Source organism: Cupressus sempervirens, chromosome 4, assembly GCF_028749045.1.
Source record: "Cupressus sempervirens isolate cs-2001-9-10 chromosome 4, ASM2874904v1, whole genome shotgun sequence".
Lineage (NCBI taxonomy): Eukaryota > Viridiplantae > Streptophyta > Pinopsida > Cupressales > Cupressaceae > Cupressus > Cupressus sempervirens.
In genome coordinates, this window is record NC_143121.1 from 510,918,586 (window position 1) to 511,062,764 (window position 144,179).

A 144,179-nucleotide genomic window follows, 5' to 3' on the forward strand; every position below is an offset into this window, starting at 1 on the left:
TCTCTAGTAGTTCCCTCGATAAACTTAGAGCTTCAACTATTTTGGTGATATTTCCAATCTTGGTGGAGATTCTTTGTAGATTCTTGCTAATATTCTTACAGTCAATAGAATATTCTAGTGAGTTAGATCACATTCTAGTAGAAGATGAGATAAATCTATTAACATCCAACAAGAGACCACCAAGGATCTAAAGGACTGAAAGAAAACAAGGGCATCAACCAACAACATAAGAAACAACTAGTGTCCAAGAAGAAACAAAAAGGAAAAGAAAACAATTCAATCAAAAAGACAAAGGATCATTTTTTAGTGGGAAAGAGTCCAACACCGAAGGATAGGGTCCAAGGTTGGGAAGAACCCTAGAGAGCCTCATAGTACAACTGGAAGTGGAGTTTTGTTGTCAAAAATACCTATTACAAGAACTCACATGCCTGGAGTGACTAGAAGTAGGAGGTCAAGTCATCCCTTCAATCCCTGGGTAGGGGACATTAGTGAGAAAAAGGAAGGGATGAGTTCATTAGAAGCCTAGCTCAAAGGGAAAAGAGTTTGTAAGGTTTGATCATGGATTCGTGTGGCCTCCTAAACGTAAAGAGATACATTGTTGGTCAATGTAGCTAAAACACAAAAAGGACCTGCACTCTTTGAATAAGCAATGATATCTCTGATCTTGTGGTAGATGGGACACCAAAAGATAAAGTGAATCTCAGTCACAACCTTGGCCAAGGCACAAAGGCAATAGATCCTAGCAACTTTGGTTATCCAATGGTCAGTTTGGATGCAAAGTCAATGAGAGCCAACACATAAAGAACCCAATGAGATGTAAAGGGCATGCTTTCGATGCTGAGACAAATAATAGGGGTGCATAATGAAACCATCTTGCATGTCCAAAAAGTTCTCAGCATAAAAGGCCATCCTCATTCGAAGACCACCCATGGGACTACACTAGATCGTGTTAATGTATTGTCAATACATGTCAATTCGTACATGGTCATTCAGATCCTTCTGAGAGGGAAGAAGGTGGGCGAAGGCATCTAGAGAGTATTGGAAGGGAGGGAGGTGATCTATCTAAATCCCAATTGAGCCCAATAAGATAAAAGCATGTGTGTCGCATCAACGATCTTTGACATCGAAGTTGGATCTAACAATGGATGCAAACAAGCAATAAGCCAAGTAGGAGTATTTGTTACACCCATCAATAAAGTCTCAAAAGCCCCATAGATGATGAAGAAACCAAACTAGGTCAAAGATGGCTTTGATCCTAATGGGATGTGTTTTGAATTCAACCAAAAGTAATGTTATGAGGAGTGGATTGATGACATTTGATGGTGCATTGAAAGAGAAGGATTTGGGCCCTCTCAACTAAGGCCCAATCAAAGTCAAGGAGAGAGGGGCCCCACACAACATAACTATAGAGAACATTTGGTTTGACCAAGGAGTCTATGAGGGATAGCTTGGACATGGTGTCTTGAAAGTGATGTCTGAAGCAATGTCTCTCAAGCATACGTAGAGATATGAGCTCTTTGTTGACTCTAGGTTGCATGATAGGTCTCAAGTTGAAGTAGGGGCCAAAGAACTTAACCCCAAGATAAGTTTATTTTCTCGTGAAAATAATATTCTTATAATATTTTATGAGAGTTAGAGGGTCGTCAATATTTTTTTGCAAAAGGAGTTGACCACATTGACCCTCCAAGCCATAAAAAGCAGTTTTTTCCATCACAACTTAAGCATACAATATCAAAGTCACATCAACATATTGTTGCAAAGCCAATTATAATGTTGTTTTTCTCTAGTGCTTCATTTTTTTGGATTTGGTAACAATTTTCCATAGAAGAACTACAAAGTTAAGATTCTATTTTGCCTTTTTGAGGCCATAACTTGAGCAAATAGACTTCATTTTTCAACTTTTGCACATTGTTGAAAAGCTCTTAAGAGTCCTCTATGTAGATCTCAAGTCTTTTTAGTAGATTTTTCACCAAGTACAATTTGATCTCATTTTTTCATTTTGAGTTTTTTTCCTAATCAATTGCAGGAGGGTTTGTGTTTTCTTGTTGAGATGGATTATATTGTAGTTACTCAATATGTAGGAGTCAACTACTTCATTATAGACCATAAAAGGTCATGCTCTTTCTACATGGGCCTTGTCTTTCTTCTCCTTAGTGACACATAGTTTCAGTGGACTTATCATGTCTCTCCTTTGTTAGCATTATGGAGTGTTTTCTATTATTCAACTAATGCTTGCTTGGTTTGCATATTGATCAATTCTTTAGACAATAGACACCTTTATTATTGATGAGCAGTTTGTCCTTGCAGGATTGAGTAGTGTCGTTGGGGTCACTCATACAAATTCATGTGTCATTTGCATTTTCATTAACAAAAGTTTTATTTTTATTTGTAATATTTTCATTGTTCGACTAGTATCATTTGGAGGCACTCATGTAGGTTGATGCCTTTCATATCTTCAAATGACAAAGTTTTTGAATGTTTGTCATCTTCTCATTGTTTAAGTAGTGTTGTTAGGGACACTCATTTAGATTGATTTTGATCATCTTGGTTTCAAAGGAGGTCCATCATTTAGCACTATGGTAGGTATCATTTGATAATCATGCACACTTTTCTTGTGTCTGAGAAGATGATCGTACACAGTTCATGTAGTTGCAATTCTTTTTTGCAAGGGGATTTTTCCCACATGATTTATCTCATTTCCTTTGTGTTGAAAAGGCTTTCATTGTACGAGGATATCTAATTACACATTTTGTTATTAGGGCCCAATCATGCATTTCATGCTTTTTTGTCTTCCTAAGTTTAACTTAATAGGGGTGTTAGAGCATGTGTATTACTTGCATTAAGCATATTTTTCATATGCAATAATTAATTGAGCACATACTATAAAAAAATTGCATGCATATTATGATTCATGATTGAGCACATGTTTGCACATTCATGCTCTACCTTAAGTTTAGTTAGTTGAGCCTTAATTTAATTTAGTCTACGCTAGTTAGACTCAAGTTTGCACATTGTGAATATCCTATACTTCTAGTTTTCATATCTAGTTCTAGTGTACTATTTTTAGTTTCAGATATCTTTTGCATATTTTTAGGGTTATCACTTTCTACAAAAGCAATTAGTTTCTTCATTGTAATTCATCTTGCAATTTTGTAGTCTTCACTTCTTGAGAAATATAGCATTTATTGCGTTGTAACCCTTGGTTGTTTAAGGCCCAAAGAGGTAAGATCCTACACCCCCTCGACAAGTAATATTGCAAGGTGGCAAATGAACCCAAAAAAACATATTTTAGTTGGACTCCTAACCTTTTATTTCTTTTATTAGATAGACCAAAAGAGGTCTTTGCATCAAGATAAGTTAATCCATCCACCATTTAAGAGACCACCCGCTTGTGTAAGTTGTTTTCATTGGTTATTTGATCCTGAGCGCTTGTGTTGCAAACATCAACACAAAATACATCAAAGAGTACTAGTCAAAGCTTTATAAAAATCCATAATCTAGGGTTCAATTTCCATCCTTCGTCTATTGTAATTAAAAATGCCTAGGAACAACCTCCTAAATTCAATAAGGCTAAAAGTATTAAGGCATCAATGTTCCTCTTATTTGTTGGCCTTTTCACCCCACGTATGCAAAAGACATCTCCATGTTTGATAACACTAGCCACCTTGTTGATTACCTAATAAGAACCTTAGAGTTTAGGGTTAATTAAAAAATGAGACCAATAATACTCTTATATAATTAAGATTTTGTTTCTTAGACAAGGTTTGCATCAAAAGAGAGTGACTATCCATGCATTTCCTCCATATATATTTTGTTAGTAGTATGATTGCTCTTGTTTCATCTTATCAAAGGCTTCGCTCAACCTTAGTATTTCTCTAGCATAGTTTTTGAACTAATTTTTTTAAGTACATTTTAAGTCTAAATACCATCTATAACATAACCTATTAAAAGATAGTTCGATACTTCATGTTGGCAAACATTCTAACATACATGTGGATGTCTATGCCTATGGATAGAACTATATGAGGGTACAATAGTAAGGAATGTATAAATACAACTCGATTATTTCTACAATGCATCGGCCTCCAAACATAATTAAAAGTTACAAATCCTTGTGAAATTTTGGATTGAACAACATGGAGTCGTGAGTTAAGTAAAATTACGTATCTTTTTCATTATTTTCATAAAATAAGTACAAGTGTGACTCCATATTTCCAAGACTTTCTTGCAAAATCTTGGAATGTTGAAAAGTTGTTCCATAGGTTCCTTAAAATGATTATGTTTCTTTCTTGCAATAAAACTATATTTTTTTCATCAACAAGAAAATAGATTTTGAAGGGGCCTCAAAAGTTAAAACCCTTTACAACAAGAAACTATTTCAACAAAGGTGGGTGTTTGCAATTCATAGAAGCGTAAATTGTCAACATTTCATTTCACACATAAAGAACAATGTTGACAAATGAAAACAATACAAAAATAATTACTACTTAGTTTTTAACTAATTATATTGTTAGGAAAAACATGCAACATGAAACTATCTTTTCAAACAAAAATTTCACTTCATATCTTTATACACCATGCTTGTCAAAATTGTTTTCCTTAATAATATGGATATGGAAACTAGAAGTCATTAAATAGGTATAATCTTGCTTTTTAATTATTATAATAATTGAAAAAATATATAGATATCAATATTGCTAATCTAATATTTTTACTTGGGAGTGGAACAGTTGTCAATTGTTTGGCCAAATGGACTTCTAACCATGTTCAAGATTGGAATATTATGGATAGGGAGCAGCTACCCCTGAATCTATCTCATTATTTTGATGACCTTGTTGATCAGGATAGAGCTCCTTGTTGAACTCTTTTTTTTGTATCTCTTTTTGTCTTAATTGACTTTTACCCCTCTTTTAGTCCAAATATTGCTAATCTAAGATTTCTCATATTTCAAGATAATTTATTCATATGCTCAATATCTCACCAACCTAAAACTTAAAATTAAACATTTTGGTCCATAGAATTGGTTGTAAAGTATGTTCTTTTCCATAAATAGACAAAGATAAAAATTGGCCAAATCTTTTCCAACCTGTACAATAGGGGCATTTGGTAGAAACAACACTGACATCTTATATCCTTTAAAAAAATACTTTGCACTCATTGTTTTAGTTCTCTCGCAAAAAGAAATTAAGAATAAACTAGCAAACGCAAAATTTATAATTAATGTTGTATCTACAAAGGCATATATAAGACCCAAGGAGGTTAAGATCACCATCCTTGACTTCCTGTTTCCTACATTTGACAATCTGCAAAGCGGGAAATGTATAATCCATCTACAATTAACTTAGGAAATTGTTGATCTCTCCAATAATATTAACAGGCCTTCCATCAAACATTGTTGAAATATCTTTTTCACACAGCATTTTGAGCTCTTTAGTTTTTGAAATAACAGCCTCCTGCACATACAAGAAGCAAATTACTAAAAGTCATAACAAAGAAATTATCACATTTAAAAGACATAAATCGTGATCATTAGATCTTGCATAAAACGAAAATTGTCTTCGAAGACATCATCTAATCTATAAATAAAATAATCAAATCTTCATAAGAGCATAACAATTTTACAAAATATATTTATTGTAATTATATATACACAATCATCATAGGTACATAATGATAATTAGCAATTTTTTAAATCCTAATTTTAGATACACGTCTACAAAGAGTTGAACTCACAAAGAAGAAACAAAATCCACTAACAAAGGTTGTTACCTAAGGATGCATTCCCAAATTTAAAAAACCTTGTCCTTGTATTGAAAACATTTATAGGACTTAGGGTTAGCTAAAAGTTGTCCCCACCAGTCCATCCCCATTTTTTGAAAATTCATAGGCAACATTCCAATAACCAAGGGACGTTGTGAAAGTTTCTTGGAGATGATTATATGTCCTAGGGATAGTCAAGGACACCTTGGACATCCTTAGGATGGATGAACATCCTCAACAAGATAGACTAATCAACACTTCAAAAAACACATTTCTTTTATAAAACTTTCTTTTTAATATTAAACATTGCTTCTCCAAAATTTGCCCTAACATGCTTATTATTGTTTGGTAACATTAATATTATTAGATTTCCACAATCCATTTTCAATACAAATTTGTTCCAATTATGATTGTTAATTCGATGCTTAAAACATACGCAATTGAATCCATAAACAAATTTTTGTTACTATTTGGTAGTTAATTCCTTCTATTTGGGGTCATTTGATTAGTATTTGGCAACATTACATTAAGAGTCATGAAGTAGAAAATCTTGTTATAGTCACGCTACACGCTCGGAATCATATAGCAGACTCTTTACAAGCAGTTGGGAAAGTTTGACCAGTGCATTACAGACCTTGAACATGCATCTTTGTGTCAGTTTGTGACAATATATGAATGCTAAGTTTGTTTTGGGTTGATTTGGGTCCTTGTGGAAGATTTGGCAAATATTGGAGGTTACATCAAGGTGTCATTTTGTTGTAACAGACCTATATTATAATTTAAACTGTATATTAGACATGTTTGTATTAATATCAATCCACTTACAATGAGCTCAAGGTGTAGTTTTAGGGGTGTGACAGTGTAACCCCAATTTAGATCATTGGTAATGCGGTCTAGAGTTAGAGGAGCATTGGGAGAAATATACTTGATCCACTACTAGTAGCAGTCATTTCTAGTCTGTGTCAAACCTACAAGAGTCAACTTCCAACACAGTTTCCAAAGTTTTTTATGTTAGTATTTCATAGGAATGTTATTTAAAATTTTCAAATACTTACACTATTGTGCCAATGAGTATCTACCAAAGCAATTTCAATGCTATGCCTATAATGTGTACACTAGTAATCTATATCAAACTTTAATAATAGTAGTGTGTTTCAATATGGAAGGTGGGTCATTGTTCTTGTTTCTATTGACAATGAGTTCTGAATTATGTTCTTTGGGTGTATTTCAATTTTGTATTTTAGATTTTAATATTACATCCATATTGACAATGAATTTCAAATTATGACTACATATTGAGTATTGAGTTTGACAAATTGAAATGTTGTACACTAAGATTCTATGATTTTTAAATGACATGCCTTATCCATGTTTCATATGAATGTAATGTATATATGCAAATTTCCCTATATTTAGGTAGCTGTCCCCTTGCAGTTCCCAATCTTGCAAGAAGAATTCTGACCGGGAAACTCGTTCACCAATCCCCTGTCATCCCCATCCTGGAAACTACGGGCAGCTTTGATTAAATGCTTAAAATTGACTATAGACTTGTGCAAATAAATATCAACTAAAAAGATAATTACCCATAGCATTCTACCGATGTCAAAAACCCTTTGCATATAACTAAAATACAAAATATATAAGAAACATTTCCCAAATTACCAAACAGGTTCAAGTTGTAAGAATTATTTTGAAACTGTTGTTTTGTTTTTGTTTGCACTTGAAATGTACTAAACAAATTTATGTTTATTTAAAGAGTCAAACAACAAGAAGAAAGTTTTCTAGCAATTTGCAACCATCGTTGAACTGAAAAAAACACACATTCATAGGGGGCATTGAAGATGTATTTTCCATAGTGGAAAGACACCATTATTAGAGTTTTGTCACTTTTGATCATTATTGGCAAGGGTGCTGAGTTTGACAAGCCTCACACTTGAGGAGAGCTCAATTTATTAATGTATAAAAGAGATCACTATGCCTTCAATTAGTTCCCCTTTGCCTAAGTGTGTTAAGGACTATTTCTACAACACGTGGTTTTAGCTTTTGAGGTGAAAGGAAAGGTGAGGTTGGTTTATTTTATATACTTATCGGCTAAATCAAATTGAGAAACTCCATCCTAGCCAAAATTATTCTGAATCGAACTGTTGATGCAGGGAATAAAGGTCACAAGGTTATCTTATACATGCAATATCATCATGGTTGGGAGAATATATATCAAATAATGAAAACTCAATAATGTTATCGTGAACAAGGACTGACCTTAAAACAGTTGAAGATGCAATAATGACTAAAAGATGATGTTTTAATTGTTAGTTCTAAAAAGGAACTATTGCTATCTATAAGAACCCCTTGTTATGCATGCCATGAACAATGCATTCAAGATATTGCAAATTGAGTGATCATGAGATTGTGGTGGATGCAATAGAGGTGTCAGTGTTTTTTGCAGCCGCCGCACCTCATGTTATATATCAAATAATGAAAACTCATTAATGTTATCGTGAACAAGGACTGACCTTAAAACAGTTGAAGATGCAATAATGACTAAAAGATGATGTTTTAATTGTTAGTTCTAAAAAGGAACTATTGCTATCTATAAGAACCCCTTGTTATGCATGCCATGAACAATGCATTCAAGATATTGCAAATTGAGTGATCATGAGATTGTGGTGGATGCAATAGAGGTGTCAGTGTTTTTTGCAGCCGCCGCACCTCATGTTACACTATTCTGATCCTTCTCAAAAAGAATTCCTCAAACCAGTACAAACCACAGATGCATTCTATTTATTTTATTGAACAAGATGCCTGAGTTATAGGAGTCCTTGCAGCTATCAGTCACAACTCGGGAGTGGGCTAGGTGGAAGGGAGGTTGGAGAGAATAAAGTGGCAATTTCTGTTTCCTTTCAGTCAAATCTTATATAGTAAATTGTAAAAATACTACCAAGAAATTTCCTTACATACTTGCAATATCTTTTATTTTAACTTACTGACATTTAGTCACACTCTTTAGTACTTTACATATAATCTCATACCGGACAAGTGCAAACATTGAGGGTTGCTACTAGTAGATTTTTTAATCATAAATTTATCATAAAAATCATACTAATTTCATACGTGTCACATCATAAATAGATACGAATTTCCTTTACTGAATTACTGAGAAATAAATGTTCATCAGCTATTATAGACCAATGTGTAAATTACTGTTGCACTCTGATATGCTCAGAAATCAAATTCCTTCTAGTACTGATTAAACCACAAAAAGTATTTGAATATTAATACAATTTTTTTATTGATTCAAATAATGTGAGGGGACTGCACCCTTGTGTTGTTGGGAAACTTGGGTAGTTAGGCAGTTTGGCATAACCGAGGGAATTACACAGGTGTGACAGTTCACCTCGCACCCCTTCAGACACTATATTTATGAACCTTCTTCATAAGAAAAGGCATGTTGGGTATTGTGAATGTAACCTTGTGTTCGGTGATTAATAAATATATATATGAAGGACTCCGAAGTTTAATAACCTTGTATTTAAATCCAGAAAATATACACATTACAAAGTTTATTACCAGCAGTGTAGCCACCAACTGAAACTACCGAACACCGCCATAAGCAAAGCAGTATTCAGGAAAAACACACTAAAATTGAAACATATTAATTAAAGCCTGCTACCAACTCCATTATAGAAAAATTGAAGCACAACACTATACAACAGTATCAAAAGATTAAGCGCATTACACAAACAAAATCGGGCACTTGCTGCATTATACCTGTTCACAGAGAACCTTTTACCCTATCATGCACTCCCACTTGCCATGTTTTTTCTGTGATCCTCCTGGTCTTTCTCACTTTCTATGGAGGATCTGGTCCGCACGCCCTATGATCTGCTTCTCCTGATTCCTCATCCTCCTCTGGCTCCAACCCATCATCCTCCATCACCCAATCCATAACACTGCCAATACCTTCCAGATTCTCCTCTTTACTGTAGTCTTGCAGCCACACAGCCCATCTTCGACAAACAGATTTGGAATTCTCTTGAGGAAAAGGATGCTCTTCTCCTTTGCTGCTCGAATTTTTGGAGAGCAGCAGACTCCTCATGAAGATAAGGATTTTTTCTGGCTCCTGGCCACACTAGTGAATTATATAATAATCAATTGGAAATAGAATCCTCTTCCTCTCCTCCACATTACTCCAGACATCTTCCAGCTCCCCCGGGTACCTTTTCCATTATAATTTTCTACATAGAGCCTCCACCATTTTCTTCGTTTTCTTGGCGTTATGCAAAGAAGCCATAAACACAGCGGAAATATCAGAATTTGTTTTATACCTGTGATCTGCCATCAAGAAATCCTTGCCCAGCACCATTTTAACTGCATGGAGAATGAACTTATGGCTGGTTTTGAAGACACATCTCAACCTTTTCTCTTTCACCTCCCCTAAAATGGCGAACTGTCTCCCTTACCAAAAAACATTATTTGATAAATTTATCACTGACCTGTAAAGAGAACAATCAGCAGGCCTTTGATTATTTAAACTCATCTTGGCATCTGTACGACCGCTCCAGAAATGGTATGCCAGATTCCTAAGATGGTATGACACTACTCAAAGGATGTACAACAGCTTGGATAAGAGTAGCAACTACTTTTTTGACTAATGCAGTGACCCTAAGGGTCCCACCAAGGTTCTGTTAGGCCTCTAAAAGCTTTTAATCCTCCAAACAAATGCTTGGATCGCCCTTTGTAAGTTTCTAAGCTTGTACAGCCTCATTCTTAGCACCTCAAATGGTATGGCTGGATGCACTTTCAGCTCAGAATAAAATTTGATGTTTTAATTTGCATTTGTCATGGCACCCCCAAAAAACTGCAATCTCTGAAATATATGTTCCTTTGCACACAGTGCTTACAAATTTATTATTTGCTATCAACTTGCAAAAATTTGCACCTAAAATTTTAGAACTTGCAACTATCAACAGCTTCTCTGTTTCTCTATTTATTTGCAATGAATCCTGTGTGAACCCATGATTAATTTGACTAGGTAGAAATTTTCATCTTTAAAATTAAATACTTGTAGGGTTTTTCACCCTAGAGTTTAAGTTGAACACATAATCCAAACTTCACATTGAGGAAATATAAAATGACAAGGTGCGAATGAGCTCCTGAAAATCCTCTTTTTTTAACTTCTTTAGTCCCACATAAAATGACCTTATATTACGTTTACTTTTTGAACCTGACTTTAGTCAATTTATAAAAATTAATAAAACACAAGTTGCTTTCAACATTAATTTAAGAAAACTTAATTTTGTTAGTTAGATTATCATTATTCCTTTACAGGAATAAAACAGACTAATGAGACCTCCCCAAACACCTAGGTCCAAGAAGGGGACATTACATAAATCCATTGCATCTTATGTTTTGTTCCTTCATCGTTCACTCAATCACAATAAGCAACCATTGTGACAATAAGCATATAATAATGATATGCCACAACAAAATATGATGAACATGCTCTGATTGAAATTATCAATTGGTTTGCCTATCTACTAAGGTGATGCATCTAATTTGGTGAAGTCCTCATCAAGCTCACTATGTGTTGTACCACTAAGGCCTCTAAGAAAAAGCAAGAAAATCTTGTGAAGATGAAGTCGTAGGAAATGAACTCTATATGGGCTATATCCAACCAAAATGGAGACATCTTCAATTCTGCCTTGCTAACATACAATAGGAGACCAACCACCCAAAAGTAAATGCATCAGAACACCCCATGAACTAAAATTCGTGTCTATCAATGGTGACACAACACCAGCTCTTGCCTTGACCTCCTTGGATTTATGACCAAATCACAATATCTACTATGTAGCATGTAAAACAAGATAAACAAGTTTGTACAAGCATTTGTACATGCCACTTTGCCAAGGGCCTTCAGCAATTACTTTATCCTAGTTTACAACACAAACAAGGCAGTCTTTACCAAGAAATGAAATTGGAATGTTAAGATTTTCTACAGTTTAGCAAAAAGAGAGTAAATTTTGTGAAGACTTGAACTTGCCCAATATTCTCTATTCTCTTCTAAACATTTCATGTCATCAATAAGTGCAATTTCAACATCACCTAAGCCTTCAATTGTATGTAACTGGCCATCTCCAAGTGAAATAAAATCCCTCTGACTAGCATAAGCAATAAGCCTGACATACTAGTCCTCATAACACATATCCTTGTGAGATTGATCATATCGCATTTTCTAATAATCATTTTTCACATGCCCAAATTTCTTGCAATAGCAGTGTATATGAGAAATATGTTAGCAAGAAATACTAATCTATTAAGAGAACAAAGCATTAACTAGCATAAAAATCATAACATATATGAGAGACAAAGTGAAACCCACAAATGAGAATATGAGCCATAGAATGGCTCTCCCAATGAGGATGGTCACTTGATTTAGGGATGAGTCTATTTGCTTAGATTTGGTATGTATGCTCAAGGTTCTCAAAACTAGCTTCAATGGAGATGGATGGGTAATGACAAATTGGTAGCCTTGTGAGCTCTCAATTTGGCATTATAAGGGTATGGTTTAAAAGCTTTGTTTCTCAAACTAGCATTATAACTTTGGCTTAAAGGTTGTGATGAAATGGCTTGGGAGGGGATTCAATTTATAGGCTAAGGGCTTGAGGAATGGAGGGTTAAGATGCAAGGAGAGATAAAAGATTAAGGAGGGCTAGGATGCACTCAAAGGGGAGCACATGGATTGTGTTTGTTTAGCACCAACCAAGGAGTGACACATGTCACAGGGTGAGTGGATGGAGGCAAGGGGATGGATGAGTCAACAAAGGAGGCTCAAGAGATAATATCTTCATAAAGACCCTTCATAAATAGCTTGTAAGAGCAATGAATGGGCTTGTAAGAGTCTTTATGGCCTTTGTAAGAGCATTCAAAGCTTAGTGGTTGGGATATTTTGGAGGGAGTTGAGATTGTTGACTTTGTTTGGCTTAGGAAAGTCTTAAGCTTACTTAGGGAATGTGACAAGGTTGGGGGGATATTAGAGGTGATTTAGGATTAGATTAGGCTTGTTAGAGATTTGCAAGTGGATGGCATTCAATGAGGGTGGGTGATAGTGTGGGTAGATGGGGTGGATTAGGCTAAAAAGGGGGTTTAGGATAGTTTAGAGGTTATTTGAGGGCTTTATTTATCAAATAGATTTATTTAATAAATGAGGATTTTGGAATTAGATAGAAAAATAGGATTAGTTGATAAATAATAGGTTATTTGATTTATCAATTAGGACTATAGATGATTAATTAAATTAATCAGCTAGGGGATGGCAAAGGATTAATTAAATAAGAATTTAATTAATGATGCCTTTAGAGATAACTAAATAGGATTACCAAAGCGGTGTAATCAAATTTAGGTGTCTACAAGCAGCACTATATCTATAGCTGTGGTTATGAATTTTTCTGAAGTCAAAACTGATGATCCCTAAAACCATGCAGCAAGTATGGTATTTGAACTCCAAGAAGAAATTTCACTTGTCAACTCTCCTCAATATTCCTTGTCCGGAAATTACAAAGTACAAACTCACCTTGTCAAAGTTTGAAGTGGGTTTTACCCAACAAGTTTAGAGACTCCACAAAAATCTCAAAGTGGGGTGGCAGATTGTTAATGTTAACAGCAACCGTATTGATTTATTGCACTTTTATTTCGGTGATCTGTGAAGTTTCATAATTGGGAATTTGTTGGTGATAAAACTTTTTTTTTTCCTTTATCCTTCTTGGATTCAAACATGTCTGTTGTAGTTTCTATGGGGTGTTGCTAAGTTTTTGAAGGTTTCAGATTTTGATATGATAGTGTTATATCTCTATAGTTAAACATTCTTTTGATATTAATAAATATTTTAGAATGCAGAGATGTTAGTTGCATTTTACCATCCACTCACATCATACAAGATTAGAGGTTTACTCACAGACAATCTATATCCAAAAACAATAAGCACTAAATCATGGATTACAAAAATTGAAAAATCTGATATGATTAAAATCTTTTATTGTAAACTTGCTATGAGAACTCATCAAAGAGTCATTCACTCGAAAGCTTACATGATATACTGCATTCTGCTATTTCACACAAACTTTTCATTTGGACAATTCATGGGCTAAACTCTATTTTATTTTTTCTATACCTTTATACTATAGAAATGCCTTTAAATTTCAAACACATGTAGTTTTTGACTCTTTTCTGCATTATCATACCCTTTTTAAATCCATTATTTTTTCATTTAAGTCCCAGTTTTCCAAAAGATCTTTAACATATAGTTTGTCGATCTATTCCAGAAAATATTTTTTTCTGCTGAGAAGCATGCACACTTTATTATAGAATTAAACTAATATTCTAATAATAATATCTGTTAGTGATGATTTGATGTAAGGCCTCGCTTTCTCTAGTCCATAGATCATAACTAGTAATTAATGAAATTTCTTGCTAGGTCTTTCTACCTCTAAAATTTAGACCAAACATAAACTTGGGATTTTTTTGAAATTGTTTTATTTTAGGCTTGTTTTGAATGTTTAAACTTCTCAATTATGTTCATTTGCATTCAATATATCTTGCTATACTTTACTTCCTAGTTAATACAGTTCCATATTTTCTTACTATATAACTATTGTACTGGTATATAACTATTATCAATACACAATTTTTCAAGGCTTTTCTGATTTAAGCCTCCAAGTGATTCAATTGTATGTTTAATCGCATTTTGAGCCTGACTTAGTTATGTAATTTGTCAAAAAAATATCAGAAAATGCCATGGCAAAAGGTGAAAAAGATGCATTTGATTTGTGACACATCATGCTTTGTATTGAAAACATTTTTGCATTCTTTCTTGTCTCAAAAGTTAGCCATAAAGAATTGTGACTCTTAACATTCCAAAAAGACAAGAATATACCCAGCTCTATATCAACAAGAGCGCAAGAGGTGGACGCAGAATAATCACCTGCTTGGACCATGATGAAGATAATTGATCCCGCAGTTCCATTCGTCTCTTTGATAACTCCTTCATACTTTCTAACAATTTCACTTCATATTGCTTCTTTTGTACAAGAGAAGATTCCAATCGATCCAGAAACCTGTAACATACAAGAGTTGTTACTTTATAGAAAGGCATCAAATCAATCTCTGCAAATAAACAAACCACCTTAATAGGACTCAATAGAACAGAAACTAAAAATAGCAAATAGAACGTAAAAGAAAGTGCACCAACCAACAAAAAATGAACTATAAAATATACACAAGAATAATTATAGTACATTCCAATCACTGGTCCATGACAAGCAATATACCTAAATCAATGTATTTAAAAAATCCACTTTGTTCAAAGTGTGTATGTCAAGAACATACAATTAAATTATCAAGAATGTACAAGTATTGGACAGCTTAGCAAACAAGGCATTCTACAACTGGCCGTAGCATTGTTAACTGTAAGAAACAAGGAACATGCTCCCATTCAAATACTGTAGTCTCATTATGATTTTTGAGGAAGAAAATTCGCAATCTATAGAAAAGAGGAATAAATTTTTTTAAAAATAAAATCCTAAATTGGCTAAATTGAGGGATTATCAGCCCCATTGCCTATGGAACACGAATGAGAACCCAGTCTCTCAGTAGGCATCACATGAACTTTCTTGAGCAAACATCCACAAACATACTTCTCAATGCATTAACACTACAAAGAAAGCACAAAGGTTCGAAGGGAATTAAACCTGTGTAAAGATCACGTAACAACCTGAACATCTATGTAAACTTCAGTTGTAACAAATGCATTGTTTCTAATGTGAAAGTGAACTGAGAGGTTACCTTTGGTATTGAGTAAACAAGTCTATATAAACTTGTTGACTCTATGATGGAGAGACTAGATACTCTTAAAATGGAAGATAGCACTAGAGCTCTTTGGCACAAAACATATTGCCATTTGGACTTTCAATGTCTTTCTACACCTAGTAAAACTGATATGGTTTAGAAGATGACTTTTATTCAAGGAAAGAGATATATATGCAAGGAGTTCATCCAGTGCACCCATTTTTTTCAAAAAAGCACACCCAAAGAAAGAGAGTTTCTGAATTTCATTCATGCTGATTTCTGTGAGGCACTGAAAATATCAGCAACAACATCATTGGCAAGATAGTTTCTTCTCATTGATGATCATTCCCAAAAAAAAATGTTGGTTTATTTCCCTGAGTTGTTTAAGTTTTAATGGTTTAGAATTTAGTAACCCTATTCAGTTCAAATATCTGGTAGAAAACCGTAACAGGCACACTACATCTCTAAAGTGAAATAAAGGATGAGAGTTTACTTCCGTACAACTAAGAATACTATAACGAGGGGTGCGGAGAGAATTCTCACCTCTTTGAGCCCGCAAGAAAAATGGGTTGTTCAAAGGAAGAATCACATAACTATGCAGATGGCATATTGCATGATATAGAAAAACGCCCTTTAGATAGTGAGATAAGGTAGTTCATATGGCAGTATATGTACTAAACAAAGCTTAAGCAAAGCCTTGTAGAAAATGAATCCTAAGGAAGCATGGTTTAATAAAAGCCATAGGTATAACATCTCCACATGTATGGTTCTACAGCCAATGCTATGGTTCTAGATTATTAAATAAGCATGTTGGATGCTAAAACTAGAAAACCAGTTAAAAATTCAGAGTAGGAAATACTGCTAGCAGGTCATAGTCTATGAGGTTTGTGCAGAGGATCAGTGGATGACGCTATTTTCCAAGTCATTGAAGGACAATGCGAGACACACATATGAATCATTACCCACACAATGTATCTCATCCTGGAAACAATTTGAACAATGGTTCTTATATGAATTTCATGATGCAAGCAAGGCAGATGAGATGTGTTATGAACAATATGAAGATCAGAATTGCAGCATGGAAGATCTCAGCATATCTCCACTTGATGCCTTTTTCAATTTGGAAAGATATGAAGGCCAGACTTCAGTGCATTTGTTTTTGAGGATGATAAACACTTATCATGAGATTACATCAAACCTCAAGCCTCCTTACAAGAAATTTCTAAACAAAATTCTCAAGTTGACAGTTTCACCAAAGGACCCTGATGTAAAGCTTCTTCAAATATTGGAAGAAGCTATTAAAGATGAAGAAAAAGATACAGAAGTAATTTAAGAACATAATGGTGTTTCAGATTCGAATGAAGAAGAAATCTTTGGACAGTCTGAGTAACAACCCATCAATGATAAAAATTACATGAAAGTATCTAATACCAATGATTATAGGGAAGATGATCTTCTTAGTATAGAAGAGATCTCTGATTTACTTGAAGTAGAATATCAAAAGTATATTGAGAAACATGTTCAAAAAAAATTATGTTCCATCAAAGTAAACAAACTAATGACTTGGTTTTTGATGAAGCTCCAGATCAACCTCAAACCAATTCATTGTACAGACAAGTTCATGAAGTCTCCTCCATCATGCTATCTAGACGAAACAGATGGTGAGTATCAGAAGGATCAGGACATACTATTTACTAATATTATATGTAATGGAGCATCTGTGGAACTGGATGAAGATTCTCCTAGAATTATGCCTGAGTTCTCTATGTTCTTGAAGCTCTTTTTCGAAGAGGATCATCTATGCAATCAAGTCCACCAGCACATGAAGATAGCAGGCCTGATGACAGTTTTGCAGTGGATAAAACTCACAATGTGCAACTAGAAGATGAAATATGTATTAGTTCATCGTATGATCAGCAAGTACAATTAAATGAGAGTGATTCTGAAAATTCTCCGTCATATCCGATCAGATTTTTGATAAAAGAGAAGTAATAGTTCCTGAATATAAGCAATATTCAAAGTCTTCTTATGATGGTTTTTTATAAACAATATGGCAGTGTTGGGACAGATCTTATATTGGGAGTGATGAAACTGGAGTAGATTTGCGTCAAGTAATACTATCTCTCAAGTGTCAATTGAAAATTGTGTATACAACTATGAAAATGCAAGAACATATATTGATATAAACTTCTATGTTAGTATATTGATATATACTAATGGAAACATCTAGGCAGTAACGAATATTCAATGTTTCTTCCGTATATGGGCTTGTTGAGATGATGCCATGTCCAGTGTTACAAGAACAAACTTCTGATATGGATAAAGTTACGATCAAGAAGATTATCGAAAGTGGTATGCAGTATGCAGAGGAGAATACATCATCACGCGGTTTGGTGGAAGCCACGAGGCCAAGTGCCATTGCAGATGAGGTTGTTTCTATCTAGAACGCAACGTAAGAAGAGTTGAGTACATTCCGCAAATGATATCGAAGGCAGCCAATGTCAATAGAAGATCACAAACGGCAGATGTCTGATCAATACACCCAGACAAAAGTTTGTATTGCTTGGTGAAGACATTGGAACCAAATGTAATATGTATCTTCTTGATGTCTATGTGTGTTGGAGACAAAAGAAGACAAGCATGATGCAAAGTCTAAAGATGCCATCGGGACATTAAGTATTTATGGGAACTGCTCATGCTTGAGGTCTTCAAAGTTCAAGAATCCAACTTGCTAGGTTATTGAAGTATTCAGGTGAATATAATATTGAAGGCCCAATGAAGAGCAAATATCGCATACCACAACTGGACTTGGTGTCTGCACATTCAAAGGATGAAAAAAGGAGCGTGATTCCCTGCAATACACCCAAGCGCAGCAACATAAAGATCCAACTGGATGTTAATATCGAATTTCTGAATTTGGCATGAAGAAAACGAATTCAGAGTATTGTCTAGAGGCAGCAGTTTTGGAACAGTTTCGGTCACCCAATATACTCAACTGGCTCCTTGCGTAATCCCGCAGAGTTAATATTTTAAAACAATTACAAAATTTAAATAACTTGTGCGGTTATAGTTATTAAATTGGGATTAGGTATATAGAAGACGTGCGATGGTTGAGGACATACCTCTCTATCTTCTATAAATATGAGATGTAAAAAACAAAAATATACAATTTCACACAATATATACACTTCTAGAAATTTCTCTGCATACAAAAACTATGCATGCACATTTGATATATTATGTGCTTCTATTGGCAAAAATTGAATGATTGAACAAAGCTCGTGGATTTGGATTACAGGATAAAGTTTTATGCGATTCTGGGATAAATTTGTTATAGATGGATCATCCATAAGGAGTGTCTTTATTGCAAATTTATTTCCGGCATAATCAGCAAGCATAATTATTTATTTTAATTTTTAGAGTTGAAATATTATTATGTTGTGTCCTTTATAATTATTTTTAAATTCTATAAATAATTTATATGACAGATAAGTGGATAGGGTCAATTATAGCATTTTAAACTTGATTATCGCAAATATTGTGAAATATTTAATTGTTTTTAAATCTGTGTCTGGTTTGTCTCCTAACCATACGAGTTAAAGCGGATTCTAGACTAGTTTAAAATTGCATCTATATATTTGATCAGTCATGTCTTGATTACTAAATTGTTTATGGTTAAAGTGCATAGAACTTTATAATGTTGTACATAATAACTTATAATATTGACTCTGTTTGCCCTTTAAATTCTGCCACTGGTCTTTATATTATTCATGATTCATAATCCATATGCTAGCAATTATTTCACATCTTTTCTTTGAAGAATTAGTATATTCATTTGTTGCAATAATCCATAATTATTCTTATTTTTCATATAATCATTTACTATTCTTAATTCATTATTTGCAAGTTTGAAAGTTTTCTATAATCCTTGCCATTTGGGAAACTTTCATTGTATTCATATTCAAATTGCTCTGGTATAATTATCTTGAACTTAAGTGATTTGTTCAGGATTAGGTATACCCGCCTTGGCTTTGTAGAGAAAGAAGTGCAGCAGACTTGAATTGAATTGATCGGTCTTGTCAAGTTGGCCATAACCAGTTGGATTCCCAACATCGAGTTGGCAAGACTCGTAGGATTACAATCTACAGCCTTGCAAACCAACAAGTTGTTCTAAGTGTTTGTCTCTATCTCTAGGGAAGAGCTACTCCATTATCCAACATTAGGTTGGATGTTTTGTGATGATTGTTTTGTTGCTTTTGGGAGGGTTAGTGGTAGAGTTGGTGGTAAATTTGTCTTTTTTTTGCAAATCTTTTTGAAGAAGCGGGCACCCTTCTCTATTCTTTTCTGAATGGATTTTGGCTTCTTGCTCAGTAAGATTTTGCAGATCTGAGAGGATCTTAGCAGAAGCATAATGTTTTCAAGAATTTCTAACCAAAAGATCATACTTAGACAATGACCATTGAGGAAGGGTATTAGAATATTACATAGTTACCCTAATTCATTGTTTTGCCCTCCTGACCAAGCCAAAGTTCAAACTAGTACCTAGTTTGGGTATAGTTCGAACTCTAGTTTGAACAAAATTTGCTTTTTCCCCTACAAGTTCGAATTGGTCCCATCAGCAATCAAATTTGGGCAAATTGGGGTGAAATAAATCAAACCACCTGGGAATTGTGTCAAACTGGGTCCTTTGGACAGCGAAAAAGTATAACTTTATGACAAATTTTATAATTTTTTGAGTTCCTTGACCCTAAAAAGTGAATGTGAAAGGCTTATGTTGGCTTCTAACACTCATTTGTAGTGTGCAAATAGGTTATTTTTTCTTGAGAAAGAACAACTAGATGGTTAAGCAAGAGTTTGTCTGTGCAAGGAGGAGTTGGAAGATTGGTTTGTGAGCTGTCTTGAAGAGCTTGTGCCTCATTCCTACACCTTTGCAAGCTTACAATGGCATCACAAAGTAAGCCCTTGTTCCATTTTCTTTTTGTTTTGTTTACGCTTTATTTTTTCATTTAGCTTTCATTACCAATAAGATCTAGTAATTGTTTTCTCTAAAATTTCATTCTCAATATGTAAACAATATCTTGCCATAGGAAAAGGAACATCAATGGGATCTACCTCTTTCTTAGTAGGCAATGCTAATACCCAACAAAGAATAGAACCCCATTTTGATTCTCCTTTGTGAAAGTATGTTGATATTATACGTCCTCTTCTAAGAGGTGGTGTTTTCCATTGGAAATATTGAGGTTGTGATGTAGAAAGGAATAGTTAATTTTACTATGTGGTGGGCCATTCGTGTGGATAACCTGGAAGAAAAGTCAAGCGATATCCTCGATAAAGAAATGCACCTATGCCAAATTCATTAGTATCAAAATATATTCAAGAGCATATAGAAGTAGAAGAGAGAGAAGAACGCAAGCAAAATACTACTGATGGCAGTAGCAATAAAACTAAAAAGAGAGAAATGGGAATGAAATCCATCATAGATGTTGTGATAGAAGATCCCCACTTCTATACTACCTTAGTTGCCTCTAATTCTCAAAAAGAAGCACTCCTTACACACACAAGAAAGGGACAACTAGAAACCGCATTTCAAAATCAAAGTAGGGAAATTGCTGATATTGGTGCGGCAAGATGCTTGTATGCAAATGGGTTGTCCTATAATCTTGTTTGCTCTCCATATTTCAAGAGGATGTTAAAAAGTGCTAATGAAGATCCTACAGGGTATTCAAGTCCCGGTTGTAAGAGAGTACAAACCACCTTGTTGGATCAAGACGTCAAGTTGATTAATGAGCAATTGAAGCCCATAAAGGATTCATGGATTGAGAAAAGGGTAAAAATTGTTTCATCCGAGTGGAAAGATGCTAGAAATCATCCATTGATCAATGTTTTGTGGGTGTCCCCTAAAGGGGCCATGTTTTTGAAATTAGTGGATTGTGAGAGGCAAGTAAAAGATGGGAAATTTATTGTTAATATTCTCATCTCTACCATTGAAGAAGTGGGTGCTAGAAATGTTGTCCAAGTTGTAATGGACAACGCAAAGAATTGTAGAGGTGTTGGTGTGTTGGTTGAAGAGAGGTACCATCATATTTTTTGGACACCTTGTGTGGTTCATTCACTCAATCTTATGCTGCAAAAGAATGGGAAGAGTATTGAGTGGATCAAGGAGGTGTACGTAGAAGCTGAGGACATCCAGATGTGCATCACAAACCGCCACATGACTCGAGGAATATTCAAAATATCTCACATTTGGAGTAGTTGAAGGTACGTGAATTGAACTCAAGTTAGTAATTTTATTGTATTTTAAATAGTATCTTACAATGTCTAATGTTTTGATTGTGTAATGTATATTCTTTTTTGAAGTATGTATCTAAAAGTTGTATTTTTTTGCTCTATTTTATGATATAGGTTGCTGAGACACGTTTTGCATCAAATGTAATCATCTCAAGACAACTTGTGGACGTGAAAGAGGCACTTTCCAATATGGTAATCAACAACAATTGGACTATATGGAGGTGAAGCAACAGTGAGAGAGCATCCAAAATAAAGCTGACTTATGGTGGGAACATGTGGAATATCTCATTAAGCTCACCAAGCCCATTATGATCATGCTTAGGTACGCTGACATGGATAGGCCTTGCCTTGGAGAGCTCTATGATGGCATAGACAACCAAATTGTAAATAAAAAAGAGCAAGATCTTCAAGAGACTTTCTTCAAGCAATTGCTATAGAACAAAGGAACAAAATGACCACTCCTCCACATTTGTTTTCCCATGCATTGACACCCAAATACTATAGGAAACCCAACATACTAATCTACTAGGAAGGCTACCACCCTATAAAGATTTAGAAGTGTCTAATGGATACAAGGCAGCATTTGAAAGACTCCTTTCCTGATGATGATATGCGAGATTTGACTACGAACGAATTCATATAGTTTGTGGATGTAAAAAAAACTAAGTAATAACGCTCTTCGTCATTAGTTTAGGAAGGATGCTCATAGCTGATGGTACCTCCATGGCCTAAGATTTCAAACATTACAGCCCCTTGCAATCCAAGTGATATCACAAGTTTAAATTTAAATAAATTACAATTAGTTTACTTTGTCTTCATAAATTGCTATAAATTCTAAGATTCAAGATACATAATTTAAATTTAAATTTAATCGTTTACTTGGTCATGTCTTCATAGGTTGTTAATTCGTCTACTTCAAAAGAAATTGGAGTACATATTCTTTCATCCACTCAGTGAAGCACTATATGTTGCAATCAAAAAGAGTGGAGAACTTAGTATTTGTGCATTACAACTTGCATTTCCTCTCATGCAAGAAAGAATACAAAGAAGGGGAGATGAAGAGGTGGTTTGTAAATGCAAAGTTGGTGGACTAGATGCTTCTACTTCTCAACTTTCAATTGAAGATTTTGAAGATTTTGATGCCAATACTATTATTGTTGCTGTTGATCCCATTTTCCTTAGCTATATTGTTGAGTCAACTAATGCCAAAGAACTAGGAGGAGAAGAAGATGATGATGATGATGAAGAAGATGAAGAAGATGAATATGAATAAAAAAATCCATTAGTTGAACTTGAAACAATGATACTTGAACTTGTTGTTATGAATCGTGATTTAATTCTAATGTTTTGAATCTTTGATGTTGAACCTGAAATATTTGATGGTATGATCATAATTCATGATGCTATGATTACAAATTTAAAGTTTATGCCAATGGTGTTTTTGTTGTTTAAATGGTTAAATCATATGATTTTATGATACTACGTGACATTCTAATTTTAACTTATGCTTCTAGGCTTCATAAATATGTGTGTGTTTGTGTGTGCATGTATAATTTTTTATAATTTTTACATGTTTTTGTAAGAACAAACCCAAACCCCTTTCCAAAATTTTGCTATACCGGCAAACTGGTTCTTCGAATCGAACTTGAACGGGTAACTAAGGAATATTATAATGTTTCTTTTATGGTCATCTTAGTCTTTAGTTTATTAGGTAGTTTCTATTTTTGTCTTCAATTCACAATTGTTTTTTTTTTTTTTGAAACATCATCTTTGTAAATCTATATAAAGAGCTTTTATCTCCTGTGGTTAATACAACTACAACAACATCGACTTACCATAACTATTGTTACATGATTTATGATCTTCTTGTTCATGTTTAAAGTTTTCTTTCTCAGATATACATTTAAATATTTAGCCTATTTTATTATTATATACAATTGCAAGTCTAAATCTGAAAACAATACATTACATCTGCAATCTTTATCACTGCTCTTGTTTTGAAAACTCATTGCCAAGACTCATTTTTTCAGTTTATACAAAATATTAAATTATATCAAAAATAGTTGACATACCCAAGTACCCAGGTACCCCTGTTCCCATGCAACCTTGGTATTTTGATTGCTAAAGAACAATTAATAACTAAAAGACTAAAAGTCAATCTTCCCAATATTTTTATTTGTATAAAGGAAAGTAAAGAGTATTCTGCATGAAGTGAGTCTAGATGTATATCTTGGTTTTCAGTTAAGAATTACATGAGTGTATTGTTTTCCACAGCCAGAGGTTGGCTACATACGGGTAGGATAGGATATGATATCACTGTCTATCCTAGAATTATTTAATCTATTAAAGAAGGAAGAACTCTGTAACTCTCTGGACTTTGAAAAGAAATGTGATTCAAATTGGATGACAGCGTGAAAAGTTTAAGTACATCATTAAATGTCTGAGCACCACATTGAAACTGGTACATGTAACATTGGTGCATTTACAACTAATTACATGACTTACTGTTTTATTTTTGCCGTTATTTCTTTGGTGCTGTTACTTTGAGAAAAAAGAATAAAAAACTAAATTAGGTATAGAAACAAATTTACCTTTTTGAATTGAGAATCATTATTAGGTCACATGTCTTCCTGTTTGTCAGCAACGAAGTGGCCCGTGAAAGATCAGATAACATGGTACAAAGAGAATCATGACCATATTGTTGCAGAGCTGAAGGCGCTACTGCTTGAACTTGGTGTTGTAAAGATGATGTATCTTCGCTGTCCATCTCCATTATTTTTATTTTCAAAAATGCTTTCAACTAAAGACAACAATCCACAAAAAACCAAAATCATTAAAGAAGCTCTTTCATACAAACATAGACAGCCCTAAGCTAATAGAATTGAAACTGCATTATCAACTCATGAATTAAATAGCCAAAATCATCTATGGACTAAAATATATATGCAGGAATTTTATAAGAAAAAATCAAGTATTAAAGATACTGCATTATTTTAGTGAAGGTAGAACTTAAACCAATGACACTCCATCCTAAAGGGCATGATAGAAACAACTTGTCAAGTCAAATGAGCATGGTAACAAATTTGGGATAGGATACAAGATGAAAAAATATCTTTGAAGCTGTATGTTATATTGTATAGAGGTCAATTGTTAGTAAATACCTATCAGTAAACAGTTAGCCTATGGGTAGGAAAATTCAATCTCTTAAATTAAAATACGCCATTATTTCATAATAGAGCAAGTATGAGTTGGGTGACTGAAATCATCAAATTGTTAGTAAATACCTATCAGTAAGCAGTCAGCCTATGGGTAGGAAAATTCAATCTCTTAAATTAAAATACGCCATATTTCATAATAGAGCAAGTATGAGTTGGGTGACTGAAATCATCAAAAAAATGAAGGCGTGTCTTATTTGAAAAAAACAACAATTACTCAGTGGCAAAGATCAATGTAATGCCTAGCTATCTATTGCATTTGGCTATCAAATATCGAAGTTATTGATAGTCACAATTGTCTGCAACTGTGCTCTGTATACTTTCTAAGCATTTTTAAAATCATACTGCATTCCATGGCTGAACTTATTGATGTCAAATATTTCCATTACAAAACAACCCTTATCTATCTAGTCTTTTGTCAAAGAAAACAAGCATGACAGAAACTTCTTTTTGCAATAAGTAATGTCCAAAATACTCCTTAAACTTAAATCCCAAGCATCCTACAACCCCTTATTTTGCCGATAAAGAAAGAATAGAAATAACCTGCAAGGCCATCCACACTATTTCAAATGGATTTGACCCCAAAATGATTAAAGGCATAGCATCACCAATTATTTCACAAAGATTAAATTGGCCCATTATTATCTAAATGTGTTTGACTGTCTTTGGCAACTAGAATTCATAGGAAGGAATTTCATATGGTACATCAATTCCACGTCTCTCTAAAATCATTTTCCAGTAGTGAAGGTGTCTTCACCCCTTATGTTGGGTATTTGAATGCCCCCACGATTCCTTTATATTGGGCAAATATTGCAGGCCACGAAATTAGTACGTTTCATCCCACCTACTTTGACTCAAAGAAAGCTAATGACCACCTTATCCAATGCCTTATAAGTCAAATATGACCATAAAAGGAAGCAATACACTGTAAAAGGGAACATGCATTGCTTCTTGTATAATAGTAACAATTGTAACCTTCTTGAAAAGACAGAGATCAAGGCTTCTCCAAAACAGAATCTTCTTCACAAATCTAGTCATTATCTCCTTAATTTAAGTCCTAGCAATTTCACATCAAAGACTCATGCATTTTTAGGAAGGACACGCAACTTTATAGGAAGGACTCTTGGCACCTGCTGAAAACACCAAAACAGACTTAAAACCTTTTTTTTTGTTTTTTCTTCGCCAACTTTTCTGCAGAGTCCCAAGTCCAAGTCCTATTTTGGGCTACAGAGTCAGCATTCAAGTCCTAGTATTCAGACTTTGAATCTAAGAACAGATTATTACTTATCGGACAGCAATAAAAGAATGTATTATGTTGTTTCTATAACTCTTGCTAACCTGAATAAACCTGCTAAAACTGTTACCGAAGCTGAGTTCATTTGTATAATAAAATGGGCTGATGGTACCCTTCTTCTCAACCTCAAGGCTGAGTATCTTTACAAATCCCTCACAAAACCCCAAAGTATTCTAGATCGCACCAATAAGAAAAGGAAGAAAACTCTTGAGGCTTGCTGGTATTAGCAAGCAATACAACTGTTAACTGTCTTTTTTGCGGTAATATTGAATGCTGTTTCCATATTTTCTTCCAGTGCCAATATGTTACTGTGATCTAATCTCTTTTTATGGGTAATATAAGATGATGGAATATTACTATTGCGGCTTGCCAGTCGAGGTTCTAATGGGTTTTGATACCTGGGTTGAGTAAGAAACATAATGACTTTTGGCTTATTTTTTCTACTAATATTCTTTAATTTGCATGGAAGAAAAGAAATGAGCACATGTATCAAGGTAAAGAGAGGGACCTTAGTCTACATGTTAGACTCATTATTCTCTTGATTGTGGAACAGGTCGATTTCACAATGAAGCTCCCAGCCAACAGGAAGGAAAAACACAATTTACCAAGATGATATAATAGAAGCTAATTTCAGGCCTCAGGATCTCAGAAAGATAGACCCAAAGTTTACTGATGAATACCTTGACTTCCAGAATATGTTTTGTATGGAGCATCAATATCAACTAAGAAGGGATAAAGAAGTAAGAGATTTAGAGTTCCTTCATCAGAACTTTGACAATTTCAGCTGGAGATCATCTCCCCGCCTCTTGGACAAACATTCAACTCCTCTCAGATATGCAGAACCTAGCCAAGGAAGAAGACAAAGGTAAGAGTAAAGAGAAGGTCAACGGTGAGGAAGATGGAGGCCAAGAAGAGGAATACAAGGATAAGAACCAGGCTGGAAGTGAAGATGATTAGACTGCTATATCATATTGGATAGTACTTATTAACAGTATAGTCTATATTATTACAAACTTTGATCTGATATTATGTATTTAGATGAAAATGTTTATAATTTTGGCTTATTAGTGACGGCCTGGTATTGGCATATTATAACTGATCAGCTTGGTCACTAGTCATATAACCAGACTGTAATCAATATACAGTTTTTTTTAAATGTTGACACTAAGCATAATTTCTTTTAGGTGACTCGCTGACACTAACCATACTTCCCCTTAGGGGATCATTCTAGATAACTATATAAAAATAAGCTTTAACCCTTTCTTTATTCTTGAATATAAGCACAAAATTTGAAATAGTTTGACTAAAAAATCATACAGTTAAATCCTGATTGTTAAGTATATAACCTAATAATCTCCAGGTCTAAATGTGCAGGCCACACTTGATCTTCTAAACCTAAATATCTACGTATGGCTTTATGTATATGCTCCTATCTTCCTCTGCTGAGGCTGCGACTTTCCATAAAGTTATTTGATATTAAACATAAATCTAACACAATGTGTTAGTCATTAATTAATGTTGAATTAATTTCCAAATCACCGGTTTAATGATAAGTCATATAAGCCGACTTAGAAAAGAGACATGCCCTTTGAGGGTCACGTCTTTTAGTCAAGATATTTAGAGGGATAGTATTGCAGTTTTGAAGGACACACAACTACAATTCAGTCTGCTTCTTGAAGCAATATCATCCTATCGATTTATTGCAGAAATTATATAACATTCAAATCAGAAGCAAAGGTGACAACTCCTTCAATACTCAGATTAATAAGAAGATCATTCTCAACAACCAAGGACAGAATTAAAGTCAGATTGAAAGGATACAGAATTTGCAGAAACTTTACATTGTATCAGAGCTCTGGTAGTCGAACCTAGGCCCTGCAAAATTCAGTTATCAGACTTCATATATATCTAGCAACTATCTCCTATCTTCAAATGGCATACACAATTAGACCCGAGGACAAGTTTGATGGGAAAGAAAACGTTGAGGCTTGGAAATTCAAAATCATGATGAATCTTGAAGAGAATGATGTAAGACAATTTGTTGATAAAGCATCCAAACAACTACCAGTTCAACCTTATAAATCCATCTAAAGCAAAGGAAATAGGAAAGCAATTAAAATCATATTAGATAGAGTAAAAAATGATATCGTACCCATGCTTACAAAACATCAAACAGCATTTGATATGATGAATGCATTACGAAATGCATATGAGGTCAACAATGCAACTAGGGTTCTAGCACTGAAAAGGCAACTAAATCACATTCAGATAAAGAAAGGAGAATCAATGAATTCTTACTTCCTAAGAGTTGTCAGCATTAGAGATGAACTGTCAAGTATAGGAACCATTATAAGTGATATAGAATTAACATTAATGGCCATAGATGGATTACCAGATTCATGGGAGACTTTTGCACAAGGAATAAGTGTCAGAGATAATCTTCCTGACTTCAACAGACTTAAGAACAATTGTCTTTAAGAAGAATCTAGAAAACTAAAGAAAGGAGGGAAACTAAAAACAAAGGATGAAGAACTTCATGTTCTTAATACAAACTCCTATAAGGGCAAGACGAAGCATTTCAAAAGGAAAAAGGAAAATCAAAAGAATGGGAAACCCAAGAAAGATCTATCTAAAATAACGTGTTTCAAATGTGAAAAATTTGGACACTACAGATTAAATTGTCCTGAAAATTCTACACAACAAGCAAACTGTACAAATGTTACTAGGGAAGAAGATACCTATGATCCTAAGAATCGTGTATTGTACACCTCATTATCAAATGAAATTTCGAGTAAAGCATAGGCAATTGATAGTGGATCTTCTAGACACATAACGAGATACAAAGAAACACTAGACTCCTTATCACAGAAGGTTAAAAGGTGAAGTTACCATTGGTCATAATTTTGCACATTCCGTTGAAGTAATTGGAAATTGCACCTTGAAAATAAAATCAGGAAATACTCTTCTTCTCAAAGGTGTACTCTACGTACCAAGAATTAAAAGAAATCTAATCTCAATTACAGCGCTTGAAGATGATGGGCATAATGTTGCATTTGTGGATAGAAAAGTATTAACTTGGGCAAAGAACTCCTCAATCAAGAAAGCGAAGTTGATTGGTCAGAGAAAAAATACTTGTATGAATTGAATACAAAATCTAGTCGACCTATTCAAGCCTTAGTTAATGAAGCTGCAAACATAAATGAAATATGGCACACAAGATTAGAGCATCTAAATTTCAAAACCTTATCAACTATGGAGAAGATGGTTATTGGATTACCTAAACTAAATAAAGACCACTCAAGCATATGCAAAGGGTGCGCTTTGGGTAAGAACACTAGAAGTCCATTACATGATAGTACTAGGAAAACAAATAATATTTTGGAATTTAATTCATTCAAATTTATGTGGACCTATGTCTATTCCTTCTCTTGGAGGATTATGGCATTATATTTTGTTCATAGATGACTTCTCTAGGAAAACATGGATTTACTTCTTAAAATGCAAAGAATCAAAAGAAATCCTAAAAGGGTTTAAAGAATTCAAAACATTAACTAAAAATCTTTCAGGGCATAAAATTAAAACCCTTATAACTGATAACGGAGAGGAATATAACTCAAACTTGTTTAAAAGGTTTTGTAAAGAATCAAGGATTGAGAGGGAGTACACTATTCCTTAATCCAGAACAAAACGGGGTAACAGAAAGAAAGAAAACGACAATTATAGAAGCTGCTAGAGCTATGATTTTTGATCAAAATCTAGAATATTATCTTTGGGCAAAAGCCTCTTGTACTGCTGTATATATTCAAAACAGAAGCCCTCACTCCTACTTTAGAGATAAAACTCCTAAAGAAGTATTTACTAAGGTCAAACCCAATATAAGTCATCTTAGGATTTTTTGGTGCCCTGTATATATCCATGTTCCAAAAGAAAAGAGAATCAAGTTAGAACCCTCTGGAAGGAAATGTATTTTTGTAGGGTATAGTGAAACATCTAAGGCATATAGGATTTTCATACCTAGACAAAAAAGTATTGAACTTAGTAGGGATGTGATTTTTGAAAAAGATCTTGCATTCAAAAGAGTCTGGAGTTCTAAAAAACCTTCTCCTTTATCTAGTTCTAAAAGAAAGAGTGAATCTGGGTCCCAGAGGGAGAACTTAGAACAAATTGAAGATGAAATTCAAAATATGAATCTTGAAGGAAATCAAAATTCAAAGAAATGACCACTTTGGGTCATTAAAACAATCCAGGCAGCTCAAGACTTTGCTGCACCTTCTGAAATGGTCAGAGGAAGCAAAAGACTTACAAGATTCTCTAGTTATACAGCAAACATGAGTGATTTATCCAAAACAAAACCAACCAATCCTTCTAATGCTATTAAAAATACAGCTTGGAAAGAAGCTATGACAAAAGAATACCAATCTATTATGAAAAATGATGTTTGGGAAATTGTTCCAAGACCTAAAGGAAAATCTATTGTATCTTCCAAGTGGATATTTAGAATAAAGCATGTTGCTGACGCTAGCATTGAAAAGTATAAAGCTAGATTTGTAGCCAAAGGTTTTTCTCAAAAGGAAGGGATTGATTACGAAGAAACCTTTGCTCCTGTTGCCAAATATACCTCCGTAAGACCAATCTTAACAATTGCAACATCAAAGGGATGGAAAGTACATCAGATGGATGTAAAAACAACATTCCTAAATGGAACTATTACAAAAGTATATTTGGAGCAACCTGAAGGATTTGAAACTCATGATTGTAACGCTTTTGTTTGCAGGCTCAAGAAAGCTCTATATGGGCTTAAACAAGCTCCCAAGGCCTAGTATGAAAGAATTGATAAGTATTTCACTAGCTTAGGATTCTCCAAGAATGAAGCCAATCCAAATTTATATTATAAAAGAGATAAAGATGATATGGTAATTTTGATACTATATCTTGATGACTTACTAATAACGGGTGATGATCATCTCATAGATCAGTGCAAGAAAGATCTAACTAGAGAATTCAAGATGAAAGATTTGGGACTCCTTCATTACTTCCTAGGACTGGAAGTATGGCAGAATTCTGACGGTATCATACTTACTCAAGGGAAGTAAACATCAGACATTTTGAAGAGTTTTGGAATGCGGAATTGCAAGCCTATGTCTTCTCCAATGGAGACTAATCTACATAAACTTAACGAAGCAGCAGTAGAATCACCTTCCATAGATTCTACTCTCTGTAGACAGATGATTGAGTCCCTTGTGTACTTAGTAAATACAAGACCGAATATTTGCTATGTTGTTAATGCCTTAAGCTAGTCTATATGTGAGCCAAAGGAGATTCATCTAGTTGCAATTAAGCACATTATGAGATACTTGCAAGGCACTCTTAATTTTGAACTCAAATATGAGAAGGTTGCTTTAAATTTGCATGGATTCATTGACTCAGATTGGGGTGGAAGTGTTAAAGACAGAAAAAGTACTTCAGGATGCTGTTTCAGTTTAGGATCAGCTATGATATCTTGGATATGCAGAAAGCAGTCTTCAGTAGCTCAGAGCTCCACAGAAGCCGAATACATTGCAGTAGCGATGGCCTCTCGAGAAGCAGTATGGCTAAGGAAGTTACTTGTATGATTATTTGGGTGTTAGTTTTCCAATGAGTTGCCATGTTTAAAACTCTTTCCTTAAATTTTTGCTCATCTAGCTCTTGAAGTCTTTCCTTTGTCACCCCGCGTATTCGCCATCTCTCGAAGTGTTGTCCAAAGTCCCTAACACTCCTTGTCACTGTTTCTTCTTTTGAACCACTTTGAACCACTTTTAACTCCAGTTCAAAGCAGTTCAAAGTAGTTCAACCAAAGGTTCTTGCACTAACGATTTTTCTACAGGAAACGGCGCCAAAGCAGCGAGGTGTTCTTTTGAATTACTTTGAATCACTTTGAACCTTGGTTCAAAGTAGTTCAAAGTCGTTCAACAATAGAAGTTTCTTGGTGAAGGTGGATTATAATGTACGATGCGCCATCATTTTGCAAGGCATTGATTGTTGTGTCAGAGAGTAATAATTAAAAGGATGTTTTTATTCCCAATGTGAAAGATCATCATTATAAGGAAAAGTGGAAAATCTTTAGCCAAAAAGGGGATTGGATGTCATAATAAGGCTAATCATTATTGATACAACCGCAAAGGAGGTTATTAAATGAGAAGATTATGTCATAAGGCTTTCGAACATGTAAACCTTAATGAAGAGTGATTTGTCATAAATGCCTCATAATGAGGTTGTACATTCACACTAAGTACTTTTCCTTAAAATAAACTCAGCTTCCCCTTTTGTTTATCGTGCAAAGAATTGAAAGTTTGAAGGAGAAGCTATTAAAGAGGGAAGGAAGGGAAAATCGTTGTTTTTCGACAAATCACAAGTGAGAAACATAGAAATTCTTGTTTTTGTTCTACAATCTCTGTGTTTTCCACGAAAATCAGTTTGAAGCCTTGCTGTTTTGATTAAGGATGGAGTCTGTTTTACATTTCTTTGGCAACGTTTCAAGTCTGGAATGTAAAACGCTTGTCATAAGTGATACGAACTTAGAGGGTGTTAAGTTGGAGAATTTACAAGCAAATTTCATTGAGTATGCTGATAGATCGAATGGGTGCATGGAAGTTCTAACCAGTGGACTAATTGAAGCCACAGCTTTTCCCCCATCCCTTCTAAGTCCCAAGTTGCTACAAATGTGTATTGACCATTATGATGTTAGGAGCAAAAGTATTGTAAGCAAAAATGGTGAAGCAGTGCTCTCAATTTCAAGAGAAACTATTGCCTCCGTATTGCGTCTGCCAAAGAGCACTTTTGCCGCATTCTCCCCCATTCAATCCCTGGCTGAATATAGAGAAACTCCTAGCACATTCCGCAATACTTTTCCTAGGAAATGAACCAAAACCAATTACGATGGGGGCTCTAGGTTACCTAAAGTTGTTACCAAAGATCACCTTAAACCTCATATTCACGACCTTGTGGTGCTGTTGCATAGAGTCAAAGGTTCGGCTGATGTTTTTCTCTTTGAAGAATGGATGTACAGATATATAGAAATCATTTTGAAAGGAGAACAATGGATGGACTGGGCAGAGATTATCACTAGTTCACTAAGGACGCAACTCAAGCATGCCAAAGAATCTAGGGAAAATTTCTATATGGCTTCCTACTTGACTTATTGCATTGCCTACATTTGTGACCTTACCCCTCTTCCCCACGGAGTTTGGAATGAAGAAATGACGGTGTACCAGTACTGCCCTCTGCTGCAAAAAGATAAAGTGCTGGAGAATTTTAGGAAGGTTCATGATGTGTTAATCGAAAATGTGCATACAGCCTTGAACAAAGCACCAATGCCTAGGTTGTCTTCCGAAGCTCAAAGGTTGATTCAACAATACGGAAGTTATTTCATACAGTTTCCCAAGTTCACTTACTTGAGAATAGATGGATTTGAAGAGGAACCTGTAAAACTTCCACGATATGCTTTGGATTGCTTTGGTTTGGCTGAGATCTGCAGGCAACTATTCTCTGCCACTAAGGATAATTTACCACAGGAGGATTGGGAGACAGCCTTCCCGATTAAGTTGGGTTCTCTGGTCTATAACAGTATGATTAATGCTTATGTTATTGGAAGCAATTTGCTTGGATTTAATTTTGGTTCATATCATAGCAGAAGAAATTTTTATAGTAAAGGATATGTAGTTCAGATTCTTGGTCTTGTAGGTCACCCATCAGCAACTCCACAGTTAGAAGATCTATGGCAAGATTGTAAAGATGAGGAAGTTTTGAGAAGAGACCATTCAAGGTTAACATTACAGCAAATCAATTCCCTAAAGTTGAAGTTCAAAATAGAGGGGGTGATTGAAGATGGCTCAGATATGGTTGAACCAGGCTGGGAAGAATCCAATGAATCAAAGTCACTAATAGTAGATTGGAATCAGGATGAGGAAGAAGATATAAATCTAAGAGCTAGATTTATATTTACTTACACAGACGATTGGCTAAAGAAGCAGAACAAGAAAGTTGTCAATGAACCATCTTCAAGGGTAGTTTCTTTTTCTGAACCATCATCATCTGACATCCAACTTTCGTCTCCTGTTGTAGGTAGTGAGTTGGCTCAAGGTAAACAGAAAAGGACGCCCATCCATATACAATACAAACCAGGTCTCAAGCTAAATCTAAGGCCCTTAACCAACAAAAGGTTCAAAAAGAAAAGATGTCAACTCAAGGGCAGGATTCAAATGATGGTCTCAATTTTTCGGATGGTGCTGATGGTGATGTGCAGTTCATCGAGGCCTCTAAGGTGGATCAGCCAAGGTTCATGACTCCCACTAGAGATGCTCAAGCAATCTCTGTAAGTCCTGCTATCCCTTCCTGGTTATCCAATACGATCAGCAAGAAAAGAAACCTGTAGCCGGTTTCAACACCGGTGAAGGACATTGTAACCAAATATGTTGCTCAGGGTTCAAAGGTTAAGAAATTGAAAACAGATGCCCATCTAACCAAAGACCTAGTGACTAGAAAGATAACGGCTGAAATAGCTACTTACCAGCAGAAAACAGAGTTCGGAGAGATTGATAATGGAGATTTCAAAGTCACCTCAGTTGAATTGGGGACCATTAATAGAAGCACTAGTAATCACTTTTTCAAATTTTCTACCGACCATATGTTAACTCAATCTGAGAAGGATAGCAGAGAGAAAAAGGAACTTAAGGGCATGGTGATGACTATGGCCGTGTATATCGATTATTTGATGAATCTTGGTGCATTGTCGGTTGTTCAAGCCCCTCAAGCCTTCGACCTGAATTCTGCAAGAAGCCAACAACTGGTGAAGCAAATGCAAAGGGGGGAGCTGCTAGCAGATGCTATGAAAGATTGGGTGGATGCCATCATTAAAGCAGGTAATAAGTTTATTTTGGAATTCACCAATGTATATGCCGAAGGGGAATCGCTGTTGGGAGAAATTCAAACTTTGATTCCAAGATGGGAAACAAAGAAAAGCCAGTGTCAGGCAGTTGTATTTCAAGTAATTGAAGTTGAGAAGTTTGGAGTGCTTAAGTTTCTGAATGAGAATCCAATGAAGAATGTAGATCCTTGCATGTTGTTCATCATGAAAAACAACATGAGTTGGAAGGAGTTGGTTTATAAGGAGGCAATTAAAGAAGTGCAGGGCATTGAGAACAAAATTACTAGAATGCACGAAGAACTCCTTAAAGATATGAAGATAGTAAATCCTACAAGGATTCTGCAGTTCGATGACGGGAATGTGGATTCTAAGACACTGACTAAGAGCTTCAATGAAGTCGTTGAGAAAATTAGAGATAATGAATCGCCAAGCGTTAATGACTTCACTACGTTAGCAAATATTGAATCGATGTTATGTCCCAACAAGAACCTCATGTCACGTTAGAAACTGAAGATAAAGGAGTTCAAATGGCAGAAGGACGTGTGTAGGGCTAGGTTGCTGAGTTTGAAGAATCCGCATTCCCAGGCAATACAAGAGTTCATGAACACTTTCAAAATCTGGAAGCTAGTGCGTTAGACCGTGGGCAAGGAAGGGAAGATTGGCGGCGAGGTTTGAACAAGATAGTTGTTTTCAGTTACATTTTGACACCTGTTTTATAATTGCTTTCTTGTTCATAACTATTTGTTGTTTTAACTGGAACGGTTGGGTTTTGATGGAGGCCTTTCGGATTTGTATTGAAAACTATAAATGCTAGGGCATTGAACTAATTAAGGTGAGAAAATAGATAGTTAGAAACTCTGATAAGTAGATACTTTTAAACAGTAATCGAAAGATAGTATATGGATGTTTTGCTTTTTGAATCACTGTGTGCATGAAGAAGGTTTAATATTTATATATATCATCTTGGATTCGGCTTGGAAACTTGGCGTTTGAAGTGTTTAGATCACTGTTACTTTGTGAACTCTAGTTTATTGGTTCAAGATATTTGATTGCTATTCTTACCGTAAGTTTGTTTCAATTAAGGTGCTCGAATGATTGACATCAATTTATGGTGTTATTCATTCCTTTGAAATAGATGTTTTGTAGAAGTATGGTTCGATGAATGTTTCTTTTTGTTGTTTGAATTGATTCTTAGCTCACTACCTAAGAGTACATGAGAGATCCTTATGCGCTTTCTGGTAAAAGTGCAAATATAATTTTGAATTCATTGCAAATTTCATAAGGACACTGTACCTTTAAAATACAAAGAGAAAATCAAATAATATGAGATTTTCTCAACTGTTGTGAACATTTTGTGTTTTTCGTACCTTGGGCATAGAGTGAATTTGTTAAATAGTTGAAAAGACAATCTGTTCACCAACATCGGGCAAGCCATGAATCCTACGATTATTCATTGTGATAATCAGAGTTCCATCAAGCTTTCAGTGAATTTAGTTTTCCATGACAGGTCCAAGCATATTGAAATTCCTTACCATTATGTAAGAGATATGGTAGACAGGAATTCTATAAAATTAAAATGCATTTGCACTGCAGATCAGACAGCAGACATACTCACCAAACCTCTATCTAGAGTGAAGATAGAACACTTCAGGAGGAGACCTGGTATGGTTGAGCTGTAATCCATTTGTACTCTTTTAATTATTAATAAAACTATTTTATTTTATTTTGTCAGGCTATTGACTGTTATGGGCTCCACCATTTGTATTCATTATTTAAAGAGGTGACAACCTTTGAGATAATGAACACCTGTATAAAAGACATTATGAGAGATGATGATCTCTTAGATAATGTGCTAAACAGTAGAGTTTTACTGTAAGATCTAGAAGAGTTTTAGATTGTATTGTGATGTGGACATTGCTATGTTTATGAATCACAATTTGGATAAAAGAAGAATTTTAGTATTCTCCAGGTTTATCCTGTATTCTGGTAGATCTTAAACTCAGGATCTTGTTGTGATATAGAAATACCAGTTTCTATGAGTCACAACTTGGATAAATGAAGAAATTAAATTACTCTTCAGATTTATCTTTTATATTATCACTAATAGCTGTGATTTGTCATATCACAAGTTTAGTAATATGACATTGCATCATGTGTCCTATGATACCACATACTAAGAAGATTCAGACATATAGAGTATTAATTCTTGCTTATTCATCTATATTGATGTTGCTAGATATGATATCTCTCTATGTGAATATTAAGTTAAGAGGGAGTGTTAAGTATATAACCTAATAATCTCCACGTCTGAAAGTGCAGACCACACTTGATCTTCTAAACCTAAATATCTACATATGGCTTTATGTATATGCTCCTATCTTCCTCTGCTGAGGCGGTGACTTTCCATAAAGTTATTTGATATTAAACATAAATCTAACACAATGTGTTAGTCATTAATTAATTTTGAATTAACTTGCAAATCGCCAGTTTAATGAGAAGTCATATAAGCCAACTTAGGAAAGAGACATGCCCTTAGAGGGTCACGTCTTTTAGTCAAGATATTTAGAGGGATAGTATTGCCGTTTTGAAGGACACACAATTACAATTCAGTCTGCTTCTTGAAGCAATATCATCCTATCGATTTATTGCAGAAATTATATAACATTCAGATCAAAAGCAAAAGTGACAACTCCTTCAATATTCAGATTAATAAGAAGATCGTTCTCAGCAACCAAGGACAAAATTAAAGTCTGATTGAAAGGATACAGAATTTGTAGAAACTTTACACTGATAGCAATATCACAACAATTCATTCTCACAAATAAGATTTTATTACTAAGATCAATGTGATTGAATCTAACACTAATCTATCGATGTGAAGTATGAAAAATGTATACAAAATAGCGTGTAGAAAATGGTCCAGGCAATAAATTATAGACAAAAAAACAGAATTCTCAATCTGTCATATGGTCAACTGACCAGAGAGCTTCTAGATAAGGTAAAAAAGTAATCCAGATGAGGTTAATTGGCAGATGATGTACAGAAAGGTTGTTGAAGATTAGGAAGCACATAGAAGAAGCAAGATAGAATTTTTTTTTTTTTTAAAGAGAGAACACAAAATTGAGAACCATGGGACACTTCTGCATAATATGTCCCGAGTGCTGTTAAAGGCTGTCAACGAAGGAAAAGAAAAACTGATATGAAAACATTTAACATTCTTAATCAGTTATCCAGTGAAACACTGAACAGCTTGGGAAGCTAGCTCAGAGAGAATGTACAACAAAGGTCCAGCATATTCAAAGAAGGGATCCAGCAGTCACGTGACTAAGCACTATTATCAAAGTTCCTGTAAACATTCTCCAGGAGTTTGAATCAATAAATATTGCAAATAAGTTATAACCTTGCTACCTTGCATTGAACAGGTCTCATCTACAAAGCAGAAAACTATTTAAATTATACTGGTGGCATATCAGACTGAAGGCTTTCTCTTTAATGAGTTGGAGCCACTGTCTGCCAGCTTATATGCAGCTGTCAAACATAGGTTTATTTTTTCCCCAGACACATACTACAGAATGAAGGTACACAATATTATCTCTATTTCCTGAATCTTGCTAACAATAATTATCCTTAAGGATTCCTACAATTACAGCAATTTTTTTAGTGGCAAATCTTCACCAATTGTTGATTCTGTCTCTATGGGTAACCGTAATTTGGCGAATAAAACATGCATATGGGGTCAACCGTGTTGCCAAAATAATACATAAATTAGGCCCAAAGCCCAGACCATTCACCATTAGTTTACATGTAATTGGTCCCAAATCTCAGTCCAATCACCAACAAAATCTAAATTTAGGACATGGTTATTTTAAAAATTTCGCCACTTTACCCAATGTTGTCTTATTGGGCAACATTATTTCTCCCTTACCCTAGTGAATTTTTTTCATTGGGTCTAGCATTGCCTACCATTTTACCGACGCATGTTTCCAACCACCCCCATTTCACCAACTATTTTATATTTTGGGCTTACATATAACGCGCCGCTTTGTCCAATTTTTACATAAACGCTTGAGATCCTTGCCAAATTTGCCAACATAGTTTGTGATGGGGACACAACCCAAGAACAGAATGGACACAACAGAAAAGGGAAATTGTATTAACTGAGAAAATAAGCTAGTACAAACAGTACAGAGGAAATAAACTTTAAGACATGCCCTAAGGGCTTACAATAGCATAAATCTGGAGATAATTTCTCTTTTCAGTGCCTCCTCTCAAACTCCACTCCGAATTGCCTTTTACAATGCCAGAAATCTCCTTAAATAGACCCTAGAGGGTTAAGGACTAGGAGTACATTCTAGAAAGTGCTAGTAGGCATCCACCGACCAAATAGAAGGTTCCAGAAGCTGCGTTAGAAGTCGGTGCAAATCTAGAAGAATCCAGAAACGGTAACTGAACTTCCGGGAGGCATAACTTTTGAACCGTAGCTCCGATTGACGAACCGTTTACATTTTCGGAAAGCTCTCGAAGCGCTCTATAGCCCTATGGACCAGCTTCGCTCGTCCCCCATTTTTCGGCCCTTTTCGAGGTCATTTAATGCCCCTAACCTGACTTTGAAGCATTCTTAGGAGGTCTCCAAAACTCGAAAAACTGCAATAACTTTCAAACCGTGGGGCCTTTTGACCTGATTCTTTTTCTGGAATGCTCTAAATCACAATTACATTCATTTGGCCAATTCACACCTTCTAGGTCACCAAAATGATGGCCAAATTGCATGCTCCTATTTTTTTGGGATTTTCTAGCACACTGATAGTTGAACTGTGAGAGTTGGAACCTTTATTTGACCCAAATGGGTGTCCAAAAATGAAAACACATGAAACAGAAACTAAGTCTAAGTACATTTTTTCGGGTGACATAGGATTGCCCTTATACCTCTGGATGCTCCTGCATCAAACACCCAAGGTAGATTGAAAAGTGACCTTGTCACTTTATGAATGGTAGAGGAAATCCCAAATGGGAAACCTCAGCTGCTGAAATCCAAGTTGAGTCCTCGATCGGTCGTCCTTTCCATTTGACCAAATACTCTTCATACTGCCTGTTTCTGGTACTCCTACCCACACGATGATCTAGAATGTCTTCTATCTCCTCCTTCTTAGAAGCAGGAATCGGACATGGTTCTACAACCAGCTCCTCATCTACACCATCATCATGATACTCTGTTAAATCTGCAATGTTGAAAATGGGAGAAATGTGAATACCATCTTGCAGATCCACTTCATATGCATTTCCTGAGTCATGTTTCTTCAAAATTTTGCAGGGGCCAAATTTCTTCATTTTCAGCTTGTTGTAAGTACTGGCTGAAAATCTTTCTTTTCGTAAGTGCACCATCACTAAATCTCCTACTTGGAATTCCTTATGTCTTCTCCTTTGATCAGCCCTAGCTTTATACTCTCGATTCATCTTGGTAATGTGTGCTTGAACCTCCTCATGTAGACGCTTGATATGTTCAGCAAATTCCTCAGCTTCAGCACTTGTCCTCTCCCCTTGTTCTATCTTCCTCAGCTCTGGTGCAGTCCTTGGGCTACTCCCATATACAATTTGGAATGGTGATTTTCCAGTACTCCTATTTATAGAGTTATTATAAGCAAACTCTGCCTGTGGTAGAATCAAATCCCATCCCTTGAGCTTATCCCCAACTAAACATCTTAGCAAATTGCCCAGACTTCTGCTTACCACTTCTGTTTGGCCATCAGTTTGTGGGTGATGCGTGGAACTGAATTTCAAGTCGGTTCTTAACTTTTTCCACAATGTCCTCCAGAAATACCCCACAAATTTAGTATCTCTGTCAGAAACTATGCTCTTTGGAAGACCATGTAGTCTTACCACCTCTTTGAAAAACAAGTCTGCAATATGGACAGCATCATGAGTTTTGTGGCATGGAATGAAATGTGCCATTTTGGAGAACCTATCAACCACCACGAATACTGAGTCATTACCCCTTTGTGTCCTTGGCAATCCAAGAACAAAATCCATACTTATGTCCTCCCATGGCCTTGATGGAACAGGCAATGGCTGATATAGGCCAGTATTGTGACTAAACCCCTTAGCAACTTGACAAACCTGGCAACTCTGTACAAACTTCTTCACATCTTGTGAAATTTGAGGCCAAAAATAATGTTCTCTAAGAATGGCAATGGTCTTATCTCGACCAAAATGTCCTGCCATCCCTCCACTATGTTTCTCCTTAATCAGATTTTCCCTCATGGAACTTCTTGGAATGCACAATTGACTACCCTTGAACAACATGCCATCCTGAATCAAATAGTCTAACCACTTGGTTCTATCTACAGCAACAGGTTCTTTACAAGCTTTCCATGCTTCACCAAAATTAGGATCCTTCGGGTACAAATTCTTGAGTTCATCAAACCCAACTACTTCAACCTGCATTACTGTAAGCAACAACTGTCTCCTACTTAGTGCATCTGCAACCCTGTTAGATTTTCCACTTCTATGCTTCAACACAAATGTATAACTCTGCAAGAACTCTACCCACTTCATATGCCTCTGATTCAATTTACCTTGGCTATTTAGGTACTGTAATGCCTAATGATCAGTATACAAAACAAATTCCTTTGGCAATAAATAATGCCTCCATTTCTTTAAGGCCTGAACTATTGCATAGAACTCTTGATCATAAACAGAATACTTCTTCTTTGCATCATTCAATTTTTCACTAAAATATGCAATAGGCTTACCTTCTTGGCTTAATACAGCCCCAATAGCGCTGCCACTGGCATCACAATCCACCTGGAAAACCTTTCTAAAATCTGGAAATGCCAACACAGGTTGTTTTGTTACCTTCTTCTTCAGCAATTCAAAACTTCTCACAGCTGCTGCAATCCATTTGAACTCTTTTCTATCCCCTCTTATTGTATCAGTTAGGGGTGCACATATGCCACTGAAATTCTTAATAAACTTCTTGTAGAAACTAACCAGACCATGAAATGATCTTACCTCAGCAGCAGACCTTGGAGTAGGCCATTCCAAGATGGCTTTTACCTTCTCTGGATCCATTTTGAGACCTTCAGGTGATATAACAAACCCCAAATAGACTAACTCTCTTTTTGCAAAGATACACTTCTTGAGATTAATTAACAGTTTCTCTTCCCTTAGCCTTTCAAGGACACTACGAATATGCAGTAAATGTTCTTTCAAAGTCTTGCTGAAAATTAAAATATCATCCAAATAAACAATAACAAATTTTTCCAAGAACTTCTTAAGTACCTCATTCATGAGCCGCATGAAGGTGCTTGGGGCGTTCGTCAACCCAAAGGGCATGACTAACCACTCATAAAGACCCTCCTTGGTCTTGAAGGCTATTTTCCACTCATCTCCTTCTCAAATCCGTATCTGGTGATAACCACTCTTCAGATCTATCTTTGTGAAGTACTGAGCTCCACTCAAGCAGTCCATAAGATCATCCATCCTTGGCAAAGGAAACTGGTACTTGATGGTTATCCTATTTATAGCTCAAGAATCTGTACACATCCTCCACTCTCCATCCTTCTTTGGTGCGAGTACTGCAGGTACTACACATGGACTCAAGCTCTCTCGAATCAAGCCCTTCCTCAACAACTCCTGAACCTATCTATTTAGCTCCTCTGTTTCAGTAGGAGTCATCCTATGAGCAGCCTTGTTAGGCAAACTAGCTCCTGGAATCAGATCTATCTGATGACTGATTTGCCTTATTGGTGGCAATCCATTTGGAACATTATCAGAGATAATATCTCCAAACTCCCCTAGTAAATTTGAAACTTCAAGTGGCATTTCACTACTACCTTCTTTATCTTTCCTAGGAATCAAAGCATAGCACATATGCTGATGTTTCATGCCATCTAAAAACTTCCTTTCATCAACAAGACAAATCCTAGCACTGCTACATACCTTTTCACCTTCCTTTTTCATGGGCTTCAATTTGTAGCGAACTCCATCCTTTGTCAGAGAGTATGTGTTTGCATGCCCATCAGAGAGTATGTGTCTGCATGCCCATCATGTACTGCATGTCTATCAAACTGCCATGGTCTACCCAACAATAGATGGCAAACATCCATCGAAATAACATCACAGAGAACTTCATCATGGTAACTCCCAATTTTGAATTTCACTAAACATTGTTCACTTACCAGGACCTTATGATCATATTTTACCCAAGCAATCCGGTAGGGCTGAGGATGTTTCTCCCTCTTGAGCTTCAGCTTAGAGACCATCTCTTCTGATACCAGGTTATCAGTGCTACCACCATCAATGATCACGTCACAACATTTATCCTCACACTTGCATCTGGTACGGAACAAACTCCTCCGTTGTCCTAGTTCAATCTCACCACTTAGTAGGACTCTTTCATTTACCAAAGTCTCTCCTCTTTCTACATCCTCTGAATGTGATGATTGTGCATCATCATCCACATGAGCAACCCTAGCTTGGCCCTCAACTCTCCTATCTGTCCTTCCTTGTCGTTGAGGGCATTCAAAGGCACGATGACCTTCTTCATTGCAATGGAAACAGGTACCACGGAAGCCTCCTCTTCCTTGTCCACGTCCTCTACCTCTTCCTCTCTGATTTCCAAAGACTTGATCATGAGAGTGGTTGAAACCCTCATTCCTCTGGTTCCTGCTAGTACCCACATCTTCATTTTTCTTTTGGGTTTCATTGCGGCCTCCAGATGACCTACCGCTTCCCCTTCCTCCTTGACCGCGCCCTCTTCGTCTTCCTTCAAACCTTTTATTCAGCTTCTCTTCAACTCGTAGGGCAAACTGGTATGCCTCTTCAACGCTGGTCATTCTTACCAGACTTAATTCCTCCTGGATGCTAGGTCGCAACCCACTAATATAACGAGCAACCTTCTCCTTATTTGCTTCTGCATGTCCCGCTCTAATCAAGAGTCGGTAAAATTCCTCTGTATATTCTTGGACTGATCTTCCTACTTGCTTTAACCCATGCATCTTCTTAAACAAATCAAGCTCATAGTCCACAGGAATGAACTGCTTCTTCAATTTGTCCACCATGCGATCCCATCTTGTGATCTTCTCCTTTCCTCTTTTGTTTCTTTCCAATTGAACCTCTTGCCACCAGATTTTGGCATGGCTTTTCAATTTGGCCTTTGCAAACTTAACCCTATCTGGGTCCCTGATATCCTCATACTCAAAGTATTCTTCCAGTTCATTGATCCAATCGATCAACTCATCTGGTTTCAAATTTCCTGAAAATACACCCACTTCAATTGTGGGTCTTTTCCCAAACTTAGTAATGGCCCTAAAAAGCCTTTCCTCTGCATGATTCAAAACTTCCCCGTCAAATTCCCCTTCTGGTTCCATTACTTCTTCTTCATTGTCATCCTCACTGTCGTCACTTGCGGCAACATTTGCTCCTCTACAGAGCTCCTCTTGCAATGCCTGCACCTGCCTTTGGAGGGCTCTAACCTCCTCAGGATTAATAGCTCTGGCCCTTCCGCCACACTCTCTTCGTGGAGGCATCTTCTAACTCAAACCCACAACCACACAGTCCTGGTGCAAACTGCCTCACAGTCGGCTCTCTGTCTACACACTCAAGAAAAGCTGCTCTAATACCACTTGATGGGGACACAACCCAAGAACAGAATGGACACAACAGAAAAGGGAAATTGTATTAACTGAGAAAATAAGCTAGTACAAACAGTACAGAGGAAATAAACTTTAAGACATGCCCTAAGGGCTTACAATAGCATAAATCTGGAGATAATTTCTCCTTTCAGTACCTCCTCTCAAACTCCACTCCGAACTGCCTTTTACAATGCCAGAAATCTCCTTAAATAGACCCCGGAGGGTTAAGCACTAAGAGTACATTCTAGAAAGTGCTAGTAGGCATCCACCGACCAAATAGAAGGTTCCAGAAGCTGCGTTAGAAGTCGGTGCAAATCTAGAAGAATCCAGAAACGGTAACCGAACTTCTGGGAGGCATAACTTTTGAACTGTAGCTCCGATTGACGAACCGTTTACATTTTCGGAAAGCTCTCGAAGCGCTCTATAGCCCTATGGACAAGCTTCGCTTGTCCCCCATTTTTCGGCCCTTTTCGAGGTCATTTAATGCCCCTAACCTGACTTTGAAGCATTCTTAAGAGGTCTCCAAAACTTGAAAAACTGCAATAACTTTCAAATAGTGGGGCCTTTTGACCTGATTCTTTTTCTAGAATGCTCTAAATCACAATTACATTCATCTGGCCAATTCACACCTTCTAGGTCACCAAAATGATGGCCAAATTGCATGCTCCTATTTTTTCGGGATTTTCTAGCACACTGATAGTTGAACTCTGAGAGTTGGAACCTTTATTTGACCCAAATGGGTGTCCAAAAATGAAAATACATGAAACAGAAACTAAGTCTAAGTACATTTTTTTGGGTGACACAAGATTGCCCTTATACCTCTGGATGCTCCTGCATCAGTTTGGTATAAATACCTTCATATGATACTATTATTTTACACAATTTGCTCGGTTTTGATCTGTCATTTCTGATTGCGACCGAAGTTTCAAAGTGCTAAGTGCATTATCCAATCGTGACTCACGGTATTAGTTAAGGTAAGTGATTTCTAATTTATTTTATATGTGATTCTTTTTTAGTGGGTACCCCTTTGACACCTCACTACTCAAACAAGATTGCAAATTTTGTAGTGTTAGTCTAAGGCGTAGGTCTTAATGCAAAAGAATCATATTATTATTATTATATGTACATTGTAGTCTATGTAGTCTACTGTCACAGTCTCTTGTTCAACAAGCTGATATTTTTTTGGCAGCCTTTATTGGTTGGAGATGTCAAGCAAGAAGTGTACCAGTTGGATCCCTGAATGTAGGGAAAGCCAAGACAGGCCAGCAAAACACAGAACTTTATCAGCATACTTTGGTTGTGGAAATAGTTGCAAAAGTCAAAAAGGGACATCATCACAATTTGAAGTTCATATACACTTAGCAGATTCGCAGCCTACACCTCCAATGCATATCAAAGAAGGGGATTCATCAAGCTGGAGCAAATTTTGAAGTTGGTGAATCTGATCTCTTAGTTGACGATGAACTTGAAGATAATTTTAAGGTAGTTCCCTAGAGTAGGGCGCCGCAAAATGATATTATGGACTTTGGTGAGAATAGCACAAATGATGCCAAAAATCACCCCAAAAGTGATATTCATGCACAGAAAAGTAAGAGAAAATTGGGATTTGTCGAAAAGGAATTTTCAATTAGAATAGATGGAAAAATTTTGGTTCATTGAACCAATGCCCAATCCAATTGATGGTGAGCCTCTTGTAGAATGCAGATGTAAAATTGCACAGAAATATCAAAGAAGGAAAAGAGATTGCATCTTAAACTTGACAACATAGAAAATCATGTCAATTGTACAAAGAGATAAAAGAAGGAAAAGAGGTTACAGCTAAACTTGACACCATAGAAAAGCATGTTGGTAAAGTTTACCAAAAGGAAACCATAAATGAAGTTGAAAAATCTGTGATAACTTGGAAAATGAAGGACAATTATCTGCATATCAGGAATATTGAATTATGAAAAAGCGATGGAAGTAGAAAATATGGGAATAGTTGTTTGTTTCGTCTGTAAAATTTGATCCCTAGGCTCAGTTCGGCCAATACAGTGGCTTTGACATCGTCCTCCAGATAAGTTTCCTTAAAAACCTTATGTAGAAGCATCAAAAAGTTTATTCTCTCCCCTCCCAGGTCAAGAAGAGACACAAGGAAGCGGGAGGTAATGTCCGAGCACACACAATATCTCTTCTCATTCCTTAGGAATTCATGGCCAAGGACCATGAACAAGAAAAAGCGAAAAAAGGCCTAATACACTCTTCCTTGCAAACCAGAGCGAGTACATCCTCTAGTATCTTGCCCAAAAAGGGCTTTTGCAAATCTAGTATCCTGCATCTCAACCTAATTGGTGTATCCGACTCCAACCTTCTAACTAGAAAACAAATCGAAACCTAAGAACTTCTGCAAACTACCAATAAAAACAACTCAAATGACAACCTCCACTGCCAGAATTGAGAACAAAAATCAGAATTGATAATTTGACAATGAAAGAGGAATCAAATAGCCTCTTTAAATAGCAGTTGCATTAAATTTTTGCAATCTTTCATATCTTTAGTTTTGGTTTTACAATTAATGCACGAGTGTGGGAAATGTACTCACATTAATGTTGGGTTGCTTGCCTAGAATATACTAATTGTTACTGCCAGTCCCTCATTCACGATTTTAACCATGATAAGATGCTTATTACATTCTAGTTACGAGTTTCCATGCAAAATTTGCCACATGTTTCCATTCCGAAGAATTTAAGACAGCTCTTGTTCTTTTCGAGTAATTGGCCCCAAAATACATCTTCAGTTGTTGATCTCCAATTAATCAATGGTTGAGAACAACACCTTTCACCATAGCAAAGTGTCAACGGACAAGTTGGCAACCATAAAGGAAAAATTATTAATTGAATCTTAATGGATTGGCAAACTACACTTGGCGAATTCGCCATCAAATTTAATATTTTTCTCTAACCACCAAAGATTAGCCAAAAGCATTATAATTTGTTTCCCTATCAGACAATTAATTCACCTTACATTACAAAATTGTTTATGGCTAACCAAAAAAACCACATGCATTTATCTATGTGCTAGCAAGGACTTTTTTTAATTCACCATATTTTTATTCAATTTTGATAGGGCTAGGGAAAATTCGTCATTAGATAATATTTTTTTCCCTACGCGGAACAAAAAATTTGTCCTCAAGATGAAAATTTTGCCACTGATATAATGCTTTTGGATTACAGTAAAAACAGGTTTTGAGGGGACCCAATACCCCATACAAAAACCAAAAAACTAAATTATCGAGATAAAAGTCCCACCCAGTTTTACAAGGACTTGGAACCTACAAGTACGGCATCAAGCCAAAAAAAACCAAGTTTTACAGGGACCTAAAACCTAAATAGTCAAATATACAAAATGAACGATGGAAAATAAAACTGTTGAACATCCAGCAATAAGAGCCAAAACCAACTACCTCAACCAAAACCTGCAAAAAAAAGAGCAAACTTACACCAGCTCCTTCATAGCTGTAGCCAATTCTTTACTAGTATCAACAACCTCCAGAAGGAGGTCTTCTATAGTCGAACCAAGAGCAGCTTCAATAGCCCTTTTCGCGCTCTACCTTGTCCTCTTGCTAGGGCCACCTATCAACTAGGCAGCCATAGGGGAAATGATTTCCTCATTACTCCTCCTTCCAATACTCACCGCCGTCACACACAAACTAAAGGTAACCAAGTCCATTTGTTGTCCGTTTTCCTTAACTAGTTGCCTCAACCCTGCTTCATAGGCCATGAGTTTCAATGGGATACTCCCAACTTTACTTGCCAACCCAATTCTTTTGGTTTTCTCATTTTCCAAGGTGTCTTGTAAATCCCTGACATTTTTCTTCAGGGAAATGATCTCATTGTAAAGCTAAGAATCAACCTGAAGAGAGGCATCTACCTTTAGTTTGGCTTTGTGAAGGAACAAAATTCTCCCACTGGTCTTCACCTCATTATCCCCATCAACAGTGTTGTCCTCGGGATAGTCAATGTCCTCATGTGTAATATCCTCCCCTGATTTGAACTTTGACTTGCAGAAATTTAACTTAAGGAATATTGTCAAACACTTTGTATGCAAACTCATAAAGCTGATTTCCTCAATAAATTGCTTTCCAATGAGTAGATTTACGAACAACTATGAAGTGACATTAAAATGCATAATATACATCATAACATTTTCACAAACACTTGGCACACATTCAATAGTATATGAAAAATCTGGAAACTCTTTCAATCTGCTAATAAAGGGTGATTTTTAAATGTAGATGTGCACTTACAGCTGCCTTAAAGGCTGCAACAACTATTCAGACTTGTATTCAACAATTATTATGCAAAATATCAAAATTTGACAGAAGAAATCTGGAATTAGTTGCCGTAGTATTTTGCAGATGTAGTCGGCCAGCCCTCCAAACTTCTAATCAGCTGGAAAAACAAGTAAACTTGATACCAACACTGTTCACGCCGTACTATAGCAAAATACTGTTCATGCCGACTGTAGCAAAATACTGTTCATGCGGCACTATAGCAATAACTAACTTCAGATCTGCACCTCAAACCCTTGTAAATTTCTTTATGCAAACGCCCCAAATGAAACCCAGTGTGTTTCCTGAAGTGAAAACACCCTTGATCCTCCTGACTATGTCTTCCAATAGCGAAGAGAATGCTAGCAAAGAGGGATTCCGACCTCCAAGCCCGATAATCAGATATCCAGCAACATAACATTAATCTTCATCCAAGCATACATAAAAAAAGCTCTTCCATTTCTTTTATAGTGTTCTCACAAGAGCTCAATCCTTCGTTTTCTCAATGTGGGATAAAACATAACTCCCTTTATGTACCTTATGTCTCCAATGTGTTATAAAAATAAAAGGAACTCTTTTAATTTAAATATTTCCCACAAACTATAGTCTATGCATTAATAAAGTTAAATATTTAAATTTAACTTTATAAAATGGCTTTATCAATGCATAACAAATCTTATCAATGATAAATAAGTCTTCCTGTCGATTTTAAACAATTACCATCGACATACCACTGTGACTGAATGTCCGGCCATGTCCAAGATGACTTACTATAAATAGTGAGTATGCCCAAAGTTGCCTCAGAACCCCTCAAAAAGACCTGCAACTGAAACTGTCTAGGCCAAACGGCCTCTAAGCCCCTTTAATGTCCTAGTTAGCCTACGGGACTGTGGGGAAATAGGCTAACGACAACATCATGCTATGAATGCTGGAAAGGGGACATTACATCATGTGCATCATCAGGCACTAACTTTCTCTCCCCAGCCAAAGTCTCTTTCTCATCTTCAACTTTCTAATCTGCATTATCAATTTTTGTCTCAAGAGTAATAGGAGAAGAATTCATATCATTTTTGTTAGATATGGTGACCACAGAAAGCCCCTTCTCATGTCCAGCTTCATGGGTCAGCAAGTTCTTGTTTACAGTGTTGTCTTTGTCCATGGAGGGGTTTAAAGACACAGTTTGTTCCTTTGTCCCCAAAATTAGAGAACTCACATTACTTCCTGTGCCACCAGATTTAACTTAGAAGTCACCCTAATTACCAGAATACCCTTCATTGCTTGAACTGGAAATCCCCACTCTCTATCTCTCTCTCCTCTTCATCGTCCTTCTCTTTCTCCGAAGAATCTTTGTCATCCTTTGAGGCATCTTCAAGTCTGATATCCATCTTGCTGCTCTTAACTCTACCTTCCTTCTTACTTTTCTTAATTTTCTTCTCCTTTATGGAATCGTCATCACCTTCCAAGTTGTTATTTGACTTTGTTTCCATACCCTCTCCACTTATCTCCTTAATCTTCATATTATGAGTCTTTATTTTTTTTGCACTAGTTTTATCCAAAGTGCCCTTCCCCAAATTTTTTTGTCTTTTCCCCACCGAAGGAGACGGCTTCACAGCATTCTCTTTACAGTATTCTTCAATTAACAGAATTAGCCCTTCATGAAGAACGGGCCTACTCCCTTTTTTTCTATGAGCCCTAAGGCTTATTTAACAAGGAATGCTTCAGATAAGAGGGAAAAGAGACCCTATCCTTATTTTTGAAATGATTCAAAAACACAAAGTGGAAATTATGCACATGTTTTGACCACCCATCTAGAATGAAGTATTCACGAATGCATAATAACACATCTTGCCAAATTTCCTTAATCCAATTAAGATCAAAAAAATCCCCTTCTTTCATCAATTTCTTTTCTTCTTCAGGGGTTTTCGGGAATTTCTCAAGTGTAGCATTCGAAATTTTCATCTCTTTTCTAAATTTAATTCCCCCCATCGGAAGCCTAGTTATTTCAGTTATGAACTCCTCAGACAGAGACATAGTAATCTCATGCAAAGACACTTTCTCCCCTGACCAATTCGTAAAGAACTCCTCAATGATATGAGGTTTAAAGTCGTGCAATTTCTCGAGGTATACAATAACCTTACCTTTTTGAAGAATTTCCCATAACACAACTTTCTCCTTTCAGTGTTCGCAATTCGTAGGCTCCTGCTTCCTTGGCCATCTTGTTCCGCAAATGAAGAAAGGGACCTCTGCAAAAATACAACACTTCGCAACAAAAAACTCTTTCCAATAACACCTAGAATATGTGTCAAGAAAAGAGGGCAATTATGAGAAAGTACTCCCTCGAAAAACTCATAAACCCACAAAACAAAATAATTAATGAATCCTTTCTTCCACTACATTTGTCACATCAAAATGAATAAGAGCCTTTAAATCAGCTTCATTTCACATGTCATCCGCCCACGTCAACGGCCTGTCCATACCAAAAGTTTTGTTGGCAATCCAATCAACAACCTTGTTGCCTTCACGATAATTATGGGAAATAAGAATATTATCAAAATTATTAAGGAGTTTCTTAATTTCCCCAATTATCATTTCAATATTCCAAGTCACTGAGTAATTATTATTCAACATGTCAATAGTGTTTAAAGAATCCCCTGCCAACCGTAGCTTTCAGTAACCAATTTCCACTACCTCCCTAACAATAAACAAAGCCACAAACACCTCAGCCCTATAACTTATAGATAATCCAATAGGAACGGCCACAACATCTACCACCCTGCAATTATGATCCCTTAGCACACCACCACAACCAGCTCTCCCCAGGTTCCCTTTAGCATAACCAGCAAAATTAGCTTTAAGCAATCCCACTAGAGGAGATTTCTAGATAACTCTCTCTCTTGGTATTGACCTTAATAACTTTATTTGTAATAGGATCAGAGATGTTACAATCCCTCTTATTTCCATTTTGTGATAACAAATTCTCTTTTATAGCCCTAAGAACTTTGTGGCCTACCACCCAAGCAGGACACTCTATCTCTAAATATCCTATTGTTTCTTTCTTTCCAGAGACCCCAACAGAGATGGGGGAGATTTAAATTCCATAGAGACCGAGTATTAGGGCAGCTAACAGGACATTTCTAGCTTTGAAAACACTCCACAATACCTTTCATTCAAGCTTTGGCCCAAGGGGGCTGATTCTCATTCAAATTGGCTCTGAAAACTAAGGCCACCTTATAGCTCCCACTCGGGTCAATTCCCAACACCATAAAGTCCTCCTGATCCTGGTTAAGACAGAAAGAGTTGAGAGAAATTTGGATACTTTTAAGATTAGGGTTGACCTCAAAAAGATTCACCAACCATCATTTCTCCAATAGTTAAAAACAAAGCATCCAAAGGTCTGCTTGCATCTTTCAATGGATAAAAAATCATTATATATATTTAGCAAAAGATAATCCATAATCCACACATCCTCCCAGGATCTCACCTTTCTACCATCACCCACTTTCCATCTATACCCTCTTTGAAGGATGTTTTTAGCCCCTTGAACCGCACTCCAAATAGCCAAAGAATTGGCAATCACTGAGTAGTTCAAGAAATCTAACAGAGAGGGAGCACGATGAAGGTATTTAAGCTTCCATATAGAACTCCATTCCTGATTATCTTGGTACACTCTCCACGCCTGCTTAGCAAGAAGAGCCTTATTCATACTTCTAATAGTCCTGATTTTGAGCCCCCCTTCATGTTTTGGCTTACAAATATTTTACCAGGCAATAAGAGACATCATTTTTCTTTCTTCAGTACTAGTCCATAAAAAATTCCTTTGAATCTTTTCAATAGACTCCCCATATTTGACTAGAATTTTGAAAAGTCTTCGAGCATAGGTAGTAAGACTTTGAAGGGAGGACTTAAGAAGAGTCACTTTCCCAACTTGACTAAGCATATTTCCTTTCCAACCAGCCAATTTCTCGTTTACCTTCTCCACTAGACCCTCCCAAAAGGCATCAAGGGGTTTGAGACCCAAGGGGAGACCAAGATAGATCCACGGAAAAGCACCAATAAAACACCCTAGGATATTAGCTATCTTAATTTGCCTAGGGATGGTGGTGTTAAGGAAAAAGATAGAACTCTTCTCCCAATTGACCAATTGACCCAAAGCATTAGAATAAAAATTAAGGGCCTTTTAAAACTCCTAGTTGTAAGCACCCAAAAATGGTCGCCTAGACTATGGGCCCCTATTATTCAATTTATCAATTTATCAAAAAATTTCTGAATCAATGATTTGTAATATATTCAAATCAATTTCCTTGATCAAATTCGATTTATTTCATTTCTAAGATTGATCATTTTATTCCAAGTCTTATTTAATTAAAAGAAAATTTTCTCTTTTAATTAAATAAATAAAATCCCCATTTAATTAAAAGAAAACCTCTCTTTTAATTAAACAGTTCATCCACATTTAATTAATTAAGAGAAAAACCTCTTTTTTAATTTAATTAAATATCTTCTATTTAATTAAAAAGAACTTGCTCCCTTTTAATTAAATAAAAATCCCACTTAAATATCTCTTTTGATGAAAAAAGGAAATAAAATAAATTCTTTTTATTTAATTTCTTCACACTTAAAAATGTGATCTAAGTGGGATTTATCTTTCCACTTTCTCCTCAACCACTCCTCTTTTCTAATTGGTGGAATCTTGTCTCACATGGATCACCACTTTCTTCTCAACCACTCCTCTTTCCTCATTGATAGAATTTTGTCTCACATGGATCAAGCTCTATTATCCCATATTGGTTGTGAGAAGCCTCTCACCTCCATAATTTCCTTTATAAGGGAGAACCCTCTCCTCATGTTAGAGACCCATGATTATGCTATCGTTATACTGCAGGTTTGAAGACCAATTTTTGAAGGAGTTTGAATACAAAAGCTTTTTGTGGAGAACTTCTATTTTCTTGTCTTTTTCTCTCTTGCACCCATCATGGGCTTTTAGCTTAGATCTTACATTTATAGATTAGATTTTGCTTTCATAGATTAGATCATATTTTCATGCATATTTGAAGATCATGGAGACTAGCATTCTTGCTTTTCCTCTTTGAATCTCTCATCTCATGGTGTACTTGCATGGGCACAAAAATAGGTCAAACTGAGGGCCTCCATTGCAAACCCTTGCACTCTATGAGTAGAGAGCTATGGATCGATTTGTGAGGGCTCATTCTTGAGTTTTCTTACATGTAATGATTCATAGAAGTGTGACAACATTTTAGCACACATTTTTGGCGCCCACCGTGGGGCTTGAATCAAGTTTCTAGCTCCATTTGCTTTTATTTTTTATCTCTGATTTTTTACAGCAGCATATTGGATCTAATCAAGTGCTTTTGTAAATTTTTCACTTTGGTTTTACGGCCAACCCATATATAGATTGGTTTGCAGGCAAAAAATCTAGTTGGTTAAAAGATTCAATCATATCTTTTAAACCACTTAGAGTTTGGTTCTGAAATTTTTTTTGTGGGTTGGTTATGTGCCCAACATGTCCCAGTTCGATTTTCAGATCATTTTGACATGATTTGCGCGAGTTATGAATTTCTCTTTATTTTTCATAAAAAGCCGTTTCTGATCGCAAATCAGCTTATTTTTCAGAAAAAATTTACATTTTGAGAAAGCTTTTTGAATTCTAAGGGGGTTTCTTTCTTTGTGTTTTGAATTTTGAGGCCGTATTAAAGATCAAAAACTCGATTTGATGAATCTGGCCTATTTTGAAAAATTGGGTCCCTAGGGCACAAATGAAGAGATTTTTTTGAATTTCTTACATTTTTGAAAAGCTCTTTAGTTTTTAGTAGGGGTCTCTTCTTTTCATTTCTATTTTTGGGTCCGAAATCATAGTAAAAAGAAAGGTCTAATCATGTTGACTAGGTTATTCTTATTTTTTTTGCAGGGATTTTCGTGTCTTTCTGGATTTTTCTGCTAACTGCTCACTGTTTTGGGTTTTTCTGTGTTTTCTGATTTTTTTGGAACAGCATAGCAGCAAGTTATCATTTCATTGGAAAAAAGTGCTAAAGTTGTTAAAAATAGGTAAGATCTACTAAGCGCGTTGCGAGGACTTCAGGTATTCTTCTTTGGCTGATAACACTTTGATTTAGAACCTTAAAATGAACCTCTCATGTGTCTAGCTTGTGTGTTTTGCTTATGCTTTTAGTTTTCAAACACATGCATAATTGATACTAGGTTGTAATCTCCATTGATTTTTATTTAGCAAGCTTGATTATTAGTGATAGATTTAGATAGCTATATTGGGTTATTGGACTCGCTGAATCCGTCGGCCCCTCATTCCGCCCTATGGTTGCAAGATCAATGCCACATTAAAGGGGAGGGGTCTACAGGATAGAAGCGTTAAGTGCTCCACTTGGCAACCCTCTTGTGCTTTCTAAAACTCACTAATCTTTGAGTTCTGGACTCGTTTTGGCTTGTGTGAGGGGTTAAGTGTTCCACATCTTTGGACTCACCTTGCATTAGTTAAAGCGTTAAGTGTACCACCTTGTGCTTTTTTATTATTCTTGGATAGATTTGCTTTTGGGGAATTAACATCTGTACACACATAGTAATTAGGCCCCATGAATACTATTCGTGGATCTTGAGGGAGTGAGTTCCTAGTGAAACTCCTCTCAAAGACGGATTCCTTGTGGGTGGGGAGGATACTTTGAGAATCTCTTAGATAGATGGATCTTCAACTTGGTGATTGAGGCATCCTTTCTCCGGAGAGGTTGATAGATCACTAGGGGTTGATATATAGATCTTGAGATAATCTTAGTTAGCGTGTCGGATTAATCTGCTTGCTTTGATTGGGCTAAAAGTGAAAAGGTTCAAAACCTTGGATCTGAAAGCTAAGTCCCCTTGTGGTCCACTATTGTGAGTCGGTCACCTTTAGAGAGGGTTAACCATTGTAGACAATCCCTATACAGGGAAAACTGCAAACAGAACCTCAAGCGGTAATAGCCACTTCTGCCATGGTTGCAACAATCGCTATATAAATGTCCTCGTGGAAGAAATCTCCATGGGGTATGGTTCATTGTGGGTTGTCAGATCTCCCTAGCAGCTCTTGAAGATTAAGTTCTCAGACTGTGTCAAAACCTCGGTGCGCCGGGATTGGAGGTCACCCCTGTGAATCATAAAAGTTGCAGAGTCAAACCATTACTAAAAACCTTAGAGAGGCCAACTTTTATTTTCTAGGGATGTATGCAATGATTGTGAAACTCTTTGAGCACATACATGATTAGCTCTCCTAGGAATTAGCATAAACTAAGTCACTTCATTGCTCATGCGCAAGGTTGCTTTAGCCCTTGCTCATTGTTTGAAGACTGCTTGCTTGAACTCCTTGATTGCTGTCTTATGTGCCTATTCAATGATGAAAACCTATTGATGTGCTTACTTGATATTTTAAAACAAATATGGGTTCCTGAGTTGAGACTTCACGATCAAATAACTTTGTTGTCCCATTATTTCGAGTCTCCCTAGGTTGATCCTATTTGGATTAGGCTACTTAACACATTGTTAGAAGCTTTTTTTGCACCTTAGGTTATTGTGCTTTGACCTCTTGAATTAGTAGTCATTGATTTCACAAGAGACCTTGTTTGGAGTTGGTAAGATAGAAATTGTCCTTATTGAGAAAGATATACACTTGGATCCTTTGATATTACACTTGGAGAGTTTTAGTAATTTCTTGTCCACACTTTCAAAAAAGAAAATTTTTTAAATCAATTTTAATTATTTATAATTTGGGTAAATCATCCTCCTGGTCCATATGTGCTAGGGTATTCACCCAAAGTTGTGAGCACCTCTGTGGCAGTGTTTGTTTACACCTATTGCAAAATTCTATCTTATCACATCTCTTTTGGACAAGTGAGAGCTTTTACTATCCTAGTTTGGTACCAACGTTTCTTAGGGTTATCCTATCAACTAGTGCCTTTTCTTTCATGTTGATTACAAGTGCTATTACATGTTGCTCAACATTCAAATGATCTCAAATGGTATCAAATTTTCCAAAATGACTCTTGGTCTTCTTTCTTCTTTATCTTCCATGTCTTTCTAATCTGTCATTTCCACTCTTCCTCTTCGTCATGTCTTCTTGATTCTTTTCCTCCTATTATCATATAGTCTACGTTCTTCTATTCATTCTTTCTCTTCTTCCATACTTGATTCTTCTTCTTCTAGAACCATTGATCTTGGATATCTTTTTAGGGATCCTCATTTGAGCTTAGATGAAATCCACCTCCTTCTTGAATTTGAAAAGTGTTGTCACTCCAATAGATACATGGATGCTAACATTGCAACAAAAATGATTAAAAAAATGGATAAATCAGACACCTTTGCTAGGATCATGTGCAAGATCAAATCACAATATCCTTCTTCCAAATATTTTCCATCTTCCAAGTCTTATCATGATTCTTCTAAATATCATACAGATTCTTCATCCTCCAAGTCTTATCATGATTCTTCTAAATATCATTCAAATTCCTTATCTTCCAAGTCTTATCATGATTCTTCTAAATATCCTTCATATTCTTCATCTTCTAAGTCTTACGATAATTCTTCTAAATATCATTCACATACTTCATCTTCTACATCTTACCATGACTCTTCTAGATATCATCCATCTAGGTCTTCACCTACCTCTTTTTCACGATATCATTCTTCTTCTACTTCTACCAAGAGTCTTATTCCTCTTATTAAGACATATGATAATGAACAACATGAAAAGTCTTGTGATATGCCTATCTATAATTCTTCTAGTGACAATGGTTATGATGGTGATGATTATTACATTCCAACAGTTCCTAAAAGTCCTCCTAGTCCTATGCTTGTGCTTAAAGGGGATGAGTCACGAAAAGATATTGATGGTAATTCACATGAATCAAATCTTGAAAACAACATTGATAAATTTTGTGAACAATACCTAAATGATAAATCTGCATTTTTTGATGAAGAGAAAGCATTTTTTTGTGCTGAAATACAACATCAATGGGATAAAAGTTCCTCTTCTAAGAACCCTCATGCTGAAAATAAAGATTACACTCTTGAGCAAGATCATGTTAATGTTGAACCTTTGTCTTCTGATGCTCCCCTTCCATCTTCTACTTCCTCCACTATCCATACATCCCTTAAAGATTCTGAGTCTCTCAAATCTTCTATCAATCCTTCATCCAACAAAGATCCTTATGATTTTCATTCAGTTCCTTATAGTTATCCTCAAGGGCTACCTCTTAAAGAAACTCAAGCTAACCTTTACTTGGCTGCAAATATTTTTGATAATGCTAAACATAAAGAACCTAAGCCTTCATGCACTATAATGCCCACTTTAGCTAGTCCTTCACAATCTCCTCCAAAGTCTTCCATACAATTCCAACATGCTTCCTTCTCCTTAGGAGTGGCTTCATGTCAAGAGGACTCTAAAAATGATAAAGAAAAGAATATAAAAAAAGATCAAGATCAAGAACCTTCCATGTCATCCAATCCTTTTCACAATGTCTCTGATACGTTTCATGGTTCTTTTGATCCCTTACGCCCTTTCTCATTCAATCCACCATGTTTTAAGTCTTCTCCTAAGCAAGATCAAGATACTGCTTGCACCACTGAGCTTATTGATAATAAAAATGGCCTTAGTACACTTTCTCCTTCCAAAGATGATACTTCTATTAAGGTTATTAAAAATGATGCTATTACTTCCAATGTTGAGCCTATTGAAAATCAAGAGAACAATTCTATGCTTATGTTATCCAAAGATCCTTGTCAAGATCAATGTCTTCCATCTTCTTGTTCTACCACACCATGTTCCCTTCCACTTTCTACTCTTCCTAAGTCTTCTCAAGCTTTAAGTAATCCTATCAAAGAAGTTGCTCCTATTCAAGATATTCATGATCTTGTTGAAAATCCTAATGCTCACTCTAAAGATGCTAATGTCCTTGATTGTGATATAGATGTTGATGAACTTATTGATTACCCTTTTGCATCTTCCACATCCATCCTTGGACCTCCCCCACCAATACTAAATCCTTCACATTTTCCTTCCATCTTGGGTCCTTATGTCCCTTCACTTTCCCCTCCCAATTCTCCTAGTTCTTCATCCATTTTGGGTCCTTATGTCCCTCCCTCTCCTATCTTTCCTCAAGATCAACATAGATGCATATCCTTGAATCCTTTTCATCCACCCACTCACCTAAACCAGTCATATCATCCTTCTTCTTCCACAAGTCCCAAGTCTTTTGGAAGTAACTTGAATGTTCAATACAAGAAAAAGAAAGCAATTCAAGAATCCATATAAAAAAGAAGACCACCATGTCTCTTCTAATCGACAGGGGGGCATTAAGTCAAAAGAGATATCTAAGAAAAAAATTACAAGACAAGTATGGGTTCCAAAATCCATCATTGAAGATATTATCTCTAAATCATCAAAGAGAAGCTTAAGGCTATATGGATTCCAAAATCTCTCTTGAGAGAGTCTAATGTTGAACAACAATTAAATTTGACATTCAAGCTTCCAAAGAATTCCACTTCATCTTGTTCCAAAAGCATTCTTCCATTCCATGTGCCTAAACTACAACCTTTTCTATCCACTCACCATATTCCTTCACATATTCCTTCATTCACATTTTCTCCATCCTTTCGCCACCCTTCAAGGTGTGTGTTGATGTTGATCTTGCCTTCATTTCCATTTTTCAATCTCACTCACTTCGCATAAAGCCATATCCTCCATTTTTGTCTCCCATCTTCCATTCCCTATTAGCATCTTTGAGCATATCATTTGAATTCCTTTGTACATCATGGTTTAAACATTCAAAGAGCATTATCTCAAAAGCTTGACTTCTTCCAAAAAAAATTGAAAAAGATTGAAAAAAAAAAAGAAAGAAAAAAAATGAAAAATTTGAAAATGTGCCTTGGTGAAAACCTGGTAATCAGGCACCTTGGTAGCAAAAGTAAAGAGAAATAAATTCATCCTATGGTGAAAACCACTCCCTTGTGGTGCCTTGGATAAGTACCATGATGAAAACCTAACAATTAGGCATCATGCGTAGTTCTTCTACATCTTTCATTCATTCTGTCTTCTCTCTTTGATCTTGACAATGTTAACCTATAGAAAATCATTTGGCTATCTTGTGAGATATCTTATGATGATCTTGTTTTCATTCTTTTCATGTTTAGCCTTCATATCTATTTTCCTCCATTCATTCTAGTCTTTCGCTATCCTTTTCCCATTTACCCTTTTGGTCTTGATCTAATAAAAAAGAGTAAAATATGATGTTATGAAGCCTCTTGACATATCTACTCCTTTGGGTTACATCTTTCCCACTTTTACATTATGCCTTCTTGAATTATCTTATACTGGCCTTTCATTTCTTGTCCAAATGTTCTTTAGATGACAAATTTTCCCTAGCTTGGGTACTCTTGAGGAGTCAACCTTTGAAGATCACTTTCACTTGCTTCATACACTCCTTGCTTATCCATAATATCCATTAGCTTATTGCTTCATCATGTCCTCCACCTTGTTAGACATTGGGACTGCACGATGTGATCTTGCTTGAGAGTTTGATGTCCATTCTGTCTGGGGGCATCTTTGTACATATTTATTGATCCTGAAAAAAATCCAAAAAAAATTGATATATTTTTAAAAAATCCAAAAAAATGATATATTGTAAAAATTCTAAAAATTGAAAAATGTCCTGAAAAAATGATCATCTTAGTGACAACCTAGCAAAAGGCACTTTGATGTATCTTCAAAAAAAATTATATATTCCAAAAATACAAAAAAAAAAAAAAAAAAAATTCAAAAATTCAAAAAAAATAGAAAAAATGCCTTGGTGAAAACCTGGAAACAGGCGCCTTGGTAGCAAAAAAAAAAAAAAAAGAAAAAAAAAATTCAAGTGGTGAAAACTTGGAAACGGGCGCTACTTGAGGCCTTTTCACCCCTGTTTCTTAGCACATGTCCTCGACACTTAGCCTTTCTCCACCTTGCCTTGTCCTTGTTACCTTGCTTTGGAATTGGTCTTTGTCTAGGGGGCATAACTATGCTAGCTTTGGTTTCTTAGATGTGTGAGTCTTTAGGACACCTCGCAAATGGTGTTTTTCAACACCCATTGACATCGAGTGTTTTTCAACACTTATTGGTTTGGTCTTACCCAGTATCATCATGTGATCTTACCTTCCTGCAAGCATTTGATCCTTGTCCTCAGAACTTAGTATCAGTTAACACACTTAAATTTTTAAACGCAACACTTAATGCTTGACTTATGTCATGATCTTTTCTTTGTGTGCTGACTGTTATTGATTTTTGTTGAGTGTCCTTGTCTGATAAGTCTCTCTGGGATGCATCGCTAGAGGACTTGGGGCATGGGACATGTTTTTATTTGTTTTTTTTTTGGTTGCGGGTGTGGTCTTGAACTCTAGAGTGTCTTTTGTTGTCCCCTTGAAACACTTAGGAGATTTGAGACATCATCCTTGATTGTTTTTGCACAACCATTCTTATAGTCATCTTGGCATCTATGCCTTGATGCGAGCATAGTTTTTCTATATTAAATTGGGTAAGCTAACATCGAAGTCATCTTGACCTTTATGTCTTTGATGCTTATGTTAGAATCTTTCCACATTTCAATCCAATATAAATCGCATTCATATCTTCATAGTTACATTTGTAACTAGTGATGATTGTGTGATTTTTCAATGTCCGTTAATAATTGCCCAATGATGAAAATAAGTTCTTTTACATTCTCTAATGAATGATGAACACAAAATCCTATGTTACAATTGCTCTTTTGCAAGTACACCATTGCATTTCATGTAGCTTGCATTATTAGACTTCATGTTAGTTTGCATTTTTAGGCTGCATTATGAGTTTGAGAGGGTTCTCCTTTCATCTTTATTGTGGACATTTAATCAATTGTGGTCACATTTTGATCTTCATTTCCTTATTTTCTTTTGTGATCTCAATCGAAATTTCTATCTTAAACAGTTGATTGATTTTTGGAGCATTTTCTTTTCTTATTTCTATTTCTTTCCATATCTTTCAAACTTCTATCTTCCATTTTCTTTTTCCCCACTTCTTTTCTTCTAAATCACCTTTGGGGCATAATATTTCATGCTTGATGATCTACCTTGGTTCTATGATTCTTATATCTTTCATCTTACATCAAGAACCTTATCTTTTGTTCGATTTGATCAAATTTATCAATTTGTTGTTTCTCCTCTATCTCATTTTGATTTCGATCACGAGGGGGCAGTAATTATCAATTTCAATCCTTGATTCAGTTTTATCAATTTTATCCTCGACTTTTTCAAGTTAAAATTTATTTGTATTCTTTGTCCTGATGTGTTCCCGAGTCGACCACACATCTGGGTTGTTTTGTGATCCCAAATTGACCTCACACTTCAATTTCTTTCTTTGACTACATGTGTTCCCGAATCGATCACATATTAGTCAAAGAGGGGCAAATGTATGCACCCAAAAATGGTCGCCTAGACTATGGGCCCCCATTATTCAATTTATCAATTTATCAAAAAATTTCTGAATCAATGATTTGCAATATATTCAAATCAATTTCCTTGATCAAATTCGATTTATTTCATTTCTAAAATTGATCATTTTATTCCAAGTCTTATTTAATTAAAAGAAAATTTTCTTTTTTAATTAAATAAAATAAAATCCCCATTTAATTAAAAGAAAACCTCTCTTTTAATTAAACAGTTCATCCACATTTAATTAATTAAGAGAAAAACCTCTCTTTTAATTTAATTAAATATCTTCTATTTAATTAAAAAGAACTTGCTCCCTTTTAATTAAATAAAAATCCTACTTAAATATCTCTTTTGATGAAAAAAGGAAATAAAATAAAATTTTTTTATTTAATTTCTTCACACTTAAAAATGTGATCTAAGTGGGATTTATCTTTCCACTTTCTCCTCAACCACTTCTCTTTTCTAATTGGTGGAATCTTGTCTCACATGGATCACCACTTTCTTCTCAACCACTCCTCTTTCCTCATTGGTAGAATTTTGTCTCACATGGATCAAGCTCTATTATCCCATATTGGTTGTGAGAAGCCTCTCACCTCCATAATTTCCTTTATAAGGGAGAACCCTCTCCTCATGTTAAAGACCCATGATTATGCTATCGTTATGCTGCAGGTTTGAAGACCAATTTTTGAAGGAGTTTGAATACAAAAGCTTTTTGTGGAGAACTTCTATTTTCTTGCCTTTTTCTCTCTTGCACCCATCATGGGCTTTTAGCTTAAATCTTACATTTATAGATTAGATTTTGCTTTCATAGATTAGATCATATTTTCATGCATATTTGAAGATCATGGAGACTAGCATTCTTGCTTTTCCTCTTTGAATCTCTCATCTCATGGTGTACTTGCATGGGCACAAAAATAGGTCAAACTGAGAGCCTCCATTGCAAACCCTTGCACTCTATGAGTAGAGAGCTATGGATCGATTTGTGAGGGCTCATTCTTGAGTTTTCTTACATGTAATGATTCATAGAAGTGTGACAACATTTTAGCATTAGTATGACATGCTTCTCCCAATTGACCAATTGACCCAAAGCATTAGAATACAAATTAAGAGCCTTTTAAAACTCCTAGTCTCCCTAACAGATGCCATGCCCAAGAAAATAGTATCATCCACAAACTGTTCATGGGAACAAGAGAGAGGTTGAGAAGAGAGTGATATGCCATGAATATCCCCTTTTTCCACAAGACCACCAATGTACCTCCCCAAACATTCAGCCAAAAGAGTAAACAAAATCGGAGAAATGGGATCACCTTGTCTTAGCCCTCTAGATGGTTTTAAAAAATCAGATAAGGACTCTAGTCTCCCTAACAGATGTCATGCCCAAGAAAATAGTATCATCCACAAACTGTTCATGGGAACAAGAGAGAGGTTGAGAAGAGAGTGATATGCCATGAATATCCCCTTTTTCCACAAGACCACCAATGTACCTCCCCAAACATTCAGCCAGAAGAGTAAACAAAATCGGAGAAATGGGATCACCTTGTCTTAGCCTTCTAGATGGTTTAAAAAAATCAGATAAGGACTCATTAACCAACACAGCCAAGGAAGTTGTAGTGACCAATTGGACAATAAGTTGTAAACTTTTTTCACCAAAGCCAAAGGCCTTCAGCACTCTTAGGAGGAAACTCCATTCCACTCTATCATAAGCTTTCGTCCACTTTCATCACAAAGCCCTGAGAGTTAGAGGAGGCCATAGAATGAATATTTTCGTGCACCGCAATAATGGAATTCAAAATTTGCCTCTCCAAAACAAAACCATTATGTTTCTCTAAAATCAAATTAGGGAGAATCTTCAAAATTCTCAAAGTCAATACTTTAGATATAATTATATATATTGAATTACAAAGACTAATCAGTCTAAAGTGCTCCAAGGAATCCGCAACCGCCTTCTTAGGAATGAGGTATAAAAAGGTAGAGTTAATCTCCTTAAGCATTTTTCTAGCCCCAAAAAACTCCTTTACTGCATTACAAACATCTCTGCCAACCACATTCCAGAGAAATTGGAAAAAAAAAAAATGGGAAAACCAATGGGGCTAGAGTATTTGTCCCCTTCAAAACACTGAACCGCTTTGAGAATTTCATCCTTTGAAGGAATGGAAGCCAACATTCTATTATGCTCTTCTGAGATTATCTAAGGAATAAACTCAAGCAGCTCTCCCTGCCATTCCATATCAATATTCTGATCTGATGACAAAAGAGAGGAGAAAAAGGAGACTAGTTCAGTAGAAATCTCAATTTCATTTGTGATATCTTCCGGCCCCACCTTTAACTTAGAGATGCGATTAGCAGCTCTTTGCTTCATAGTAGTTAAGTGGAAATATTTAGAGTTCTTTTCTCCTTCCTTCAACCAAATAGCCCTAGACCTTTGCCTCCAGAATGTTGCCTCCAGAACGTTTCTTCCTTAGATATAATATCATGATAAATAACCAGTTTTTTATTTTCTTCCACCAATAGTTCCTTTGTGTAGCCTTCCAACTATATTCTTTCTTGAATGCCTTTTAGCTCCATTTTCAGTTTGGACTTTTCACCAAAAATATCCCCAAACATATTCGTATTCCATTATTTCACCTTATATTTGACATACCTCATTTTTTGGCTACTTGGAAGAGAGTCGTTTGTTCCACCTTAATATTCCACCCTTCTTTAAACACCTAACAAAAATTCGGATGCTGAACCCACATTTTCTCAAATGAGAAAGGGTAGTTTTTTTAGCATTAATCACACCAAAGGATAGTGGTTGAAGGCAACCTTGGGAATAAAGGATAAAGAGCAAATAAGATCTTGGACCCAATCAAGGGAAATTAGGACCCTATCCAACCTAAATTGAATGCAATTTTCCCCTACTCGCTTGTTGCTCCAAGTGAAATTGATGCCTTGGAGATCTAAATCCATCAATCCTTCCCCATTGATAAAGTCCTTAAGATCCAGTCTTCCTTCCAACTGACTAGGATTACCTCCCATTTTTTCATGTTCATAAAGAGGAACATCGAAATCCCCCATCATAATCCAGTTACCATTGTAATCTTTACTTTTAAGATTAGATAATCTATCCTGTAACTTTTTTCTCTCTCTCTTGTTGTTAGGGGCATAAATATCAACCAAATTCCAGCTAGCTCCCATTTTTAAGTGCTAGAGTTTGACAGCTAAAAAATTCTTATTAGCATCAATCAGATGACCAAAAAAAACAAATTGGTTCCACATTATCAAAGTACCCCCTAAAGCACCTTCAAAACTGCTAGCCAGCACACCACAAATTTTAAAAGACTTAAACTTTTCCACTTTTTATTTTTCCATTTTGGTTTCCTGAATCACCAGGATATGATCTCAAACTACATTCCTAACCACCTCCATCTTATGGAGACTATTGAACCCCCTTATATTCCATGATATTATCTTCATTTCTTCTTAAGTGTGAACTCCAGAATAGTAGTTTGCTTCTCGTCAACTATATTCTACATACTCTCCAATTCCCTTTTGTTTTTAAGACTCTTTCTTCCTACTTTTCAGAAGATCCTACATCCACCTTCACTATAGGAGAGATCAACTTGGTTTTCTTCCTCCTAGTAGAAACTTCGGATGAAGAAACCGAAGAACCACCTTCCTTTTCATTTTTCTTCCTCGTTCCTGTCTTCTGCTTTTTTCCTTCTTTAGCACCTTCTTGTTCCTCTTGCTTTAGAATAAGATCAGGATTAGTCTCGAGAACCGTATCAATTGAAAGATTTTCATCGAGGAGAGGTTCCGACAAACGCAGATTGCCCTCTTCCAGAGAGTCCTCCACCCGATTTTCCAAGATCATTTCTAGACTAGTATCTACCTCCTATATTTCCCCTTCATCAAAGTCACCCTTCGTATCTTCCTACCTCTCATCCTGACATTGGGAAAATCGGTCTAGCTGGTCCTGTTCATTCTCTTCTACCTCACCATTCTTGGGGGGGGAGGAAGAAGAAAATCCTCCTTCCTACTAGTAGAATTGTCTTCATTTTCATTCACTCCCCCTTTATGATCCCCATTTTTACTAATATTAGCTTCGGTAACCTTCTCATGTGTAGTAGCTTCTCCCTGTGGAACCTTAGGTTTCCAAACCAGTTTTTGATATCTCTTCTTTCCCAACACCACTTTTTTGTTCATTTTTTGTTTCCAAATGACCCAATTTCTTATGGTAAAAACAAGCATTCGGAAGATCTTCAAACTCAACCTCCTGTGTCCATTTCCCCAGTTTAGAAAAAATATCCACTTTCTGGGGTAAATCCTTAAGCTGAGACACTTTCACACAAATCTTGGCATATAGAAGTCTCGATCTAGCATAATGTTGGATTTGCCAGCATTTTACACATTTTTCCTGGGTGAGGTTTCTTAAAGTTTTCCCTGCCTACAAATGTAGAATATGTTGAGAAAAATGGTCAAAGATTTTTAAGAATTTCAAACTTAGCACCAAACTTGAAGAAAAAAGGGCATAATGTTTAATACAGTTTTCTTGGGTCATGCTCTGAGAGCGTGTATTTAGAAATTATGGAACCAAAAAGTCCACATTACTTCTTACAGAAATATAAATTTCTTCAAAAAATCAAACATCTAGAGAAACATTTGCCAAGAAGAACCGATGTACACATGAAGGAAAGATGGGAAAACGAGAAAAATTAATAGTAAAAGCACAATACTGAATACCTCAAACAAATCATCAAGGAGTTTATTCCTATACTCTATCTCCAAGAAACGATTATTTCGATGCATTCCATTTTCAGCCCCTCCATTGTCGACATGGTTTGCAGATGAGTCCACTTCTAATGGCATTTCACGTACATCTTCTGAAATATCTTCTATACTAATATCCCAGCAGATTTCTGATTGAACAGCTTCAGATGCTTCAGTATTTTCTATACTCCACTCCATCTCACCATCCTTAGCATCCAAAGACTGAATTTTATCATTTAGATCATTTTCCAGTGAAATAGAATCTACATTCACAGTGGGGTGATGCAAATCTTCTTGCATCATGCTATTTTCAGATGTCTCAGTTTGCTCCACAGGCTCAATTTCCCAATCAATTCCAGTCATCTCATCCGCTGTTGTATTTACATTCCAATCAATCTCATTCAAAGATATCTCTTTCTCAGATGTGTTCAGTTTATCATAGGAATCAAAATTTGTGTTCGATGACAAAACCTTGGAAGCTGAAGCCTCATGATTGACAGAAACTTCAAGAACTGAAAGACCAGCATGAATATCTCTTAGACTTGCAAGCACATTGTCAGGAACTTTCTGCAATAGCAACACCAAATATTAGTCTTCACAAAAAATAAATGCTGGCTTGACTGATACAACAAAACAGATCTCAAATAAACTCCAACTTATGAAATTCTTTACATTTTAAGGTAAAACATTATCAGTGCATACTACAGAACAATGTTTTATTACACTTACCCCTTCTTCTGTATGTGCATGTTTGACAAATGCATGATAGTATTCTAATGCTTGCTTAATATTATCACCACATAGAATTTCCACAATCTCAACAAATGTTGTTGGGAGTGTTTTGGCCATCTCCAGGAGTTCTAACCTGATGTTCTTCCCCTGAAGACCACAAGTATTTAGATGTTGATTAATTTAATGGAAAAAGAAAAATTAAAAACGTTAAGTTAATGTCACCTTTTCATTAATTCTAGTACAAATACATCTTTTTGAGTGTACCATTGAAAAACAATCCCCAAAATAATCATCTAAAGCTAATAGAGATCGTGATAGTGTGAAGAGCAAGTGAATGATCAGTATAAGTAAAATTCCTGAATAGTAGATAGATTTGAACAGGTGGAAGAAAAGCTAAAGAACAAAACTTTAAAAAAATTTAGTAAGATTCCACAAAAGATTTAAAATCCGCCGAACATATTTAATAATTTATCTCTCAATATTATTCACCAAATCGAATCATAGAAGGCATTTCTTTATCTTTTCATTTTTTACAGAAAGCCTAAACTTCTTCTACACTGAATATTTCCCATCAAGAAAACAATGTTTCCCCAATCAAAAAGCTAAACATAGAAGGGTTATGTGACTTTAGTGGACCTCCAAAAGTTGTAATGAAGTTTAAAATCTTCCAATTTTCTTTAAAATTCAACTACCCTCAAGATATCAGAAATACAATCCTTTCTTTTCAGTTTTTTTTGGAAAAACAAATATTAAATGAGTATTATCCTTGAAGTGTAACTAGAACATAGTTATATTTAACACATCAAATCAAACTATGCAATTATAATCATAACTGATGCCAGTTTGCTATGGATCCGGACAGGGTTCCAGCCACAGCTTGTGGGTCCAGCTCTGCTGAACCCTGGCGAACCTGTGACCAATTTCATCCCCAATTTGACAAATCCATCAAATTCAGCACAAGTACATTTTGTTTTTAAATTTCAAATTTCTCTTTAATGCAAAAAAGTGAACTCACGCCCCCTCCAAGCTCTAAATTTTTCCATACAAAACATCTAGAAGGCAAAGCCAATCTCATTTTTGCTATTGTGAATGAAAAACAAAAATATTTTGCTCCATTGCTGAACTTATTTTTTGGCTTGTGATTGCACAAATAGAGTTGAAGCTTAATTGTTGAATGCTCCAAGTTGGTGGTTGTGTTATTGCTATACATTTGCAAGTGTTGGCCTGTGGTCATAGAGATTGTAAATGAAGATATTTTCAAAAGAGGTAGGTTCTTTTAGCTTTTGGTTTTCTTTTTCCTTACTTCTATTTTTACACATGAACACTCTTGTTTTGCTTTGAAGTTTCTTTCTTTTTGGTTTGTTTCAAAAGTGTTTTATAGCCTAGAAGCAAAAAACATGAACAAATCATGATTGAACACAATTAATCAGGAATCAGGACTAGCGCCTATTTTTTCCCAAAAGATCACAGAAAAATTCCTTAACCATTTCACAATTTTTTGCCGGTTTAAAATGGATCAATCAGTAAAGAAAACACATTCAATTGGTTGCATTAGAAACTCCCCTGAAAACCCTAAAATGCAAAACAAAAGCCATAAATCTGCTATAGATTCAACAGCACCACCTCAGCAGAAAATAAATTAGATATGAGCGGAAAGAGGCTTTTGGTCATGAGCAGCAGAAAGGGTTTTTTAGTCATGAGCAGCAGAAAGAGATTTTTGGTCGCATGACAGACATGAGCAAGATACCAGAGACACATCCATGTTTTTTATTTAATCTCTATTCCTTCAATCCGTTCCACTCTTGCTTCACCACACAAGCACGGTTGAGAGAATGCAATCTCTCTTGAAATTATGCTGTCTATCTGCATCTATGTAAATTTTTTATTGGCATCCATCAATGAACCTTTATTAATGTAATTAAAGATCTTGTGATATCGACAAATTAAATTACTAATTAAAATCCATTCGAGTCTACATAGTATAAATATAGATATATTTAAATATGCTAAAATACTTAGCCATATAATCCTTAAATATGTAGATTGTATATATGTGAGCCCAGGTTGGTGTGTGTGTGTGCGCATGCGTGCGCACGCGTGTGTGTTTAAATATCTATATGCCCATTTGATTTTTCATATTTCCATATATCTACATATAACAAAAGCTTTATGGCTAAAATGACAGTCCTGCAATAGGTGATTTTGATAGGGCTTCTCCTTGGTAATCCTATCTAGCTAATAAGAAAGAATGAGTATTGACTGCTCTAGACAGATAATTCTAAAATAACTATAGTTATTTACTTTTTTTAGATGTTTTAATTTACCTTATAATACAGCTACAGTTGCTTAAAATTTTAATATTTAAATTTCTAGCTAAGGAATCGATAAAGATTTTTTAAGTATTAGAATGTGAACAATGCTCACCACTATATTTGCTAGGTACTTACTTTGGATTCTGTGTTTATTATGGGTGCAAGATAAGATGGGAGAACAATAGCAGTTTTCTCCTAGGAGAAGTATTTTTGACAGACAATGTGAAAATAAAAAGGAATGTCTTCCTCACTGTATGATAGGTACTTTAATCATTTGTAATAGGAAATGTTCTGTATGTAATTTTCAGAAAACAAAGTTGCCGATCATGTATTGAAACGGATGTAAAAAGAAGCAATGCCTTCTTCAAGACCCCAACAGTAATGGAGCATCTGTAATCCTCAAACTAATGTTCAGGATATCTGTCCCAAGCTATACTAAGGCTTTTCTTCCCCATTCTTTTGCCTCCAGTGCTTGCACTTTGAACAGGATAAAAATGTATAATTATTTAAAATCAATAAAATAAAAGGCAAAATGCCTATTACTAAGCAAGAAACAAATCATGTGATATCCGTTTTTTTTTATACTAAGATGTTTTAAAAGATATGTACAATTAGACTCAGGTCCTCAAAGAGGACATATCACTGTGAGAATATTAGCCCTAGAAGCATTTACCATAATTTACATCTTGGTTTTGAAATAAGATTAAAGAAATAACAAATCATAAATTACAATATAATATTTAATCATTAAATATATTATTAACATAAAAAACAAAGGGATGTAATATATTTAATGGAGGAATATATTAAAAGTGTTATTATGGATACTGAATAAGTAAAACATTAATTCTTTTCCCTAAATAACATACCACTATATTATGAATGTACCATGAGAGCTCATATGGAAATACAAATTGGTAACATCCCTAGTAAGCTCAAGGAATATGGGCAAGAGCTTAGTTACTTAATTAAGGAAAGTGGTCAAAGAATGGAACAGGTCACTTCTAGTTTGTGTACAATGGCGGCCAGTCTAGGTAAGAAGAGCAACAAGGAGATAATGTCTCCAAGTAATGTTGGGATGGGGAGCCCAGGAGGACCTAGTGAGAGAACTAGGCAGAGCACGAGGAAAAAGGTCATTGCAGCTCTTGAGGCTCCTGTTTTAGCTTTGGCTGACTATTATCCAGAGTACTGCAGAAGTAGGTAAAGCGGTGGCGAATATCATCAAAGAGCTGTTGTAGGTGTTGGTCGTGGGAGCTGGTGTGCTGGTTGCTGGTCCGTGTGGTGTTACTGGTTTTGCCTTTTGTTTTCCAGCTTGTTTAAAACTCTAGGTTCCAGGTCCTTGTAAAACTCGGTTGTTTTTTTATGGTTTAAACTTTTGGTTTCAGGTCTCTGTAAAACCTGGTTTCTTTGTTAAAAACTTTAGGTTTTAGGTCCTTGTAAAACATGGTGGTGCCTAATGTTTATCATTAGTTGTTTGTAAAGGGTTTCAGATCCCTTCAAAACTTGTTTTTACCTTAATCTAAAACATACCGCTATATTCATTGTCATGGAACATGACAAATATATAATTCAATGACTAAGAGATATAATTCTATCGAATACATTGATGATATAATGGACAGGTCAAATGAAAAAGATTGTGCCTTGGTTGACGGCATGACAGCCCAAGCAAGTGCCTCGTCAGCTACGGACGCCGTCCTTCACATGGAACAAATGGAAATCTCGTCAATAAAGAGGGAGGTGGACACCATTATCAAGTGAGAACTAACACTTATTGGGTGAGCGTCTTCAGAGAATTCTAAAATTATAAACAAATTGAATAACAACTTCGCGGAAATAGTAAGAATCAATTATCATCCCAATCACACGGAAAGGATAATGTTAAATGTTCAATTCGCAATCTCTATTTGGGGAGCTGAAGAAATAAGAAATAAATATAAATAGAACCACACAATTAAAACATTGATTCAAAAGGAAATCAGAACAGTTCATTTCTTTAGCAGCAACGCAGAATTAGTTGAAGACAGAGCATAAATGTTATATGTGTGTGTGTGTAATGAGTATGTAGATTGGCTTGAAACTCTTGATTAAATGACTAATAAACATAATGAATACATATTGAAGAATAATTATATTCGTGCATTTAACAATATTCATTCTTATCTATTATTTGGCTTAAGCAAGACAATCTGTAATGTTTCCAAGCAGGGGCTTGTATATCCAAGCAATGACTATCTGTCCCAAGATAGGGTAGGTATCAGTAATCCCGATCACCTTACAGGCATAGTACCACAATAGGCTAAGGGCTTGGATCTATAAACTTTGCGGGGAGACCGTTGTAGTTGGTCTCTAGGCACCTTGGATAACATCTACTCCTTTCGTCTTTGAGCAGGACTAGTAATAAGATTGGATATGGGGGTATTAATGTTACATACACATAATTTAATCTCATTAAGTAATGGATAATTATTTTATTATGAACATCTTAGCTTGAGTCATTGTATCTTAGGACATACAACATACAATTTAAGTTATATATGAAATAATTATATCTAAACCTATCTAGGGACATTACAGATCTTCACTACTTGGTGGTTTTGCTCCCCAAAGGAAACAAGATAAGACTTATCTTTCTATTATTTATAATTTTTTGATGTCTAGATTAAGACTTAGAATCATCTAAGCTAAAATCTCTCTCTAGAAATATAGATTCTTCACTAGGATAATTGCCAAAAGGAAATATGTTCTTCCCTAGTAGCATAGAGTCAGCATCCACCAGCTATCCATGCACTCATTCACAATATTTGTAGTCTCCTATATATCAGTATAAGGCCCAATGGTACTTGAATTAGACTCTTTTAGCATGCACCATCATCTTTCTTCTTCTGCTTGCTTTTTACTTATTTTTTGGAAGGCGCATTTGTTTACCTCTTTGCTAATTTTTCTTTATAATTCCAATGTTTCCTCAAGTTTTCGTTCTTTTACTAAAACAATAATGATAAACCTTTCTTCCATTTACCCGGTAGGAAGAAAAACTAATGACCTTTAGCATAAATGGGTTATGGTTAGCTAACTCAAAGATGGGACACTAATATATTGAGGGGAGTTAGTTTCTTTTGCCTTTAAGACTATCTTTCCAAATACTACAATTATGATTTTTGCAAACAACCTAGGCTAAAACCCTAAAATGTTACAAATAGGCTAAGTTACTATGGTTCATCCCTGCACCCCCCAAACTAGGAAAAGTTCGAACTGGTTCAAAGTTTGGGTATGGTTCAATGTCTGGTTCAAATGAGGTTTGGGTTTTTCACTGTGGCTTCAAACTTCTTGCCAACTAGTTTGAATCTAGGTAGACCACAACAAAAAATCAAACCCACTTGTTTTTTGGGCCCCGCAAAGCAAAAATGAGTTTTTATGGCAAAATTTAATAATATTTTGGCATCCACAACCCTAAAAGATTGTTATGAATTGATTTTGGTGGCCTCTCATTGTCAACTTTTGCTTCCAAACAGTTTATTCTATCTTAAGGAAGAGCACATAAGTGGTTGAGCAAGAGTTTGGTTGTGCAAGGAGTTCAAAGATTGATTTGTGGGTGTTCTTCAAGTGTTTGTGCCTCATTCCTACACATTTGCAAGCTTACAATGGCTGGAAAAGGTAAGTTCTTGTTCCATTTTCTGTTTTTTTTTTTTTTTCATTTCTCTTTCATATAAGATCTTTCCATTTTTTCAAAAAAATTTATTTTCTTGGATATAAATTATAAAATGAATATGTCTCTAATTTCTTGCCATAGGAAAAGGAATCACAATAGCATCAACCTCTTCATCAGTAGGCAATATGAACAAAGAATAGAACACCACTCTGAAGTTTGCACATATTATAAAACCCCTTCCAAGAGGTGGTGCATTCTGTTGGAGATGTTGGGGTTGTGGTGTAGAAAGTAGTTCTTATTATCGTGTGGTAGGTCATTTGTGTGGATACACAGGAAGAGGAGTCAAGGAATTTCCTAGCAAAAAAGGTGCCCCTATACCAAATGAAACCATGTTAAAATATATTGAAGAGCATGAGGCAACATAAGAGAGAAGACGTAGAGCAACTGAACTCAGTAGCAATAAAAAGTAAGAAAAGAGCAAAGGGAATGCAATCCCCCCCTCCCAAAATGTTATGCTGCAAGACCACCCCTTTTTTAGTATGGCAACGGACACTAAGACTAAATATTTACTCCACACACAAAAGAAAGGGACCACTAGAAATTGCTTTTCAAAATAAGAATCGGGAAATTGTTGACATTAAGGTGGGAAGATGCCTATATGCAAATGGGTTGTCCTTTAATGTTGTTCACTCTCCATTTTGGAAGGACATGTTGAGGGCTACTGATGAAGCTCCAAGAGGGTACTGTGGCCCTGGGTTTGGAAAGAATGCACGATCTTGTTGAATCGAGAGGTCCAGCTGATTGAAGAACAATTGAAGCCCATAAAGGACTCATGGGTTGAGACAAGGGCGACAATTGTTTCAGATGGGTGGAAGGATTCCAGTAACCGTCCCTTGATCAATGTCCTTGCAGTGTCCCCTAAAGGGGCGAGTTTCTGCAAGAAGTGGATTATGAGGGCTAAGTCAAAAATGGGTCATTTATTGCTAATATCCTAATTGAGCCCATTGAACAAATGGGTGCTAGAAACAGTGTCCAAGTCATAATGGGCAACGCAAAGAATTGTAGAGTTGCAGGTTTGTTGGTTGAAGGGCAATATCAATATACATTTTGGACACCTTGTTTGGTCCATTCACTCAATCTTATGCTACCAAAGATTAGGAACCAAATTGAGTGGATCAAAACAGTGTATGAAGAGGCTGAGAGGATCCAAATGTTTGTCACAAACCACCACATGACTCAATCCCTTTTCAGGACCTACTCAAAATTGGAGCTACTAAAGGTAAATGAACTTGAACTCAAGTTAGTAATTTAAATTTTAATATTTGACAATTTCTGATTTTTCATATTTTGCTTGTGCAATGTGTTGGTTATCAAAATCACCGGTTAGAAACCTACGAGCCTTGCCTGCTCGAAGTTGGGTATCTAACTGATTTTGGCCAACGTAACAAGATTAAATCCTCTGCGCTTTAGGTTCCGTTGGACCAAGGCCTGTTTACCCAAATCCAAACTCGGATACAAGATGTATTATAGCGGATTTCAACACAAAAGAAAATCCCTCAACTAGCAAGTGTTAAGGAAAACTTCTAATTTGATAACTTCAAACTTGGATTACTTATTAGAATTGTATTTTGCCGAAATGAAAAAGGGAGTTTAAACGAATTATTATTTAAAATAGACTCAATCTCTTAAAAAGAAAAATTTAGAAAATTATCAGCCTATGGTTTCGAAATGATGAATAAGTTAATGATCAGTGCTTGATTATAATGGGTAATATATACTTCTTACATACAACCTAATGACGTTAATGATATTTTATTTGCTAATAACTTAATTATTTTAATGCCACGAATTATCACCCTATTACATATTCAAACAAGTCTGCTGTAATTTAACCTTCATTTGGACACAGCAGATACAAACAGAGGACAGCTTATAATCCTACAATATTTGTATTTATCAAGTCTGAAAAGCAGTGGATAATTCTGTGTACCTATCAAAATAACAAATTATAAACAAATAATCAACAGAGTCATGAAGGACGATCCATACATATACTTGCTCTAAAACAAATCAAATCCTTACTGATTTTATTGCTGAAATGGCTTGTGCTGAAGACACTCACATTCGGTGGTACTCTATTCATTACAGCTCAATCTCAGACAATTTTTAATGCTCATATCCAACAATATCCAATCTCCAACTGATTTGCTCAATAATCCAACAATTCCTTCTCAGAGAAAGTTCAGTATTGTGCTTTTGCAATACAATATATATGCAAGAGAATTTTTGTTTTTTAATTTTTTATGGATTCTCTCTGTCCTTTACATCTTATATTTATAAAGGGTGAAGGGGTGCCTCCTGAAACAATACACCCCTTCACAACAACTAATCACAATCTTAACAGAAAACTGTGACATAACTATAACTCATTTACAACCGAATGCTTTGTAAATGAGTATAATCCTTTAATTGTGCTGCCTTTTAGACCGATTGGATTGATAATCCCTTTTATCTGGACCCGATTTGTTAACATTATCTCTTTCTTTCAAGATTCAGCATACTACTGCATTTCCCGTTAATGATTTGCTCCTCCTTTCATTTCGCATCCTATGCCTGCAACCACAAAACGCAAACACAGTAAGTATTTATATGAATGAAAGACGCAATGTTGAAATTTCGTTTATCAAAGCGAGTGCCCAGGGCAGAAGACTCTCAGGATGTTAATAACACTACTCCCTCTTTCGAATGCTATGAATATTTAGTAGTATCTATATATTGTCGGCCCGTTTCTTATCATATCCATCAAACCACGCGTCTGTAATTTCATCACCACATGTCATGATGAATCCGACAACCCTCTTCTGCATAGAAACTGATCAGTTTGATAATCTTCTGTGTCCTGTATCAGGCGGCTAACTTCCTACCACAGTCAGAGATCCTTGCTCGCTTGCAGGTGCCTTGCGTTACATATCTGTATGATATGCATTCCAACGCACATCCTTCTATCCTTGCTGTCGGGGCTTATATTTTCTCATCTGCATCAAGTTATACTCAATCGTTATATTCTCTGCAAGGCCCGTCTCCGTTATTTGTATGAATCTGCAATCATTATATCTGTCGGCTTTGTGTATTCATGCAAGCTTCTAGATAGCTTCGCGTGAATTGACATTTTTCAACCCCTGCTCAATACTTACTCACCTTATGACTAGTGCCTCCTCCGTTCTTTCATATACCTGCAACAAACAAAAATAGTGTCAAATAAATCGATAATAATAGATACATAATCTGTCTTCGGGAGACTCTAATGTTTCATTGCATTTTTTTAGTTTGAAATGCTCATATGTGCTGAAAATCCCTCCTGCAGTATTTCTTCACGCAAGGCAATAAAACCTCAAGCGGGCAAGCAGGACAATCCTGGAGAACACTTGAGCAGACAAAGGTAGAAAAATCCATACATTTATCAGAAACGAGTTCCCGCAAAATCTATTAAAGGTTGCATTCATTATTTGACTTTGGCCAGAATATATTCTCAAAAGAATTTCTCCATCAATTCGCATCCTATCAAGTGCTTCCTTCTTGATGTAAATTCTTTGAGTAAGAGGATGATCAATGTAAACTACAGTCGATTCCTCTAAGCAAGCTTAAAAGATTTTTCTTCCACATACAATCTTATATCTGTGAAGAAGTCTCTAAAAGTGGCAACAAAGGACATGGTTCAAACCACTCCTTTTGATAGAGCTCTGAAAGCACATCTTAAACACCAGGATCTTCAAATATTATATTAACATTCTGGTGCACTGCTTCCTTTGCAACCTCAAGAAAACTTTTTCATGAATCTTCAAAATTAACTTGTTCCGCACTGTAAAAGAGCGAGCGCCCCCATTCTGCTACTGTTCGGATCCACTGCCAGATCATAACAGCGTAAATTGTTATTAACAATTGCACATAGTGGTTCCAACCTAATGTCTACAACCGGCTCCTCAAGCTTTTGACACTCCGCTGCTTGAAAATTTACCACCACCATCTGAATAACAGAAAGGTCAATACGATATAACATCACATCTATGCTGACAGACTGCACAATCCGCACTTGCTCTAAAAAGATCTAATGCTGCTGGAGCATATAGCTTTCCCTCTTTTGTCTCATTTGAATCATGGACCTCATCAGTCTCCAATATGCTTTGTTAGTCGCCATACAAATAAAAATACCACTGCTGCTATTATTTATTAATGGAGTCACTTTATCAATATCACAATGTCCTTACTGTGTGCATTTATTTTTAGAATCACAACATGAATTTGGGGCTTTGATGTGAATAACAAGCAAAGAATAGAATGAAACTTGTTAGGAATGATGGCATTTTAATCGGCTTGAATAAGAGATACAGACAGCTATATATCTCCATGGTTGCAGTATGGTTGATTTGCTAATTTAAAACTGCGTATATGCTTTAGAAAATCTCCTTCCCCACATGACTAAGCCAAGGTTTACAGTATTGATTGCTGTATGTGCTATTGTTATCTGGTGCAAACCTTCAGAGTATTCCTTACTGATGAATTTACTTGTTTGCTCTTATTCATGAATTGTCTATAGGCCCTTTGGTGCCTCTCTAAACTTCTGTGTACATTATCAGGAATTCAATTGCTGTAAAGATTCTGAATACTCATCAATATGCTGCTGCCCATGATAGTCACTCACAATATGGACACTTAAAATAAAGATTCTCAAACTTGGCCTATGATGACGGGGTAATTGATAAATCCTTGACATCAACATTATCCCATTCGAATCTTCCCTTGTGGAGGCGGGAATTTAAAGTTCCATCACAATGTATATGCTTTTCTAAAAATTTTTTTTTTTGCTCTAATTTATGTCACAAGATGCTGAGACCTGTTTCGCATCAAATATAATCATCTTGAGATGACTTGTGCAAGTGAAAGAGGCACTGCAAGGTATTGTAATCAGCTAGTATTGGGGTGTATGGAAGCAAAGGAACGCTAATAGGGCAAACAAAATAAAGCAAAGGGTATTGGATGACTCATGGTGAGAACATGTGTGATATCTCCTTAAGTTCACCGAGCCCATTATGAGCATGCTTAGGTACACTGACATGGATAGGCCTTGACTTGGAGAGATCAATGATGGCATAGACTCAATGCTTGGGAAGATCAAGCAAATTATAAATGACAAGGAGCAAGATCTGCAAGAGACCTTCAAATAATTGCAAGCAATTATTGTTGAAAGATGAAACAAAATGACCACTCCGCTACATTTTCTGCCTATGCCTTGACGCCCAAATACTATAGCTCTCAATATTGTGATCTACCAAGAAGGTTGCCACCCTATTGAGATATAGAAGTGTCAAACGAGTACTAGGCAGCATTTAGAAGACTCTTTCTTGATGATGATATAAGTAATCACAGATGAGTTCATAGAGTTTGTGAATGCTAGAGGTCTAAGTAACAATGTTCTTCGTCATCAGTTCAAGAAGGATGCTCATAGTTGGTGGTACCTCCATGGCCAAAGATTCCAAACATCGCAGCCCCTTGCAATCAAAGTTATATCACAAGTTTTTTTTAAATAATTTAGTTCACTTTATCTTCAAAAGAATCATAACTAGAAAGTAATTTTACATTTTTTATAAGGTTGAATTAATTCTTTTTTAATTGTTTACTATGTGTTGTCTTCATAGGTTGCTAGTTCTTTTGCATTAGAAAGAAATTGGAGCACCTATTCTTTCATCCACTCAGTGAAGCGCAATAGGTTGCAATAAAAATAAAAATAAGAACCTGGTATTTCTGCATTACAACTTGCACCTTCTTTCCCACAAGAGTAAAGAATACAAAGAAGGGGAGATGAAGAAGTGGGATGTTGGTGCAGAGGTTACGGACTTGGATGCTTCCACTGCTCATCTTACAGTAGAAGATTTTGAAGAATTTGATGCCAATACCATTGTTGTCGTTGTTGTTGATCCCATTGGCCTTAGCTCAACTAAAGCCGGAGAAGAAGAATAAAAAGAAGGAGAAGATGAAGAAGATGAAGATTGAAGAACTTAGAATATTAATAGATTTTTATTCCTTTAGTTGAACAATGAATGTCAAACAATGATACTTGAACTTGATGCTATGATTTATTTTTAATGTTTTGATCTTTGATATTGAACTTGTTACTAGAACTATATGATGGAATGAGCACTATAATTACAAGTTTATGGCGTTTTTGTTGTTTAAATGTGTTTATGCTACTATGCTACATTCTAATTTTAACTCGTGCTTCATAAATACGTGTGTGTGTGTGTGTGTGTGTGTGTGTGTGTAATTTTTACATGTTTTTTTGTGCTCACGAGCCCAAACCCCTTTCCAAGATGTTGACGAACTTGCAAACCAGTTCTCGAACTTCAAACTTGGAACCGAACTCGAACCACTAACTTAGCAACTAGGGGAAGTAATTTGAATTCAGAAAAAGAGAATGTTTTTTATTGCAAAAAGAAAAAAAATTATTGCGATAGCTTCATGCAAAATTTGAAAAACTATCTATCTAATTAGTGAGCAACACTTATGAACACGCAACTTCAACATTAAAATGCTAGAAGACTGAATTAAAATGCTTTTGCAGAATTGAGTATTGATCAGACTGCTGTGTTTGAAATGTTAGGAACTTGTCATTGATGTCAAAATCAAACACACGTGCACAAACAGATCTGTTTGGAAATAAGGTTGCAGTCTTCAGTTGTGCCTGAGTTTTTCAATTGCTGTTGTAAATATATGTACCTGTATTTTCAGACTAATATTAAATGATGAATGGAAACAAGACAAATATTAGATACCAGTGAAAACAAGGCTCTTTTACCTTCAATATGTTCAGACTGTGTTGATCTCAGAATGATGAAGATTGCCATCTACAAATGCATTTGTTTCTGCAGAATGTCTGATTCAAATAAAACTGCTACATCTATGGAGATAGTCTTTATGGTTCCATGTTGTATTCAGATCAAACTTGATTTGATTCTAATGCATCAGGTTATTAGCAGTTTAGTTTCAGTTAAAACTTGGTTGGATTAGGTTATTAGCAGTTTAATTTCAGTTAGAACTTGGTTGGATTAATTTAGTTGCAACTATTCCTGCAGTTAATAATTGTCAGCTGTTCCTTTGTTAAGCAAGGACAATCTCTTCAGCAATGCAAAGAGATTAAATTTATTCCTTTTTCAGTGATCAAAGCATCAATTAGTTCTTTTTGTTTAAGATTTGGGTTGTAACTGACAACTCTACTGTTGTGACTGCAAGCTGTTTCAAAACAGTTAATTTACTGTCTGAAACTGCCACCTGATAGGAAACAAGATACGCTATTTAAAGGTGCTTAGATTCAATGAAGTTGAGAGAAGTGAATTAAATGTTGGTCATATTTAGTCCAATGACATTATAGATTCTGAGAAAATACTAAGGTTTTAAATTCAAAGAATGTTAGTGAGCTTGTAAATTCTAAGAAAAGCATTGTAAAATCTGAAATTAAGTCTAGTCTGTCTGATTTCTTATCAGTCAATCAAGTTGAGAGAAATGTAATGTAATACATCTGTGAGTTAGAGAGGTCTTAATAAGCAAAGAGTTTTTATAATAGGTTGTAACATCTAAAAGATTGGTGGCTCAAGGATGCTGGTGTAAGGAAACTTCCGACAAAGAATATAACTGTTTCCACATAACCCATAATAGATCCGAAATAAATATGTAATTGAAATCACTTAGAATTCGCATGCAAGAGAAAAAAACAACATACCCACAAAAATTGTGACACAAGATATACCCTGGGAAACCCTTGTTGAGGGAAAAAAACCCAATCTCCAAAAGCATCCATCACCATGTATTATTCAACAAAAACACCATTGCAATATAACCATGGAAGCCTTCAATGCCATAGCCACAACCAAGCAATCCATGTGAACAAGCATAAATCCGCACATCCCATGCTATGCTTCCAACCTTCACAAATGCTCCCTTGGCTAACCTATCAAGCCTTGTCTTGCTCAACTGTTGCCTTTTTGCCTTCTTTCTTCTCCTTATCTCTACAACTACCCTTGTAGTTGCTTATATAGTAGCAAGTCCCACAAAACCACCAAGTGGTATTACATAAACCATGTGTTAAAACCATGTGCTACTTAACCCATTGACCCCACATTTAATATTGAAAATTTGATTCTTTTCCCCAATATTAAATAATTACATGAAATATTATCACAATGTTACAATACAACTCATCAAGTATATCCCATGGGAATCTTTACATGTTGCACATCCATCTAGATGCAACATTACATAATAAAATAAAATAATATAATATAACAATATTATACAATGTGTGCAACAGCCATTATCTCAACAATCTCCCAGTTGTTGTAGACATTGCATAGGGTCAATCTGTAGCCACATAAATGAGCAAGGGAACAATCCCTCATAGCGCATCCACCATCATGGATCAAAGTACCCAAGTGCTCCATCATGGTACCCACAACAAAATCAAAGTATCCGGCATCTCAAACATGAATGATCTCACCTCCTATTATGCCACTACCACCGAACATACATAGAAGCCATCCAAAAAGAAAGCCACCCAACTTATCACATTATAAGATCATAAAACTTGTACCCAACTTATTTAGCAAAAAAAACCTAATCCAAAGGTAATCACATGTATCCGTAATTGTCAAAATATTCATAGCTGAAATAATGTTGTGAGGTTCTCACACCATCACCCCAAAATTTTGGGGACCCCCTTTTTTTAATCGCCTTGGCAAATTTTCGGATTGTCCAACAATTTTTTATTTGATTTTTTGAGATTTTTTAAGCCATGAACACCTTCAAGCCAGTGGGGAGAGGCTTAGCTTATTTTCACCCGGTTCCAACTTGATTTTCGAGAACAACCAATTTCATCTTTAGACCGGACAAATTTCAAGGAACAACACTTGGCAGGATAAAATTGTAAATTTTGTACTTAGACAATTTCTTTTGAAAATTTGGGTATAATTGTATAAATTTAGATAATTTTCAAAAAAGTGAAATTTTGTTAGACTTGAGTTTTTGAAAAATCTTGAATTTCTTTGGTGAAAAAAAAATAAAATTCTTTTATGAAGATGAAATCAAATTGCAAAATCGATTTGACTCTAGAAATGGTTTTTTTAATTTTTTGTCAAAAAACTAAAATTGCTTAGCAAGATCAATTTGAATTAAAATTGCAAAAAATTGGCTTTAATGGATTAAAATTGTCTTGAAATTTTTTAAGCCTTTAATGAAATTGGTAATTTAATATTGAAAAATCACTTTTGGCTAGCCAAAATCCGATTTTAATAACATATTAATTGCTAAATCATTATTAAATGGAAATATTTAACATCTCTGAGGCATTATTTACTTTCTTTTGCAATTTTCATCCAATTGGCAAATTTAAAAAGTAAATTTCATAATGGCAAAATTAATATTTTGCTAAGCATTTAATTGGGGGCCATAATTGTGCACTAATTATTATTTTTCTAGCTCCCAAGGTCCCAGTCGGCCAGCTAGGAGGGAGTGGCAAATTGGGTATACGAGGAGGACAATCTCCCATTTCCTCCTCACTTCTCACTTTTCCTCCTCAAGGTGTTGGCGATTTTAGCAAGAGCAGTCCTCTCTCCATTTTGGGCAAATTTAGACTTGGAGCAGCTCTTCTCTTCCTAGGCGATTTCTCTTGGAGGCAGATTTTTGCATTTTTGGGCAATTTTGCTTGCAATCAACCATTTTCAGACCTTGGCGATTTCTCTTGGAGGCAGATTTTTGCAATATTTGGTGATTTTTTCTCCTTCTCTTAGGGCTGCGATTTATGCCCTAGGTGACTTTGGAGGGCAAATTGGAGACTTTCCATGCTTAGGCAGATTTGTTTGAAGGCAGAGCTTTCCACTCTTGGAAAATTTTGAGGGCAGACCTGATTTTTGTGCCATAGGCAATCTGTGATCGAGGTCTGATTTTCTCCATTTGGGGACTATATTTTTCACATCAAACTTGGGCGACTTTATTTGGGAGGAGATACATGAGGAAAGTTTGATTTTTGTGAACAAATGGTGGACAGTTTCAAGTGTTTAAATTTCTGATTTGCAAGAGGATTTGAAATTCTCAAGGTCTGATCCTAAATTCCAAAAGAGTCGAGATCTGGTTATTGGTAGAGCTGACTTTTAATCATTTAGAGTTGAAAGGTGTCCTTAAGCTGACTTCTTTCGTTCTAGTCCAAGGATTGCCTCCCTTGGTTCTGCTTGTCTAATTGTCCACCACTTTACCATCCTGTAATAGGGCGACAAGATGGAGGATGTTAGTACAAGCAAGAATCCTAAGGGGACAAACACTAAGAAAGACAGAGAATATGATGCCCAAAACACCTTTCTTCTCAAAAATCGAGCGAACAACCAACACCAATATCGGTACAGTAGACATGATACGAGTAAAGGACAGACTAAAGGAAGGACAATCCCCCTTTGGCAAAGAAGATATACAAAAGGCAGTTGCACATCACAGCCCAGGCGTTAATACTTTCATTACAACCATGATGAGTGAAATCAGAGCAACACTTGATTTTGAAGATATCAGAGAAGAGGACATTAATGAAGAAAAGCTTGGATCGATATTGGATGAGCTAGGAAAGGTTACTATCAAGAATAGACATTTGAGCACCCTTTCCTCCATAAATGCTTTCATTGGATTCACAAAGGAATATGAGAAAGATCATGACAAGACACTACAAGCAGCATGGTGAAATCAGCTGAACTCAAGATGAAGCACACACCTTGTCCTCTTATAGAGGAAGTCAAAGAAAGGCTAGCTAGGTTCATCGCCTTAGCTAAAAGAACAAAAGAAAAGGGAAGAGTCATATTAGAAGATCATTTAATGTAAGCCCAAGTGGCAATTTCTCTTTCTTCTAGAATACGACAAGTGTCTATTTCTGATTGGCCGCCATTTTGGTGCCTTCTCATTGATTGCCACTTTTACACTTTTTTCATTGGTCCATTAACGAGGTGGCATCTTCTCATTGGCTGGTGGGGTGGCAACCCTAATTAGGGTTTCTAGAATTCAATCTGGATCATCGATTTTGCTTTTGATCTCAACCGTCGGTTGTAATTTTGGCATCTATAAAAGGCCATTTGCTCTCATTTGTAAGGGTCGAAGAAAATTGTTGCATAAGATAATGCCAAAATCGCTTTCTTTCTCATTGTTGTGACTTGCATGGTGATTAAGAGCCTTTCATATTATTGCATGGTTTCTACTTCAAATAGTTAGAGTAACATTTGTGAGGGAGTTATGTTGGAGGATTGTTGTCAAGATACTATCAAAATTGTTCTCTATTCATTGTTGTGACTTGCATGGTGGATATACATGATCATTTTGGTGCATTGCATGGTTCTTCTCATCTCTCAAATTAAAGTAGGATTTCATTTTATGTTGTTAGAGTAGAAGTAGATGGCTAATTGTATGGTGATGTTAGTAAATGTTTGATAGGGATCAATACTAGACCACTACCATCCTAGCGGCTAGTTAGGGAGTCTTGTGTTGTAAACTAGTTCTCTTTTCTTTTGAATCACTGCATCTATGAAGGTGGGGCCGCTGGTTAGCTTTCAATAAATTTGATCCCCGTCCATTTGCTAACCTTTCCATTCATAGGAGTAGAGTAGAATAGTGAGTAGTTGAAGGAGTAGTAGAATAGCGAGTAGTTGGGTAGTCAAATTTCACTCTAAGAAAGTTAGGAAGGTAGAAGTCATTAGAACCATTATCGCCTCCTCCTCACACAATCAACATTATCTGGCGCTACATCCTCCACCATCAACATCACCTGGCACTCATACAAAATCATCACCATCTCACCAAAAGCCAAGTCATCCTCGAATGAATAGCGTAAGGCCGCCTACGTGATTACCAGCAAATCACATCGATAAAACTAAGCTAGTATCCACAAGTGTAAGAAACATTGGAGTTATTCTCATATCCCATGAGCAATAACTTTTCAAGAGAGGAATTGTATGTTTGATACTCCGTATCGGATATCCAATTACTAATACGCTATGTAAATGATACAAAACTCACATCAACAAATAGCACCCACGATAAGTGTCAAACCAATCCAACCATCCATACCTCCAAAGGTATACCAAGTGAATCTCGCATCATCAACAGATCCAATCTGTATCCTGCAATCACAAGCCTCAAGAGAAATACTTGTCACGTATATACCAAGAAGCTCCCACTACAAAAGATAATGTCAAATCTATAACCAATCCACTCACAACATCTCAAAGAAGTGAATCCATGTAGTCTCAAGGACATCCACAACACAAATCAATAACCTGCAAGAACAACTCTCATAAAAAATCTCCAACAGTCTCCCAAGCTCTCCACAACCAATAGAGGAAAGAGATAAAGTAATAACCATGTCATCTCTCACATGACATACATGAGCACAAACCAATGATCACAATCTCTAACCAATCTCAAATCCAATGTAAGTGAAACTGAACATCTAGGAAGATAACTAAGACCAAAGAGAAACCATGCAAATCATAACCTGTATCATGTCCTTCTACACACACCTCTAGATGTAAACTGTGCAAGTAAGATCTCCTCCATAAAACTCCAACAAGAAGCCACAACAACACCCAAACCATACCATATAACTAATCATGGATGTAAGCCTCTCACAAGAAGATCAAACTCATAAACCATTCTAAACCAAAGAATGTGCCCAATATAAAACCATCTCCCAAACTCAACCAGCATAACAACATATGCAAATGGAGATAACCAATGCTAAACCATCTCTCAAATAAACCCTCCAAAACTTACTCATGTACCATAGCTCAAGATCCATATCCATGAAAGACAAGCATAAATATAATGCACCTAAGAGAAACAATAGGCTATACCTCTCAAGTAGCAAACCGCCCAGTAGACCAAGAGTGGGGAATGAAAATGCTCATCAAGATATCCAAGTCTCCAACCAAGACTCATCTAAGAACAATCTCCCCTCAAGTCCATATCAGGTGAATGTCCCTCGGACTTCCTGCTGAAACCAAATAATTATCCCAACAAATAATTCTCTAATTCAAGAGAAATCAGCATCACCACCGTCTCTAAGTATCCATGAGTACCTATAACCAATCAATCCATGCCAACTCCAAATGCAATACAGCAATATCATGAAGTATCCAGCTTATAATCAATGTACTCAATACCAAGAAACTAAACCAAGATCAATGTCAAAGTTCCAATCATGACCTCAGAAACATAAACATGGCAACATGATCTAACCATCTCAACAAAAGAGATAACATGCTCCATATGAACATACTATAACATGTCAAAACTCTAAACACGTATCAAGAGTATGCCATGACATAATAATAAAACCATCCTAACACCAAGGATAACATGTCAAACGAAAGCATAAACCACACCTTTACCAAGAACCCCGTGAGTCCTTAAGATGCAACCATCTCCACACATCATGAAGAAAAACATCTCCACATATCATGAACAACCATCTCCACACACCATGAAGATAACCAAGAACCCTATGAGTCCTCAAGATCTAACCATCTTCACATACCATGAAGATAACAAGTGCACCATGCAAATGTCAAAGGCGCTTCTGCAGCAACAGGATCTAAAACAAACCTCCAACATCTACAAACACTCAATAAATATATCAATACTAACAACTCCCACTCAACTGGGATACCTAGTCACCTATGGCATCATAAAATCCATCTCCTACTGAAGATCATCCACGTCTACACTCACACAACCAAAGTGTCAGTACCAAGTGAAACCAAGATCTCCAAAGCAAGAAGATACAAACCAAACCAGGAACTAATTTGCATTGTCATCTCATCACTGTCACAAGCTCCCACTTAACTGTGTATCCAAGCTATTTATGACATCATAATGAAAAACCTTTCTCTAACCATGAAAATCAACCAAGGCATCAAACCATCAAAGAACTCAAAGTGCACATCATGAGTTCCTCAAAAAAAATCAAATAATCATGATCCTCAACCAAGAAGATATACCACCATAACTAAATCAGAAATCCAAACCAATGAACATCAAGAATGTACCTGTAGATCCAATCATGCCATGCAAAAATCTATGGCACCATAATCACGTCCATGAACTGAGCAACTAACTCTCAAAGTGTCCAACCTGTCAGCATAAAATAGTCAACCACAATCCTCTGCCATAACTATACCTAGTAACATCTCATCCCTTCTACATGAAGAAAAATCAACAAATCATGTGACCTAGGGCATAGACAACCCAAATCCAAGCCACCAATCTGAATATGCATCAATAATGAAATATCAATGAGCAAAGACAATCCATAACCAAGCTATAAATACAACCTGTAAGTACAGACCGCTTACAATACTGCACAACTTGTAGACCCAACAAGTTATCATACATATCCAAACCAAACACTAATAACCATACCATCATGAGACCAATCTGAAATATGAATTGAGTATACAAAGACATCAAACTTAAACTTTCAGAGTATACAATGTCATAAACTCACAATGTTACCATAGTCAATATATATGATAAATTATTCAGATCAATATATCACCAAATAAACCATGTCAAACCTGCACCAAATCTAAACCAATGTGTAGAGCTTTTCATTGACTACTCAAAGTCCAAAATCCGACTCCGTATGCCCCAAGTTATGCCCTAATTTTTGCTCAAAATAAACAACATCTAACTTTTGGACTCTTAAAACCTGACAAAATTTCAAAATCACAAAACCAAACCTACATCAAGTTGTAGTGCTCTGAATTAGATTTCCAACGCCTGTAAGAAGTCTGAAATCTGATATCTTGAGAGAAAGTTATGGCCATTTTACTAAGTCAATCTTTTTACCATTTTCACTGCAATTTTTTTTTTTTGTGACGAAAATTCTGATGAGATTAAATTTGACAGCCATCACAGGCTTAAACTTAAAAACTCTTTCATTTCCTCTGAACATGGCCAAACTAGAGCATATTATATATCAAAATTTATGAAACATCAACCCGGATCCAATGGTGAGATCTGTTTTTACCCAGGAGGTCGTTTCTGCAAACTCCCCTTTAAAACCCTCATTTAAATAAAACATCCAAAAAATATTTTTGTCCAACAATTTCACATGCCCAAAATATTTCAATATCCCATCATAACAACAAACCCAAAACCCTCAAATCTACAATAAACAACTCATATATCTTGCCCTTTCTTTTATCCTCTCATGCATTCCCATGGATTCAATCTAGGGTTACAATAATAAAACCATAGCTTTGATACCACTTGTAGGGAAACTTGCAACAAAGAATATAATTGTTGCCACATAACCCATGATAGATCTAAAATAAATATGCAATTGAAATCACTTAGAATCCACATTCAAGAGAAAAAAACAACATACCCACAAAAATTGTTACACAATATATACACTAGGAAACCCTTGTTGAGGGAAAAAAAACTAGCCTCCAAAAGCATCCATCACCATGTATTATTCAGCAAAAACACCATTGCAATACAACCATGAAAGTCTTCAATGCCATAGCCACAATGAAGCAATCCATGTAAACAAGCATGAATCACATTCCATGCCATGCTTCCAACCTTCACAAATGCTCCCTTGGCTAATTTGTCAAGCCTTGTCTTGCTCAACTCTTATCTTTTAACCTTTTTTCTTCTCTTTATCTCTACAACTACCCTTGTAGTTGCTTATATAGTAGCAAATCCCACAAAACCACCAAGTGGTATTACATAAACCATGTACTACCTAACCCATTGACCCCACATTTAATATTGAAAATTTAATTCTTTTCCGCAATATTAAATGATGACATGGAATATTATCACAATGTTACAATACAACTCATCAATTATATCCCATGGGAATCTTTATATATTGCATGTCCCTCTAGGTGCAACATTACATAATAAAATAAAATAATACAATAAAACAATATTATGCAATGTATGCAACATCCATTATCTCAACAGTTGGGTTTGAGTTCAATCTTAGAAGTTGGCGCTTCAGTTGGAGTTGATGCTCTCAAGCAAAAAATTTGGTGAATCTTGGAGTTGATGCCCTTAAGCATTATACACAATTTTATTCGTGACGCTGGTTTGGGAAAGAAAATCTTGGCAGCATTTCTCACCGTGGTATTACACCCATGGGTTTTCCATGTAAATTAGGTGTTGAAGTTTTTATGTGTGATTGCTTCTCTTTTCATTTTTGTTTTTATGCTTATCACTATCAAAGTTTTAATTAATTAAGGATCAAAATTTTTTATCTTCTAGTAATGTGAAATGTCCCCATGTTTTAGCCTTCCTAAGCATCAATTAGCTTCAGAGGTTAGCCTATTATTAATGGTCCTCGTAGGCTAATGTGGTGATCAAAGCCATCTAAGGGCGATTCAAGGTTATTCATCTAACCATTTGGGTATCTATTTCAGTACTCTCCATCTTACATTAAATTATTTGAGGTTTGCCTTGTAGAGGTCTTTTAGACTCCATTTATACACCAGTTTTTAGCATGTCACTTGGATCTGAAGGGTCAAAAGGAACCATGGTTGTATCCAAAAAGTTGTCAAGATCAACGGCGGTCTTGATATTTGGAATTTAAAGGAGTTTAATGATTTAATTTTATTTGTTAAAGTCTAATCCAGCACTGACTTTAACATAGTTAATTAAGGTTAAATCTTTTTTATGATTAAAGGGGAAATAAGGGATCATGTGTGCATTTAATATATAATGTCATTAGGTATTTAATTATGATGCCAAATAATGGGTGCCAACATATGGAGGTATAAGGATATCAAATTGATCATATTAATGAAGAAATTATGAGGGGGTCACTTTATTAATAAGGCGGGGGATCCCATGGGAGGGGCTTGGGCTCTATTTTTGTGGAGTGGGTGGCTCCATGATGATATTTGAGGGGGGGCTAAAAGGTTAATTGGAATCTTTTCCTAAAAAACAAGAGCCCCAAATTTTTAGCCCTCTCAATTTGAGCGGGCAAAAAAGGGGTGGGGCTGAATTTAGCCCCACTAGCTTAGGGAGGAATTCTGCCATTTGTCAACAATCTAACTTCATTTTCCCACTAAAATGAACTCCCACCAAACAAATTTATGAATAAATTTATCTATTTTTTTTAAGTTCATGAGACGAACAGCTTCCTTTAAATTAGCAGCTAATTTTTTTTGAAGTGGATTCACTTATAAATCCATAAGTCCGCTTCCCTTTTTAAATATCCCTAAAAAATCTCAGCAACACCCACTCTATTTTCAAGGAAGCGGGTACCCATGGGACCCCAGCCTAGTTCCCATATGCAAGTTAATATTAAATTAAAAAAGTAGGTTTCCTGAAACTTATTGAGAGTATTATAAAATAGAATTTGAGGAAATCATTTGATATATTTAGTTTAGTTCATTTCTCTCTAAGAAGTTTGGGAGCTTAGCTTTCAATACAAGAAATATGAGGATGAAAACCCTTGAATTTTCTCGGTGGTTTGGACAGAAATGCAAATCCATCTTTGGTGTGGATTCATCCAGAATTCACCATTGCGCTTATTATCAGATTGCTGGAAGTTTCAACCAGAAATCTCTTTCGAATGTTTGACAGGAATTGAAGATAGTTTCAATTTTGATCATGGAAAAACTATAGCTTTCTTTTGGCACAAGTGTTTTGCATATTTCGGGAGAGTTGGACAATGCTCGGGCAGGCTTTGAAGGTCAGCACTTCATATCAGAACTTCAGGACATATATGTTGTTAATAATCATTTGGGCCACCATTTGAGACAGTCGTACCTTCTTCTGAAAATTGGGCTTCTATCTTTGCTTTCAGGTATGTGTGTCCATTTTCATTTGTAATAATCTTCAAATCTGAGACATTGGCCTGCTGTTGTAACTGCATCAGACCTACATTAGGTCTGATCTGATGCTAACAAAGTAAAATTTTATTAAGAAACTTGATGTATATGTTTTATGCATTCAATATTTGCATTTTTACATGTGCTTCATTATCGGGAATTGAAACAAAACAAGAAATCAAAAATCAAACCTTGCAAGAAAAGTGTTCGACAAAATGTCACACATCCCAAATTAGAAAACTGGATCAGAATTAGCATGGATTCTTATAGTGGTATCACAACTTTTGATTCTGCCAGCAAGAAGGTAGAAATCAGTTTGCTTCAACTGCATATTACATCAATGGCTCGAATTAAGAATGGCAGATTGTTACCTAATTTCCTTCCCGCTTTACTATCAAAGGAAATGGTGCTCAGCTGACATAAAATAACAAAGACTCCTACAAAGTTAAGAGAAACTAAACAAAACAATCAGAAGTTGCAGCATTCAGATGATGTACATTCGAGGAAAACTAGGCACTCTAAGGTTTCATCTCTATCACCGGTGTCTTTCGTAAGAGGAATCATGTCAAGGCAATAATATACTATATTTATATTAATCTAATATAACAATATAATTATATTACCACAAAATAATATTATTGTGAGATAATATAATTATACTATTATGTGATAATATAATTAGTTATAATAAAATAATTATTTAATTATATTATCACATAATAGTAAAATTATATTATCTTACAATAATTATTATATTATCTACAATAATAATATAATAATTATATTATCAACATAATTATCATATCATCAATCAAAATAATTTTATCAATATAATTATTATATCACAATAATTATATCATCACAAGGGTGTGTGTCTAGCTGAGTTGGTGTGAAGACAAGTTATGAGACATAGTGTTAGATTTAGGATCTTAGTGCTTCGCATCAACTCTGGTTCGAATCTCACCTAGTCGCCACAAACCCTTTTGGAATGATATATTGAAGGATGTTGCAAACAACAGCAAATGTCAAGGATTCTGCAAAACCTAATTTTAGGTATTAGGGCACTGTAGAGTCTTGTCCAGGGAAGTGAAGGCAAATACCCTACTAAGATGGTTCATATGGTGGCAGAAACATCATCTGCGAGGGAGATGGGCAAACTTTGTGTGATGGCGAAGCTAGGGCTTCTATGAAGCAAAATAAGACTACGGATCTCAAACAAAGCATTCGCACAAGAAAAGATTTTGTGAGCAATAAGAATGCCAAGAAAGAAAAAAGCGGGTCCTCACAAAGGAAAATGGGTGAATAGTTAACATGGTAGAAAAAGCAACTAAAGGGATTGAGAAAGACATTGGCAATGTAGGCGTGTGGTTGAGAGAAAACAAACGCTTGAGAACAAATGCCATTTTCCAAATGGGAATGGCATTAAGGGGGCCATTGGGAGTAAAGGGTTTGGCCCTAATGGGTTGTCTAGCTATGGAATTGAAGACCAACAAAAGGCGGCAATGTGTTTGGCTGGGGCTTTTGAACCAGCACAAGCTAAAGTTGTTCTCGTGGATCTAATAGAAGAGGTCAAGTTGGAGGTGGACCACAACATTGTTTTTTTCTCCCAACTTGGTCTAATAAGATGTTTTCAAGGCTTATGGCCAAGTTTATGTGAGCTACCCAAATAGATTACATGAATTGGAGGCCAATTCTAAAAGGTTATGTTCAAATTTCCCCATGCGCCAAGGATTCCTTTGTTGTGGTTTTTGAAAATGTTGGGATAGAAATAAAATCTTATGTGATTGCTTTTGGAGTTGGGGAAATAAACATCAATTGATGTTGAAACCCTGGCATCCATCCTTATATCTAGCAAAGGAAACTTTCAACAAGGTTCCATTATCAGTAAGACAACTAAATCTACCACTTCATTTCTAGTTTGATTCATTTTTCTAAGTTATTGGTAACTCGTTGGGCATCTTTTTAGTGGTTAATGAAGAGTGATCGAACCTTCTGCATCCAACCTATGCTCGAATCTTAGTTGAAATGGATATGTATGAGGGACTTCTTGCAAAGTTACACTCAAACATTGAAAGGTCTCTCGGTGCAACTATGAAGGGGTACCCTTTAGGTGTAGGCAACGCTTCCAAGTCAAGCATATGGCCACCCAATGTGCCAAACAAAGACAAGAGAGATGACCTCTTGAAGGGAGGGTGTTTCACACTACATAGTAGAGAAGAAGGTAGATCAACATAAGAGCTTTTCCCTAGTCGTAAGTGAGGCATTGCCAAAACAACCATGTGAGGATGTGAATCCATCATCACAACCAACTTTGAATGGTGCTAATGTTGTCATCCCTAGTTGTGATATGATGCATGTGAACAAAAAAGTTATTGCAACGCCAGATGTAAGGGAAAAGAAAAGACTTGTAGAAGCTCATGAGGAGGTGGATGACCCATCTGATGGAGAGCAGAATCAGCAAAGTGGAAGGCAAACACAAGGAGCGAGGGGAGTTGAACTAGAGTGGAATGATAAGGAAGCCAAGTTGGAAGATGGTTGGGTTACTATGAAGGGTAAAAAGGTCAAGAAAACAAAGACATATTTTAATAAGACTCTGTGTTCACACATAAAGAGGGGTGCTAGAAGATTTCTTGACTACCACCATTTTTTTTCCTAACCTATTAATGGGCCTTCTTGGTTTTTATGTTTACTTGGGAAGACGGTTTCCTTATTGTAACTATCCCTTGTCTAGGCCAAGTTTCTCTCCCAGATTATTAATAATTAAATAAAAAAGCTTATTACTGAGAAAATATATATATTATCACAACCTTTATGTTATCTATTTCAACCTAAAAGAATCTGACCATAGCTAGAATAAACATTAACACTCTTGCTTAGCTAAGGAGGAAGTCTTCTCAATATCTAAGTTAGATAGTGATATCCACCATGGCTACTTCTAGAAGGTGGGTCCATCATGGCTACTCTCAAAAATGGAAATGGAAATGCACACAAGTGCTCATCATGGAATCACTCAACGTGATGTCACCATCTCATCATGGCATTCACCATTGCAACTCCCAGAGGGTGAATAAACAGAAGTGCAAAGTCATGGAGTCTCCCTTATAATATTGACCATGGCTATTCCCAGAGTGTGGAACAAGGGCTTTCACCTAAAACTTCTCTTTCATGCAGAAGAATGCATTACAAGGGCTGACATCTCAAATTTCTCTATCTCAGAGAAAAATGCTACAAGGGTTGCCACCTCAAATTTATGTCTCTAAAGAAAATGCTACAAGAGTTGATACCTCAAATTTCTCCGCCTTAGAGAAAAATGCATACAAGGGATGATACCTTAAATTTCTTCATCTCAAAGAAAAATACACTACGAGGGTTGACACCTCAAGTTTTTTCATTTCAGATAAAAACACATTACAAGGGCTAACACCTCAAATTTCTCCGTCTTAGAAAAAAAGAAAAATGGTACATCTCACGAAATCAGTAATGCTAAGACTCCCTCTCAAAAAGGGATGCATTCTGTACAACTCCAAGCCTGTCTCCAAAATGCACAAACTTCATTTTGGCAAGGGGCTTGGTGAGAATATCAGTCATATGATCATTAGTGCTAATGTACCTCAACTGAATAGCATTTGATCTCCACATGCTTTGACATATCAAGAGTCTACATCATTCTTCGTGAATCTCAAGCTCACCAAGCATCCATCTATCCAAGAATATCACAAACTAGGTGTCAGCAAAAAGGCATTTCAACCTACATCCATGGAACTTCATCCCATAAATTATAGTCCTCTAACTGCTACAGTTCCCTAATCACTAGAGAAAACATCTCGACATGTTCCACTCCCTTTAAACCAATATGACCAAGATCCTCGGAAATTAAATTAAGCAGATCCTCTAGCTACTCCTTCTGAAGCTCAAGTTCCTGCATCAACCTCCTATACTCTTCGTCCAAGGTTGCCTCTAATGGATTATCAGACTCCCTCTTATGAAGAAACGTCTCCAGCTACCAACTCAGACTCATAGTAGAAATATCAAGGTCTTCCTTGAATGCAATCTCTTATGCTTCTTGGTCCATTTTGAAAGCATAACAATACCAACAATGCCCTGCCAAAGGGCTTCTGTACCAATGAGATTTCTTATCTATTTCCTTTGCAGAAGCAACAGCAATCTGAATATTTTCAATCTCCACTGCTAAGTCAAATCATGTCTTTTCATCTTTGACAAAGTGAAGAGCTACTTTCGGGAACCCTTTCTGCTGCAAGTAAGCAATCATTGTCTGACCACAAAATTGAGAATTTTGAATCATGGTCATGACATGATCATACTACTTAAACAAGAACTTGTTACATACCACAGCAATCATTTCTAAAATTGCCAACATTCAGGAAGAGAGTATCTGCATGTATATCTTAGTAGTGTCTCTGTTATCAAACCATAACCAAGAACTTGAGTATTGTTTTGATTTTTCAAAAACATTAATAGCAGATAAAAAAATCATATAACTGATGGTTGCAAACAGTTCTCTTTACTTCACTTCAGAACACTGCATCATATTCTTCAACAGCCTGCATACTTTTCACTGCAATTATTCTAATGCATCACCCTTCACATTTATAAATTTGCTCTAAACACCTGATGAACACAACTCCTTTTTCATATATTCTAAAAGTTTGTCTTCCTTATTCATGTGAACAGCTTTTATAAATGCATTCATGTATGTTTACTAAAAGCATACAGTTGGGAGTTTCAAGAGGAGTTATAACCAATTTAAACTGCCACACAACTTCTTAACTGCTTCCAACTGCAAACTGTTTGTGTTCTTCCTCGTAGTTCATTTCATTTTAAAATATGTAGCATGTTTTACACTTCTTATTAGCAGCTTTCTCTCCCCATGATTGCTCCTACTAACAAATGCCCAGGAGAGACTATGAACATGTCTTTGTCATTAAAGAGCACATCCGTTCATATCAACTCCAGAATGCTTCATTCCTATTTATTCCCATCAACACAATGAGCCTCCACAATTCCCACACCAAGTTATATTTATATTGGCGAGCAGTAGGAAGAGAGAAGCCACAATACCAATAATTAATGTTGTGCACAACCATGATATGAAATATTCAGATAACAACCAATGGCAATAATTCTTTAGTCCAAACAACTGATAGTATTAAATAACTGCATAGTTTCTACATCAATAAATTAAATCACCAAGCCTCGCACCAAACATCAAAACATTAGTATTAAATATTCCCATCACTAGGTAACCAAATATGAATAATCGCCAAACTTTCATAAGCAATGCTCAAAGATTTAATTTCAAACTCTTGTACACTACTCAATGATCCCTCGCATGGCAATCATCTGATGGTAGTATTCTACAATGCACTCAAACCAATAGAAAGGCATGATTTACAGAGTTTTTTCCACACTATAGTCATGACGGAAATATATAATAACTGATTTAACTTAATAGAGTTACTTTCCAGGCTCTGTGTAGTGTCGTTGTGAATCCAATAGTGACAATGTTGTTTTAGCAAGATTTTTGTCACCCTTTGCCCGGGGAAGGAAATTGGTGTTTCTCATCCATTGCACAAAAGAGTTTTAAATCACCAGCAATACAAGTATCTTTGTTTCCAAAAAAATGGAAGATCTTACAAATTTATTTTCAATGAAGACTTCATCAATAGTCACAATGGTGAATTCATAAATGCTCCCAGGCTGGTAGGAAAGCCTGCTCTGATACCATGTTTTTTTAATTTTTTTGTGGATTTTTTTTTGAGGTAATCTTCCTTTAACCTTTTGGTGGTGCCCTTTCACCAAGGGACGCCTTTCTTCCAAGTTGGCCCCAATTATTATATTTTAATACAATAAAACAATTATTATATTATTAAATTAAGATGATTATAATATAATTATATTATCACATAATAATATAATTATATTATCACATAATAATATAATTGTATTATCTCACAATAATTCAATAAAATTATTATATTATCAATCAAAATAATTTTATTAATATAATTATTATATCACAATAATTACATTGTCACAACCTTTATGTTATCTATGCCAGCCTGAAGGAATCCGACCATAGTGACAATAAACGTTAACAATATTTTGGGTGGCTTTGGTCATTACACAAGTGGGCTCAAACCATAAGCAATATTAAGGAAACCTAAGTCAAATTAAAACCATGAACTTTGGTGACTTGGTCTTTAATAGGCATGATGTTCTTCAACATATCCTGAAATACATGTCTTCGCAGATGCAGCAAAGAACAGCAGTGTAATAAGTTTGTATCATTTTAATTAGAAAGTATACAGCAGTTCTAGCAGAAAAAGGAAACTTTGATAAATTAACCAGATGTATATTCGAGGTTGAGATGACTGCAGACAACTACTCAAAGAATAAGAGAGGCTAATCTTCAAAAACTTCAGAAAAGCAATGTTTGGCATTTAAACTAATATGGTGAAAGCCTGAAGAAAACCTGTAGTCCCAGCTCCTGGCAAGCTTCCTGATATTTTATTGCTGAATTGTCTGCACTCCTTTTTAGCTCTGCTTCTTTTCTTTCCAGATCTGCTAGCTGTTGCTGAATTTTCTGAATATGTTTTTTTTCATATGGACTATGAAATTTCATATAAAAAAATTATTTTCAGAATTCTGACTTTAATGGATCAAAAAACCCAGCAGCAAAATTTTATATTCCTAGACTTGAGATAATGATGCATAAATATTTGAAAAGTCATACAGTTCATAGTTAACATTTTGAACTATAATTTGTGCAGATTCCCCAAGATAAATATAGTCTTTCTCAAACGCTCGAACAATAGCATCCCATTCTCCCTGATAATAAAAGGCGTGCTCATAAGGAAACAAGCTTAACACTAAATTTTATAATACATAAAAAAAATGATCAAAAGAAAATGCTTACTGCAGCTCCTGAAAGCCAACCAAATATATTCCGAACTTCAGGAGTTGAATCTAGTAAGATGCCACAAATACGCTTTGCCTCCAAGTAGCCAATAGCTGACAAATATAGAATTTATTTTTCAGAAGAGTCGGGATAAAGTAAAATTACTGAATGTTGAACGCAGTTTTACAACAGCTGGCAGCTATTAATGGTTTTGGCATTTTATGAAGAGTTGTGGCAGCTGTTACTGGAATCACTCCTAAATTTAGAACGAAATGCTCATATATGCAGACAGGAGAAAAATCCAATTTTCCATGGCATTCCAAGGACAAAGGCAGGGATGGGGGAACAGAAGGGGACACATTTCTGAGACATTTCCAAGAGGGCCATTTTTAGGGGGCAGTAGGGAATGCATTTCTGGGACAGTTCCTAGATTTTCAGGGGACAGCTTGGTATATATATAATTGAAAGAGATATGTCAATGCCTGATACCAACAATATCAATATGTAAATAAATCGTGAGAGTGGTATAACAACATAAAAAAATTGAATAAAGCATTATAAAGTAGTCGCAAACATCAAAAATCCATGGTCTATAAATATCGAAAAGTGTCAAACATGTATCTAGAAGTCTTAAATATGAAAATTCAACAGTCTACGAAACTAAGCCTCTTTTTGGCTATCAATATCCAAAGACTCAAAACTATCTGAGTCACTATCCCCCTCTGGCAGAAGTGGATCATCCAGTAGTAGCCACTATGGCCAGTGCCAAATAGTGAACATTTTCAAAGTAACTGAAGTACAATCACAAAGAAACAAAATAGTGCATCTTTTTAATTTCAAATTTAATTTCAAAACTCAAGAATGACACTTTTCAAGCATAGTATTGAGACTCGGATTTGGCATGACTTGGAATATTAAATAAATGTAACTTTTAATGTGTATTTCATTGAATATATTTGATTCTCATACGTTTGATATTAGAATAGCTGTTTTGATTCTCATAAATTTGAAATTTGAATTTTTTTTTGAGTCTCATATGTGTAGCTGAATATTTTGCAACCAAAACTTTTTTGATCAATTGCAAAATGCTACTTTCAACCACAGCACGAGACATGGTCTCTCCTATTTATAAGGGAAAGCTCCCCCATTCTATTGCTACTTAAAAAAAAACTAAACTAAGATCTAAAATTATATGCACTAAGCTAATTAAAGTAGAGCATTACATTTGTTGTATTCTCTTTCTTCTGAATAGGTGTTCTTCCTTCATCATATCCTTAGATCCTCTTCTTTCAGGACAGACGATCCTTTCTTACAATAAACTTCCAAGTATGATATGGCAAAGTTGGTGACCAAGAAGCTCACAAAAGCTCAAACAATTTCCATGACTTATTGCCTGATTTCAAGAACAGAGATGTAGCAAATGTGTAGCTCAAAGACTACAACATATAGTTCACCTTAAATACACAAAATGTAGATGATAAAAGTAGTACAATGACTGCAAGTTATTTCTTAGCTTGAGTGTAAAAAACTAGTTTTGAACACAATAAGCAGTTCAATGTCTACAAGATTGGGTCTTAAGTCCCTTTTAAATAATACACAAAACCCACATCAACACAGGATAATGTTGTCACATCACAACCTGTTCCAACACAAAGAAAAAAACTTGTCTCTCCTGCTGATTAAAATTTGATTATCGAAAACCAAAGTTTTAGAGTACTCACAAACTGACATAATTTTGTTGTATTCCACTAAAAGTTCCATAGTTGCAATCAGGCCTATAATTTTTTTAGAAGAGAGGCTGTGATAGAAAGGTAGGAGAAAATTAACTAATTGTCGACTTATTCAACATTATAATCCTGATCTATTTCCACTTGTATTGTGATAACATGCGATCACATCTTACAGCATTGCATGTAATATGTCATGACTGAATTGCATAATACATGATGGAAAGCAAACTAAGTGTCTAACAAGACGACTTTATTAACATTATCCTCTATCAAAGAGGTATTCATGCAAACACACAATAGCCCATGCTTGGAGTCTTCATATCCCAATAGGTAGACAAGAGCATCTGAAATGTTGTTATGGTGGCAAATTCTGAGGGTCTCCATAATTGGATGGACACTAGACACAAACTACAAGATGATGAGAAAAACCCGTGAAAAGGCAGTGAGAAGAGACGAGAATTAATGATGGCAGACCAAGTTGCGATTTGAGTCTCAAGACCCAAATTGCAATTTAAAAATAGTGCAAATTAATTTACAGTTGGGTCTTCAAGATCCTACTGCAAGTGCCTTTGCAGTCAGGTCTGAGCGACCCTAATGCAAGTGAGTTTGTAGTTGGGTCTCACAGACCCTACTCCAAGAGGGTTTGTAGTCAGGTCTCAAAAACCCTACGAGTGGGTTTGTAGTTAGGTATCAAAGAACCTATGCAGCATAGTAACGAGAATCGTGGCAATTCACGCGATTCACACAATTCGGCGATTCGATTCAAGCCAAACGATTTTTTGTGAATCGGCGAATCGAATCAACGATAAAAGGTTTCTGAAATAAGTTAATCGCTAAACTTCAAGAGTTTTTTCAATTTTCCGTTTCGATTCCAATTCGCAATTCAATTTGGCCTTGCCGATTGCGATCCGATTCCGAATCTTGTTACTTTGGTTTGCAGTCAGGTATCAAAGACCCTGCAAGTGAGTATGCAGTTGGGTCTCACTGACCCAACTACAACTGGTTGCTACTGAAGACAGTGAAGACGATGCAAGGGCATTTTGACAACCTCAAATTGTGTGCCTAAGACTTTGAACTAGAAGTAAACAAATTTCATAGGATTGTCCTGTGATTCTTGCCAAGCAAAAATAGAGGACAGGACTATATCTGACTGGGGAGTTTCTTGTAGTCATAAAAATGAATGAAGGGAGAAGAATCTAGAACTCCAAAATGCCTTCTCCATTCATTGGGTTACATAGTCAAGCGACGTAGAAACAAAAAGACAACAAGGATGACATGACCAATGTTACATCTCTTCCTTGACCTTATTATTTTATAGCTGTAATAACTAATTCCTGTGAAATGTGACTATGGCCATCAAATGGATTTCAGTTGAATTCAGTTATAAGAATTTTCTAATAAGAATAGAATTGTAAATTCAATTAAGTTGGTTATGTGGGTTCTATCGTATAGTTCGTTATATAACAAATTGAATCTTCTTTTATGGAAAAAAAGAAAATGAATTTTTGATGCACATCTAGGACTAGTTTGCAAATTGAGTTCATTCCAATGGCGTGAATATCTTATTCATCCTTGTCAGTGGATGCAGGAAGAGAATCATCCCATGAACAAGGAAAGAGTATCATCAGTGAAAAGGTGCACGGGCGAATGATAAAAGTCAGGAATGCAATCCAAGCTGAAACCCTGTTCATTGTAAATTGTTTAGGTCTGGGGTAGAGATGATTCGATGTCTAGTTGATCTAGTTAGTTTCTAGGCATAAGGTAACTAGTCAATTTTAATTACCAATCTAAGTAATTAAATGTTTAATTTTCCGTTGTATGCTTTTTGTAGCATCCAACGTATAGCTTATTTCATGATCTTTGATGAATATATATATATATATAGCATCTCCAATTTATATAAGTTAAAGTTTCATTCTTTTATGTTGAATAATATTATTTGGGCTCACCCGTTTGATCAGGGTACATGTTTTCATCTTTCTTATGATTGAGAGTTACCTGGCTGGCAATTTAAAAAGGTGGCAAGAGTTACTCCTCGTAGCCTGTCTTATGAAGGGGAGCTTGGCTTTTAAAAGGATAAGATTCTTATTTGGTTTTATTTCTTTTTCTCTGGACGGAGGATGTTCGATTTCGAACTAGTTTGTTCTGTGCTTATGATGAGTCTTTGCTTCATTTTGTTGGGAATGGTTTTCTCCTGTGATCCTCTCTGATCTGTGATCTTTGTGCATTAAATTAGCTTTGTTATGTAGCATAAATACATTTGGAGCTTGTTATAAAGACGCTATGAAGGTTGACCAATTCCATCTTGCATCAAATTAAATTGCAAGCACGTATTTTCTGTTCTTGCTCAGTCTCTGAAAATGTTTTTACTTTGCAATAGAAAACATACTCTGCAATAGAAAACTTACGCATTGCAGCATCAATACCTACTTTTATGAGATTAAATTGGAATTATTTTAATGTCGTACATAAACTGTCTGATTTATTTATAGCCAATAAAGCCATTTGGCCCAGCAAGAACAAATGCAAACAGTGGCAGATATTCTTGATCATCTGGATAGATATATTTGAAAATATATCACTGGATGTATGTATCATTACATGATTTTTGAATAAAACGGAACATAGTAGTTCAATTTATATTCCTGCACTTCATGAGCTTGAATGTGAAAAGATTGATATGGATCTGCATTCTCATTTATTGATAATAGAACAAGGCATGCACTCTACATGCACTAGAGACACAATGATCATTGATCTGTTTACACAATATGAAAAGAATTGTCTGCATCATCCTAGTTGTTATTGTAAATGCATTATGAAGGCACAAAAAAGAGGGCAGAAAAAAGTTGCATGTGACAGATTTAATTCCTGTCTATGTTTTTAATGGGATGGAAGTTTGTCAAATCTGTTTTCTGATAATAGGTCATTAGTTCTTTTAATCACTTAAAGGCTTGACTCAGACTGAAATTCTCTAACTGAAAAGAATTACCAAGTCTCTGGGGTATGTAGTAATGTTTTGTGCTTGCTTTAGTTTTCTGCCCTAGGTGAATCCAACCTAAAAGGAATGGGTAATTAATAAGAATGTCAGAAGCTTATAGGCGAATCCAAGGAGGAGTAGAACCCTTGAGAAACTTGTGTAACATATGAGGGTTGATTCCATCAGGATAGGATTATCCAAACCCTCGTGCCAAAAGGTCAATGGAATGAGATTGCTGGTGACATTGACTTCACAAGGTATGTGCTTTTATTTTCTTAGAACCTTGGCCAAGGTGGTCCTATGCTATAGATAATACATGTCAGTCATTAGAACCAGTAGTACAACGTCTAGTTAGGAAGGTCACCTATTAGGCAAGGATGTCTTAAGTTGACTGGCTACAACAATTGTGGGTTCTACACCCAGGTCTCAGATGGCGAGAAAATGAATACTATGCTTGCATGTCCTGGGAAGAGCTGGGCTACTTCCTCTAGAAGTTGTGTGGCTGACGATCTCGGCCGAAAGATCCATGGTTGGGTGGAAAAAAAAACCCTTATGATACTTTTTCACCCTAGATGTTCCTTTTTTTGGAAGAATCAAGTGACTCGATCAGCGTGATTAGGTTCAGTTCAGTTCAAATTTATGTTTAAGCGTTATTTATTTCCTAAAAATAAATTACATAAGTTAGTTTATTTCAGTTTCATGTCACAGTAGTTAGGAAATGCGATTTGGAATTTAACTATTTCTTGTCAAGTTCTTAGGAAATTGAAAGTTAGTTGTAATTTAGTTTTTCATTTTCCGTAATTAATGTTTAATATTTATTTTATTATGTTCATGGGGTTTGGATGTTACACATGGTATCAAAGCTACTAAGTTCCACACCTGGACCTGGAGGCTCATTTCCTTTATGGTTACAAAACTGCAAATTGTCATCAGTGATTCACAGGATGTGGACCTGACGCACCCCTCATAACAAAGTATGAGATCCCATTGTGATGCAACTACGGATGGCTTGCGCTGACCTCTTTGGAGTGGTATCATAGGCTGATCATGAGACTTCAACTCGTTACATTCATTGTTTCCGCAAGGAAAGACATAGACTGGCTTCGGATAATGAAGACTCTGAGAAACCAATAGAAGACACTAAAGAAGTCAAGCCTACAGAGCCCCTAGTTGAGAGTGTGGGTTCTAATAAGCCCTTCAATCGTAGAGTGCCTACCCCTAGATATAGTCTTATCCCTTTTGATTTTGAGGATCAAGAGGAACCTACCACTAATTATGGTGACTTGTGAAACAAGCACCATTGAAACAATTTTGTATCTATGAAGATTAAAATTGATGTAACCAATCTACATCAAAATCAATGAAAAAAACTGTTGCCTTTGCATATCTGTCTCTAGTTCTGATTTATTTTAATTCTTGTAATAAACAAAAGGAATAATGAATTAAAAATAAGAAATTAATTTAACCGTCTTCCTGTTATATCAGGTAATATAATAAACTGAAAATAAAAAACTCAATGCATCCTTTTAAGGAAAGTGAAGATGTCAATAATCCAGTAGCAAAATTGGATCAGCTTCTTAAGATAATGACTGACACTCAAAATCATATTCTTAGTTTACAAAGGGAAGTAGGTGGAACCTAGGTCCCTAGAAGATGAGTAGGAATCTCAGTCTTGACTCAATACTCAACTCCAGACACACTCGATAGAGGGAGCCCCATGGAGATTCTTTTAAAAAGTCAGATTAAGTTCAAGAAGTTGGCTAAGGAATTGTCCTCTGACATGAGAAAAGTGAAAACCCTTAAGATTTTAGGGTCCATGTCTAGCATGTTGCAGAGGAATGGGTTACCGAGATGAAGAAATATTTCAAAAATATGCCACTGCTCAAAAAAATATAAGGCTACCTTGGGGGCATTTCTATTAGAATAATATAATGTTTCTTTAATGGTCATATTAGTTACTCTTTAGTGTATTTAGTAGTTTTTATTTCCCTCTTTAGTTCACGATTGTTTCTTTTAGAAACATCATCTTTGTAGATCTATATAAGGAGCCTTCATCTCCTTTGTTTAATACAACTACAACATCGATTTACCATAACATGGTATTAGAGCAGGTCAATGGGATTTCATAAAATTTGGTGGATTTTTTAAGAAAAATTGAGCCTCTTTTGATCTGAATTTTTTTCCAGAAATTTGTTTTTTGAATTTTAGAAAAAAAAATCGTTAGAGGTATTTTATGAAACTTTTGCGGTTTGTATTTTAGGATTTTTGCTGGAAATCACAAGCCTAGTTAAGGGTTTTGATCTCGTGATTTCTTAGTTGCAGCAAAAGTCTCTGATTTTTTAGGGTTGCATGTACTTGCATGTGCTGGTTTACCATGCGAAGTCTTGTGTTTTGCTGCCCTTAAAATTTCTGATAGGTTTTCATAAATTAAAGAGATCGAATTTCCAATCCATTGTATTACAGTGATTGGTTTCTAGATTCGATTGTGTTAAGGTTTTTACCATCAATGTTTTGAATCACACCACGTGATCCATCATTAGGATGAATGAGCAAGAGATGAAAAACAAAGTCAATCACAAATTTTCTAATGGGTTTTCATATATTTTCCCTTTAAAAAGATTCTGATGAGTTTTCATAACTTTTACCTTTAAAATTTCCTTATGGGTTTCAATAATTTTTCCCTTAAAAATTTATAATTTTGTAATTTGCAAAGTTGTGTAGGGTTCCTTTGTGGGTTTATAAATTTTTCCTCAAAAATTATCTAGTGGGTTTTATCATTTTTCTAACAAAACGAAGCTTTGTATTGTTTGATTTAGATTGATTTTTCACCTCAAAAATCATATTTGGTATTGATCAATTTTTCACCATAAAATCGTGTTCGGTTTTTCCAATTTTCTCCTAATAAATCATGGCTTTTTGCAATATGTTTTGGGGCATCCTACTCATCTGCAAAGTTTAGAGGGTTTGTCGATTTTTCCTTAGCACCATGCTAGCTATTCTTAGTGTTTGTCTCTATGTCCAAGGAAGAGCAGTTGCATTATCAAACATCAGGTTAGATATTTAGCAATGATTCTTGATTGGATATTTTCTTGATTCTAGGAGGGTTAGTGGCATAATTATCTCAATGTCAAAGTCAATGGCAAGCTCTTGCCTCTTGTTGCAAAGCATTTTGAAGAAGGGGACACCCTTCTCTATTCATTTTTGGAAGGATTTTGGCTTCTTGGTCATTTACATTTTGTCGATCCAGGGAGGGTCTCAGCAGTAGTAAATTGTTTTGAAGAATTTGTGACCAAAAGACAGCAATTAGACAATGACTATTAAGGGAGGGTATTAGAATATTATAATGTTTCTTTAATGATCATCTTAGTTAGTCTTTAGTTTATTTAGTAGTTCCTATTTCCATCTTTAGTTCACAATTGTTTCTTTTAGAAACATCATCTCTGTAAATCTATATAAGGAGCCTTCATTCCTTTGTTTAAGACAGCTACAACAATATCATTTTACCATAACAATTTCAACTAGATGGAGAGGCAGCCATGTCATGGGTGAACATGAGAATGAAAGTTAAGCAAAAAATAACCACTGTCACATACAAGCAGTTTGTAAAGACTTTTAGGCAATGGTGGCTACCCTGACTTTTTTATGACCAAAAATTGAAAGAACATCAGGACTTAAAGAAAGGAAGCATATCAATTCATGAGTACTGGGAGAAGTTCACCAAGTATGTCCCTCAATACCAATTGGATGAAAATTTTCGTGTGAAGAAATTTATCGTGGGACTTAACTATTGCATCAGAGGGTAAATAGACATTATAGTGCCATGTACTAAAAATGAAGTTTATGCAAGAGTAATATGTCAAGATACGAAAGTCAAAGATGATGATGCTACTAGAGAACAAGAGGAAAAGAAATTTGACTGGAAAGAAAACTCACAATCCATTAAAAGAAAAGGATTCAAAGGGAATAACTCATATTTCGAGAAGGACAAGAGGGGGCAAAATGAATATAACAAGGTAATGAGGTCTCCAAAAATCCTGAGAAGCAAGGACCAGTAAAATGATGTTTTAATTGTGGTGTGAATGGCTATGCTAATCAATGCCCTACGAAAATGCTCGGAAACCAAATCTAGAGGAATTTTTCAGCACCAAAGCAAACAACATTCCAACAAAGGATTCATGCCACTGTAGATAAAAGGCAAGCTGATCACCCCCAAAAAAAATACAAGAAATCTCTATGGCATTTCCATTTCCATACTTATTGACGCTAGAGTAATAGAATGTTTTGTATCTCCTAGAATACCGAATAAGTTTCCTAAGAAAGCTAGAGTTTTATTTAAGTCTTGGTCATTCGTATATGCCACTCAATCGAGGACTATGATAATGTCTATTCAAGGCCAAGATTGAACTTCTTGAGTTTCCTACCAAAGTTAATTTCTATGCAGCTCCCTTAAGGTCCTATGACATGATTCTTCAAATGACCTAGTTGTGGAGATATCCAGCAAAAGTAGATTGTTTCACCAAGCAAGTGGAGTGTTTGGATGATAAGGGAAACAAAGCCATCATTCAAGGAATATACTGAGGAATTCGTGTGTGGCAAATTTCAGCTAAGCATCTTAAAAGTGGGAGGAGATGTCAAATCTTTGTGGTTAGATGGAGGAGATAGGAGAACCCAAGGAAATGGTTTATTTCGATGATAAAATGATTTATGGGATGATAACTATTACATCCCAATTTTCAACCCACTTTAAAATGATCATATAGCCATTGAGGTTCACATGAAGTCAGTTGACAGTTAAATTCATTATAATCCTATGATAAGATGGTTGGTCATTATAATTTTATATATAGAAAACATGCTAGTTGATTATTTATCATGAATTCATGGAATTGAAAAGGCGGTTAGCCATTATGATTATTTATGATTAATAACTTGTTATGATAATATAATTTAATTGCGGAGAATTTCCTTGTAGGGAGCACGTGAAAGGGGTGGAAGCATTGTCAAAAAAGAATTAGGCACAGGAGCATCACCATCTCTAGGCAAATGTGTACAAATCTTGAATCACCATAGTTGAGGACCTAGCGACTACATAACAGGATACACACATTAGACACACATGAGATATTAGATAATCTTTAAAATATTAAACATTTTATCTTAATCAAATTACATGCCTTTAATGGTTTATGACTGACATTCTCATCACTTCAATATAATGCAAATTAATGTACGTGCACATAGATATAAAGATAAGGTGACAACATAGTATTATTATATCTATTAAAATACGTACATTTAAATGCCTGCACACCACGAGTGGATAAGAAGATAAAATAATCTTCTCGGTGAAACATGTATCTAGATATACATACTTAATAGGTACAACCTTGGATAAACATTAAATATGATGCCATCTTAATAAAATATATGTGCAAGTAAATATATATGTTTATAAATTATCCTTTTGATTAGTAACCTTTGAGTTCTCTTCCATATTTATTTATTTCCTTATAAGAGGTAGAAATATACACTTGGCATATGTTATCGGTGATTCAAGAAGACAATTATTCTTTTTTAAAACCTACTCAAGAGTTACGGCTCCTTGAAAGCCTTTGATATTTTCAAATGCCTCATTATTGAAAGTCGAGAAAGGCCAAAGACATATACATTTTTCCACAATTTTACCTCTGCTCTTCTATGTTATTTCCTTATTCTACCCTTTTGCTGTGGGTGATTCAGACAAGTTGTAATTCATATATACTTTGATTTTTGCATTTGGATTGCTCACGTCAAAGGAATCGGCTACATAGCATCAAGCCAAGGCTTGCATTTTTTTTATTCCAGACCAAGTTATGTGGTCAGTCTTTCAATTTTAGATTGCTACATGCTTTTAAACTACTTTCGAATTTATAGTAGAAAGGAATGTGTCCATGAAATTCCGTACTTTACATTTGTATTGTAATATCGAATAGTTATTCAATGAATCTAATCTTTCCATATTGAGTCAAGACCAAATGTACATGATAAGTTCATACATCTTTGTTTTGCTGAAGAATTTTCAGAATCAAATTATATTTCATTGCAAGCCCATTAAGATCATTTCTCAAGTCATAAGACTGTGATATGACATACTGAAATTTGTAATATTCTTACACCAACTGAGGCTCAGCAAAAAGAGTTGGATTACTCTAAGATTTAAACACCTAAAATTCACCCAACTTTATGGCCAAGGAAGAGGGTGAAGAGGTGAGAGAAAAATCTGTAATAACATGAAACAGAATCAGATGTGACATAACAAATATATATAATTTTTAAAAGGAATCATATAATAGCTCATGCATGTCCAATTCATTCTCTGTTGTCAAGTCGAGTGGTGTGGTTAAGTACCAGAATGCTCAATGGTTGACAAGGTGTTCCATGTCCATTCTGGGTAATGAGGGCCTTTCTAATTAGAGAAAGTGCTGGGATAAGTCCAAAGTCCGTGGTTGGGAGGTTAAGCCCCTAACAATGTTTCCCCTCTCCACAAGATGTCAAGACGTGCATCAGATAAAGATGAGTTAAGCATTCAAACATTTATTCGTAACAGGTAATAAAAGAAGATGGATTGATTTATATCATCATTTCAGTTATTTTCCTTTATTGAAAGCAACTTTTCTTGTCAATATAATTGGTAACCAATTAAATCGGTTGATCTTCCAACTGAACATGAAATATAACTATATGCAAGAGATAGGTTTATCTGATGGATTGTTATTGCTGTCTTCATTTATTTGAATAATGAAAATAAGCGCACCTTCTAACTAAATGTTATTGCCATAGTTAGCAATAGAAAGGAAAAGAATGATACAACGGTATTTGATGTCCTAAATGATACAATAGTATTTGATGCCCTAAATGATACAGTGGTATTGATGCCCTAAAAGATACAATGGTATTTGATGCCCTATATGATAGATTGGTATTTGTCATTACGATAAAGTAGTGTAGCTATTTGTTCCTTAGAGGTATTTTATGGACTAACCTAGGTTTTGCAAAAGCATCCCTAAACGGTTTTTCGGTTTGGAATTCTACGGTATGCAGATTTTTTATTTGTTGGTAAATTCATTGATAGTATCTTCAATTGTTAGTTATGAGATTTTTGTTTAAGTGAATGTAACCATTAATCTCATTCACATGAACATAACTGATATAACTGTCTTCCTATGAATATGAAGTAATAATCAGGGTAACGTGACTCGCGGCGAGTCAGGCGAGTCAGCGAGCTGCACTGACCTCACCGAGTCACAATGACTCGTGACCCGCGAGCGGAGAGTCACGAGGAGTGACTCGCGTGACCCGGCCCACCTTGACCCGGCCGCAACAGGCTTGAAATCCGGCAATTAAAATATAAATTTTTTCAAGTTTTTTTAATGTGTTTTTTTTTACATTTCTCACTCATATAACCCTAAAAGGGCTCCCATAACAGTCTATAGTGAAAAGAAGAAAGAGAGAGAGAGGTAGAAGAGAAATAGAGTTTTCTTGTTTTGCAACCAGCTGAAAGGAAGAGGAGAAAAGCTTGCATTTGTGACATTGGAGCTTGCATTTAGATCATTAAGGAGTTTATAGGAGCTCTTCTCAACACTTCCCAAAGCATTTGAAAGAGGTAAGACTTGATTGTTTAGATTTTGATGATTTTTTTGTCTATGCTTATGGGTTTTTTTATGAGTTTTTTTTTTAACTTTAGATCTTCATAAAATGCAATGCTGAAATGGTAATATTTGGTCTAAAATGTCTTTTGTAGTAACCTTTACATTTTTCCTTAATTAAGTCATAATGGCTTCTGGAGGTAAAAAACCCAAGCTCTCTAAAGGCAACAAAAAAATGAGTGTTGGAAGTTCACCATAGAATTTTTGGGTAGGAAGAGAACTCAAACAAAATGTCTACTTTGCAAAACCATTAATAGTGGGGGGATAAATAGATTAAAATACCATACTGCTGGCATACATGGTCATGATACTGAGCCTTGTGGAGCTGCAACTGTTGAGGCTCAACGTTTTTCTTATGTAGCCTTGGAAAAATATGAACAAGAAAAAGAATTAAAAAGATAACAATTAGAAAAGTTAGCTCAGATTGGTTCTAGTTCCCTTCCACGCTCATCTGCAAATGTTTCTGAGTTAGTAGGCTATGTTGGAGAAGGTTCTTCCCATCCCCCCTATCGTCCTAGTGCTTCTGTTGCTCGTGCTTCTTCTACATCTATTCCTTGCACTTCTAGTGATGCTACTACTGCTGCCCCTTCTAGTAGTGCTGGCTTTACCTTTTGTCCTAGAGTCAGAAAATCTAGTAGGTTGGACATTCTTTTTGTACTACGTACCACTCCTTGTGCACAACCCTCACTTGAGAGCATGAGCTGAAATAGGGAGATACACGAAGCTGGAGTAAGAGCAATTTGCAAGTTTTGGTTTTTCTGCGACATTCCATTTATAGTAGCCAGGTACTTCAAGTTTTCAACTTCATTTATATTTGATTGTTTTACGTTTTAAGTTTTAAAATTTATATTCAATTTTATACTTTTAACTTGATGTTGAAAATTTGAAATATGATAATTAAAATATTTTTATAAATGTAACAGGACTCCTTATTGGCAGGGGATGATTGATGCAGTTTCCATCAGTAGTGCGGGGTTCAAAGCCCCCACTGAAGATGAGTTGAGTGGCCCCCTCTTGCTAGATATGGTTGAGTAGATGAAACTTGAGTTGGAGGACCACAAAAAGATTTGGAGCCAAAAGGGGTGTACCATCATGACGGATGGATGGACAAATAGGAGGTCCAGAACCCTCCTAAATTTTCTTGTTTCTAGCGGAGGTAATTCATCATGCTCTACTTCTTGAAGTCTAAAATTTAATGTACACTATTATTGAATAACGAAAATTTTGTTTTATTGAGTATTGATTCTTGAATGATAATTATGTTGTTTAATTTTCACTTTCAGGATCCACCATGTTTTTGAGGTCCATAGATGCTTTCTCACATGTGAAAAATGCAAAAGTCTTATGTGAGACTATTGAGGAGGTCATAAGGGAGGTGGGGGAAGACAATGTCGTACAAGTGGTGACTGATAATGCAGCTAATTATGTTGCTGCAGGTAAAATTTTAACTTCTAATTTTCTAAGTTCTACTTCTAAAAAAATTGTTTTAGTTTTTCATTAAATTTTGAAAATTAAAAGTTTTTTAATACATCAAAAAATTTCATTGTTTACTAACTAATTTAAAATTGCTGCAAGAAAACTATTGATAGAGAGACACCCAAAAATCTTTTGGACTCCAGGTGCAGCCCATTGCATCAACCTCAAGTTAGAGGATACTGGCAAGCTTGTATGGGTGAAATCATGTGTTACCAAGGCCAAAAATCTTTGTAAGTTCATTATTATCATGCCTTGGTCCTCAGCACTATGAGGAAATACACGAAAGGAAAAGAGTTGGCTCGTCCTGGTATCACAAGATTTGCCTCTAACTTTATCACACTACAATCCTTGTTGACTTCAAAGTTAGAGTTGAGGTGCATGTTTGTTGGTCCAGAATGGAGTTCCTCCTCCTTTGCCAATAGCCCTGCAGGGATAGATGCAACAAAATGCATTTATAATGATGATGGTTTTTGGGAGCCATGTTCGAAGATTGTGGAGATAATTTAAAATTTAAATTTTGAATTTTAAAAGCTTAAGTCTTAAAATTTTATAAATTAATTTATCTCATACATATTTTTGTTTTATTTTCATTGTGCAACTTTGCAAAGTTTCATCATTCACTAAATTGTTTTTTTGTTTAATTGTTTTGTAAATCACCGAGCCCCTTGTAGCCCTCCTACAAGTTGTTGATGGCGAGAAGCCCTCTATGGGCTACATTTATGAGGGCATGGATAGGGTCAAGGAGGCTATTAAGGCCAAATATGTAGGAGTTGAGGAAAACTATGGCCCTATTTGGGACATAATTGATAGGAGATGGCAAAATCAGCTTCATAAGCCCATCCACGCAACAGCCTATTACCTCAATCTGGCATACCGTTTCCGTGATGATTTCAAGGCAGATGAGGAGGTTCTTAGTGGCCTATACACAGTGATATCGAAGATGTCCCCTAATCCCATAGATATATTGCTTGAGATGGATGCCTATAATAATGCATCAGGGCCCATTTTTTCAAGTCAAATTTGCAAAGGACATATAAAATTGCAACCAGGAAAAAATTGCAGCTTAAGCCTTATACAATTTAGTTTCTAAATTTCTAGCTTTAAACTTAAAGTTCAAATTTTGAAATTAGACTAATTTTTTTTGTTTTCCTTTTTTCAAAATTCAGATAGATGGTGGCAAATGTTTGGGCCTTCAACCAAAAACCTTCAGCAAATTGCCATACGCATTATGAGCCAGCCAAGTAGCGCTTCTGGATGTGAGCACAACTGGAGCATGTTCGAGCCCATCCACTCGAAGAGGCATAATAGGTTTTCTGTGCAGAAAATGAATAGGCTAGTCTTTGTGCACTACAACCTGCGCATTAGAATCAGGGAGATTTTGGATAGTGGCACCTCTCTGATTACTCTAGAGGAAGTTGATCCAGAGTCTAATTGGATCACTGAGGCTACTGATCCTGTCTTTGATGATGAGGACCTACAGTGGCTTGACCAGGGAGATAGAGAGGGCCAGGCTGAGGCTGTGGCTATGGCAGCAGAGGACCAGAGAGCTCCAGTTGTTCCTAGTGGCACCTCACAGACATTGGCAGAGCCAGAGGCAGAGAGTACAGTTGATCCTAGAGGCACCTCACAAGCTAATGCTATGGCTACTGAGACATCCAGGACCTACCTTAGACGCCTTACTAAGAGGCATTTTATAGATTATACTGAGCCTGAGGTTGAGGTTGAGGTTGGGGATGAGGATGAGGATGAGGATGACGATGACGATGAGTCTGAGGATGACGATGACGATGAGTCTGAGGATGAGGATGATGATGAGGACTCCGACTAGGAGCCATAGCTGTAGACTTATAGTCTTGTTTTAACTTATTGTTTAACAGTTTAACTTAATATATGATCAGCATTTGGAACATTTGAATTTGATGATGACTATTGAATCTTGATATGTTGGATTTCATAATACATAATACATATACATTTTGATGGTTTGCATGGATTTATCATTTTATATATGATTCTATGTTTTACACTTTTACTTTTATAATGTTTCCTTCAGGCTTCAGCTACGGTTTAACTCTAAAGTATGTCTAAACTTTAAAGTTAAACTTTAAACTTTAATTACTAGTAATATAGTATTTACTTTTAGCAATTTATCTTTGTAGTATTGTACTTATGTAATCGATGTTTGACTTTTAAGTTTTAACTTTAAGTATGTGCATTATGATCAAATTATCTTCTATTTGATGATGTTATTGTGTCTTTACGCTTTATTCAATAATGGGTGCATGGAATGTTCTTTAAATCCTAAAAAATCTCAAAATTTTGAGGTTTTTTCACTTTGCCGAGTCACCGTCGAGCCAGTCAGGAGTCAGAGCCGGGTCACGAGTCAAGTTACCCTTGCCTAGTCCAAGCCGAGTCCAAGTCTCGTTACACTGGTAATAACTATATTTCTTTGATATGTTAGTTGTTAGTTAAGACGTGGAAAATGCGGATGTTACAATAACTCAAATGTTGGAAGACCATACTATGATAATTTAATTGGTTACACAGAAATACCCTTTCCTACTAAATTTTCAAGACATATTCCCAAAAGAACTACCAAAATTCCCTCCAAACTAAATATTTGACTTCTCCATTAATCTAATGCCCAAAACCAAACCCATACCTAAGGTCCCCTACAGGATGTCCACAGTCAAGCTAACGAAACTTAAGGCACAATTGCAAAAATTACTTTTCAAGCAACTCATCAAACCTATTGTTTCTCCCTGGGGCGCACCCTTCACATTAGTGAGGAAAAAAGATGGAACTCGTAATCTCCACATTGATTATAGGATGTTGAATAAGGTCACTATTATGAATAGATACCCATTACCCAGGATCAATGATTTGTTTGATCAAATAAGACAGGCGACAGTCTTTTCTAAGATAGATTTATGGTCAAGCTATCATCAATTGAGATCAAAAGAGGAAGATATCTTTATAACAACTTCAAGACGCATCAGAGTCATTATGAATTTATTGTATTAGCTTTTGGACTTACTAATGCTCCACCTACTTTTATGAATATGATGAATAGTATATATCAGGGTTGTCGAGATAATTTTGATCTAGTATTTCTCAACAATGTCTTGATTTATTCCAAAAATGAAGATGAATGCCACCAACATCTATGAATCATCCTTCAATGATTAAGGGGGCATAGATTATATGAAAAGATGTCTGAATGTACATTCTTTCAGAGGGAGGTGTATGTTTTGGGGCATATCATCTCAGCAGAGGGTACTGCAATAGACCCAAGCAAGATTAAAGCTATAATGGAATGGCATGTTCTCCAAAATGTACAAGAAGTGAGAAGTTTCATGGGGCTAGAAAGAGACTATCAAAAATTCGTGATGAATTTCTCCCATTTTGCATGCCAAATTACCTCTCTTCATTAAAAGGTAAAAGATTTGAATGGACTAATAAGTGCCAGAAATCCTTTGAGTATTTACAAGAGAAATTGACCACAACATATTTGTTTAAGGTCCTTGATGCAGCAGGGCAGTTTGTTGTAGTCATCAATGACTCCACAGGAGGTTTAGGAGGGGTATTGATGCAAGACGGACATGTGATTGTCTAAGAGTCAAGGAAATTAAAGAACTACAAGCAAAACTATGCACCTCATGATTTGGAATTAGCAGCTATAATTCAAGCACTACAAGTTTGGAGGCAATAACTTTTGGGAAAACCCTTGGAGCTAAGGTCAAATCATCAAGACTTAAACTACATTTTCTCTTAAACCATCTTGAAGTCCTGACAAAGGTGCTTATAATTGATTTTAGACTATGACCTTGAGATTAGCCACATAAAAGGAAAGGAAAACAAAGTTGGTGATGCTTTAAGCCATAGAAAGCATATCTTAGCAATGACAATGGTGGGTGACAATTTCAAAACCAAAATCTTTCAAAATTTAGAACGAACAAGGGTTGTTAGAATGAACAAGATGGATTATTAAGATATAGAGGGAGAATGTACATACCAAATCTTTCTATGTTAAAAAGACTTGTACTTGAGGAAGCTCACTCCAAACCCTACTCAAGGCATCTCAGTGTTACTAAAATGTTAGCTAACCTTAAACCCTTGTATTTATGGAATGAAAAATGATACTGAGAGGTTTGTGGCATGTTGTTTGCAATGTCAAAGAGTTGAAGTTAAATAGCAACACCCAACAGGTTTACTTCAACCCCATGTTGTTCCAAATTGGAAGTAGCAAATAATTAGCATGGATTTTGTTCAAGGTCTTCCTATGTATAGTGCGAGTTAATTTGCACCTATACTCAAAACCTGAATTGCAATTTGTAGATAGTGCAAGTTAATTTGCACCTATACTCAAAACCCAAATTGCAATTTGTAGATAGTGCAAGTTAATTTGCAGTCAGGTCTCAAGGACGCTACTACAAGTGAGTTTGCAATCAAGTCTCGGAGACCCTATTGCAAGTAGATTTGCAGTCAGGTTTCAGAGACCCTGTTGTAGGTGAGTTTGCAGTTAGGTTTTAGAGATCCTACTGCAAGTTGGTTTGTAGTTGGGTCTTAGAGACTCAATTGCAAGTGAGTTTGCAGTCAGGTCTCAGAGATCCTACTACAAGTGGGTTTGCAGTTGTATTTTAGAGACTCAATTGCAAGTGAGTTTACAGTTAGTTCTTAGAGACCCTACTGCAAGTGGGTTCACAGTCAAGTCTTAGAGACCATAATGCACGTGAATTTGTAGTCAAGTCTCAGAGACCATGGTACAAGTGAGTTTATTGTCAAGTCTCAGAGACCATATTGCAAGTGAATTTGTAGTCAAGTCTCAGAGACCCTAGTACAAGTGGGTTTGTAGTCGAGTCTCAGAGAACCTACTGCAACTGGTTGCTATTGAAGACAATAAAGACAACGCAAGGGCATTTCAAGCAACCTCAAAATGTGCGCTTAAGACTTTGAACTAGAAGTGAACAAATTTCTTAGGGTTATCCCTTGATTCTTGCCAAGCAAAAATAAGGGACAACAATATAAAGGTACAGAAGAAAACAAAAAAATTGAAAAACTTTTTTGTTTTTTTAACTCCAAGAAATGTTCCCTGTCAATTGGGGCCAATCAGCTGTACCCAAATGGCAAGGAATGTTTCCTACTGCTTCAAAGCGCTCGACAGGTGTCAAGGATAGCATAGGGACAACCTTTTGGCACCCCACACCCCCAAAATGGCTAAGGGGACAAGGACACCGAGTTTTGGGGAGGGGATGGGGACATGTGTATTGTTGAACAAATTTGTTAAGAGGCAAAGAAAGCATAAAGAAAGAAATGAAGATATACCAGGTTAGAAGAAAGAAATAGGATCAGGAAGTAAAATGTAGATTATTTATAATATGTGGAATCATGGATTTGTAATAAAAAAGTATACTTTTGTTTGGGTCATGGCTTTTCCAATCCATGGAAGAGCTGTGACTAGGATTAGAAAGGGGTGGATTAATATTTTCTAGCAGATAATTGTTGTCATGTGGAGCCTAATCAAACTGGGAGGTTAATTTTTTCCACACTTTATTAGGTACGGTTTCCCCCTAGATTTTACCACTGGGTCAAGAGGCAATGTCCTAGGTGCCAATACAGGGTGGGGTTGAGGGGCGACGCCCCCGAAAGCTCAACCAACTTTATTATTGTAAAAGGTCAGCTACTGTTTTTCTATTTGATGACTTATTCTAGCCCTAATTTTGTAAGCGGCAAAAAGCTTGTATAAAATGACTTAGGGTTAAGGATTTCATAATGAATGATGACATTGTAACTTCTTGCAGCAGTATTGAGCTGTAAAGGATTACGGATTGTAATCAGGTTGTAATCACTCGAAAATAAGAATATTGGACTTGTTGTCTAGTGGACGTAGCCCAGGGATTGAGTGAACCATATTAAATCTTTGTGTCTTGTGTTCTCTTCTATGCAATTTATTATTTTCTATTATTGGTTATATTTGCATGTAATTGTTATTCTATCTCATTAATCCTAACAATAATGTTAATATTTGTAGTAGATATTTGACTACGGTTTATTACTAAAAATTCAATATATCTTTAAGGCTGTTGCTGTTCTTGATGTTGAGTATAGTCTTTCATATTCCGTCTATTTTATGCTAAACAATTGCAAGGATAGAAGTTTGTATGTCTAAATTTTTTTGGGTATAAAGCTTTCTGATTTGTGCATTTCGATGTAAAGTCTCTCTCTTCTAATAATATGCAGGTGTTAAGTTTGATTGCTGATGAGTCTGGAGACTTTGCTTGATATTACTTTACATATGTAACTGAATGACTTGTATTTGTGAAGAGCTACTCGAACTGGTTGCCCTTCGATGGGTTCCCGAACCTTAAACTGGACACCTTTAGAATGCAAGTAAGAGCTTCTGGAAAAATTATATGTGCTTTTAGTGTTTTATTATCTTGATTGTTATCCTAAAATATATTTAACCAATAGAACCTAGAGATCATAATTGTAAAGTCGTAAGCCAGTTCGAGAAGACTGGAATGCCAAAACATTTCAGACGCAGTTAAACTCTCGGCAACTCAAAATGAGTTCTTTAACCTGCTTATAAAGGACTTCATGACAAGTTTTAAGGTGAACGCGCCTCATGCTCTGACTTGGAGAGACTCACTAAAGCTCTGTGTCTCTAAGATCAATTTCGAGTGGTTCAGCTCTCGAGTTTTAAGATTAACACTAACATAAGAGTTTAATAACCAGGTTGAGTGACACATAAATCTACCAAAGCTTCAATATTATTCTGAAGTTTGTATACTGGCCCACTAATTAGCATTTGGAACCAAAATACGCATACATGAAAACAATTTCTAAACAACTGCAATAGCGAGTGAACAAAAAATTCTAACCATGATTCAAATTCTTGAATGTGTATTCAAAAATTGCATGCTAGAGATAATAATAGTTGTCACTTACACTGTGGAGACAATGTTTGGAACCAAGGATCCAAATCACTAGGCAAAGATTGAAAGGCCGCTGCAATGCGCCCCCTCAACGAGTTCAATCTTTTCCGCCAGTCCGTCGGAATTCTTTTCCGATCAACCAGCCACTCTGCAGCCCATAGAAAACGAGGAGAAATTTATGAAGGTTCAATTTTGATTATAAAGATTCAGTTTTGATATCCATTCACCTTTATAAAATCCAAGTACAGCTTCATTCTAAAGTTGTTGTACCTATACGACTCCAATTCCATCAATTTGTAGAAACGAACTCTAATTCGATATAAATCAAGAAAACCCTACGAAAGAAAAGCATAGAATGAATCGGGTGGCAAATTTTTCGTACCCCCGAGCCTGGAAAAAGTGATGTCGATGGGAAGCTTCAGCAAATTAGCCGTATTCTCCATTGTGTATGCGCCTCCTCTTCTCCTCTTTCTGATCAGTCCATATATATTATAGATCCTACTTGGACTCTACCTAAAGCCAAGACTTATTTCCTTCTCCAGAAACAATACAACGCAGACACCTCAATTGTAATGGTGAAATTTGCATGCCATAGATTATAGTCCCATGAAGCCACTTTGTTCAGGTAGACAGCGGTAGTTAAAGTCGCGGCCATTCATGGTGCGAATTTTCATATATACTAGCATTTGCACCCAAAGAAGGTGCAAGTGCTAGTATAGGGGCAAGTGCTAGGGATACGCGGATGGGTGTTTGAGTTAAAAGCGTAAACATAAATTTACATTAAAAAAAAATGTCAATGTATCAGTTGATACGTAAGTCATTCTTGTACATGGGAACATTTTTCCTGAAAGAGCTAAAGTTATAGTAATGTCTTATTGCGCTTGGTGTATGTCTTAAAAAACATAGCATGAGAATATATAGAAAATTGTTGTATTTGTAATACTTAAATCCTCTCTTGTTTCATCTTTGCTAGGTGTGAACCATATAAAATTAAATGATATAATTAATAAGAAACAAAAAAATGTGATGAATTGAAGAGCAGGGATAATTTAGTTTGTAGTGATATGACTTTGGTCATAAGGGTAGTGAAATTATTATTTCAAATTCAATTTAGAAAAATAATAACCACCATTTTTAGCAATGTATTTATGCTTTCTTCTATTAGAGTTCTAATTTAATGGGTTGTAGACATATGTAGAAAGCAAAATGAGAAGCTTAATCTATAAAACTTGTTAGCCTTTTAGTTCAACCAGACATGACATCAAAATTTCAAGTTTAGAGTCTAGACATTGATATGATGCTAAAATTTGTTATTCAATGCAACACATTGAAATTTAAGTGTAACAATAATAAAATATAGAAATTCAGATTTTGATTTCATTGTCCAATGGTTTCATTACGAACAAAGGTCCAAATGATACAAAATAAAATGATCTGAACACCAACATAAGTTTCTTACAATTGTATATTCTCATTTGACATATACTTACGCACTTATTAGTTTCTCTCAACATACTCTCATTAAAGTATTGCTTGATCTTGTACAATTGTATATAGTCATAGAATTGCTCATTGATGAAAAATATATAAATTTATGTTGAGAAGTATATTTTCATCCTATACCGACATTTTGTCATTCAATAATTGTAAATTTTCTTACTATAGTTCCTCTGATAAAAAGAGTAAGAAATGTATGTTGTATTACACTTTATTATATGTGTTTATGCCACCACTCAATAGTTTTACTAAATCTAAAAAGAGATTAGATGGACAATTGCAAAATAATTGCATTGACTAAAATATGAATTTAAAATTTATTTTATTCAGATATTAATTTATTAATACCAAATTGATAAAGAATGTATTAAAATTATTTCAAGTGCATATGTAAGTTTTTCTTTTTCTAGAAATATTTTATTGTCCTAATTTTTTTTTTTTTTAATTAAAGTTATGTATGAAATGTTTTAACTTTATAATTTTTTTGGAAAAAAATACAAATGTTCTTTATCTAAATTCAAGAAAGTATTATTCTTAGTTTAAATTTGCAATCTAAAATGAAGAATACTTAATTTGATGGACAATTATCACACTAATTAGGTGAATTGAGAAAAAAATAATTAATCTAATTTTAATTTAATTTAAATATTAGTTTAAATACAATTGTATAATAATTATATGTATGCATAGTAAAATTATAAATTATAATTAACAACTTAAATATATGATTATAATTTTACTTTAAAAATAATAATACATTCAAATAAGATTTAGAGATATAATCAATATGAAGTAGTATCTAAATAAAATAACTACCTAAAAAAGACACTACATATTGATGCAAAGAAGCACAAACACTCCATCTATGTCAGTGTTTCAAGTACCAAGAACCAAATGGCTTTCATTTATGATTCATATGTTTCAACTCCTTGACACATTGTAAACTTATCTAAATGTGGCACATTATAGGGTAGCCAAATAAGGACGTGTGGTCTATGTGGAGCCTCTAACTAATATTTTTCATATCCTCATAAAACCTCGGGTTGGAGCTCTCTAGGTGCCAAACAAAGTGATGCATTGTTTGATATTAGGTTGGTTTGTGTAAAGTTGTGCTCTTACCTGGTTAAATGTGCACTAGAGTATTTTAGAATCGTTTCCCACTTAGAAGTGTTTCTATATCTCTTGAAGAATGAATCACTCAGAAAAAACTTGTAGAGCTTTGAAAAGAGATAGGATTGATAAAGAGGCAGAGACCACTTATCTAAGTATAGATAATGTGCGTACTAAAGGTGACATGCTCTCTGAGTTCCATCACAAGGGTGATGTTCCTTTTATAGAGAAGTTTTTAAGCTCTAATTCATGGACAACAGTGCTTGTTCTTTTACAATCGAAGTCGAAGGAGTTTATTCTTGCCTCTACAACTTGTAGACATACAAGAGGGTTTTGATTATTTTCTATTACCTAGTTTTGAAGGTTTTGTTCAGATTTTATATTTTCTAGATTATTTTACACCAACCATATATGTGTATAGTTATTAAATCTGATAGACCTTGAGCTAATTTCTTTGGTCAATTAAATTCATACGCACTATTTTGATTTTGTTGTATAGTTGTTGAAGAATTTGTTCATTTTGAAGTCAACCTCCTACTCCTATACCATCCATAAACTTTCAAAACCTTCTTCGTTTGTATTGAGTTGTCATGGCTTCCAATGGTTTTGCCAAGATTTTAAAGAGAAGTTCATGAAAACTGACCACAATGTTGGTCTACACAGTACTTGAATGGATGCTAATATTGTTGTTGATGATTAATGCTATGTTTCAATACACAAGGACAAAATTTGCTAGTTTTTTTAGTTTACAACTACGCTTGTACTTTGTATAATTCAAATGTGTGCACCTCACTTAACACACTCAGCCATGACGATCGTGATTTCCTGTGGTTTGCATAATTTGAATGTTAGGTTTTTACAAAGAACAAGAATAAATGAGGCTGAGAAGAAGATGGAGAAAGAGGTTTGTCTACTTCAAAATATACAAGGACAAAGCATTCTGCAAATCAGCTATCACCACAATATATTTCAAACATATGATCACTATATCATGGAGAATGCGATGATGGATATTCCTATTTTGTTGGAAATTTCTTATTTGTATCAAGTACATTATACATTGTTGGTTTCGGCAATAACCTAATAACAAGGAAATTTCTTGAACATGACAATCACATATAGAGGACAAGCTCTTTTGGCTCTAGGATATGATCCATTATAGAACACCAGAAGCATAAGAAATCATGAGTGCCATCATCGTTGAGTTTGTTGAGTGGGTTGAGTACTCCACCTACAAACTTAATAGGTTGGCATGATTAGCAGGCGGGTAAGTGCACCAAGTTGTGGTGCCAAAAGCGGGGTATAAGTGGACACCTTTTTCCTGAAATCTGCAAATTTTGAAATTCAACAAGAATTTGAAGATAGTTATGCTCAAAATTTTAAGATATGACAAAAACAAAAGTTGTAGTCCTTTGAATCTAGTTTCTAAATTACTAATTTTTTTCCAAAATGGTTTAGTTTTAGGTCCTCAAAAAAGGGGCCACAAAAAGTGGTACTGTTTATCCCAAAAAAACATAACACAGTACAAAGTATGGCCCCCCTAAAATTTTAACTTTTTTTTTGAAATTCTTTAATCGCTCTAGTTAAAAGTTACTTAACACTATGTAGTTTATCCCAGATTTTTTAGGTAATTTTATAATGTGTATTTTTTTTTAATGAATTTTTTAACTAGACACATCCCAAAAACGTGAAATATATGTGTGCTCCCCCTAGAAATAATTGAAAACTAATCTAAAATCAAAACTTTTTTTCAAAGTGTGTAGAATGGAGTCTAGTTTCTAAAAAACTAAGTTGTTGCAAAATTCGATGAACGAGCTAAAATCTATAGCCCAATTAGTACATGGTGGTTTTTGACAAAAAATGAACATACATTCAAAAGAAATTATAGATGAAAGGTTTGAAATAGTTCAAATTAAAAATAAATTATATGGTGAGATAGCTAACATAGAGACCTATAATGCTATGTAACCTGATCTTATCGATACCCAACCATGAGGAATTTTGAAGGGGAGCACACAAGAAAAAAAATCATTTTTGGTATGTTTGTTGGAAAACACGTCTCAGGCTTGTTTATAAACTCCAAACCTTTGGTTTGGATCTCCAGGGCAAAACCAAGCCTTAGGCTTGGGTTTAATGCAAAGCTTTCAATAGTGCGTGTACCCTATAGCACGCATGCGCTATTGGAAGCATTGAATTTTTAGTAGCGCGTGCATGCTATAGGGCGCACGCACTATTGAGGTCTAAATTGCAAACAAAGACCAAAAGAGAGCTGGGTGGGGGCAGGGGAATGGTTGTGTGTGTGAGAGAGAGACAAAGAGATAGAGAGAGTAGGTGGTGGGAGACAAAGCGGGAGAGGAAGAGCGAGAGAGAGGAGGATGGGAGTGCATGTGTGTGAAAGAGAGAGAGTATGGAATGGGAGAGGGGGAAGATAGAGTAGCTCGAGAGAGAGTAGGGGATGGAAGAGAGAGTAGGCAATGGGAGAGGGAGAGAGAGTGGGGATAGAAATGTGTGTAAGAGAGAAAGAGAGAGAGAGTAGGGGATAGGAGAGAGTGTGAAAATGTAAGAGAGAGTAGGGGGTAGTAGAGACAGAGAGAGTAGAGAGAGAGAGAGAGAGAGAGAGAGAGAGAGAGAGAGTGAGTGAGAGTGAGAGTGAGAGTGAGTAGGCGGTGGGAGAGGGAGTGGGAGAGGGAGAGCGAGTGACAGAAAAAGTAGGGGATGGGAGAGGAGAGAGGGGGGATGGGTGTGTCTGTGTGAAAGAGAGAGAGTAGGGAATGAGAGAGGGGAGAGAGAGAGAGAGAGAGAGAGAGAGAGAGAGAGAGAGAGAGAGTAGGCAATGGCAGAGGGATGGGAGAGAGAGGGAGAGAGAGAGAGAGAGTGAGAGAGAGAGAGAGAGATAATAGGCGGTGGGAGAGGGAGTGGGAGGGACAGAGAGGTGGAATGGAAGTGTGTAAGAGAGATAGAGTAGGGGATGGGAGAGAGTAGGCAGTGGGAGAGGGACTGCGAGAGAGAGAGAGAGGGAGGGAGGGAATGGGAATGTGTATTTATTTATAAGAGAGATAAAGTAGGGGATGGGAGAGAGTGTGAGAGTTTGAGAGAGAGTAGGAGGTGGGAGAGAGAGCTCGTATGAGATGGGGGCGAGAGAGAGAGAGAGAGAGAGAGAGAGAGAGAGAGAGAGAGAGAGTAAGGGATGGGAGAGAGTGTGAGAGAGAGTAGGGGATGGAAGAGAGAGAGTGAGAGCAGGGGATGGGAGAGAAAGTAGAGAGGGAGAGAGAGGGGGGATGGGAGTGTGTGTGACAAATCTAGAGAGTAGGGGATGGGAGAGGAGAGAGAGAGAGGGGGGATGGGAGTGTGTGTGTAAGAGAGACAGAGTAGGGGATGGGAGAGAGTGTGAGAGTTTGAGAGAGAGTAGGTGGTGGCAGAGAGAGCTCATACGAGATGAGAGAGAGAGAGTGAGATTAGGGGATGGGAGAGTGTGAGAGAGAGTAGGGGATGGGAGAGAGAAAGAGTGAGAGTAAGGGATGGGAGAGAGAGAGGGAGAGAGAGAGAGAGAGAGAGAGAGAGAGAGAGAGAGAGTAGGTGGTAGGAGAGGGAGAGAGAGAGAGATAGGGGGGATGGGAGTGTGTTTGACAGATGTAGAGAGTAGGGGATGGGAGAGAAGAAGAGTGGGGGGATAAGAGTGTGTGTGTCTATGAAAGAGAGAGAGTAGGGGGTGGGAGAGAGAGTGTGAGAGTGTGAGAGAGAGTAGGGGATGGGAGAGAGTGTGAGAGTGAGATAGAGAGTAGGGGGTGGTAGAGAGAGTATGGCGATGGGGGAGAGAAAGTAGGCTGTGGGAGAGGGAGAGAGAGGGGGGATGGGAGTGTGTGTGTAAGAGAGACAGAATAGGGGATGAGACAGAGTGTGAGAGTGTGAGAGAGTAGGGGATAGGAGAGGAGAGAGAGAGAGTAGGGGATGGGGGAGAGAAAGTAGGTGGTGGGAGAGGGAGTGGGAGAGGGAGAGAGAGAGAGGGGGCGATGGGAGTGTGTTTGTAAGAGAGACAGAGTAGGGGATGGGAGAGAGTGTGAGAGTGAGTAGGTGGTGGTAGAGAGAGAGAGAGTATGGCGATGGGGGAGAGAAAGTAGGTGGTGGGAGAGGGAGAGAGAGAGGGGGAATGGGAATGTGTGTAAGAGAGACAAAGTAGGGGATGGGAGAGAGTATGAGAGTGTGAGACTAGGAGATGGGAGAGGAGAGAGAGAGTAGGGGATGGGGGAGAGAAAGTAGGTGGTGGGAGAGGGAGTGGGAGAGGGAGAGAGGGGGGGATGGGAGTGTGTGTGTAAGAGAGATAGAGTAGGGGATGGGAGAGAGTGTGAGAGTGTGAGAGAGTAGGGGATGGGAGAGGAGAGAGAGAGAGTAGGGGATGGGGGAGAGAAAGTAGGTGGTGGGAGAGGGAGTGGGAGAGGGAGAGAGAGAGAGGGGGATGGGAGTGTGTGTGTAAGAGAGACAGAGTAGGGGATGGGAGAGAGTGTGAGAGTGAGTAGGTGGTGGCAGAGAGAGCTCATACAGGATGGGAGAGAGAGAGATAGTAGGCAGTAGGAAAGGGAGTGGGAGAGGGAGAGGGAGAGAGATAGGGGGGATGGGAGAGAAGAGAGTGGGGGGATAAGACTGTGTGTTTCTGTGAAAGAGAGAGAGTAGGGGATGGGAGAGAGTGTGAGATTGTGAGAGAGAGTAGGGGGTGGTAGAGAGAGAGAGAGTATGGTGATGGGGGAGAGAAAGTAGGTGGTGGGAGAGGGAGAGAGAGAGGGAGAATGGGAATGTGTGTAAGAGAGACAAAGTAGGGGATGGGAGAGAGTATGAGAGTGTGAGAGTAGGGGATGGGAGAGGAGAGAGAGAGAGAGTAAGGGATGGGGGAGAGAAAGTAGGCAGTGGGAGAGGGAGTGGGAGAGGGAGAGAGGGGGGGATGGGAGTGTGTGTGTGTAAGAGAGACAGAGTAGGGGATGGGAGAGAGTGTGTGAGAGTGAGTAGGTGGTGGCAGAGAGAGCTCATATGGGATGGGAGAGAGAGAGTGAGATTAGGGGATGGGAGAGTGTGAGAGAGAGTAGGATATGGGAGAGAGAGAGTGAGAGTAAGGGATGGGAGAGAGAGAGAGAGAGAGTAGAAAGGGAAAGAGAGAATGAGAGAGAGAGAGAGATAGTAGGCAGTAGGAGAGGGAGAGGGAAAGAGATGGGGGGATGGGAGTGTGTGTGACAAATGTAGAGAACAGGAGATTAGAGAGAAGAGAGTGGGGGGATAAGAGTGTGTGTGAGAGATCTAAAAAGTAGGGGATGGGAGAGGGGAGAGGGTGAGAGAGGTAGAGAGAGTAGGCGGTGGGAGAGGTAGAGCGAGAGAGAGAGTAAAGGATAGGAGAGGGGAGAGAGAGAGTGTAAGGGATGGGAGAGGGGAGAGAGAGTAGGAAGACAGAGAGGGTAGGGGATGGGAGAGAGAGTAGGGAGGATAAAGAGTAGGGAAGATTGAGAGTGATGTGTTTCCACATAGTGCATATGCGTTATAGTGCGTATGCACTATGTGAAATCACCTAAAAATGGACAAAAAGCAACTTTGGGGCCCATTTTATCCATTCTCTACTTTTGGTCTATTATGCACTCTATTATTCTGATAGAAATCATGGGTTTCAACATAGCAAACACTATTTCAACACTTTTGAAAGCTAGCAAACACCAAATTCAATCATTGGATACGTGATTTGAAGACTTTTTGAATATTCCTTGTATAGAAAAGGTTAGTACAATCTATTTTAAATATTGTTTGTTGATATATATACAAATTTGATTATAATTTGACATGTTGTTTAATATATAGTGAATTCATTGAAATTTATATGTTTGAATGAAATTTTATTTTGAAATGGTTAAAAATTTGACAAGTCGTTTGATATATATTGTGTATTCATTCAAATAATTATAATTTTTATATGTATTTGAATAATTTGTAATTTACAAATTTTAATTAATTCAGATGTTTGAATAATTTGACATGTAGAAATTATCATCATGCCAAGGAAGAAACCAAAAACTCAAACAAATGAAGATAGAGAGAGAGATTTGGCAATTAAAAGAGATAAAATAAAATTACTACATGAGCAAAGAAAATTGCAAAGCAATAATGAAGAATTGACTTTCGAAGAGGATCAAGAACCACCGGTACAAAGAAACAAAGAGGAAAAATTGGAAAGACAAAGAGAACGAATGAGATTGTTACGCTCAAGAAGACAATTGAATTGTGAAGCTACACCATGTTCCAATGTTGGAGTCCTATCGTCCGCTACACCATCTTCCAATGTTGGAGTCATATTGTCTGCTACACCATCTTCCAATGTTGAAGTCATATCGTCCTCTCATGTTGAAGAGACACTAATTTGTAGATCCGACAATATACACACTCCATCATGTCATGTTGAAGGCACAACATCAACACATCAAGTAAGTGATATTCCATCTTTTGCATCTTATTGTCAAGGCACATCATCTTCAGTTCAAGGTACGCAATACACTGGACCTTATGTTGATGTTCAAAATATTGAGAGAATGAAAAATATTGTAACACCTTCTAGAATTCATTTTAGAAGACCAAAATATTTGATTGATATTGATACTAACATTTTGAAATCAATGTCTGACAAGATTAGCAAGCGTACTTGTCAAAGAAAAGTTAATCGTATGTGGAGATTATTTTTTGAAGAATAAAATTTTACAGGTCAATGCCAATTATTTGTTGAAATGATGAAGAATTTTAAATTTAGGCCTATCATGAAGATTCTTGGGCTAAGAATGATGGATGATTCAAATGAAAAAAAATATTGTAAAGAATCTAATGAGTGCTTATGACAAAGTGGGTTCTAAATCACACACCAAAGATAGTAATATCACAAGACGAATGCTTACATCAACAATAGTAAGTAGCCAAATAAAGAAAGCTCAACTCATGAGAAAGACAAGAAAAACATTAAAAATTGGTAGAGGTACTCTAAGGAGAGCCATGCTAAGGCGTGAGAGATTGGAAGATCCAACAAAAAATGAGTTATGGACATTTAGTGGTAGACTACCGCGAAAGGATAAAGAAATTAGTGAAGCCTTGAAATCATTGATCGAATATTTTTGAAAAAATAACACGTGTTTCCCCTAATCAAAGAGATGTTGTAAGAAGGAGGATTGGTAGCCAAAATTGTGACCCACATGCGAAACATTTTTTGGACTCAACTTAGACACAATTTTTTGCAAAATTTATTGGTATGTATCCTCAAATTCAAATAAGTCAAATATTTTTTGAGATGGGTAAACTTTTTTTATGTGAAGATAAATCACACACGCACAACTTGTTGTTGTAGGATACATATTGAATTTTCTAACCATTTTGATGTTTTTAGGCATATATGCATAGTTTTGCATTCTCAGTTTGTTTTGCAGGATTGTGACATGAATGAGCCACCAAGATCTTCAAAGGAATTCATATCCAACATTTTATGTGAAATAGGGGATAGCCAACAATTTTACAAGACATCATGCTTGGATGGTACGTGCTTATTTTGTGATTCTTTGCAACTTTTATCAACTTGTCAACATATGGATAGTACACATGCAATTGGAAATGAAATAGTATATTACAAAAAATTTAAGACAATGACATATGCTCTAAAACATGAGAAACATGGTAAAATATGTGATTTAGTTATTGAAAAGATTCTAGTGTATGAGTTCATGAAGATTTTTTGTGAAAATATTATTTATGAGTATGCAAGGCATACCCATAGAGCTTGATGGCTGGATTTGCAATTCGAGTTGTGCAAGGATACATTTCCACTGGATACAATTGTTTCAGTTGTAGATTTCGCAGAGAACTACACACTACAACCACAAAATGAGGTGCAAGCAAAGTACTATACTTCTCAACAAGTTTCCATATTTGTTCACATAACATTCATACATTCACCTACAAGTACAAAGGATGATAGAAAGATTTTGAGCGAGTACCATTTTTACATCAGCGATGATCGATCACATTCTACGGAGTTCGTACATGGTTGTTTTCAACTATTTTATGGAGATTTGGCTAACAGGGGCATAACATAACATCAACACATTATTTGGTCAGACAATTGCGCATCTCAATTCAAGAATGCACGGATGTTCTATTGGTTGAGCAGGATGCATAGGTTGTGTATTCAATATATGTGGAATTTCACAAAGGCTAGTCATGGTAAGGGAGATCACGATGGTGCATGTGCATGCATTAAAAGAGCCTTGGCTCATGAAGAACTAAAGTAAAAAGATGGAGCAATATTGATAGATGCAAAATCCATCGTCCAATGGTGTAACGCTACAATGGGTCTAGGTAAAGAAGGTGAGTCTACGTTTCGTAGATTTTTTTGGTTGATAGATAATACTAACATTGCACCATATCAAGATTGTTGCACACTAACAAGATCTAGTGAGTTACACTCTTTTAGAAGCTCTAATGCAGGTTCATGGAGTATTTTGGGCTTATTCCAGAACTTGATTTTCGCTTATTGCTTTGTTGTTCTTCAGAGGCTGCCAAACTTGTGGAGAAGGAGACCCAAGGATGGGAGTTTGTAGGTTTCTAGGAAGGCTAAGGATAGGAGTTTAAAGCCATTCCATGTGCAAGCTCATGCAGAGTTTTCCCTTGTGCTTAGCAGTGCAAATTTGTGGATTTTGGGGTGTGTTTTTTGTAAGAGTTTGGTGTTTCCGGTTGAGTATTTCATATCAATTTGGGTTGCTGCTATATTTTAGACTTTTAGATATTAAAATAGAGCTAAATATATGTATTGGGTCATGGTTAAACTTCTGTGATAGGTTATTAGTGTTTTGTGGTGTTTTTCGAGCTATTTTGTGTTATTTTCGGGAGCTTGATGAGCATTGTTTTTGCCCTCCATTCGGGAGTTGTTGTGTAAATGTTATACAGATCTGGAAATGTCATTTTGTAGGTTGTTATGCTGTTGAAATTTTTGTAAAAATGTCCACTTTTAGATTTATTAATAATATGTGAAGCTGTGAAGTTTTTGGCACTATTTTAGGCATACCCTATTTGGAGTTTATTGAGAAATGGGTGGATCTTTGAAATATTTGTTGTTTGATTTAAAATTTTGATTAGAGGCTTGAGATATCATATAAAATCAGAGGAAGGGACATTTCATGTAACCAGAAACTTCAAACTAGCGAGAGCAAGGATACAATGGGAGAATTATTCAATACTCATCAAGCAAGGGCTATCATATAACTCAGAAACAAAGGATCTATACAAATGGATAATTCTTAATGACAAGCCAAATTCAATTTTTGTCATTCTCTAATTTTAGTGGATTAATCTTATCTTAGATTTTTTACTATGCCAATTCTTCATTTGCAAGTCACCAAAGAAGAGGGCTAATAAAGTTGACGCACAAGTGATAAAGGGTGAGATGTCAAAATCATCTGCGAAATGGTATTATCAATTCACATCCTCAACATTTATTAGTGTTCTTTGTTCAAATACCATTTTATGTTAATCATCTTATGCCTGGAATTGCAAAGGATCACAATCATCAAAAAGTAAGAAGGAAAATAGGTCTCGATTTGATGAGAATGGGGCAGTGACAGATATAGTTTTCTCTAAGGATAATGTTGGTCAGCCGATGGCCATTTCCCTCTATTTTTTAGTCCTTTTTCACAACACTATTTCTAACATGGTGTTGTTCAAGTTCAAGAATGATCACAATATTTGTGACTATACAAAAAGTGTGCGTTTGATGCAAAGCCCTCCTATATTCCCCTAGGAACCACAACTCAACTCTAGGATTCTCTTGTATTCTTGGAATCTACCCAAGGAATTAGACTCTACTAGAGGAGGTCTTTGACTTGGTAACATCTTCCTACAACCATGTCTAAGAGGTTATAACCCAAATCTTCATTTTGTCTTCTAAACACTCACATTGTTCACCATGCATCTAGTATACCTTGGTACCTCCAACATACCAAAACTCATCCTTGGCTTCATACCATGACCCCAACACCTTTGATCATCTCAAAACATCCCATATAACATGTTCCAACTCCTTGCACACTCTCAGCAACTTATCTCTTACACTTTCTCAATTTTGCCTCTTCTAGGCTTGTTCCAACTAGCCCTTGCCAGTCACTAATTTGTTGTTTTCTCCAAACTTTCCCACAGAACTTTGTAAACTATTAGGTGATTAAAATACCCTTTTACTCACTCTAAAATATAATCCAAAACCAACTACACTTGTTTTGTAAAATATCACTCAAAATTGGTTGTTCCAGTTTGCCAACTAGGCCTAGTTTAAGGCCATTTACAAAGCAACTCACAATCCCTTGACTTTTGGAACTCCGATGACCCAAAACAGTCTTAAAAGACAACTCAAATGCAAGGATTCTTCTATTTTTTTGTTCTCATGATCAACTTTACAATGGTTTTTACAAAACCCTCCTTTCTAGCCCCCTTTACCCTAGGGCTTTCTAGAAATCTTACTTTGCAACATCTCTAGAACCCCAAAATGGTTGAAACACATTCAATTTGGTTATATTAGATGAATTCCAACATAAAATGCAACTCTTGTTTGGAGAAAACACTAAATACACCTTTGGAGCAATCACATACCCCTTTTTATGCACTCAAATTTTAGGGAAAACTATACATTCATTGCTCAAACTTCAAAACTGTTACATTATCAATCAATTTCAACCATCCAAACTTGTCTCCCACACATGGGAATGAGGTTTTAAACTCATTTAGACTCTCAAAACCAAATGAAACCTCCCTTTGGACCCCTTACATGACTTGATTAAGCCCATCAAAATATTGCACTTTTAGTGCCTTTTACATCTTTTAGAGGCTTTGATAGCCTTATTACATTATTCAATACCTTTGTAGGTCTTTTCTATCCACCCTTAACCTAGGATCAATCCAAATCGATTCCTAGTGACCCCTAGGTACCTTATAGGCTCAATAATGCCATTAAGGCTTACATTAATGCTTTGATTATAATATGATCAATCTATGATCAAAACAAGATCACATGTCCATGATTAAACTCATTACAAGTTTTAATGACCTTAGAAGGCCATTTGTCTTCCAATCCACCTAAGGATTGCTCATCTTGCCTCCTACTTGTGACCTTAGTGCTCCTGCACCAGTGTTGGCCAACAATTGGAAAATTTGTGTTATCAATTGAGCTACTAGATCTTGTCATTTTTATTTTTTTCCTTGAGCAAATTCGTACACTTGGCATAGCTACTATCTTTCAAAAGTTCTTCCTTATCCTTATAAATATTGGATTTGAGTGTAGTTTCAATATTTGGTAGCTTATTACCAAGAGTAGTCATCTCATAGAAAAAAAGTCTTCCAGCCTGATGCAGAGGATAGGGTGATGGACCCAAGTAACAACCCAAAATGAGCAAATTTGTAACAATGTGCCAAGTGACCCTTCTAGGTCCTGATGGGCAAATCCCACAAATAGTCAACTCTAGGATGTTTTTAGGCTTTAATAGGTTTTTTCTAGCCTATCTAGCATGTTCCTATCAACACCTTTCAGTTTCCATACCCTGCAAGCCAAAATGCATAATTCACCCAAATGTTGTCAATGCATTTTCACAAGTCTGTGACAGCAGCAAGACAAAATGATGGATAACTTTTGATTTTTTCAAATGACTCCTTGAATAAATGACCTTTCTAGATACCCTTTATCCTTGTCTAAAACATATGTAAGACTTAGATGCAACTCCTTTAAAAAATATCTGAGATTCTACACACTGCCCCTATTTTCATCAATGAAGCAATAGTGCATTTACAAAGCAACATATAGAAATACTGAATGTATGGACTTCAAACTTTTCATAGGCTCCTAAAATGAATTCAATTAGACAAATCCACTCTCAATTTTAGTCTATGGGTTCCCTAACCCCAAAAGCCCCAATTCACCTTCTTAAAACCTTTGTTCCTAGGGCATCACCAATCTCACACGTGCCAAGCTTTCTTGGACTAATTAAAAATTTAAACATCTATGTTTTATCACCATAAACATGAATCAACTCACAAAAACTACCCTCCTTAAGGAAAATCTCTTCCTAATTGACTGTCCCCTCCAAATAACCCTTGTTTTCACAACTTTATGGCATTCCTAATCTCTTCCTAATTGAAGATCTTCATTTCATGGTTAGAAATATTTTTAGAAGTTAGATAAATGGCATTCCATGAAGAAATAGTGAGAATTTCATGGAACGACTATGATTAGATGCAAAAAACTGTCAAAATGCTTAGAAATAAGACTGCTATAGCCAACGGTATAGAAATTTGATGAACAAAACTTCAAGTTTGAATGCTAAACTGAGTAAAGAATCTCAAAACATGTCTAGTAAGATGTTACCAATCATTCCAACACGTGAAAGCACTCAGAAAGCAAAGAGATTTTCAAATTACTCTTGAAACCAAGCACTTTCCTTCTATTTTTCTGAGACAGTCTGTACAATCTGTGTTTACAATCCGTACAAAACAAATATTTATAGACTTGGGAGATAGAAACTAACCCCCTTAACCAAATCCAACCGGTTTCACTTCCTATTCCTTCATAAAATTTAAACTATGGAGTTTCCCTCCAAAATGCCCATGTAGCCGTTACATTCAAGATTTAAAATTTTTAACTATTAAACTATGTTTTTAAAGACCTTTTTGAATCTTTTAACTTATCAAATGACATGCTAAGGTTATGATAACCTATAAGACTCTATCAAAGGACTCTCCTACCCTATGAAATCCTTAGATCCTATTCAATGGCTTAATTACAACTTTTCCAACATTGAAATCCATCAAGACATCATACAACATTATGATTTTTTAATGCTTTCAAATGCCATGATTTGTTGAAGGATTGCCCAATTGACTCTAGGAGATTCTCCATGACCTCTGTGATGACTTGGACCTCCAATGTGCCTCTGATAAGCATATGATGCTCCTGCATCACAGCCTAAGCTTCTCTTGAAACTTGTTTTATAGTTCTTAATTTCAAAATAGATACAACTTTTTCATTGTAACATGTAGGCACAAATCTCATAATTTTACTCATGTTCATCATCATCGCTTAATGGTGCAGGGGCACCAAGGTCATTCTATGAATATAAATTCATTGAAGACAACAAGGACTAAGGATCCAATGGACTTCTAATACAGGGAAACTCTACTCGGCAAGTGGACTCCACTTTACAAGCCCAACCCTCAAACTTAGGGTACTCAAACAACTTGGATCAATGCTTAGGAACTCCCTGCCACCAATAGGCCTACAAAGGAAAATACTCCTTAAATGGTTTCAACACTCAAATTTTTAGATGGAAATGTTTATTATAGATTCAAACCAACAAGATAAATCTCAAACTTGAGGTTTCTCAACACTCAACAATCAAATTTCAAAACTGTTACCAACACTTCCTACTAGGACAATTTCTAGTTTTAACGGTCAAACTCCCAAACCATAAAAAGGAACCCCTAATATTTTTGAATTTTTAAACACTCTTCAACATCCCCTAAGAGATTCCAAAATATTAACCAACAAGTCGGCTCCAGCATCAAGTTATGCCCACTTTGTGTCACAATCCTAAGTGGCTAGTTTAGGCTGGATCACAAGGAAAACATAAAAAAATGTGTTCAAAAACTTGGTTCAACCCCTTGGATCTCTAATATATATCAAACTTGTCCTTCTACACCCTTCACTTGGGTCAGATTAATCATTTTAGGAGCCTGATCCTTCTTTTTCCTTCAAATCTAGACCAGACATAAGATTACGTTTAGTCTAGGGCTTGCTGGTAAAAATAGATGCCATGCTCCTACATCCTTGAATATCTTCCATCTCAAAGAACTCTCTCCTAACTTGTGACATTGAAATCCCATGGTGGGTTTGCAAGTTATGGTTCCATCTTGCTGAAACTCTCAAATTTGGAGTAAATCTGACCTACCTACACTAAAACTGATATAACTTTTTTTGTATGCAAGATAAAGACCTCAAACCAATTGAAATGGAATCCTGACTCAAACCTCTATCCAACCATATAAGACTTGTACCACCACCAATCTATATAGGCTATATATAATTGAAAAAATAATAAAAAAAGGCATAAAATCTAAGTTTTTTATTGACCAATGTTGTCCACCATCTGTATAATAACCTTTTCCACATGTGGGGATCTTAAGTACATGCCTTTGAGTAGTTATAACTTCCATTTGGATGGTTGGAACACCATACAACCTCATGTTCAGTTTGACAACTATTATTTGCAAAAATTGCTCTTTAGCAACTTTTTGCATTTTGTAAATTTTTGCACTTTTTTGCATTTTTTTGCACTTTTGTAGGTTGTTTTAGTGGTTTTGAGTCTATAATAATCATTTGGAATGATTAGGATTCATTTAGGTTGGTGGTTAGTTGAAATTCCAAAAAGTGCAAAAATTGCAAAGTTTTAGATTACGGTAAAAGCAGGTTTTGAAGGGACCCCGAAACCCTTTAACAAAAAATAGAAAGATAAAGCAAGACAGCCCAACCAGGAAAAAATCTGCAACAAACTGAAGAACAATATCAAAATCAGGTTTTACAGGGACTTGAAACCACTAGAAAAGTCCAAAAACAAACTAACCCAGGTTTTACAGGGACCTGGAACCACAAACAGTCTAAACTATAAAAAACCAGAAACCAAGACCAAAGTCCCCAACCAGCGACCAATACCAAACAGGCACCAAACCAGAGAACCCACCCCAATGCCACTATTGCAGCTCCAAGATCAATTTAGCTGCTTCCTTACCAATTGCAGTAGTCTCTTGAATGGAAACAACATCCATAGTAGCAACAACTTTCATAGCACTCTTCCTTGAGCTCTGCCTTGTTCTTTTGCTCGGAACCTCAACCGAAATGATATCTTCATTCACCCTTTTTCCCAGGCTTGCAACGGGTGCACAAATACTTGAGGTGACCTATTCCATCTTAGTGCTACTCTCCTTGATTAACATTGTGAGGTTCTTCTCATAGTTGTTAAGTTTGTTAGGGATGTCTCCCATCTGTCCTTCCATATGACTAAGTTTAGGATTGATAGTATCTAGGTTATGTTGCAGAATTTCCACCTTTTTCTTCAAACCCATTATTTCATTGTAGATCTAGGAATCAACCTTGAGACTGGTGTCAGCTTTCTCCTTAGCAGAATGCAGGAAGGTAAGCATGGTATCCCTCTGCATAGCATCACAATCATCTTCAGCAGTCTCGTGTGGGGGGGAGCAGACATTGTCATTGATATCCTCCATTTCTGTTTGATCCTCCTTTTGACCCTCGGCATAGTCCTCAGGATGAGCAGAGTCCTTCCTTTTTTCTTCCTCTATCCCCTTAACAGGAGAAGTAGTAATAGCCATATGGTCCTCCTTATTCTTCTCAACAGGATTCCTGACAGTGTTATCTTCCACTTTATTACCCCCACTAGAAATAACCTGGTTACCCTCATTGTTAGATTTACTTTGTTCAAAATTACCTTCACTATTGTTTTCCTCTTTTCCTTTTTCATTATTATCTTCAGTCTCTGGATACCCATCCAAATTAGAACTTAACTCTCTAGTTTCAGTATCATCCTCATCCTCAGGTTTCCAATTCTCACAGCTTTCTGAATTATCAGTCTCAAACTCCTCATCCTCAAGAACTTGAGAGGCAGAGGGTTTCAAATTCAAGGATTTTCTTTACCTTTAATAGAGTCACCCTTCTTACTCTTAATGGGCTCTTTCTTCTTATCCTTAGAGGGAGTAGAGACAATGTGCTTATTTTTACAATATCCCTCAATAAGAAGGATCAAACCTTCATGAAGAATGGGTCTAGATTCCTTTTTCTTATGGGCTTCTAAACTATTAAGTAAAGAAAACCGCAAAAAGAAGGGGAAAGATATTCTATCTTTATATCTGAAATGATTTAAAAAAACAAAATGACATTTATGAACTCTTTTATTTCTTCCATCAAGTATGAAATACTCATGGATGTAGTAGAGAACATCCCTCTAGATCTCCTTTATCTGGTTCGCATCAAAGAAATCACCATTCTTTTCCAGAAGCTTCTCCTCTTCTTCCATTTTTGGAAACTTTTTGTAGGCTGCATTTGAAATACTAGTTTGCTTAGTGAACTTTATGCCCACCGTAGGAAGCCCCGTGATCTCAGCAATAAACTCCTCCGTAAGTTTCACAGTCACACCATGGAGAGTGACTTTGTCATTTGACCAGTTCTTAAAGAAAGCCGTAGTGATGTGTGGCTTAAAACCATTGAGTCGCTCCATGTAACGAGTCACTTTTCCTTTTTGCAAAATTTTCCAAACATCCTTGCGAGCCTTCCATGCCTCACAGTTTTTTGGTTCTTGTTTGCGCGATTCGCCCCCCATCAGCAGAGAATAGTAAACACATTCAAACCAGAAAAACCAGACGCATAAAAAGAGAGGGTTAGAAAGACATCTGTTTTTCTTCCCACCAAAAGAGACACCTTTGTTCGGAGAAATGTGCGAACACCACATCACATTCATTTGAGTGTACTTCATAGGGGATGAAAATCTGGCAATAATTTGATCACTCCACAAAATCATTAACTTTCCAATCTTTTCAAATCTTACCCACCTGCACATGGATAGCTTCATAATGAATAATTGCTTTGAGATCAACTTGATTAGTTAATTCATCGGTCCACCTCACCATTTGCCCCGTTAGGACAACATAGTTGGCAACCTAATCAGCAGCACCGTTGGCCTCCCGAAAGGTATGAGATATGACAACTTTTTCAAATTTTTGAATAAGATATTTAATCTCCTTGATAGTGGCCTCTATCGACCATGAGATAGCACTTTTATTACTAAGGATATTAATAATATTTAAAGAGTCACCTTCCAACCATAATTTTGGACATCCCAAATCCACTGCAATTTTCATAGTATAAAGGGTCGTCGTAGCTTCAGCAATGTGACTATTAGTTTGACCTATAGGGATAGCTATAGCATCTTTAAGTATTCCCATATGATCTCTCAACACACCTCCACAACCCGCACTCCCCGGATTTCCCTTAGCAACACCATCAAAGTTTCCTTTAATCCAACCATTCGGAGGGGAACTCCAAGTGACATTCAATCTTGCGTTATCAGTTTGAGTCTTAGGGTTTTTAGGAAACATAGGATTATCAATAGGAAAGGTTTGATCAAATATTTTCAAAGATCTGAAATTCTCCTTACAAGCTCTAATAATATTCTGACCAAGCACCCATCCAAGAACCTCTCTATTTCAAAAATTCTATTATTCCTTTCTTTCCAAATACCCCAGCATAGATGAGGTAGAGTAATTTTCCATAGAAATTGAACATCAGAATTCTTAGACAGGCATTTCCAGCTTTTAAAAGAAGATTCCACAGGCATTAGCAACTTTTGCAACAGTTTAGCAGCTTTTAGGAAATAACCAAAAAACTATCTATATTCCTATATTCCATTAGCTCCGAGTGGTCAAGTAAACCCTATCCTCAACCTCTTCTTGTCCCCTTCAACGCTCAAACGTTCTCGGGCATGCCAAACCGGAATGTCCATTAGGGTCACTAAATGCCATAGGATTGTGATCTTTGACAAGGCGTATCTCGGAGCTCGTGCAAGGTATGGATGCAATTCTAGTTCCTACAGGACCATGTTGTGGAGACCTACAATAACCTCTCTCACTTTTTGGAGATCACACTCCATTTTTATTTTACATTGCCATCTCGGGTGATGCTGAAACTTGCAGTGTTGGCTAGTACAAAGTTGCGAACTGCCAAATCTCTCTCACCTTTCATCGTGGGATCAAACTATCTGCTCCATTAGCATTAAGTGGTTGGGAAAACCCTATCACCAACCTCATCTTGTCCCCTTCAGTGCTTGAATGTTCTCGAGCACACCGAATTAGAATGTCCCTAAGGGTCACTAAATGCCATAGGGCTATGATCTTTGATAGGGCATATCTCAGAGCTCGTGCAAGGTATGGATGTGATTCTAGTTCCTATAGGACCATGTTAAGGAGACCTACAATAACCTCTCTCACTTTTTGGAGATCACACTCTGTTTTCATTTTATGACACCATCTTGGGTGATGCTAAAACTTGCAATGTTGACTAGTACAAAGTTGCAAACTGCCAAATCTCTCTCACCTTTCATCGTGGGATCGAACTGTCTGCTCTGTTAGCTCCAGGTGGCCAAGTAAACCCTCTCACTAGCCTCATTCTATCCCCTTCAGTGCTTGAACATTCTTAGGCACGTCGAACCAAAATGTCCCTAAGGGTCACTAAATGCCATAGGGCTACGATCTTTGACGGGGCATATCTCGAAGCTTGTGCAAGGTATGGATGTGATTCTAGTTCCTACAGGACCATGTTGGGGAGATCTACAATAAACTCTCTCACTTTTTGGAGATCACACTCTGTTTTCATTTTACGATGCCATCTCAGATGATGCTAAAACTTGCAGTATTGGCCAGTATAAAGTTGTCAACTGCCAAATCTCTCTCACCTTTCGTCGTGGGATCAAATTGTCTGCTCCATTAGCTCTGAGTGGCTGAGTAAACCCTATTTTCAACCTCATCCTATCCCCTTCAGCACTCAAACATTCTCGAGCACGCTAAACCGGAATGTCCCTAAGGGTCACTAAATGCCATAGGGCTGCGATCTTTGACGAGGCATATCTCGAAGCTCGAGTGAGGTATGGATGCGATTCTAGTTCCTACAAAACCATGTTGTAGATACCTACAATAACCTCTCTCACTTTTTGGAGATCACACTCCATTTTTATTTTACATTGCCATCTCGGGTAATGTTGAAACTTGCAGTTTTGGCTAGTACAAAGTTGCCAACTGCGAAATCTCTCTCACCTTTCATCGTGGGATCGAATTGTCTACTCTGTTGACTTTGAGTGGCCAGGTAAACCCTATCACCAACCTCGTCCTATCCCCTTCAACGCTTGAATTTTCTCGGGCATGCCAAACCAGAATGTCCCTAAGGGTCACTAAATGCTATAGGGCTGCAATCTTTGACGGGGCATATCTCAGAGCTTGTGCAAGGTATGGATGTGATTCTAGTTCTTACAGGACCATGTTGGGGAGACCTACAATAACCTCTCTCAATTTTTACAGATCACACTCCATTTTTATTTTACTACGCCATCTTGGGTGATGCTAAAACTTGTAGTATTGGCCAGTACAAAGTTGCCAACTGCCAAATCTCTCTCACCTTTCATTGTAGGATCGAACTGTATGCTCCATTAGCTCTGGGTGGCTAGGTAAACCTTATCCTCAACCTAATCCTATCCCCTTCAACACTCAAACGTTCTCGGGCACGTCGAACCGAAATGTCCCTAAGGGTACTAAATGCTATAGGGCTGCAATCTTTGACAAGGCATATCTCAAAGCTTGTGCGAGGTATGGATGCAATTCTAGTTCTTACAGGACCGTGTTGCAAAGAGCTACAATAACCTCTCTCACTTTTTGGAGATTACACTCCATTTTTATTTTACAATGCCATCTCAGGTGATGCTGAAATTTGCAGTATTGGCCAGTACAAAGTTGCCAACTGTCAAATCTCTCTCACCTTTCATCATGGGATCGAACTGTCTACTCCATTAGCTCCATGTGGTTGGGTAAACCCTATCCCCAAACTCATCCTATCCCCTTCTGATGTAGACGAAAGTATGATGAGCTCTTTAAACAACCCAAAATGAGCAAAAATGTAGAAGTGTTCCAATAGACTCTTCTAGGTCTTGATGGGCAAAATCTACAAATAGTCAAGTCTAGGAGGTTTCAAGGAATCAATAGGTTTATTTTGGAATATCTAACTTGTTCCAATAAATACCTTTTAGTTTCAATACCTTCTACGCCAAAATGCTCAATGTACCAAAATGTTGTCAATGAAAGTTTTTCCAATTTTGTGAGACCAACAAGACAAATTGATCAATAACTTTTTTTTTTCCCAAAAGACTCTTTAAAGAAATGGATGTTTTGGATACCCTTTATCCTCTCATGAAACGTATATAAAAATTAAACACCCTTCATTTGAAAAATATCAGAGATCCGTCATGCTGCTCCTGTTTCCAACAATGTAAGAATGATGCAATTACAAAGCAACTGATAGGAAGACTTAGGATCTGGTATGTTGATGTGAAAGGTAAATTTGGGGCCATTCTCCTATGTAAAGTTAACTAAAGGAATATGTTGATTGTATCACTTCATATGTACTTACGAAGAATATCATACGTATAAATTGATACAGTGGTATAATCCATTGAGCCAAGAGTTTGATTGAGGATTGAGTTAAAGAGCTTTTGAGCCAACAGTTTGATTGAGGAATTGTTAGAAGCATTCCAAAGCTCGTGATGCCCTTTATCAAGCTATACCCCACTACACTAATTACAAACACTTTTGAGTTGTTTAGGAGTCTTTAAGACCTTCAAAATTGACTCGTAACTTTTTATGCCAACTTCAAAAACAAGAAGTTTTATTACATTAAATCTAGGCATTATCTTTCAAAAAAAAGTTATTAGCATTCTTATTTAGCCCCATCCAAAGTTTCAAGAAAGGTCTAGGAATAATTTGTGCTGAAATGTAAACTAAATTTAAATAGTAACCTTATGCAAATTCAAGGTTGACATTGTCCATGAACAAATCATTGCTCAATCAACCTTGTTCTCTCCAATTTGGAGTTCTCCCTTGTCTACCAAATTAGTCTACAAAAAAACTCAAAAAATCCTAATCATTCTCAAATTGATTATGTTTGAGAAGCGTACATTGCACTCACCTTCAAGGTGTGAATCTCTTTGTAATGATAACATTGCTCTCACAAAAGCCATAATATTGAAACCCAATGAATGCATGAAAATAACACATTGTAGGTCATGTGTCTAATGGCTTCTTGTTTACTCATTTCTTTTATATTCATTACACATCCAAATTGTCACCAACTCTGTAACTCTCTATCCTCCACTAAAAACATCAAATTGCTAGAGGCAATTCATTGTTTTGTGTTGTTTGTCATGACTAGGGATGATAAGAGTATGAGTAGATATAAAATATTTTCTAAAAAATATAAATATATTCCTATGTGACAATGGATAATCAATATTGACTAACTTTAAAGATGTTAAGAAAAGGGGAAATTTAGTTAAAAACATTGATAAATTGTTAATGAAGATAAAATATTGAATGGACTTATATCAAAGGTAGTGATGTAAAAATAGAAGATATGAGTCAAAGGGGGAGAAATGAACTATTGGCGAATGCTACTTAGGGAGAGAAGTGTTATAGTTGAGATATGAGTCAAGCAGAGACATGACGTAGAGAAGTGTTGCAAGGAGGAGATGAAGGATTTATTAGTTCTATGAGTATTTTCATAAGGGGGAATATATAATAGAAAAAAGTGGAAACATTATTGTGTTTCATCATAATTTGAAGATGATAAATATTGGTGAGTAGAGGAGGTTTGAGGCCATGCACCAATTATCTAGTAATTACTTTGAAAACCAAACCTAGTGTGACCTTATTAGGTCTATGTACTTTAGATGGGTTAGGTGCTACAGGAATGGAATTGGTAATCTAGGCTTTGGAGTCTTAAATAAATTTTAAAAGGGTGTCTGAATCTACCCATATAATAGTTAGATTTCAATCTAAGAGGAATTTAACTCCAGAAAATTAGAGTAGGAGACCTACAAGGAATTCTATGAT

The 144,179-nt window shown here is 36.1% G+C and overlaps 1 protein-coding gene across 1 annotated transcript; it reads right to left on the bottom strand.

Moving 5' to 3' along the window:
* Positions 1–5,020: 5,020 nt before the first annotated feature.
* LOC149562179 (CDK5RAP3 protein homolog) lies at positions 5,021–120,552 on the bottom strand. Its single transcript, XM_089825726.1, has 10 exons — positions 120,205–120,552; positions 119,836–119,970; positions 99,035–99,129; positions 98,852–98,946; positions 98,591–98,726; positions 68,213–68,362; positions 67,457–68,050; positions 24,483–24,691; positions 14,741–14,873; positions 5,021–5,453 (listed from the first exon to the last, which is right to left on the bottom strand). The coding sequence occupies exons 1-10, from the start codon at positions 120,263–120,265 to the stop codon at positions 5,337–5,339; spliced, it is 1,725 nt and encodes a 574-aa protein (XP_089681852.1). The 5' UTR covers positions 120,266–120,552; the 3' UTR covers positions 5,021–5,336.
* Between the last annotated feature and the right edge of the window lie 23,627 nt (positions 120,553–144,179).

Excerpts from the sequence above, each read along its gene's own strand:
- LOC149562179 (XM_089825726.1), bottom strand. The coding sequence starts at position 120,265 with ATGGAGAATACGGCTAATTTGCTGAAGCTTCCCATCGACATCACTTTT. Across the intron at positions 98,947-99,034 it reads GTTGGCTTTCAGGAGCTGCA|GGAGAATGGGATGCTATTGT; the intron begins GTAAGCATTTTC and ends TTTTATTATCAG. Across the intron at positions 14,874-24,482 it reads ATGATTCTCAATTCAAAAAG|GTTTCTGGATCGATTGGAAT; the intron begins GTAAATTTGTTT and ends TGTATGTTACAG.